General features: G+C 41.3%; 2 protein-coding genes across 2 annotated transcripts in view; one reads left to right on the top strand and one right to left on the bottom strand.

Moving 5' to 3' along the window:
- The window catches only part of Cep128 (centrosomal protein 128), a 376,076-nt gene extending 367,992 nt beyond the window's left edge, over positions 1-8,084 (bottom strand). The window contains exons 1-2 of the mRNA XM_052186712.1: positions 7,892-8,084; positions 5,311-5,451 (exon numbers count right to left, since the gene is read on the bottom strand). The gene's annotated coding sequence lies outside the window, so the exon portion shown is untranslated. The remainder of the gene's footprint in view (positions 1-5,310; positions 5,452-7,891) is intronic.
- Positions 8,085-22,815: 14,731 nt separating this feature from the next.
- Tshr (thyroid stimulating hormone receptor) lies at positions 22,816-137,044 on the top strand. The gene is made up of 10 exons (XM_052185303.1): positions 22,816-23,034; positions 93,458-93,529; positions 97,845-97,919; positions 101,016-101,090; positions 103,584-103,658; positions 106,006-106,083; positions 110,401-110,469; positions 118,284-118,361; positions 130,534-130,722; positions 133,883-137,044. Exons 1-10 carry the CDS (start codon positions 22,865-22,867, stop codon positions 135,294-135,296), a joined length of 2,295 nt encoding a protein of 764 aa, XP_052041263.1. The 5' UTR covers positions 22,816-22,864; the 3' UTR covers positions 135,297-137,044.
- Positions 137,045-144,179: the final 7,135 nt, after the last annotated feature.

The raw sequence follows: 144,179 nt of genomic DNA, 5'->3' as shown, positions 1-144,179 counted from the left end.
GGACAGAACACTAAGATTGATGCTCTGGCAAACGTCTAAATTACCCATGCCTGCACACTTTAAAACTGGGAGGAAATATTTGCTACTTGACTTTAAGCAAGCTACATAGAAAAGCTTTGCACCGATATGTAGAAACTAAATTGGGCTGTTAATACATTTAATTTCACCCAAATCTTCACCTCTATCTATCTCTTTTCCTCCTGTCCTAAGTAGTTAACCATTGTTAATTATGAGCTCAGCGACCTGCCTGGCCATCGGCAGGATTTTAACTTAGCAGACTAAAGAGATGGGATCGTGCGCTGCCTGGCTCTCTGACCTCTCCGGATTTTCCACCTTACTTTCCTGTCACAGGACACACAAGCCTAGCCTAAAACAGCAGATCAGCCAGCTGCCCTCAAGACAACACAACAAGGCTAGCCAGGCTAAGCAGACAGCTTGGCTAACCTACTGTGGAGGACTGAATGTTGTAGGTCTCCAAGGTTTTGTTTGTTATACAGATAAGGCTAACGGTCACAAAACAGTATTTTACTAACTTAACAACTGACTTGCTTTGGTTCTGAGCTTTCCTCTCAATCCAACTTCCCTTGAGAAAACAGGATGGATTTAGATTGTAGATATATGTGACATCCCTTCCAATGATGGAAGGAAAATGGATACATTGAAATCAGAATACAAGCATGCACAGACCACACACACACACACACGCACGCACACGCACTTAAGAGGGAAGTGTAGCACATGACAGCCTATCATATTTTGAGATGGAGGAAACAATCACAAAAGTATAATAATTTCAGGGTTTTGTAAAAAAAAAAAATAAGTATAAACACAGAAAGCGAGCTATTTTTCTGCATCAAAAAGCATATTTTTTCTCTTCCTAATTTCAAAAGGAAATTAACTACTTGATTCCCTAGTGAAGGAAACAACTGTAAGGAAGGAAACTACCTCCTAATGCCATTTACCTTTAATTTACACCCTGCTTTAGAACTTTGAGAGGATTTCCATTAGCATTTTCTCATGAATTCTATGGCAATCCTGTGAAGATGATATAATTACAACCTTTCTTATGCTGCAAAGAAAGATGGTGGTTTGACTAAAGTAATAACCACAATTACTTTGTTTTAAGGAAAAAAAATTTATTAGCAAAATTGGAGGCTAAATCTCATACTTCCCATTACTGGGTTGAGGTCTGTGAATCAGGAATTCAAGGCCCCAGCTAGCCACCCCTCTCTCAGCCCTAACACCATGAAGCCACCTCCTGCCCACTCCTTATTATTTCAATGTGCTTATCGCCTCAGGCAGAGCAAAATACGCCTCATGAAGTCTTCCATCTCCAGGCAAAGACACTCGTTCTTCTCACGGCTGACATCTCAGGGCTGCTTATCTCAAGTAAGACATGAATTTAACAGTCCCAAAAGGTCGTGACTGTTTGTACCACGGACTCTTCCAACCATGTCACACTCCACTCACCAATGGGCCTGGCATATAGGCCAGTCTTACTACGTCATAAAATTCTTCTCTCTGAACCTTTCTCAAGGGCCACATTCCTAACTATCCATCTCTGTCTTATACTTCCCAGTCAAGATTCAAATCAGAAGAAAACCTGTTAGAAAGCCTCCCTTCTCTGCCCAAGCCCAAGTCAGGGCCTAGTGCACTCTGCTGTACTCCCATGGTAGATACTGTGTCAACCCAGCCTATGCAGTTCGGGGTAGCCATTTCCTATCCATCTGTGAACCCTACAAAGACTGATTCCTGGTGTGCTATAGTTATACGTGCCTTATCCCACAAATGTTTACTTGCTGGGAGCTTGCTAAGATTGGTAATCTAGAGGCAGTGCAACCTCTATATGAGTAGTTCTCAACCTTCCTAGTGCTGTGACCCTTTAATACAGTTCCTCATGTTATGGTGACCCCAACCACAACATTATTTCATTGCTACTGCATAACTGCAATTTGACTACTGTTAGGAATCAGAGACATGACCACCACCACCCCAAGAGGGGTCATGGCCCAAAGGTCGAGAACCAATGCCGTGAATTAGGAGAAGGACACTAAGGGTACCCTCAGAGGGGCAAATCTCCAGCTCTCATGAATAGGTTAGGTCTTGGGCAACTGGACTACACATCTGAAAAGTAGATTCTTATAAAGCCAGCCTGGCTTCCTCACCGGCTCCCCAGATCTCTCTTTCATGACATGACCTTCCCGCACCCACTCATCCATTCTTCCCTACCATGATGTAACACATTAATGGTTCAGGGATGTGTAACAGACAGGACTATGCTGGTAGGACTCTGTGACAGCAAGGACTGTGAACCACACAAGCCTATTTCTTGTATAAATCACTCAGTTTCAAAAATGCCCTTAAAGAAACACAAAATGATCTGACACGGTTGAAGCCCAGCAGTCAGCACAGTGCCTGGCATGGTAGTGCCTGGCATGGTAGTGCCTAGCATGGTAGTACCTGGCATGGTAGTGCCTGGCATGGTAGTGCCTGGCATGGTAGTGCCTGGCATGGTAGTGCCTGGCATGGTAGTACCTGGCATGGTAGTGCCTGGCATGTGCAGGACCACTATCAAATTAGTTTGCAACTAGATTTTTTTTATTATCTTGTCTTAATCTAGAAACAAAGTTCAAATTATAGAGCCTTACAATAAGTAAATACTAGTTGAGCAATTATTAAATGGAGAAATTTCATTAACAAAGGGTCTAAATTAATTATTTGAAGTCTTAAATCAATATTGATTGAGTCATGTACTATTTATACAAATACTAATGATACAAATGTCTATTACACTGCAAACAAGACAGCATTTCAAATTTATGTAGCATATACTAAAACTGCCTAGTGACTGGACCAAACCTAAGTTGACTCAATTATTAGTGAAGTCATTTGAGCCTATAATGATCACTAGCTGCTACTTAGTTACATCTGGTAAATGCACGTAGTACAACTGCCTGTACTGTCAAGCTCTAAACTCCAAATTATATAATCTCTTCTTCACCTGAGCTCTTCCTCCAGGGAGCTTCAGCAAACCAATTATTGCTTACAAACGAATCCATTTTTGGAATTTGAAAGCCTTCACCTGCCAGCCATGAAGCTTTTCCTTTCGCCTCAATCTGTAAAACTATCCATCTTTTAAACTAACAATCGTAGCCCACTTCTTCCGCAACAACGTCGCTCTTCACTGGGATGAGTCTACCTCCAGCTCAGCTTTTAATTCACACCCCCATTCATGTGTGAACTTGCTCATTCACAAGCACTCACTCATTCACTCGGGAGCACCTGTTTCATGACAAACCCTGTGCACACCGAAGATTCTAAATGTCCATCACATAACCACAAATGCTGACTTCTTCAATCCTCCAGTCACTTAGCAGAGTACAGATTGATGTTAAGGGTTATTATATTAGTCGTAGGAAGATGAGCTAGCTAAGTCTCTTAAGGTCATTTCTAAATATCATAACAAGACACCAGCAGCAAGGGAAAAACTCAGAATATCTGCATTATAGAGGAGCCAGGGGGAATAATGAGCCCTTTAAAAAGCACACAAAAATAATAACACTCGAGTGGTAAAAGGCACAAAGGGCATATAAACAGGCAATTCACAGAATACAAATGTCCCTACCAAATGCATAAATATACTTCATCTCTCTGAAGAACTGTAAATTAAACAATAAAATGGTGTCCTTGTTTTTCTGTTTGGGACAGATGAGCAAAGCTCTCATGCCCAAGGCTAACAAGGGCATTCTGTGGTGTACAAGTATTAGTTACAAAGGCCAGCAGGGTGGCTCAGCAGATCAAAGCGCTTATCTTGAGTTCAGTCCTGGGAGCCCAAGATTGAAGGAGAGAAGCAACTGCCAAGAGTTGTCCTCTGCCTTTTACCCACATGTGCAGAACACACCCCTGCACCTGCACACAATAGTAAGTAAATAAAAAGTATACTATCTATAAAAATGAGGGCAACTTTTCTAGAGAATAATTTGGCAAAACAAATAAATACACACACTTTGACTCAGAAACTCTGCTTCTATGATCAATGTCTCAAGAAAACAAAAGTATGTGCACATGTGTGTGTGTGTGTGTGTGTGTACAACTTATGTATAAGATATATGTACAAGAATTTCATTTAAGAACTATAAGAAGCAAATCGCCTGGTTGAGTAATGACTCTAATGAGTAAGCCACAAAGGCAACAGTTCAAACAGGTAGGTGGAGCACACCTTAAATCCAAGCACCAGAGAGGCTGAATCAGCCTGGCCTGTATTCCTAACCTGGTCTCCGCTATTTGTATGATCATTTAACAATACAAAGTTACATAGGAAAACAGACTAGAAAGAGTATGACTGTATTCAAACCAGTCTAATGAGCCCCCTCACATTATTAAAGGTCTTAGAGTGAATCTATTCTACAGCATTTTTATATGAGTTCCAAATGTGTAGGTGAGAATTCCCAGAATGTGTTAACCAAGTGAACTTCCATCTTTCTAACTCTAAAATTCTTGAATTCTAAGAACTTTCCACATCAGAAGCCTTGGTAGAAATCCAGTGCAGGACCACAGAATGCCTCTGTGTGTCAGCATCTTTCACCATCAACATACAACAGAAGGCATTTTTTTTCAAAGTCCAGAATGTTGAATCTGTTACAAAAATTAAGCTTTAATACTAGATTTTTGATAACCAATGACAGTTTGTGTTGAACATGATCCATTTATGGAAATCACAAATTACAACCATTTACCTCAATAGACCATTTATTGTGTTTAAAAAAAGAAAAGAGTGGGATCCTTTAAACATTTAAAAAGATCAATCCAGAAAAGATAAGTGTAAGTCGAATCCACTAGAGAACAATTATAAATAGCCATGAGGACCTGTGCAGGGGGCAGGACTGGGAATCCAGAGTTGGAAAATCTGGAACTAAAAATGACTCTTTTGGCTCAGGAAATTCCAAGCAAGGAGCCTGTCTGCCCCTCGAACACATCTCTGACAAATGCTAATAAGTGGGGAAAGAGTTGACTGTATTGTCTGGGAGGGGGGGCCTCAAGGCCTCTCAGGGAGAGAGCAGGTTTCCAAACATTTGTTTAAAAAAAGCAGCTACACTGTTGGTTTTGGTAAAGGAGAAGGCGTATGTCCACTTATTTGTTCATCTGATTTCTCTTTACTGTGTCATGCATAGCTACCCTGTTTTAATTTTATACTAATATTCTTGCCCCCGCCCCAATTCCTACTGCTGGTATGGCCTTTTCCACTTTGAATATACAATAAATGTAAAAAACTTCCTCAGATGCTAAACTCGGAGAAGAAAGCATTCTTACAAAGTGCACTCCCAGAACTCTGCGTTGCCGTCCTTGGAGCTCAGGGTGCCCGCCTCCTTTCATTTCTTCATGAGGTTCAGGGCGAGAGGTCTAGTCGAGTAGATGATCTTTTTGGTTGCCTCGACACTTCCTCCAAAACACCTACAAACCAACGAGACAGGCAGCAGACAGAACTATAACTTGAATTTTTAATTAAAATGACTTTATCTTTCCTATGCACAGAGTAGAGAATATCAGGAGTGAAAATACACTCCTATGCCACTCATAAGCCCATGTGGTACCCAGATGCCCAACCTGCAAATCCCTAGTAACTGGTATCTTCTACCCATACTTCACCATCACTAGATTTGCTAGGTCATACTAGGGCATGAGTTGTACCCCAAGTCTAGGCAAAAGTACTGACTCTGAGTTTATCTATCAGGTGGGAGACTAACTTTAGTAGTAAGTTAACTCACCTTTCTGAATTTGCTGGCTCATTTGTAAGTCTAGGCCAGTCTCTTTAAAGACAATATTATATACGGTGGATCAGTTCTCACAGGGTCAAACAAACAAATAAACAAACAAATGTGTCGTGTATTTGGTTGTAGGAAAGTGCAAAGGGTAGAAATGTTCTCCACATTTTATGACTACTTCCAAAACTATAAGGATCTTTAGAAAAATCATCTAAGAAAACCGCTATCCATGTACTTCAATAAGCCATTCCAAGAAGGGAATTCTGGGAAAAGAAAAGTAATGAGAGACTGGGAGATGTTCAGAGAGGCCAGTGAAGAAAGGTTTACTGCACACTTTTCTAACAAAGCAGCTTCATTACATGACAAGTCCTAGGCACAATGAAATTTCTCTATGACAGTGGGTCTCAACCTTCCTAATGCCACACACGACCCTTCAATGCAGTTCCTCATGCCACGGCTTGGTCCTCCAAACATAAAATTATTTGTGTTACTACTTCATACATGTAATTTTGCTATAGTCATGAATTGTAATTTCAATATCTGTGTTTTCCAGTGATCTAAGATGACCCCTGCAAAAGGGGCACTTGATTCCCAATGCAGTCACGACTCACAGGTTAAGAACCACTGCTCTAAAAAATGTGGTATATATACACAATGGAGTACTAGTCAGCCATTAGAAACAATGAATTCATGAAATTCTTAGGCAAATGGATGGAGCTGGAGAACATCATACTAAGTGAGGTAACCCAGTCTCAAAAGATCAATCATGGTATGCACTCACTAATAAGTGGATATTAACCTAGAAAACTGGAATACTCAAAGCATAATCCACACATCAAATGAGGTACAAGAAGAACGGAGGAGTGGCCCCTGGTTCTGGAAAGACTCAGTGTAGCAGTAAAGGGCAAAACCAGAACAGGGAAGTGGGAAGAAGTGGGTGGGAGAACAGGGGGAGAGAAGGGTGCTTATGTGACTTTCGAGGAGTGGGGGGCCAGAAAAGGGGAAATCATTTGAAATGTAAATAAAAAAATATCGAAAAAAAAAAAAAGAACCACTGCTCTATACAAAGTTACAGCTGTCAAAGTTCATCTTCTCTCTTGCCTGTCCAATGCAGCAGTTATATGGCTATGACAACAGAAACCTGGCCAGCTCAAATTGATACACACCATGAATATAAAATATCAATACATGCCTGATTCTGAACATCCTGTACCATTATCAAAAAAACATAAAGTCCTGGTAGTGCCAGAAGCCTTTGATCTCTGCACTGTGGAAACAGAAGCAGGTGATCTCTGCAATGTCTAGACCTGTCTGGGCTACACTGTGAGTTCCAGGCCAACCAGTGGCACACAGTGGAACCCTGAATACATGTGTGTGTAGACACAAGTTTGATATTTATATGAAGTAAAATATACTACAGTATATCTTATGAACTGTGCCAAATAAATTTAGATCAATCTCAGAAGTTTCCTTTTACTTTTAATACAGGTACTATAAAACTAAAAACCACCTGTACAGTTCGTATGCTGTTTCTGTTAGAAGGAATTAGTTTTAGGAAGAAGTACTGAGAATTTGCTAGGTGTTGGCACTGCGCCAAATGCTTTGCATAATCCTGACAAGGGTGCTATAAATGCTACAACGTCTAGCTTTGCCTAACAGACCCGGTCCATTAAACCAATACAGAATGCAGCTGAGATTCAAAGCTTAGTATTTTTAGTAATTAATTCCAAAAGGGGGCAGCTAACCACTATGACCTGGGCATCTCCTAACTTAGCAGAGGAAAATCGAGTGACTGGAGAACAGAAATAAGCACCAATTATACCCCTGGGGCAACCAAACCAATGTTAGACAGCCTGAAACATCTGGGAGGGAGCCTCGGATAAGCTGCTCCAAAGCCAGGATAAGGCGCGTTAAGAGTGAGGCGGCCAGGACCTGACCGTGGACGACCTGCTGAAGGATGCAAACACGCCATGGTCCCCACGTCACCAGACTGCACCCACACTCCCTGGCCACCCCGCATACCCCCTGCAGCTCTTGCGTCTCCACCCTAGGACAAGGGGAAGTGGGACGCGAATGTCTCTGCAGGGGGAAAAGAGAGAAAGGGCAAGTGAACAGATAGGGGCAGGTACCTTAGACCAAAGGTGACTCCAAGTTCTTAACGCCGGATCATCGCCGAGGCCCCACCCGGCTCCCGCGGCTACCAGCGACCCCGAAGGTGCAACTGACCCAACGCTGCCTCGCAACCGACTCTGCTCACCCGGGACTCGCAGCTATGGCAACTTGAACTAGCCGCCCAGGCGCGGCTAGAGCAAAGGACGCGCCGCCACCGCTTGGCCCTCTGGGAGCTGTAGTCCATTCCACACTCCAAAGCAGGGAGATGTGACAAGAAATAACAGGAAATGACAGGAGATAAACTGCAAGTCCCAGCATGCTCTGAGCAGGGCCTCTACTTGCCTTTCCCGGAAGAAACTGAATAAGCGGTCTTTACAGACCTGGAGCCTGCCTTCTTGCCCCGCTCTAATTTTATTTTTTTAAAGGGCCAGTAGCCTGTGAAGCCACAAACTCCCGGTAGAAAGTGAATTCAAATGTCCGCAACACTGAGTGTAATTTTACTCATTAGGAAACATCAAAAGATAAATAATAGCCAACGGTGAGATTTGAAAATCACTTTAACGTCTTATTCTAATGGCTTAAGACTTGGAGGGAGTAAAGAAGTTTATCAAGTGAAACACTTTATGACTGGAGTGACTAGGATCTTACCTCTCCGCAGTGGCAAACTACAAATGCAATATGAGGTAGTATGTCCATTACCACCTTGTTATGTCCTCACTAAGCAAGTGAGAGAAGCGGTTTCTGTTAGAAGGAATTAGTTTTAGGAAGAAGTAGAAATATCATTTCATAGAAAATGAAGAAGTACTGAGAATTTGCTAGGTGCTGGCACTGCTGTGGAGTGGAAATATGTGCTTTCTGAAGGTCGCTACTCATAGGTTAAGAAGCACTGACAACTGTTTTTTAGGCTTCAGGAAAACTTTCATAGGTCAGATAAAATTTGATTCTAGCTTTAGGGTGGGTCAAGCCATGTCTCCCCCCCCCCCCTTTTTTTTTCTTTTCTTTTTTCTTTTTTCTTTTTCTTTTTTTTTTCTTTTTCTTTTTTTTTTTTTTTTGAGCTCTCCTTCCTTAAGGTTTTAATTCTCTCGTTATAGAAGAAACTGACTTTTCCCCCTGAGCAGAAACCACTTCACAGCAAAATTACAGTTATGAAGTACAAATGAAAATAAAATTGATGGTTGGGGATTCCTAACACCATTGGAAATATATGTTTTCCGATGGTTGGGGCTCACAGGTTGAGAACCGCTGATCATTGCATACTACAGGTTTTCTATTGTGGGCATTCTATGCTGGAATCATGAATCACCCACTTAATCTTCCCACTTAGGAATTAAAACAATTGGACCTGGCCTTTTAAAAAGTATTTCCCTCCCCTGAAGGTCCCCGCCCTGCTCTCTTAAAGGTTTTTTCTATTTAGTTTAAACATAAATTTTTCTAAAGACTTACCTAAATAATTGCATCGACAGTTGTGCCTCTTAAATACACTACAACTGACACAGAGAGAAACTTAATTCAGAGCAGCCATACCAGCAAAGCTGCAGGGCATGATGGCCCTGGTCCTTAAAAGCTAGGTTTCACAAAATGATTTTATTCGGTTTAACAAATATGAATATTGAATCATCTCCGGATCCTGACTTTACAGACAGAAGACACAGATAATGAAAAGACTTTAAAGAAGCATCGTTTTGCTTCAGCTGCTCAGAGGCAATGGAAGCAGATGAGTCATACGCAAGTCATTACCATGCTGAAGGGGAGACCACTACCTCAGGATCTGTGTAGAAACATAAGAGAAAACCTCCTCAGGAAATTATATCTGATCAACTACCAAAAGTGTACTACCAAAATGCTAGGATAGCTATTATACATTAGTGCATTACATTAGTAAAAATTAATTGTTAATAATATTATTGTCCAGCTGTATTTATAAGTGCGTATTCTATTGACTCTGTTTTAAAATGACATTGGACAAGCAAAGGAAAAAAACTCTGAAGACACAGCTAGGACCACAGAATAAGAAACAAGATTCGAGTTCATTGTGATTGGAAATTTGTATATGCACGATTAAATGAATACCTAACATCAACTGCCTTCGTCAACAGATATAACATGGTATGGAGAGAAAATGTAAAGTCAGAGTTGGTCCCCTTTACTTCTTAACAAGACATATTTTTAATCATAAAATTGTGTTGTGGCTCCCAAAGAATATGAATGTCATCCTCGCCACACACACACCCAGTCCATTCAAGCTGAGTCACTTGAATCTAGACTTGGGCAAATCTGTAAGAATTATTTGAAGTATTCCTCCTTTGTAAATCATTCGGCAGGAGCAGACATGATGAGTTAGTTTGCTAAGCCTGCCATAATAAAACACCAGAGAATAGGTGCCTTGAACAGTGAAAATTAATGTGTGTGTGTGTGTGAGAGAGAGAGAGAGAGAGAGAGAGAGAGAGAGAGAGAGAGAGAGAGATTTCATATACTTGAAGGCTGAAAGTCCCAGATGCAAGTGCCAGTCAACTGGAGCCCTCTCTTTATCTTCTGTGTGGCTTCAAATGCCATTGTGTTTTTGTGAGCACAGTGCTAGTATCTCTTTACCTGTTTTTTGGTTGGTTGGTTGGTTGGTTGGTTGGTTGGTTGGTTTTAAAAAACGGTTCTGTTAGATTAGGGACCAGAGTTGATGGACTTACTTAATTTTATATCTTTAATGAACCTGTCTCCAAATTCTAATTTTCTCTCTTTAACAAACCTGTCTCCAAATTCAATCACACAAGCAGTTTCAAAAAAAAAAGTGAGTTTTGTGAGAGCAAGAAATAGTTCAGAAGGTATCAGTTCGCTGGCCCACAAAGCCTTGGGTTCATTAGTGTTTCCCCACTGCACAATACCGCAGAGAAGTAGATGTGGAAGATATTGTCACATGCCTTGCCCACATCACATCGTAGGATATAGGCTAAATGTACAATGTACAATCACAACCACATCGTAAGTCCCCAGAAATCTTGTGTATGTTACAGAAATCCCCTTCCTCTGACATGCTGGCAAGGAGTAGACACTCCAAACAGTCCAAGGCCTATAGGGGTCTTTATGCACCGAAAATTTAAAATGAAGTCCAAATTCCTATTTTATTTTCTGATTTTTTTTTTTTTGATGTTCAGGTAAAACCTGGGGTAGTCACCAGGAAAGGGGCATCTGCAGGTACATTCAACAAGAAGCTGAAAACATCAGTCTGAGAATAGATGGGAATCGAAGCAAGTTAATAGGAAATATACCCAAGAGAATAGAATCCTACTTCCTGACAGCTTCCAGGTTCCTGGCCCCAACCCCTGGTCAGTTCCACCAGTGTGGTTTGCACAGACTAGTGTCCCACAAGGTGCTAGAGCAGGTGAACCAGCCTCTGGATTACAACCCTTATGAGGGTCACACATCGGATCTCTTGCCTATCAGATATTTACATTATGATTCATAGCAGTAGCAAAATTAAGTTATGAAGTAGCAATGAAATAGTGCTTCACAATACAAAGGGATTAAAAGGTTGCAGCATTAGGAAGGTTGAGAACCACCACACTAGAGGAAGCTGGAGGTTAAATGTGCAGATTCAAACCTTAGCTGTAATAACCAATGGCTCTATGACTTCAAATATGGTACTTCCGTTGAGCTTAATGATCATCTTAGCTCAGTCCATCCTGAATGTAGAAAAGAGGAAGGACAAACTTCATATAAACAGCTGTTAGGTAGCAGACAAATTGTGTCTTTGTTAAGGTTTCTATTGTTTTAAAGAAATCTATGATCACAGCAACTTTTATAAAGGAAAACAGTTCATTGGGGCTAGCTTATAGTCATTTACTGGCATGGTGGAAAACACAGTGGCAGGCAGGCAGACATGATACTGGAGAAGATCTGAGAATTCTACATCTGGATCCACAGGCAGCATGAAGAGAATACCACAATGGGCAGACCTTGAGCATCGAAGACCTCAAAGCCCACCCCCAGGGACACACTTCCTCCACAAGGCCATACCTACTACAACAAGGCCATAATTCTTAATAGTGCCACTCCCTAGGGGAATGTGGGGGCCGTTTTTTATTCAAACTACCACAGATTGGCAGAAAGAAACACGGAGTGCTGACCGCCTACAGCATTAGACTTTACTGGGTTACGTTTGGCCACTACAGATGGCCAAGTTCCTTTGCAACTTACCCACTATGGTAAGTTGGTATTCACATACCAACTACGTCATAAGAAATCAAAGTAAAATGTTTAACATTCTGATATGGATGGGACTGGATGAAAGAGGGATGAAACCACTTTCTACCCATCAAGAAACCATCTTAAGTATGGTTGACAATATCTCTTAAGTTTCCAAGCAGGCTACAAGTCTAAGAAGAATCAAAGTGAAAGACAGGACATTGTCATAGTCATTCGTAATGTAAAGCATAGCTCATCCCATAATATTCTTTTCTCTCATACACTTATAATTTTAGGTAGTTATCACATCATGACAATTTTATAATATTATAATACAAATGCACTTGGGTCAAAATGAGCAACTAATAATATGCTAAACCATTATAGAGGGTTATTATTGTAGTCAAGCAATACAGCCTCTGCTACAACTTTTGAAAAGGATGAAACACAAAAGAAATGCAAAATGCCATCTTCTGAATTGTGGGCAGTGTTAATGGTTCTACAGTAAAGAAAAACATGGTATCCTACAGATCTTCTCATCTATGTGCCACACTTATTTTCTTGGTGCACCTTTAATGGATGCACTTTTCTCTTAATGCATTTTTAAACTGATTCATTATCTCATGTGCTTCTTTTCCTGACTAAAAATGTATGTTAAGGAGAGAAAATTGCTTTAGTGATCATCAGAGTCACTTGCTGAACAGGCTATTAGGACATGTTATCCCGAAGGCTTGTTCCAATTTGCTGAGTTGAAACTGTTAGGCATGAAAGATTTTACTCGCATTATCATCTCTACTAAGCCTAAAGATCAATTCTATACTGTCTGAATCTTGGTTTAAAATATTTCAGCACACCACTCCTGTTCCCAGTAAACAGAGTCTCAGCAACCCAATACATCTCCTCAGAATTAGACAAAATAACAGACAGCGCACATGGATGATAGTGGACATTAGACAAAGAAAGGGATCTCTGAGATGCAGGCAAAGCAACAGGAAATTCCAACTCATTTTAGGAAGAAATATGAATCAGTTTAGATTGATCCAATATAGACTACAGGATACTACAGTTATTAAACAAAGATGTTGTTCAGGTTGAGTATCCTCAATTTCCAATTTGTAGGATCTGTTGATGAAGCCTTATTTGAGATGTGGCCTTTAACATATTTCTCAAGGCAAGTTTAAGTGATTCTAGATTGGACCCCAACCAAGGATTGATATACTTAAAAGAAGAGGAAAATGTGAACAGAGAGGCACATGGGTAGATAGCACAGGATGATGGAGGAGAAATTGCAAAGATTCAAGCCTAAGTACAACAACTCAGAACAGCTAGAAGAGTCAGCAAGAACCATCTCCTAGAACTCTAAGAGAAAGTATGACCTTGCCCACACTTTGACTGTAGACTTCCAGGCTTTCAAACTACAAAAAAAAAAAATTAATTCATCTAATCCTAAGACATCAAGTGTGCAGAACTAACTTTGTTATAGCAGGTCTTGGAAACTAGCATAGACATCAAAAGAGCCACTGTCTTATACCGATTTTTAAAAGTTACACGGAGAAAGAAAACTGTTGGAAATGAAAGCTACACTTTCTGATATGAAACATACACTTTAAGGACTACTGGCAGGTTGAGTAATCTGGAAGGATATTTACTATTTCTTTAAAATTAAATTTATCACACAAATGAAAAGCAGAGAGAGAGAATTTTAGTCTAACCCTCTCCCTGTTGAACTATTTTGACACTCAATGAGATGTTATATTCTTGTGTTAGGGTACATGAATCACCAAAGAATGACACCCCAGACATAAATAATATACAAAACAAAGAGCATTTATCCAGCAGAAATCCAGCATATGGGGTTACCATTCATTAAAATGGTGACCCTGGGGTGAGCTCACAGATCAGGGGAATTCTGGGGAGAGGTAGGTGACCTTTCTCCTGATTGGTTGGCTCTAGAGGAACAAGTGTCTCTGGAATTGGCTAGGGTGTTGAGCACTTTCCAGAATCCTTTCTGATTCACTATTCTTGCTTCAGGCCTGATGTTGGGATACCTCCTCACTACCTGAGGGCTGTTGGTTTTCAAGGAACCCGTCTGCTCAGTTCAGGGAAACAGAAATTTAGGCCTAGTCCCTTGAACTGGTGTTTTGCAGCCTGTCTTGGGGTCAGCCTGGCTTGGTCCTCTCATTCTTTCCTTTAGTAATAGGCCATCTCGAATCCTTGAGAAATCTCTATGGGCTGATATTGTTGTTTCAGGATTATCAGTTGGACCCTGGAAATCCATCTTTAACAAGCCTGACTAAAGCATTAATAATGCACAACCCGCAGGTCAAAGCCAAAAGGAGGAGAATCTTTAAGAGGTCCCTTCAAGGCTGATATGGAACCAAAGTGAAGAGGAACTCTGACACTGACACTGTTGTCTCTTTATCTTCCTGTCATGTAATCTCTTTCTAAGGCCATGGATTCTTGGACCACCCCAGATCAGTCAACATAGAAACAACATTCCTCACCCAAAGCAAGGCAGAGTCCTCCTTACTAGAGGAGCAGTAAGGCTAGGCCCCTCCTGTTTTGTAGGACTACCTCTGCCAGGGAGGAAAGGGAATCTTGCAGAGCCATTATAGATTTTTCCATTTGCTGTAAATCAGCATCTATAACCATTCATAGGGACTTGTAGTTGTTATCCTGAAATATTAGGGCTGAGGCTCTGACACTAGCAATTCCAACCAAACCTATGCCAAGAAGAGACCCCAATCACACAGCGAAAATGGCTATTCTCTTTATCTGATTGGATAGGGTTGCCAGTTAGTTGAAGACATCCTCCCCTGAATAAGTCTAGGGTTGTACCAGAACATAAAAATCCTCTTTCATATTTATAATCAGGCCATAAATGCATGGTGTAAAGCCCAAGCTGCAAGGCCCCCAAGCATCCTCTGAGTGCAGTATGTCTGCCACCATAATTGCAGAGGTGGGGATATTTTGAGGGTATCTGGTTTCCAACACAAAGTCCCTGTCCTATATTGATTGCAAGGTTAACTTTCCTCAGTCTGGCTATTGCCACCTGCATTGGGTACCATCAGTACGTTGAAAAAAAAATCCCCAGGGACTGCTATTCTTTCATGGTAAGGGGGCTGAACATTTAAGCATAACCAACAGCCCTATGTTAGATCTGGGCAAGATGAGTTAAGAACCTAGAACGTGGCTTCTAATAATTGTAGGGATTCTGACTTGGTGACAGAGTGGGATCTCACTGGGGGGAGAGGACGGTGGGTAGGTGGGGGTTAATGTAGGTGAGGAAACAGACTTAGGGGGAGCTTGATTTGGCTTGGCTAATACGTTGTTGGGACCCGGTAGAAAGCTAGGGCCAGGTTGACTGCATAGCTGGATAATAAACACAACTCCTGGGTCATAGGCCCCTTGCCTGTACCAATTTTAAATTCACAAACCCCGATCACTTTTCCATTTTCCAGTCCCATATCTTTTCCCCTTCATTAGTAAATGAGATTTAAAAAAAAAATGCATGCTACCTTTTTTTTTAGCCCCTCCCCCAGTTTTCCCATTTTACAGTAAATAAATCTTTGGTCACTGATGGTGTATGCCGTAAGTGTCCCCCAAGATGCACATAAGTAACCAGTGGAGGCTCCCCTACATTTGGTCCTCTGGGCCTTTATTTGGTTATGACCAGGGGAATAGAACCAGACCGCATCTGATCAGGCAGCAAAAGTTTTGGCCATTAATTCAGAGAAGTCATCTAATTGTATTTTCAGGTCAAGGACCCAAATTCCTTCTGGGGTGGAATTTCTGGTGGACCTCAGACTTGATGAAGGACTTTTCCCCTTGGACATCCATGATTGTCCAGGAGAGGATTCAGGGTTGGTGGGGAAGCAGACAATTAGGATCAGGAGCCTTGAAGTCACAACTTTAGCAGATTGATGGGATGTGTGGGTGCCTTCCATTGATTTTTTTGGTGGGTTGTCAGGAAGTCTCTCTCCTGGCAGGTTTAATATAGAAGTGGTGTATCCATGTCAGAATCCTGTTCACCTTTACAGCCACTAGTGTGGTCAGTATCACAGATTTCCAGAGGGGGTTCCAGGGTCTTGTGGTTATACCTCTTAATTCAAACCTTGTCACCTGATTCAAAGCAATGGGGTCTAGGGGGAAGAGCACACTCATAGACCTGGCAGATGGCTGGCCAGAGTTGCTTCTGAACTCTGTGGAAGACCTCCAAAGACTCCAAGAACTTGTGTTGGTCATATTCAGCAAGAATATCAGATTGGAGGTTAGGCAGCATGGGAGGGAGCCTCCCATATAGTAACTCAAAGGGGGTGAACCCTAGAGTATAAGGCATAAGGTAGAAGAAACACCCAGTTACCACCAGTTTCAAGGGTTACTTTGGTCAAGGCCTACTTCCAGGTCCGACTCATCCTCTCTGCCTGTCCTGAACTCTGTGGTCTGTATGTACAATGCAGTTTCCAATTGGTCCACAAGACCACCTGAGATTGAGTTACCTGGGAGATGAACACCAGCCCATTGTCAGTCTCAAGCAGGGTAAGTAGACCATACCTAGGTATGATGTCTTCTAGAATCTTCTTTGCCACTATGTTGGCAGTCTCCTTTGTAGGGTAAGCTTCTACCCATCCTGAAAGGTATAAAGACTAGCAGATATTTATATCCACATGTTCCTGGATTTATTTCTGAATAATCTATTGCTCAATTGACCGCTGGCTGTTGGTCCCTACTTCTGGTTCCTGGGGTTCCTTGATTGAGGCCTGAGGGGTTCAGGGCCTGACAGGTGGGACAATATGAGATTACCAAATTAATCAAGTGCCCCAAATCAAATATTTGTACTTTGATGCTTGAAGCAATTCCTTTAATTTTCAGTGAACCCAAGTGTGGTGACCTGATGGATTTGATGGATGAGTTGCTTAGTAAACTCCTCAGGTAGGATGGGGTGGCCTTCAGAAGTATGCAACCATCCATCATAGGTTCCCTTGCATTGGCCTGATTCTTTTTGTCCTCATCAGTATATTAAGGCATAGCTGGGAGCACAGGGTGTCAAGGCTACTAGAATGTGGGCAGTGGAAGCCTGGGAGGCCTCCCTTGCAGCTATATCAGCTAGCCTCTTTCCACAGGCTATTTCTGATGTCCCTTTTTGATGCCTGGGGCAATGAATTATGGGCACCTTGTAGGATATCCATAACACCTCCAGTAAAGCAAGTATTTCCTCCTTATTTTTGATCATCTTTTTTTCAGCAGTCCCTCTTTTGGTATATGGACCCATGCATATAACAAGTCATATCTGCTGTCAGTGTAAATGATGGCTATGGCCCCCTTCATCAGTTTTAAAGCTTGTTAGAGCTTCCAGCTCAGCTTTCTGTGCTGAAGTTCCTGGCACCAAAGCAGTATGCCACTACTGCCCCTGGTTCTGTCCTGGATGAAGCTGCTCCCATCTGCGAAGTAAATGCCAAGGTATGTCTGTCAGGTCTGACCTAATTTTTGTGAACATACCCCAGAACAATAGATCAAGCATGCTATATGTCTGAGGATGGGTTCAGCAGCAGAGTGGCAGGGTTTAGAGCAGATGATGGATTATATCTTATGGGGGGAGGGTCAAAATCAGTGCCTGGAAGTATACCAGCCTAGCACTGGACAGTCATTGGCTAGGTAGATTTTGAGGGTCCCCTTGATATCATGGGGGGGTTTTAACAAGTTCCTGTCCCACAGTTATCATGTCAGTGTCCTTGACCAGCAGAACAGTGATTCAGAGACAGGTTAATCATCTCTTGGCAACTGAGTATTGCCTGATTCAGGCTGGGGTAGCCCCAGCCTTTAATTGGACTAGAACTGGGGCCTAATGACAGGTGAGTCCTATTGGATTCTTTTCTGCACAGACCTTGGAAATTTCTGCCAGAAATTTCTGGAGCAATAGACTCAGAGATGGGAATTTGTATTCCTCTTCTAGTGCCAAGGTCAGAACATCCAGAGCTTTCATTCCCTCTGGGCCAACTTGGCTATGGGCTCCCATTTTGGTGAGGAGGTCTCTTCCTAGCAGTGAACTATGGACATCCAGGGATAACCATAAATGAATGGGTTACACCTCTCAATCCCAAGTCCATCTTTCCTTGGGTAGTCCATGGATAGGCCTTGGTGCCTGCTGCCCCTTGCACTTCTGTTTTCTGGTCTGACAGTAGTCCCAGTGGTTGTTTCAAAATAGTGTTGTACCCCGTGTCCATCAGAAAGCCTACGGGCTTCTCCTCCACCTTTGGGGTTACGCAGGACTCATGGAAGGGGTTTGAGCTCCAATGCCCTCAGTCATCTAGTTCTTCTAATTCCAGAAGACCCTTTCTTGGGTTTTGTTGTCCTGTGGAGCGGCCCGTGTACCTGTAGAGGAGGCATGGCTGGATGGGGGAGCCCTTGATCCAGTCCACCAGTTGGAAGCGCTGTGAGGCCTGTTCATTGCTCCAGCACTGGCGGGTTTTTATAAGAAGAGACAGCCCATGATTTTAAAGCTATATAGAAAAATGGGGGGGGGGAGAAAAAAGATAAAAAAGTAAAGAGAGAAAGAAGAGACAGAGGGGTGAGAGCTGGCCATGGCCACATGAAAAGGGAATGGGGAGAGAGGGGGAGCAGGGGGACAAGAAACAAGAAAAGAAGACAAGAGAGAAGGGCAAAAGAGAGGGGCAAGAGAGAGAGAAAGGAGGGGTCATGCAGCCCCTTTTAAAATGGACCAGGCTACCTGGCTATTGCTGGCAACTGTTGGGGTGGAGTCCTGCTAGAACACTAGAGGCCTGGGGCATGGTCCTTTGTGACTGATGGACACAGGGTTATGTCCAACAGGGTTTTTCTTAGGGTATTCATTTTTCCAATACCCTATCTCTTTGCAATAGCCATATTGGTCTCTCTGTAATGGAGGGTGGGTTTCTTCTTCAGTAGGGGCTAGCTTATCTCTGCCCCTTCCATGAGCTAGTTTTCAGCTCTCTTTCATCAGGCCCAATTTACAACCTATTTGCTATTTGCCAGTAATGACCTTTTGGAAATTGCAGAATCCCCCATTTTCATAGCTCTTTTAGATTCAATCATGCTGACTTACCAGCCCACCTGGGATGACAGCAACTGTTCTAGGTCATCTTCACAACAGAGGAAAGAGAGAGAATTGTGGGAACTGCCAGAAATTGTTTCTGGGGGCAAATGAACTGCCCACTCAGATACAGGCCAATCAATATTGATAAAGTTTTCCCTTTGGCTCACCCAACTAGGATTATAACTCTGCTGAAGGAAAAGAGAGGCCTCAGGTCTACTGCCAGATTCTGACAGGGACCTCCAAGAGGCTGTCGGGTGACCTATAAATTTATCCAAGGTAATCCAGGTGACACAGGGAAAGAACGAAAGCTCCAGAGAACATCTTTAGTCTTTTTGAAGACAATAGGACCTGTATCTCCTTTGACCCAGAAGCTGCCCCTGACATCCTTAGGAAACTTCAGAGTCTGGATGACTTTGTAGGTAATTAACTGAATGAACTAATTGTTATAGCTGACAAGGTTTTCAACAACTGAGAGTCCCCTGAATTTTTGCAGCTTGTCATGGAGACAGCCAGGCTGTCCTCTCACTTGAAAAGAAAGTTTCAATATTTTGTTTGCCAGACAACTTCAGCCAGCATCCTATAAGCACAACTATTAGAATCCTAAAAGAGAAGACGTGCAATAAAGGAACATAAAATACATTATGTTTGAAACTTTGCAATTTTGACAAAAATCATAAACACTCCTGTGATGGTTAGTGTTCGTGGCCAACAAAATCTATAATCATGTGGAGAAACTGCCTCTGACCATGCCTGGGTGGGATTATCCTGAAGAGCTTAACTGAGGTGGGAAAACCCACCTCCTGTGGTCATCACTGTTTCCTGGTTGAGATCCTTTACCGTAGAAATGAGAAACAGGCACTGAACACCAGTAACCAGTATGCATCCATTGTCCATTGCTCTATCCTTACTGATTGTGGGTGTGTGTGTGACCAGCTGCTTCAAGTTCCTGCTAGCGTCACCTCCCTATGGATTTACTCTCGGACTGTGAATGAGAATAAACCTTTTCTCTGTCAAGTTATTTTTTCCGAGATTATTTATGAACGGCAACAGGGAAATAAACTAAGACAGCACACTCCTCACCAAAGAAGTGTCTTTGTGTAACATGTGGACAACATTATGCAAAGTCACCGTTGGTCAAAATGCAGAGAGCTAAGGACCATTGGGTACCCAACCCCCAAATGATGCATCTACAATATAATTCCCACACCTAAAGCTTAGAGGATGCTGTGGGAGGGGGAGGTGGAAAGATTGCAAGCACCAGAGAACCAGGATGTCTGCCGAGACATACTGTCTTCTATATGAAGCTGCACTTGGAAAATCTCAGCAGTATGGTCATCTAAACAAGACCTGCACAAAGGTAATCCCAGTTGACAAGCCAGTGTACATGAACTAGAATATGGAAACTCAGATTCAATAGTGAATCAATGAGCCAAAATTACACTGCTTTGAGAATTATAGTGAAATTAACAAACATCTAGATATGCCAATGTGAAAAACAGAATGAAGACACAAAAATGGCTTCTTTCATATTAGGTATGAAAGAGTTGACATTGGAGCAGATTATGCATGTTTGCTTATAAGTAAGCAACTTTATGGCAGTGGATTCAGGAATAGATAACGAATCCTTTATAAAATAAAAACTACCCAAAGTGCCTCACAGAAAATGAAAGAACCTGAGGAGCATTACACTTATTTTTAGAGGTTCAATGTGCAGTGAAAAACTCAGTGTTCAAATGTTTTCACTGGTAAATTCCGCCAGATAAGAACAAGTCTACGCAAACCCTAATAGAAATGTAGGAAGGAGAAAATATGTCTCAAATCACTCTGTGATGAAAGAATCACTTACCGAGAATAAAATACACAAATGAGAAAGAGGAACAGGCCACTTTTCCTTAGGCACATCTATGCAAAACTCTCAAATAGAATTTCAGCAAAGTTACTCCAAGAATACATTCAGAAAAGTCAAAGGGTGTTTGTCCCTGGATTTAAGATGGGCTTAATGTTCAAAATGCAAGCACTACAATTTTCCACATTTACAAACTGCCACAGGTCCAGCACAGGGAAGACTGGGAACAATCTCATTTCCCAGAAAAATCTCTGGGTGTCTGTTCACAGTTATCTTCCTTCTCAAGATCTCAGTCCTTTGAAGCCTCACAGAGCCCATGTGGCCTGGAACTTGTTATCCTCCTGCCTCTGACTCCCCACAGCTGGGATTACAGAAGTATCCCACCACACCAAGTTTATACTCTGCCAGATTTGGAACCTTGAACACGTCAGGCAAGCAAGCACTCTACCAATGAGCTCTGTCCCCAGCCCTGGCTCACTTTCACTGAGAGTACCACATAATGCCACGAATTGGAATGATCGCATATACATACATAATGCTGTGAATTTAGTTTCTTGCGCTTGTCAGTCATGTTCTAGATTGGTGCACGTCAGGTAAACAAGAGCTTGATTCATTTTCTATGAAATGCTGTTTGTGCATTCATGGTTCTTGTGCATTCTTGAAGAACATGTGGGGTTGTTTACACGTTGGGGTGACTATTAATAAAGTTTCTATAAACATTGGGATGCATGTATCTTAAAAGAGCAGGTCAATAAATCTTAATATTTACCGGCCCTTAATCTCCATTATTTTTAGAGCCTTCTCTCTTCATGTTTCTTTTGATTCCCAACACCATGCCTTCCCCTCCTGCTCTAGAGTTACATGTAAAAGAAACCATGCAGCCTGTGAGGAGTTAATATTCCTTTTGCTCCTAGAGAAATTAACAAGCAGTTATACTTTCAAGAAGAAAATAGACACAGTCTAGTTTACAATTGTAACTAATATTCTTGGTGAGTGTGAGAAGAGCCAATGAGCCACTTAAGTGTTCTCTTCACTCTGGATTTCTGGAGAGGATGGACGAGAATGAAAACAGTGTCTAGACTTCTAAGCAGATTCTCTCCTCTGACAGTAAAACCAGACCGTTACCACGCAGGCAAGGGAACCTGTATGCGCAGTTCCCAGTTGTTCCCAGCAGATGGCCCCAGAGCCCAGCGCCTGACTTCGTGGAGCTGCTGGGTTTGATGAGACCAGCCTCTCCAGACCGCGGGTTTAGTGGAGCCTCCAAAAAGGCGCGCGCAGCTGACCCGGCTGCTCCAACTAGGCAGCATTGACGACCCGCCCGGGGTGTCACATCCCCTTCAGCTGCACTCTAAGCTGTTCCCGGTTGTGTTGACTACTCCGGCGACTTTTAACCTGGAGAAGCCCAAGTTCCACGGAACAGTGGAGTGTCCCACAACAGTCCCCTCCGTGGAGACATTAGAAGGAGCCTTGTTTGGGTGGGTTCCCGGTCGGCATCGCTCTTAAAGGCTGCTCAGTCGGGAAATGTGTCTTCAGGAGTTCAGAGACCAGGAGAGAGGAAGGCGTGTCTAGACTTTAGAAAGAACTAATGGGTGGCAGGGAGGGGACAACACGGGGACCAAGGTTGGGTGTTTCAGAACAGAAGGAGTTGCAAGGCTGAAGTGCAGCGAGCAGGCTTGTTTGGATGGAGAGTTGCCTAGGCAAGCGGAGCACTTGAGAGCCTCTCCTTCTCCCTCTCCAGCGTGCTCTCCAGAGATGAGGTCACAGCCCCCTCGGAGCCCTCCCCCTCCCTCCCTCCCTTTCCCTCCCGCACCCCGTCTCTTCTAGCGTCAGACGCAGGGCACTGAGAATGTGGCGACAGCGCGCAACGATGAAGTAGCACGGGAGGTCCCTTGGAAAATGAGGCCAGGGTCCCTGCTGCAGCTCGCTCTGCTGCTCGCTCTACCCAGGAGCCTGCAAGGCAGAGGGTGTGCGTCTCCACCCTGCGAGTGCCACCAGGAGGACGACTTCAGAGTCACCTGCAAGGAACTCCACCGAATCCCCAGCCTACCGCCCAGCACCCAGACTCTGTGAGTAGCCAAGCCCCCCACCCCTGAAATTCATGGTGTGTGATGGGGTGCGCGAGAATGTCTGGTCCGTCCCTGTACAAATTCAATCTCCTGTGCTTGGGAAGGTCGTCTGTGCTACTGACACAGGGGAACAGAATCCCTAACAAAACTTTGGTACAAGATACCAATGGGAGCTGTGCTTTCTAAAGAGTTAACTATTGTGTCTATGTTGGGCCAACTCCTGGTGCCCATCGGATTTTAGTTTCACTTCAGGTAATAGTAAGACATAAAAATAAATAAAAACCACCTTAAGAGTTAACTTTTAAAACTTATCTTAGAAAATACAATTGCTTTTCTCCCCCAGTTCCCCTGCAAGCATTCCTAGGTAAGAAATTATCTTGACCATTTGACTTATCAAATAATTGTTAAAAGCTTGATCAGAGATGGGCATAGTGACTCTCAACTTTAATCCCAGCAGTTGAGAAACAGAGGCAAGTGAATTTTTGTGAGTTCCAGGTCAGCTTGGTCAACATAGTGAGTTCCGAGGTATCCAGGGCTATGTAGACAAACTCTGTCTTTAAGAAAAGGGGGAGAAAAAAAACGTAATCAGGAGCCCATCAGAAATGTACCTTTGGACTTCTCAGAGCAATCCGATCTCCCCTTTCTTCTGAAGTAGTTTCCTACATGTGTGTGTCCCAACCGGGTTTAACTAGGTTGCTTACAGAGCGTAAATGACGATGTTATAGGAGAGCCTGAGCACCTTCCTGTGATGAAACCACAGAAAGAAAATGTCTCTCCTGCCCAAGGAGCCAAGGAACCATCAATCTCCTATGAGCCCCCAGGTAGGGGTGGAGGCCTTGTGAGTCCTTACCCACTCCATGACAAGATGCTGAAAGGTGCAATCGTATTCAGGTCATGTGCAGGCAATCACAGCTTCTCTCAGTTCACAGCCACGTCATGTCAAGACAGTGTTCTGCCATCCTCCAGTCTTCACTGGGAGTGTTTGAAGAACCCTCTGGTGTGTAACAAAAAACCCTCACTTAGCTGCATCCATTAGGACGCTAAACAAGCTTGGCTTGGCTGTTTTATATATTGCTAGCATGCTGAGGGTATTCTGCCTTAGCATGATCTACCCGTGTACTATGGTTGTGAGAGTGAAGCCCGTCTCCTCTTTCTGCACTGCCCATACGTGGTGTCTATGGTGGTGTCTATGGTCTTCTGAATGGGAAGGAGACAGTTACGATGTAGCTCTGCATCTTTTCCTTACTTGCCTCTCCAGAGAGGCACAGTGACCCTCATTATAGCAGAGGCTGTGATGGGGTTTGGGGGAAATGCTATCCCTACTGTCTATGGAACATTTAACCATCTTTGATATGCAGGAAGCTTGAGAATTCTTACTGGAGAATTACACTAGGAAACCTAGATAAAGCAAGAGAATGTAATTACAGATTCTGGCACATACAGCCAATGAGATAGATGGCTTAGTGGGTAAAAAGAGCTTGTCCCACAGCATAGCAACCCGAGTTTGATCCCTGGGATCTATATGGTGGAAAGAGAGAACTGGCTCTCACGAGTTGTCCTCTGACCTGCACATGAGCACCATAGCACACCTCCCAATAGGTAAATGAATAAAAAATGAATATCTCCGTAGGATTCTCTGAAAAGTAAAGAGCAAAACACCACCAACAACAACATTTGGGCACATGATTATAGATGATAGTGCCTCCGAACCAAGCATGCCAAGCTGGGCCTTCTCTCGTCTATTCAGAAGGCTGCCAGGTGTGGCTCAGAAGATCGCCATGTGTTGCCTCTGCGAAAGAGGACAGCAGTCTGTGTTTGTATGCTGACTCACTTTGCCTTGTCCTTTAGCCCAGAGCACGATAGAGCAGGATGCCTGGCACTGTCGCCCATCCGTTTCATGGTGGCAGCAACGACCACCTGTACTGACTGGCACATCGTACATTGTCTCGGGTCTTGAGCTTCAGGGCAATAAAGGGTTTGTCTACCATGCGGACGTGTGTTCTGAAATGCTGTTGCGATTGTTTTTTTCAGGTTCAGGTTTTAACTGTTTGCATGCTGCACCTAAGGGTTACATTGGTAACTATCTCAGTGTTTTCTCAGCCAAACAAGGGAGTTCCACCCTCAGGGTTTGGTGGCAGCTTTCCATCTGCGTTTTTTTGCCGCTCGGCATGCTGAAATGGGTGATGTCTTTAACTGAAATTAATTTATTTAGTAAATCTCATGCTTCTGTTAGAGATGGAAGGTTGGATATGCTATATAATAGGTGGTGACCAGGAAACAAGACAGAACAGGTTTAAAACTAACAAGATGGCGGGGTAGGCCATGGTCTACAATGCCTCTACCAAGGCTGCTTCTCCTACTGTTAAGGACTTTAGCTTTTTACTTGTAGATACTGAAGTGACAGCAAATGGGTTTCTGCCCCTTTACTGCCTGCCATTGTTTGACTTTTAGTAGAACCATGTTCAAAATACTTTGGATATCCATGTCCTGCAACTACTGACTTCATTAGTGCTTCCCAGAACTGGCTGTTCTTCCAAAGAGCCCAGGTTCAGTTCCTCATAGTGGCTCACAACTGTCTGATATAGTACTGTGGTGGTTTGAATAGATTTAAGGCCCTAGACTCATGTGCTTGAGTGCTTAGCTCATAGAGAGTGGCACTATTAGGAGGTGTGGCTTTGTTAGAGTGGGTGTGGCCTTGTTGGAAAGAAGTGTGTCACCCTGTAGGTGGGCTTTGAGGTCTCCTGTGCTCAGGCTCTACCCAGTGTGGAGTCTAATCTCCTCCTGGTTGGCTGAGGGACTTAGTCTCCTACTGTCTTTGGATCAAGATGTAGCTTCAGTACAGAGTCTGCCTATATGATGCCATGCTTCCCACCATGATGATAATGGACCGAACTTCTAAAACTGTAAGCAAGCTCCTTTATAAGAGTTGCCTTGGTCATGGTGTCTTCTCACAGCAATAAAATCCAATCTAAGACAGAATTCCTCTGACAATGGAGAAAAGCAGATACCCAAGATATGGAGACTCCTCCAAAGCAGCCAAAGCAAGTGGGACATTTCTTGGTCAACCCTGGCTTTTCTCTTTTTAATTTTTCCCACCACAGGAGCACACAAATGTTAGATGGTGTCATGTGGTTCCCAGGACTAATGTCCAAGAGCCTGTATGTTACTATGGCTCTACTAATTATCCCAGAACTTGACTCAAAGAGGTGACTTGAGTGTCTAGAATGCCAGGCACTGAGGGAGGACTATGGAGTAGTTAAGAAGGCAGCAATAGAGTCACTTAACAGCCCAGTAACATCATAGAGCAGGATCACTGGCATCCTCCTCTGTCTTCAACATGTATGTGGATACACACTGGTCCCTGTGCACACATGTACACATACTCCAGAAGCTGGATGTTGAGATGATGGGTGGCAGGCCTCACTGAAGCTGTCTGTTGTAGCTGGGGGTTCTTTTTTGTGTGCATGCAAGTGCATGTGTAAATTTGCATGTGTGTCTGTGAGCACATGTAGGTACATGGGTGTATGTGGCTTCATATGTGCATGAAAAGCCAGGGACTATGGCAAGTAGCATATTCAAACACCTGAATCTGCAGTTATTAGTTGTTTCCATTTCTGCAAACAAGCGCTGGCTAGACTGAAGAGTAATTCTATTTTCTGATATCATTTCTGACTAAACAGTAAGCATAAGCTAATTCACAGTGCTCAAAAAAACACCGTTAAATAAATTACTCGCGTGCAAATGTCATTGGACAATTTGTCATCAAGATACTTTGTTTCCCTGTCAAAGCTAAGAAAGTACATCTGTGAATCAATCTATTTGATTGTGTCATTGAAGAAATGTCAGACTCAACTGTGTGGATTCTGAAGAACTCCAGACATTTCAAAACAAAATTCTTGTTAAGCTGTAAAGCAGGTTCTTGTGATTTTTAGGCACCCTGTGAATATTATTCTGGATTTTTCTAATACAGTCTTAAAGAAAATACTTTTCCATCAGAATACATCAGAAATTCAAATATTTCATCATTGCCTTAAAACAAATATCCCACATTGCTTTTGCACCTGAAAAACTAAAGTAGATGTGATCTCTCCAGTGATATAGTACATTAATATTTGGGCTTATCTTTTTCAGGCATTAGGCTAATTTTGCCCATTTCGGATGTTAGAAATACTCAACTCCCCAGAGAAGATTAAAACAGCCTTTTCTACACAGAGGTGCTGTCAGTTTGTATCTTGTTACTTCAGTCATTTTATAAAGCGAGGAACCAGAAAGCCAGTTTTGGAAAAAGTCTTTGCAGATAGGATCTAAGCAACGGATAATGGGGACACTTCTAAAGGGGAAACTGTAACGGATAAAAGAGGCAGTCTTCTGAAAGGGAACTGTAATGGACTCTAGTTGGGTAGTTCTCCTCTCAACAGCCTCAAGTGCTTCTGGGTTTATGAACACAGTCTGTAGAGTTAAAAGAAAAAAACAGAAACAGAAATTCTACCTTTAAAATAAACAGGGGCTTTGTTGTTTTTGTTTGTTTGTTTGTTTGTTGTTTCTAGAAACAGGGTTTCCCTGTGTAGCCTTGACTGCCCTAAAACTCTCTCTTGTAGACCAGGCTGGCCTCAGACTCATAAAGATCCACCTGCCTTAAAGTTATGTGCCATCATGGCCTATAAATAAACAGTATTTTATTGTAGCTGATTCCTTCCCTTTCTTCCTCTCGTCCCCTCCCCTCCTCTTTCCCTCCCTCCCTCCTTCCTTTCCTCTTGTTTCTCCAGTAAATATTTATGTTAAGCCTAGTCTCACATCAGTGATACATACTAAATGACCTCCTTGACCTTCCATTAAAACAGGAAAACAGCTCAAATGGTCAGGGAAAGGCAGAGTAAAATACAAAGAATGGCAGGAAGAGGAGAAATATAAAGATGGGGGAGGCAATAGAAAGGCTGGAAGTTGCCTTCAAACTGTCAGAATCAGCATGTAATAAGGATACATGCTCCACTATGTTCATAGAAGCCCTATTTATAATTGCCAGATGCTGGAAAGAACCCAGGTATCCCTCATCAGAAGAATGGAAGCAAAAAATGTGGTATATCTACACAATGGAGTACTATTCAGCCATTAGAAACAATGAATTCATGAAATTCTTAGGCAAATGGATGGAGCTGGAGAACATCATACTAAGTGAGGTAACCCAGTCTCAAAAGATCAATCATGGTATGCCCTCACTAATAAGTGGATATTAGCCTGGAAAATTGGAATACCCAAAACATAATCCACACATCAAATGAGGTACAAGAAGAACGGAGGAGTGGCCCCTTGTTCTGGAAAGACTCAGTATAAGGCAAAACCAGAACAGGGAAGTGGGAAGGGGTGGGTGGGAGAACAGGGGGAGGGAAGGGGGCTTATGTGACTTTCGGGGAGTGGGGGGCCAGAAAAGGGGGAATCATTTGAAATGTAAATAAAAAAATATATCGAATAAAAAAAGAAAAAGAAAAAACTGTCAGAACCAATTTCTGCTACCCTCTCCTTGGTTTGTAAGTGGCCATTTTCTTTCTTGGAAGCCCAGGTGGTAGAAAGCTGAGCTCATTGGTCTTATTTCTTATTTTAAAGGAACTGAGTCAGTCACAAAAGCAAAAGCTTCATGACCCAATTATAACCCAAAGCCTTCACTTCCTCAAAATGTCACACTGGAGACTCCAGCTTCGACCTCGTGAATTTATTGAAGGGGCTCGGGTATTCAATCCAAATCAGAAGGACCTCATTGAAAAAGCGACAGTCAAATAAAGTCCTAAATGAAATAAATGGGGGAAAGAGTGAGCCAGGCTCATATCCAGGGGAATAAAGTCATGAAGAAATGCAAAGATTCCCCGAATGAGAGTTACAATGGACAAAAATGTACAGGTCACACTGAGAAACAGAAGAAGCATCCTGGCTGAAGCAGAAGGAATAAAAGGAAACAGAGTCCTGGAGAACACATCATGCTGAGCTCTGTAGGTTGCTATGCATAACCTAGAGAGTATTATAAGATGTATATCATGCTCACACACATACAAACACATCCATACTTTCCCAATGAGTTAAGATGCTTTTTTATTTTATACAACCTCCACCCCATCAAAAAAACTGCAAAAGCCGACCTACATTTCACTAGGATTTCCTTGACTGATGAGCTTGTCAGTCAAGTAGGAGCTAGTGACGGCTTGTACCAGACAAAAAGCAGGGAGGGTGAGAGAGAGAGAGAGAGAGAGAGAGAGAGAGAGAGAGAGAGAGAGAGAGATGGAATCTGAGGGTTTTTTTTTTTTTAAAGGTAAATCCAACAGGATTTCCTAAGACTAAGTGGTCTTAGCAAAAGACAGGACCTGGTAGTATCCTAGCCTGGGTTCTTATGAAAGCAAATTATGCATGCATAATCCGAGAATTCTTATGGAGACTGATTCCAGAGAATAGTGGAATGGGTGGGGAGTTAGCAACTAGTGTGACCCAGTGATTGTTCACAGATCCCAGGAGCTTACAGAGAACTCAGGATTCTAGCTGTAGAAAGGGGGATAAAGAAGAACGTAGCCTGGGGTTCTTGTCCCTGACAGATGGGGGTGCGGGACACTGACTCTGCCAGTCTTCTAGGTTTCTTGATCACAGAAAGTGAGCTATCTGCTGGGCTATCCAATTCCTCAGTGTTTGCTTTCTGAAAATTGTTATAACTTTATGAAAATTATTTCAGTTGACTCTCATTTTAACAGTTTTTGGGTTGGCTTGGCTTTTGTTTAATTATATATAGCGAACTCTTTCCACAATTTTTATTGGTTATTTTATTTATTTACATTTCAAATGTTATCCCCCTCCCCAGTGTCCTCTCCATAATACACCTATCCCCTCCCCCTTCCTCAGCATCTATGACAGTACTCATCCACTACCTACCCACTCTTGCCTCAGTGCCCTAGCATTCCCCTATACTGGTGCATCGAGCCTCTACATCTGATGCCCACCAGCAAAGCCATCCTCTGCTACAATTGCAGCTGGAGTCCTGGGTCCCTCCATGTGTACTCTTTGATTGGTGGTTTAGTCCCTGGGAGCTCTGGTTGATTAATATTGTTCTTCCTATGGGGTTGCAAACCCCTACAGCTTCTACAGTCCTTGCCTTAACTTCCCCATTGGGGTCCCCGCACTCAGTCTGATGGCTGGCTGTGTATATCCGCATCTGTATTGGTCAGGCTCTGGCAGAGCCTCTCAGGGGACAGCTATACCAGGCTCCTGTCAGTAAGCACTTCTTGGCATCAGCAATAATGTCTGGGTTTAGGGACTATATCCCCAGGTCAGGCAGTCTCTGGATGGCCTTTCCTTCAGTCTCAAATCCACTCTATGTCCCTGTATTTCCTTTTGACAGGAAAAATTCTGGATTAATACTTTTGAGGTGGGTAAGTGGCCCATCTGTCAACCAGGGGCAGTGCCTATCCAATGAATATGGTGTGTACAGGTTCTATTTCCCCTTTGTTGACTATTTTGGCTAATATGCTCCCTGTTGGGTCCTGGGAACCTCTTGGGTCCCTGGCATCTGGGACTTCCTAGTGGCTACCCCCAGTTACCCCCCCACACACTGCTACCCACCTACGTTCAAATTCCTGACCCTTTGTACTTCTCCCCCATCTCCTCCCATACGGAAACTGCCCCCCTTTTTCCCTCCTCCCCTCTCTCCCTCCCAGATCCTTCTCTCACTCTACTTCCCAGAGATTTATTTTCTTCCCCCTTCTGAGTAGGACTGTAGCATCCACACTTTGGTGTATTGTGGGTATTCTGAACTTCTTTTTTGGCTAATAGTCACGTATCAGTGAGTACATACCATACGTGTTCTTTTGTGATTGGATTACCTCACTCAGGATGATATTTTCCAGTTCCATCCATTTGCCTAAGAATTTCATGAAGCCATCATTTTTAATAGCTGGGTAGTACTCCATTGTGTAAATGTACTACATTTTCTGTATCCATTCATCTGTTGAGGGACATCTGAGTTGTTTTCAGCTTCTGGATATTATAAATAAGTCCGCTACGAACATAGTGGAGTGTGTGTCCTTGTGATATGCTGGAGAATCTTTTGGATCCTCCCAGGACTGATATAGCTGGGTCCTCAGGTATAACTATTTCCAATTTTCTGAGGAACTGCCAAACTGATTTCCAGAGTGGTTGTACCAGCTTGCAACCCCACCAATAATGGAGGAGAGTTCCTCTTTCTTCATATCCTCGCCAGCATCTGCTGTCATCTGAGTTTTTGATCTTAGGTTGTTTTGATTTGTGTTTCCCTGATGACTAAGGATGTTGAACATTTCTTTAAGTGCTTCTCAGCATTTGACATTCCTCAGTTGAAAATTCTCTGTTTAGCTCTGTACCCCCATTTTTAACAGGGTTATTTGGTTCTTTGGAGTCTAACTTTTTAAGTTCTTTGTATAGATTGGATATTAGCCTTCTATTGGATGTAGGGTTGGTAAAGATCTCTTTTCCCCAATCTGTGGATTGCCTTTTGTCCTATTGACAATGTCAGTCTTTCAGAAGCTTTTCAACATTTCTTTGGTTTGGTTTGGTTTGGTTTTTTGAGACAAAGTGTATATGTGTAGTCCTATCTATCCTGGAACTTGCTCTGTATACCAGACTGGCCTTGAACTCACAGCAATCCACCTGCCTCTGCTGGGATTAAAGATATGTACCACTGCTGCTCAGCCATACTATTTGTGTGTGTGTGTGTCTTTGTGTGTGTATAGGTGTGCATATGAGTGTGCACACATGGAGGAAGCAAAAGGTCAATATAGGTGTGTTCCTTAGTTGCCATTTATTTTTATTTTTTTGAAATAGAGATTTACTGAAGCTGTGGCTCACCAGTTCAATTCAGCTGGCCTGACTGGACCGCACGCTCCAGTAACAGCCTGCCCCCACCTCCCCACAAATTGGATCACAGCTGTATATTCCATGCTGAGATTTTTGTGTCTCTGCTGGGCACCTGTGTCATGTTTGTACCACAAACCTTACTAACTCTTGACTAACTAAACCATTGCCCCAGCCCCCATTTTAATAATTTTTAACTACAGCAAGAACTAAATGTCCTTTTCTTTACTCTCTTAAGACTCACCACCAGCCTGTTTCCTTTCTTCAATGGTGTGTCTTGCATCTGTGCCCTCCAGACCCACAGTGTGTTTTCATAAACCCATACACCTCACTTTTTACTCAGAGGTTATATAAGGCTGGTGTGTAACTCTAAGTTAGATTTTTACAATAAGACCTGGAAATACCATCTTTCTTCTCTTTTATATTATCACTACCAGTGAAGAAGTCAGAACTCAAGCACAAACCTCCTGACAGGAATCCAAGGTGTTCTTCATTCTAGATCTATCTTCCTAAATAGAGCTTGTTCTGTAACCATATGCTTGACCCAGGGAGTGGAACTATTAGGAGGTGTGGCCTTCTTGGAGGAAATGTATAACTGTGGTAATGGGTTTTGAGACCCTCCTCCTATCTATCTGGAAGCCAGTCTCTCCTAGCTGCCTTCAGAACAAGAGGTAGAACTCTCAGCTCCCCCAGCACCATGCCTGCCTGGACGCTGCCATGCTTCCTGCCATAATGATAATGGAAGAGTGGCTTCCGGTACGTAGGAGAAGGGTCTCAAAGTCCATTCACCACAGTCCTCCAACAAGGCCACACCTACTCCAACAAGGGCACACCTCCTAATAGCGTCACTCCCTGGGCCAAGCATATTCAAACCACTACACTACTTTTTTTGGTTTCTTTTCCTACCACCCTTCTCTATCTACCCCAACATTAAGTAGACAAGAAAGAAGGTTAGATGGGAAAGGGAGAGTATATCTCTTTAGACTACTTTGTGCTCATTAGAGTCAAGTTCCTTAGGCAAGCCCTATCCTCATCACCAGGACATCTCCAACCAGCAGCTATAAACTACAATCAGGAGCAGTGCTCTCTCTCTCTCTATCTATCTCTATCTCTATCTCTATCTCTATCTCTATCTCTATCTCTATCTCTATCTCTATCTCTATCTCCCTCCCTTCCCCAACCCCTACCCAGCTCTGGCATTTCATACCTTCTGAAGACTCCTCAGAATTCCAAACATAAACTATCTTAAGCTAGCAAAGCCACACCCCTACCAGAGCACAAGACAAATCACAGTCAGCTGCTATGGGCAGTCTGAAGCAGCCCCATAGCCCACTGGGATTAAAACACAAACATATTCACATAACATTACTGGGTTTTTAAAGAAACCCAAATTCTCACATTATTCTCTCCCTCTTCCTCCCCTCACTTCTCTCTCTTTCCCTCCTCTCTCCTCACCAGCTCTGTCTTCCTTCTGCTCTCAGCTGTAAAACTTGCTCTGCAGTCTCACTGAAATTTGCTAAGTAACAGCACTTGCTACATTCACAATATTGTCTGATTATCACTTCCATCTGGTTTCAAATATTTTGCTCTGCATCATAAAAGAAGAACCTACACTAATTAGTCAGGCCTTCAGCCTTCATTCCCTGCCCCTCTCAGCCCTTGGCAACCGCTAATCAGCTGCCTTCTCTGTGGTTTTACCTCTCTAAGACGTTTTATATAAATAGATGCTGAGGATGTGTCCTCTTGTGTCTTGCTTCTGTCGCTTAGAGTATCATCACATTATAGAGATGTGGGTGTGAGAGATTACACAAGTGACCCCAAGAAGAATTGAATGTAAACAGGCCAATCTGATCACATTACTTTCCAGATTTTTTTAACACATCAGCATAGAAAGTGACCCCCCTCAAAAATCTGTGTCTCAGTATCTTACCATAGACATAAAAATACAAACATTGATTTTCAGATTTCTATTTTCAGAACCTTAAGGACCAAACTCCTTTCCAATATTAAAAAAGTCTTGAGTGCCCATCTTGTGAAGTACAGTATTTTTAGCCACTTGGCAGAAGAATTGTGTAAATTTGCTGCTTCTGGGCTTCATGGCAATGTTAGGCAAGGAGATGGTGTAAGAGGAAGACAAATGCCATGGTCTATGACTCTTTAATGAGTCAATATTCATGCAAAAGGCCTTTTTCTGTTATAGAGAAACTGAAAAGCAAGCTGTATCCACTTCTGCTGGGGTTTTCTATAATAGTTTGGCTTCTACGCCTCATTTTATATCTGTATTAAATGTTTAGACATTATTCCAAGGAAAACATTTATTCTAAGAATGTTATTTGATTTATTACTTTTTATATTTATTTATTTTATGTGTCTTCACGTGTATGTATATGCACTATGCATCTGCTTGGTGTGCACAGAGGTCAGCAGAGGGCTCTGGGTCCCCTGGAACTGGAGCGATGGGTGATTGTGAAACACCTTGCACTTGCTGGGAATTGTACCTGAGACCTCTGGAAGAACATGTATACTGGCCCAACTCTCTGTCCCCCTTGAAAAGAAATTTTACAAATTTAAATGTGAGAAATATGTTGCTCTTCTTTTTGTCTTCTTTTGTTTGTGTGTTTGTTTTATTTTGATTTAGTGTTTGAGACAAAATCTTACTACATTACAGGCTCAAACTCATTTTGCAAATCAAGCTGGCCTTGAATCCAGACACCTGCCTGCTTTTGCTTCCTTAGTGCTTAGATCAAAGAGGTATGACAGCACTCCTGGTCTTTATCAGTGCTTCTGTCGCCAATGTCTTCCCCCACATTCCTTCCTTCTTAGAGGAAGAAGGTGTAAGATCAAATTCTCAACTCCTCTAGGTTTCTTGCTTACTTACTTCACAGGTTAAACTCAGTAGGGAAGACCTGTGAGACCTGCAGTACCCTCCCCCTCATGTGGTTATAAGGAACCCAACACTGGCAGCAGCCATCCCTCATAGCACTTCTTAAGTAGGAAATGTCCCACAGACTCATGTGTTGAACTTCTGGCCCCTGGATGGTGGTATGATTTTGGCAGTTTGGGAAACACTGGAAAGTAGCTCCTACTGAAGTGAGTAAATTATTGGAAGTATGTCCTTGGAGAACGTACCCTGTATTCTTTTATTTCTGCTTTCAGTTCGCTAGGAGCTAAAAATGTCTCCACCATGTTATATACACCGTCTGCCATGACGTTCTTTCTGTCTGAGTGGATGGGGCCAAGCGACCACGCACTGTACCCTCTGTAATCATAAGCCAAAATAAACCTTTCCTCTCAGACCTTCTCTCGGGCATTTTGTCTCAGCAATGACAAAAGCAACTCCATTCTCAGCTGGTAATGCAAGTTTGGAAAGTTCAGGAAACTTTAGGAAGCAGAGTCTACCTGTAGGCACTGGTTCTCAGCCTTTCTAAAGCTAAGACTTTTCATTGCAGTTCCTCATGTTGTGGCAATCCCCCAACCATTAGATTATTTTGCTGCTCCATAATAACTGTAATTGTGCTGCTGTTATGAATCATCATGTAAATATCTGCTATGCAAACTCAAAGGGGCCAAGACCCACAGGTTGAGAATCACCACACTGGCGGCATGTCTCTGAAGATTGTACTAGTTCTTGCCCTGTTCCTTTCTCTTCGCTTCCTTTCTGCCAGGAGAGCAGTCTCCTCTTCCACAGAATGTCTCTGCCATAATATTCTGCTTCACTGTGAACCCAGAATCAACAGAGTCAGTGACCATGGGGAAAATCTCTGAATCTGTGAACCAAAATATGGCCTTCCCCCATTAGACACTTTACCTTGGATATTTTGTTACATCCCTGAGATAAGAAACTAGATAGCCTAGAATGTGCCTTGACTACAGGTCAACCGTTATGGGAATAGTGGCTACAGGTTAATTGTTATCCCGAACAGCGTCAGATCTAAGAGATTGTGCCATCCAGCCTCATGTAACCTTCTTTTCTTTTTTCGAAAAGCATCTTCTTTTATAGAAAAGGGAAGTAAAAACATTATATGATAAAATTGAAGATTTACATGGAAAATATTTCTGATAAAATAGAAGAGATATATAGAAAAACATGTTAAAATTGACAATTTTCATGGAAAATTAAAGAGTAAATTTGTAGACAAAAAACATTTCTAAATTAATTGAAAAATGAAGTAGAAACATTTTATGATAGAATTGAAGATTTACATGAAAAATATTTCTGATAAAATTGTAGAAAGATGTAGAAAAACATGTTAAAATTGAAGATTATCATGGAAAATTTTATTTAGATATAATAATGGTAGGCATAAAAGTATTCCTAAGTTGATTGAAAGTGGAATAATAAACATTTTCTGATAAAGTTGAAGATTTACATGGAAAATATTTCTGATAAAATTGAAGAAATATATAGAAAAACATGTTAAAAGTAAAGATTGTCATGGAAAATTACACAGATAAAATAGTAGGCATAACAATAATTCTAAGTTGATTGAAAGTGGAATTATAAACATTTTCAGGTAAAATTGAGGATTTATATAGAAAATATTTCTGATAAAATTCAAAAAATATATAGAAAAACATTAAAATTGACTATTTCATGGAAACTTATACAGATAAAATGGTAGATATAAAAAACTTTCTAAATTAACTGAAGATGGAATTAAAAATATTTTGTGATAAAATCAGAGATTTACATGGAAAACACTTCTAATAAAATAGAAGAAATATATAGAAAAACATGTTAAAATTGAAGAATATCATGAAAAATAATGCAGATAAAATGGTAGACATAAAAAATCACTGAATTCCTTTCATTGAAAGAGGAATTACAAACATTTTCTGAAAAAATTGAAGATTTACATAAAAATATTTCTGTTAGACTATGTCTTTTTATTGGGAAATTGGGTCCATTGATGTTAAGAGATATTAATATATAGTGATTGTTGCTTCTTGTTATTTTTGATGTTATTCTTATGTTTTTGTGGATATCTTCCTTTGGGTTTGTAGGAAGAAGACTACTTTCTTGCTTTTTCTAGGGTGTAGTTTCCCTCCTTATGTTGGAGTTTTCCATTTATTATCCTTTGTAGGACTGGATTTGTGAGACAATATTGTATAAATTTGGTTTTACGATGGAATATCTTAGTTTCTCCATCTATGGTGATTGAGAATTTTACTGAGTATAGCAGTCTGGGCTGGCATTTATATTCTCTTAGGGTCTGTATGACATCTTCTCAGGATCTTCTAGCTTTCATCATCTCTGGTAAGAAGTCTGGTGTGATTCTGATAGGGCTTCCTTTATATGTTACTTGGCCTTTTTCTCTTACTGCCTTTAATATTCTTTCTTTGTTTAGTGCCTTTGGTGTTTCGATTATTATGTGCCGGGAGGACTTTCTGTTCTGGTCTAGTCTGTTTAGAGTTCTGTAGGCTTCTTGTATGTTCATGGGCCTCTCTTTCTTTAGGTTAGGAAAGTTTTCTTATATAATTTTGTTGAAAATATTTGCTGGCCCTTTATGTTGTAAATCTTCATTTTCTTCTATACCTATAATCCTTAGGTTTGGTTTTCTCATTGTGTCCTGTAGTTCCTGGATGTTTTGGGCTACAAGCTTTATACATTTTTCATTTTCTTTGACTGTTGAGCCAATGTTTTCCATGGTATCTTTAGCACCTTTCTTCTATCTCTTGTATTCTATGGTTGATTTATGACTCCTGAATTCTTACCAAGGTTTTCTATCTCCAGAGATGTCTCACTTTGTGATTTCTTTATTGTTTCTACTTCCACTTTTAGATCCTGAATGATTTTGTTCAGTTCCTTCACTTGATTGTTTGTGTTTTCCTATAATTCTTTAAGGGATTTTTGTGTTTCCTCTTTAAGGGCTTCTGCCTGTTGACCCATGTTCTCCTGTATTTCTTTAAGGGATTTTTGTGTTTCCTCTTTAAGGGCTTTTACCTATTCACCCATGTTCTCCTGTAGTTCTTTAAGGAAGTTACTTAAGTCTTTCTTGAAGCCCTCTATCAGCATCATGAGATACAATTTTAAATCCAACTCTTGCTTTTCCAGTGTGTTGGGGTATCTGGGACTTGCTGTGGTGGGAGAACTGGGTTCTGATGTTGCCATGTGGTCTTGGTTTCTGTTGGTAGGGTTCTTATGCTTGCCTTTCACCATCTGGTTATTTCTGGTGCTAGTTGGTCTTGCTGTATCTGGCTGGAAGAACTTGTCCCTCCTGTGGGCCTGTAAGCCTGTGTCTGTACTCTTGGGAGACAAACTCTCTTCTGGCAGGGTCTGTGCACAGAAGGCTGTGGAGCTGCTCAGCTCCCCAGTGCAAATGGCAGCAGGAAGACTTCCATCCCAGATGCGCCACTGATCATATGCCTTGTGCACTCCTAGCTGTTCCCCTCCAGAGTGCCTCATGTAACTTTCATTGTGAATATCACATCAATTTGTAGAGGTTAAGCTTCCATGCAGAGACCATTCAGTATCTGCCTGGCATCACAGCAATAGGAGCTGTGCCACTTTATTAAGAAAGCATTTGTCCGACTCACAAAAGAAGCTTTATAAAGATTTTACAAGAATGAGTTTCCCCTTTCAAAGATAATCATCCCTGAGAGTTGTCATCCACAGGGGGATAGTAATTGAAATTCTCATTTGCAGGTCTCAGTCCTAATAGAGCCCATAAATCCACAAGAATTTATCTGCTCAGTGTCAGCGTTTGGCTAACAAGCCTGATGGTGTTTCCAGATCCTCCAGATGCCTGCATTTAATGCTTGGCTTGGCTTCTTATGTAGCATAACCAAACAGGCATTTCACAACCACTCTCAGTCCCTGCAATCTGAAACAACACAGCCAGAAGCTCTGACATGTGTTCCACGAAGCATGAAAGAATTCATTAAGGCTCTGTCTGTTTCAGTTCTGTGCAACAACACAGGGTCTGATGTCCTTATGAGAATTTCTCTTGGCACCTCACAGAGAGTCTGGGTCTCAGGACCAAAGCAAACAGGGTAGCTTGGAGAAGCTATGGCAATACTGTCCTGTATATGTATCTGACACCTTCATATTAACAGCAGCAAAATGGAGAAGGAAAGATATTAGACATAAATCTACGTTGCCTAGATGTCACGGTGACAACCAGAAGTTTCCCACCTAATAGCGAAAGTTATTCTATGAATATTTAAAAGTATTACCAGTGAAGTGGTTAGGGCCAGTTTGCTCTTTCCAAATAGAAGTTAGGGGCACATGAGATGTTACTCCAAGGCTGGCAGTTATGAGCCCTTGAGTGCTCACGATCCAGTGGCTGGACTGGCAGACCTAAAGACATTATACTGAAACCTCCAAAGTGAGGCGCTGAAAGATGTAGGCTTTGAAGAGGAAAGGCACTCAAGTTGAAGGCTTATCACTCTGGACCTTAACTAGCAACATGTTTCTCACCCTACTCGCCACTACCATCACATACACGTTTAGCAGCTAGTCTGATCCTTGGTTTGACAGAGAGTTACAGTTATAAACAGCAGCTTGCAGAATCACGTAGGTACCACTCGCTTGCGTTACAGCCTTAAACAGGCTTCAGGCACCAGGACCTTCAGCTCTAGAGTGTTAGCCCTTGAGACTGGTTAGCGTTTCTGTTCTTGGGCCAAGGATGTCTGAGACCCTTGATTCTTCAGGGTTGTGGTTCACTTAATCTCTCTCAGTGACTAAAGGTCTTTCCCTGTAGCCTCAGCATTCTCTCTGCTTTCTTTCTGTGTCCAACTTTTTTGTAGCTGCTGATGTCTCTTCTGGCTGTTGTTGCTCTTCCAACTGCTCTTAGAACATCAGCTGTCCATCCTTACTATTGTTGCTACTGTCATCCTTAGGGACAGAGCCTGAGCCTTAGCAACTCTAACAAGCCAAGCTCACCTACCCACTCAGAACATGCCAATGGAACAGGCAACTAACAGTGAAGAGCAAAGAAAGGAGATTTATTCAGTGCAACCACAGAAGGAGGAGGAGGAGGAGGAAGAAGAGGAGGAGGAGGAAGGAGAAGGAGAAAGAAAGAAAGAAAGAAAGAAAGAAAGAAAGAAAGAAAGAAAGAAAGAAAGAAAGAAAGAAAGAAAGAAAGAAAGAAAGAAAGAAAGGAAGGAAGGAAGGAAGGAAGGAAGGAAGGAAGGAAGGAAGGAAGGAAGGAAGGAAGGAAGGAAGGAAGGAAGAAAGAAAGGAAGGAAGGAAGAAAGAAAGGAAGAAAGAAAGGAAGGAAGAAAGAAAGGAAGAAAGAAAGAAAGAAAAAGAAGTATGTCCAGTGACTTTCCAAGTCCATTTTTTATGTCCTAACATGAGGTTTAGGCTTAACTAGATAGCATGAGGTGGGCTGGAGAGATGGCTCTGTGGTTAAGTGCACTGGCTGTCTTCCAAGGATGAGGCTTCAATTCATCCCCATGGAGGATCATGAAAGTCTATGACTCCAGTTCCAGGGGATCTGATGTCTTCTTCCTTTGTAGGCACTACACACACATACAGGCAAAATACCCATATACATACAAATATTTAGGAAGGAAAGGAGGGAAAGAGGGAGGGAGGAAGGAAGAAGGGAAACATAGCTGGCAGAGAAGTACTGGCCACGATGTGGGCCTGTCCATCACTGACTCTGCATATCAGCTTCCCTGTTTCCTGCAAGGTCTTCTGACAAGGTGTTAGAGTTGCATTAAAATATTTCCTTGGTAGACTTTTATCCCCTCACTGGTACTGGGGTTTTAGTCTTTTCCTTCTCCCCGCATGAGATTCCTGGGAAAATTCCAATTCCCCGGGGACCATTGTTTCAAGGGTCTGATTGCCAAAAGGAGTGCACAAGTGTCTCTTAAATCTCCATTCCTGCCTACATGTTTACACTGCCTGTAGCCACTGCCACTAACCCACTGCAGTCCTCTTCTATAGTCCTCTGTGCTACCAGGTTGGTCCTCCTGCCTTACTTAATGCTAAGAAACAAAATCATTCGGGGACAGGCTTTATTGAGCCTAATGTTGCAATGCCAGGGGTCAATACAGAAGAGCATTTCTCAGCTGACCCATACTTTACACTCAGCAGCCTTCATCTGCAGCCAGAAGTGAGCATGACAACTACAGCAAATCTACATGCTCACAGAGAACTGTATATCAATTATAGCACATTCCCTGGTGCAAACGAAATAGTGTGTTTGTAGAAACTGAGGTCTTCTCTGGGCCACTGAGGGAAGCACCCTTCCTCCTTTGCTTGGGTGAAAATAATGACAGAGTTGTGTGTATTGACCCAAAAGACTGGCCCAAGATGCTTGAGACAGCCACCACTGCAATGTAGCTTTCTCAAGCTTTCATAGCAACGGGGCCAGTATGACAGAAGGCAGTCCTTCTGCCATAGTCCTTCAATTCAAGTCAGCAGCAACACTAGCGAGGGAATGTCCTAACAGCTCTCCATCATCCCAGCCTCCAACATCATAACTCATTTAAAGGAAAAGACACATTTAAGAGGGCCCTAGCAATAACGGCTTATTACAAATAGTGTCATATCTATATTTAACAGTTCTCTAACAATGTTTAATGTTTATGTTATCACCCCTGGAAGTAGTGGATGATGCCTGTAATCTATCTCAAAGAGTGATTGACATACAGTGTTAATAGCAAGGGAGATTATACATTCAGAGAGTTTTAATCAGTCACGAGCTTTTTACCAAAGCATTTAACCGTGCTATAGGTTGTCTTTGGTATCTGTTAAATGAAAATGATAAAGTGGTTCAGGCCTTCAAAGGTTAGGGAAGCCTCTTCAATATTCAGCATGCTTCTTACTCAGCAAAGATGGAAAGTCCTGATTTGATGAATATTTTGGTTGTCTCCTGGCTATCAAAAAAAAAAAGTAATCCAAACAGCTAACTTTGTTAAAGATGGACTTGGAGCGAAACATACAGTAAAAAATGGAAAACAAAAACAGAACCTGACTACTAAGCCCCCAAATTGATCGCTTCCTCCTCCACCCTCCTAAAGCTCGCCTGCCATTTCCACTCTTCCTTGCTCCTCCCCCTCTCATGGCTCCTAAGGAATGCTGTCTTCTTGATGATTTTCTTTCCCATTCACCCCTTACATAGTGCGACCCGGCTCTTACCCCGTTACTCAATTGAAGAACTTCTTGCTAAAGTTCCTGCAACATTTGTTGCAAAACCCAAAGGACATTTTTAGATTCTTTCCCAGTTTGAATATTTGCTGGCTTTGTCCTGCTTACAGCTTGCCCTGGCCTCATCCGCATCCTACCTCTTGTCCCCCCTCCCCACGTCCCCACCCCAGTACCTCAGTGGAGGCTGCTGAGGTTACTGATATACAATGAAGAGACATGTGGAGCTGCTTCAGTGTGCCAACTGCACAGTGCACAACAGTGTACAACAGGTAGCTGTACATTAAGTGGACTCCAGCAGGGTGCTCATCCTCATGACTGCCACAGTCCACCCCTTGCTATGGAGATCTAACTCTTCATATACATTTGAGAAAGATTGCCCAGGCTGCCAATGGGCTTTTCTTACCTAAAGGAATCTTAGAGTTGTTTGGAGGAAAACAGGTAGAGTTGTTGGGGGGGAAGGGGGGACACGTGTGCATGCACACAACTCTAACCTGCTGCTGCAGTTAGTTTGAAGCCCAAAATTAGTACTTTCACCTCTCTCCCAAAGCTCAATTCTAAATATTCCCCAGTTTCCACCTTTCCTAGTAATGAAACCAGCTAGTCATAAGATCAAGGCACTCATTGCCAAAGGTTCTGCAACTAAAAGTAACATATGCTAATTAATCCAGGACCACTGCATTGGTCTGTTGGTAGTGAGGTACAGCGGGTGTGCCAAGTGGATCTTCTGAGCTGCTATAATAGAGTAACAGCAGCCTGTTGCTTCTTCCTTAGAGTCTGTAATTCCTCATAAGAAGTTAACTACTGTAATCTTCTGGTCTCTGTTGATAAAATGTCTGGAGTGCTCAGATCATGGTATAATTTGTAATTCCATGTAGAGTATGGAATGATAGGAATAGAAAGATCAGAGTCCTCCACTACGTTGTTGGCTAGAACGGCGAGTGGGAGCACTCCTACTTCAGCCCTTTGATTCCTAGATTTGTATTCTTTCTAATGGGGAAAGAACATCTCCGGGAGAGTCTGAGAGTCAGTGGGTAGCCCACACAATGGCACCCCAACACAGAACACTATAACCTACAAATTGACACCTCCATTTTACCTTTGAACTTCTGCATTGTGTGATACTTGCTAGAAGCAGAAAAGAGAAATTCCTGGTGGCAAAACCACTCCTTTATCTTCTCTAAGTATATTTGACACTTGGCTGCTGTGCTTAGGATATCCTACAACTATAGATCAGACTCAGAAATCGCCCCAGACACCGATATTCTGTGAGGGTCTATGGGAAAGAGACACAGACAGCCAAAGTAAGAGTTTACAGCAAGGTGGCAAAACACTGTCTCTTCTAGAAAAAAGATTGTGATCTACTTAGGGGAAACGTGACAGCTATCTCTGTGGCTGACTTGACACTTTTAACTGGGAGAGCATGCTGTTGGCACCTTTGTTGCCACTGTGGCTGACATTCTGTCAATGAATTAGTTGGATTAACTCTGCGAGTGAGAAAGATTGGCAAATACTAGCCTGCTGAGTCACCCTTCATTGGCCGTTCAATGATTTTTCTATAGTGGCTGCTTTTGAGTGTCAGATAAAATATGATACAAAGTGAATGAAGAGCTGACCACTCTTCCAGAGGACCCGAGTCTAATCCCCATAGCTGATACAGCTCTCTCAGAACCTGCATAAAGATAGAAGAAAAGAACCAGTACCATAAAGTTGTGTTAGGAGTTTGTAGTGGCTATTCCTGGTTGTCAACTTGACTATATCTGGAATGAACTACAATCAAGGATTGGAAGGCTCACTTATGATCCTAATCTGGAGGCTCAGAGATATAAGTTTCTGACCTGGATCTTGGCATGGAGATCTTGAAGCATAGTGGCTCTGAATTCCAGATTAAGACAAGATCTCCAAGTTCAAGATCATCTGGATTTAAAGGAGTGGTGGCACACGCCTTTAATCTGGGCCACACCCTCTGCTGGAGACCCATATAAGGACATTAGAAGAAGGAAGACTCACTCACTCTTCCTTGCTTGCTTGCCTTGTGGGACTGAGCAACTGCCAGATCCTTAGACTTCCATCCACAGCTGCTGCTGACCATTGTTGGGGAGTTGGACTGCAGGCTGTAAGTCATCGATAAATTCCCTAACTATAGAGAGACTGCCCATACATTCTGTAACTCTAGATAGAGAACCCAGACTAATACAGAGTTCAACTCTTAACACAAGCTCCCTACCACCTGGAACTCTAGCTCCAGAGAATCTGACACCCTCTTCTGGTCTCTGGGGATGTCTACACACACAACATACACTTACTCAGACACACATACTGGAAAAAGGAAAAAAAACTTAAATCTAAAAGTACAATTTTTTCCTAAATGCTGTTGGTTTCATACTCTCCTAAAGTCAAAAACTAAGTCAAATCATAATGTTGCCGTCTATGATTTTTTAACACATCGCTTCAGAAGGTAAGCAATAACTTTGGCACCTTCATGAAAGTTCCCTTACCGGTCTACTGGGCCCCTTAGTACCAGCTTTTCCTTGTTATTGAGTGCTTTCCTCTCAGTGCATTTTCTCAAGCATCCTCTATCCTCCCAGCAATGGTAACCCCTGGTCCTTCTAATAAAGGCACTTGGTCTCTTCTTCAGTCAAGTAGTTTGCAGTTCACAATTTCTTCATCTGTTAAGTTTCCTTTGAATCAAGCAGAGCAATTCTAACCTTCCCAGGTGCCATTTCCAACATAATACTGGTTGCACAGAAAGCAATTTGCTGCAGCTCTTTGGCTCTTGCTTATTGTCTGTGTTTATGATTGTTGGTTGTCCTGGTTTTTTTCCTGGTGAGCCTCGAGTATTGCTTGTTCTTCTACACAGGCACTTGACAATTGGCTCTGTTTTCTTCTATTAGTTATGTTTTAACACTGCTTCAAGCCTTATGCGACATCCCACACCTTTTCAAAATACAAAAATAAAATATGATTGCAACCCACACTTTAATTTGACAGGACAGTTCACTTGTGATTCCTCGACCAGGTGTCTGAGCTCTGGGAGCTCTCTGTTGCCCCCTGCTGGCAAGTGGCAGACTGGCGAATGGATTATTCCTGGGGAAACGTTTTGTTTTGTTTTTTTAATATTTTTATTTTCTATATTCTTTGTTTACATTCCAAATGATTTCCCCTTTCCCAGATCCCCCCTCCCCATATGTCCCATAAACCTTCTTCTCTCCATCCATTCTCCAATCACCTCCCTCCTTTTTCTATGTCCTTATATTCCCTTCCCATGCTAGATCAATCCTTTCCAGGATCAGGACCCTCTCCATACTTCTTCATGAGAGTCATTTGTTATGCGATTTGAGCCTTGGGTATTCAGAGCTTCTGGGCTAATTAATATCCACTTATCAGAGATTGCATTCCACGTGTATTCTTTTGTGATTGGGTTACCTCACTTAGGAATGTATTTTCCAGATCAAACCATTTGCCTAAAAATTTTGTGAATTCATTGTTTCTAATTGCTGAGTAGTATTCCATTGTGTAAATATACCACATTTTCTGTATCCATTCCTCCTTTGAGGGGCATCTGGGTTCTTTCCAGCTTCTGGCTATTATAAATAAGGCTGCTATGAACATAATGGAACATGTGTCTTTATTGCATGCTGGGGAATCCTTTTGGTATATGCCCAGGAGAGGTATAGCAGGGTCCTCCGGAAGTGTCATGTTCAGTTTTCTGAGGAACCGCCAGACTGATTTCCAAAGTGGTTGTACCATCTTACAGCCCCACCAGCAGTGGAGGAGTGTTCCTCTTTCTCCACATCCTTGCCAACACCTGCTGTCTCCTGAGTTTTTGACCTTAGCCATTCTGACTGGTGTAAGGTGAAATCTCAGGATTGTTTTGATTTGCATTTCCCTAATGACTAATGATGTTGAGCACTTCTTAAGGTGCCTCTTGGCCATCCGAATTTCTTCATGTGAAAATTCTTTGTTTAGATCTGTACCCCATTTTTTAATAGGGTTATTTGGTTCCCTGGGGTCTAACTTCTTGAGTTCTTTGTATATATTGGATATTAGCCCTCTATCAGATGTAGGGTTGGTGAATTTCCTTTCCCACTTTGATGGTTGCTGTTTTGTCCTTTTAACAGTGTCCTTTGCCTTACAGAAACTTTGTAATTTTATGAGGTCCCATTTGTCAATTCTTGATCTTAGAGCATAAGCTATTGGTGATCTGTTCAGGAACTTTTCCTGGGGAAACATTGTTACTAGATGTAATTACCCTTCAGGTTCTCCCTTCCACCCTCACTCACCTCTCACTGATACTGTTTCTTCATTTTCTATTCATTTATCATCTGTGTTTAGAATGACTTCTGAAGATCCCATAACTCTACCAAATTTTGGGATTACATAGATACTTGGGATTTTTGGTGGTGATGGGTTATTTTGATTTGTTTGGGAGGTGTGTGTGTGTGTGTGTGTGTGTGTGTGTGTCTGTCTGTCTGTCCGTCCATCTGTCTCTGTGTGTCTGTCTTGTCTGTCTGTCTGTCTGTCTGCGTTCTGGGTTATTCCTGTTATTTGAAAATACTGCTCTTCTTATTCATTTTCCCATGGGACAATTATTATAAGGACTAGAAATTATTTCAAAAGTTATCTGTCCTAAAGCTTCTACAATTTTGTCTTTCTACTAAGATTTTTCTGGAGAATTTATTTCAAATGATGCCAGAACATTCTTATCTTGTATATCTGAGATATGTCATAAATCTGGGAGGGCTGGAGAATCAGCCAGAGTTATCTGTGTATACTGCTTTTACAGAGGACAAAAATTAAATTCCCCACCCTCATACTGGGCAGATAACAACTGCCCATTACTCCAGTTCCAAAGAATCCAACATCTCTTGACTCCTGCATGCATGTGAAATACCACACCCCCCAACACACATAATCAAAAATTAAACACTTTTAAATGAAGCTATGAATCTGTATTTTAACATATACAATCATGTAAGATGTGAACTTGGAAAATGTAAATAATACTAACGGGCAAACACTAAATGTTAGCTGTTGGGAGGCAGAGGTGACACTGACTACAAGGTCATCATTAGCACCTCATGTGTTCCCTTAATCCTTTACAGCATGACTGAGGAAAATCCCAACTTCCTTATTTTGAAAAAAATTCAGGTCTTGTCAATTTGAAAAAGAGTTGAAGATTTTTCTTAAAGATCATCTCAATAACAAGGGTTAAGAGAAAGAGAGATGTTCTGAAAGAAAGACATTCAAATATTGCTGTAAGAGTAAGTAGGGAAAGATACACTCAACTGTGGTCGTGGGCTCACTCAGTTTATCCACTTAACTGTGTCGTAGCATTAGTCACATCCGCCATTTGAATGGATCTCAAGTTTCATCTCAAAAAGTTGCTAAGGAACCTTTTTCTCTTTTCTTTCCATTTAGACAAGTAAGGTTATAACATGGTTCCAGAAACGCCATGGATGGAATAATCGTCTTACAGGGTGGACCCAGTAGCTCTTACGGTTGCATAAAGACTTAGTACATATCCTATCTTTATAAAGGGGTTTCCAGTGAGAGCCCCAGAAAATTGTGAGTTAACAACTGGGAAACAAGAAAAGGCATCAAGCAGTTGTGAATTGTGCTGAAATTATTACCTTACTGCTGGTGAGAGGCTTCGACAAGTCTCAGGGCGAGGTCCTTTCCTGTCTCTGTGCCCATAATTTTCCTTCTTTTTGTCCTGCCTTACTGAAGAGTAAGATATTCTTTCTCTTCCTCTTGGGTTCCCTAAACTGCCTCTCACAAAATGTCCTCTATTCGGATTCTTGAGGACACACACAGACATGATGTCAATGCCTTTTAAACCTTTCTGCTGATCTTACTATCTGGTCTATCGAGCATGGGGTACCTCTGATCTGATTTCATTTCTCTTAAGGGTCTTTCTTCTCTTGACATGGGTTATGTTCATTGCCTGGAATCCCTGATAGTCTTGGTGCTTTCTTAGTGGTTCCTGCCTCTACCATCATAGGCCTCAATCACCCAAGACATTCCTCTTGACTTTTCTGTCTATATTTTCTTCCTTGGAAATTTTCTGCGGACCAACAAGCTGCTCACATAATACTCTCAAGCCATATTTCAATCTAGCCACAGCATTTTTCTACGTTTTAGAAATTTTTGCCTGACTAGCTAGAAGTACCTTAATTCTCTATCCAAAAGAAAAAAATCACTTTTCTATCAACATAAACTATTTCTACTCACCTTTGTCTCCTTCACACCATTTCTAGGTCTCCCACCATCAATTAATTCTGCCTGCCCCCCCCAAAGGCTCCCACTATAACTTCTGTTTGGTCTTCTTCATCAGAGTTTCTCACATCTGTGTCAGTCAGGATTCTCACTCCCTGTTCACTTCTCACAAGTCCTTTGAGGGCCTCTTGAAGGCAGACCCTGTATCTCTGTGTTGTCTGTGTTCTCAGCAATTCACTCCCTCTCAGATACACAGTAAAAACTCTAAATGGTCTGAGCCAATAGGTACGGATCGAAGGTTAGACTTTTTCTTTTTAGCAAGGTGGGGTCCAGTGTCTTCTAGTTCAACTCTGCCAACCTCTTTCGTGTCTTCATCTACTTCTTGCTTGAGCCCAGCTGAAGCATTCACGGCTCCCTGGAGTGCCTCCTTCCCTTTGGACTGTTTTTCTTCCTGATTGAAATGCCCATTCGCCCTGTAGCTAATGCTCTCACAAGTCCCTCCAGGCTTGGGTCCAATGACCCATTCTTCACAGAGACCTCTTCCTAAATCCCCAAGGCTCTTCTGGGTTCCTATAGAATTTGAATAGCACCTCTCATACAGACCTGGTTACAATATTCTATTGGACTTAATTCAGTGAATAGTAGGGTTTGGGGGGGGGGGGAGGCTGGAGAGATGGCTCAGTGGTCCTGAGTTCAATTCCCAGAACCACATGGTGGCTCACAACCATCTGCAATGGGATCTGATGTCCTCTTCTGGTGTTCTGAAGACATGGACAGTATACACATATGCATAAAATAAATATTTTTTTAAAAAATAGTAGGATTTGGTTGTAGGATGAATTTAGAGTTTATCTAAGACAACTCTGTACCTGACAGCTAAAAACTAATTATCATTCAGGCTCAGAACCCAATTTTCACAAATCCCTTCCCAGGGCAATGTTATCTGTATAATTTTTTTATCTTTATTATGAAGTAAAATGACAGCTCTGCTTTCCTCACATTATCCAGTAAAATCCCTTTCATATAGTAGATCCAAGAAACTTGTGGTGGTTTAAATAAGAATAGACCCATAGGCTCACACATTAGGATAATTGGTCATTAGGCAGTGAGGATACTTGACAGGGATTATGAGGCATGGCCTTATTGAAGAAGGTGTGGCTTTGTTGGAGGATACCTGCCACTAGGGGTAGAGTTTGGGGTTTCTGCTCAAGCCAGTCTCTGAGTCTACCTCTGGCTGCCTTCAGATCTGGATGTAGAAGTCTCTGTTCCTTCTCCAGCGCCATGTCTGCCTGTGAGCTGCCATGCTTCCCACCACGACAAAAATGAACTAAACTTCTGAACTGTAAGCTAGCCACAATTAAATGTTTTCCTTTTTAAGAGTTGCTTTGGGCCGGGCAGTGGTGGTGCAAGTTCTTTAATCCCAGCACTTGGGAGCCAGAGGCAGGCAGATTTCTGAGTTTGAGGTCAGCCTCGTCTATAGAGTGAGTTCCCAGACAGTCAGGGCTACACAGAGAAACCCTGTTTCAAAACCAAACCAAACCAAACCAAACCAGAGAGAGAGAGAGAGAGAGAGAGAGAGAGAGAGAGAGAGAGAAAGAAAGAAAGAAAGAAAGAAAGAAAGAAAGAAAGAAAGAAAGAAAGAAAGAAAGAAAGAAAGAAAGAGAGAAAAAAAAGTTGCTTTGGATGTGGTGTCTATACTGGTTAGAAATGAATATTTAATGTGCTAGAAAACCGATACTTACAACCAGTGGTATCCTAAATTCCTTGAAAAGCAGCACGAAGCAGAGATTTCTTGATATTGAAAACCACCACAGCAGGGATCAGAAGCAGCATACCACTCCTGCTTCCTGGAGAACACTGGAGATTCCACAGGTAATATGGAGACGATCTATGAACAGACACACCAACTGTCTGTCTGTTTCTTACATTTATTACCCAAGATTGCTCCTTGTTGAGGTGTGGCAGAGTTGATTTGGGCAGCATAAACCGAGTAGCATCTGCTTTAAGGGACAGGTCTGAGGGGACTAGAGATGGTTCAGCAATTAAAGAGTGCTTGTGGCTCTTGCAGGAGACCCAGGTTCCTTTTCCAGTACCTACAACTGTCTGTAACTCTACTTTGGATCCCTGATCATTGGACAGAGGATCCAACGCCCTCTTCTCAACCCTATGTGCACCAAACACACATGGTTCACAGACATACATGCAGGCAGAATACCCATACACATAAAAATAAAGGCAAATAAATCTTTCTAAAACACAGCTCTAAATGGGGATATTGTTTAATGGTGCTATACAAGTAAGTAATAAAATTTATGAATGATATTAAAATGCAGACTACATAAGTTCTAGATTTTTCTCGCTTGAATAATTTGCAAGTCCTTATATGATTTTCAAAACTCAACAAGTTCTGGTGCTTTATACTCATATTACATGCTGATTCCAACCAATGATTCTCAACCTTCCTAATGCTTTAATACAGTTTCTCATGTTGTGGTGACCTCCAACCACAAAATTATTTTCATTGCTGCTTCATAACTATAACTTTGCTACTGTTACAGATCATAATGTGTTTTCTGATGGTCGTAGGTAACCCCTGTGAAAGGGTCATTTGAATCCCAAAAGGGTCACTACCCACAGGCTTGGAAACACTATTCTACAAGGAAAATAAATAAATAAATAAATAAATAAATAAACCCTTCTCATTTCTCAAATAAACCCTTCTCATTTCTCAACAAAATACAAGTAAGTACATCCTTTTCTCTCTCCAATTATTTAAAAATAGTTTTACTGAGCTTGGGTTTTGTTTTTGTTTTTGTTTTTTGACAATTCCATAATGCATATAGCACACCCGGATCACTATCATCCCTGCATCTCTCTGTCACCTCCTACTCCTAATCCATCCTTTTAGCCTGTAACTCTCTACCCTCTTATGTAACTTGCACTCTTAGTGAAAGTTACTCACCAGTGCACACTCGAGAGGGCAAGAACATTCCCTTCCCCCAAGCAAGTAGCTTTACCTACTAAGAAAGCAGATGTGAAAACTCTCATAAACTTCAAGACACAGTGAATATTTTTCTTCAGGAAAAAAAAATCACAGTTCGGATTTCAGATATTTAATAACCAGGTCTGGGTTCATTTAGAAAGAGGAAGGAAAAAAAAAAAAAAACAAATTCCGTCGGCGGAGAACAAAACTTGAAAATAATTAATAGTGACAGATGAAAAGATTCTGCTTCATTTTATTGCTAATGCTGCCACTCTTCCCAGATCTTACTGTCAGATCCTAGAGAGGAGAGGGGAAAAGAAAAGTCTAAGGATTAAGGATAAACTTTAGCGAGACAGAGGCATTAAAAAGCCAAGTTTAGAACAGGGCAAGAGCAATTAAAGGCTAATGTGGCTGCCAGAGGACCTGTTAGCCAGTGCTTACCAATGACCACATTCAAGGCTCACGGTGCTTCTTTCTGACAGTCTGCAAACCGACAGGATTACCATAGACTGGTAGCAGATGGTACAAAATATGGGATTTGCGCTAAATGAACTTACACCAATAAGACTACGTGGTTACAGCCCACAGCTCTAACGTGACCCAGTCGTAAGTCTGCAAGGACACAAATGGCAGCATGTAGAATTCTGGGATTAGGGGGAAAATAAATGTGGGGTCATAACAAAACAACATAATAGCCCAGCAGCACAGGTTGGCCAAAATTTCATGTTCTGGTGTAGAAGTGCTTTCATGAAGTGTTTTTATAATAATGGGGGGGGGGGGGTCATAAAACAAAGCACTTTTCAAATACATTTGTGGAAACCCGAAGTGAGTGGTTACAACAAAGTGGAGAAGTCCCAGCTATGGGCCTCATATGTTCGCTGATGGCTTTTAGTTTCTTGGCTAGCAGAAACTATGGTTTTGTTAATATATCCCAACAGGTTTGTATCTACTAGTCACAGGATGCTAGGCTCTGCCCAGTAGGCAAGGGACGGCTATTTAGTGGATGTGATACTTGGAATGAGACTGTCTCTCATGGGCTCAGATGGTTGAATCCTTGGCCCCTCGATGATGGGACAGTTTGAAGCTAGGTAGAAAGTGTGGCCTGGCTGGAGGAAGTCTACCAGTGAGGACATGGCGTGAGGCTTCCAAGCCCTGACCCATCCTCGGTTCTTTCCCTGCTTGTTCCTTATGGTGGGAGCTCTCATGGGGTTGCCGCAGCTGCCAGGCCTGCCTGCTACAGGCCCTCCCCCACGGTAACAGTGACAGTGCTTCTCTGGAACCATAATCCCAGATAAACCTTTCTTCTACAGGTTGCCTTGATTGTGCTCTCTTATCACAGTAACAGAAAAGTAACTGTTACAGGGACGAAGGCTATCCCTAGACACCGGAGTTAGAATCAGTTCATCCACCTCGCAAAGGTTTCCAACTTGAAGGTGCAGCCTCATTCATTCTGGGAGCTTCCGCTCTGCGTTCTTTTTCCTACTCACTACAAGATTTTATCGCATCTATATCACACAGCCAGATAATTTGGACCCTTCTTGGGCTAAACAGTCTATAAACCAGACATTACCTTTTTCCTTTTCCCTATATAGGATGTTCTGCAAAGAAAGTAACATGATTTCCTGGAATTTTGTGCTCTTTGCACATCTTAAAAGGAAACTATCCCAAAAGTCAGTTTCCTGTTAGTTCTCCTTGATTTGACCCAAATTCTCTATTAAAAAAATAGAGAATTCCATTCTATTATACTCTTCTTTAATAGTCTTCAATTAAAAAATACTTGATATGTCCTTATAAATAGCCTACACTCTATGCAAGCAGTTGTAGCGTTCTGTTAAAGGGATAACATTAAATAAAGACGTCAGCAGGAATTGAATCAACAATTCCTGCTCCTGTCTGGGCAATGTCAATTAAATCCCAAAGCCTCAACAACAAACCCAGAAGCCTCATTCGAGCATTCTGATGTTCTTTACCAATTAGCCACCTCTCTCCTCTGAGATTTGGATCACTTTTAAATGAATTATTGGACTACATGATGACCCAGACTCCCACGATCCGTCACGGTTAATTTTCTACCTCTCTCTGACCCATACAGCGGTCATGTCTTGATAATTTTCAAAACATTCTGCAGAGCTTTGCTCTACCAAAGGAAGCCTTCAACCAGCCAGCAGAGGGCGCTCCAGAAGATGCCTCAGCTTCCCAAATGTCTTTCTGGGTGCACCCGGAAGCCTCTGTGAATTCAGGTCTGCTCTCTGTAGGAAGAAATGCTGCTCAAGTTGGAGGTAGAAAAGAACGGTCAGTTAGATGCTGATTTATTGACTTATTTAGAGCTTTGCTTAAAGCGTTCTTTGTGCTGCCTATTCGCCAAGCGTGACTTCAGATAACTGGAGCTGAATGACCCGGAGAAAGGGCAGAAACAATGGGCGTTGCCTTTAACCGTCTGCTGACCTAATTCAGCTTGCTTGCCTGCCCCACCTTGTGGCTTTCTACACTGGGAATACAGAGTAGAAGCAGCCTCAAGGCCTTTCAGGAGCGTCGCTGGCTTCGGTCCACCAATGACGGCTCCTCTCCTCCACTCTCACTGCTGTCAGGGTGCTCATCCAGAAAGAGTCCCACAAGAAACTTACTGGGGAAAGGCCGGGTTCTGTCTGCGGCACTCATAGGAATCTATTCTCTAGCCTAAGATCTTTAGAGAAGGGGAAATCTCTTTCGCACAAGTTTCTTACAGCTCAGTGCCCCTTGTTTTTTGAAACCCTAAATAAATTGATTCTATGGATCCCTGAATGGTTAATGAGATGAGGACAAAAAGAAAATTAGCTCTCGCCAAAACTCTTTAAGACAGCACTGCTTTGTGGAGTGTCAAATTACCAAATTACCAAGTCTGTTTCTTCCACTGTAAAGATGTAGTAATGGTAGTAGTCCCGTCTTCTGCCCCCAGTGCCATATTGCCATGCACTCATTAATCTCCCTCTCTCTCTCCCTCTCTCTCTCTCTCTCTCTCTCTCTCTCTCTCTGTCTCTCTCTCGTTCACTGCTCTCTGTGCATGTGTGTATGTATGTGTGTGTGTATGTGTGTTTGCATGTGTGTATGTTTCTGAGTGGGTGTCTTGTGTGTATGTATATGTATGTGTGCACATTTGTGTGTGTGTATGTGTGTTTGTGTGTATGTGTGTGTAAGTGTGTGTTTATGTGTGGTGTAGTTAATCCTCACTTCAGCACTTATCAGTAGGTTTCATTGTTCCTGCCTACAGAAGAAGAGGTAGAGGGCTTGGTGAAGAATTCAGTCAAGGACACAAGCTAGAGAGAACTTTCTGACTCAAAAGCCCAATGTTCTCACCGGTTAAGAAAAATAACCCCATCTCATAGGTGTTTTGTACTGTACATGTCATTTAACCACTATTGTCCCCACTTCTACAAGTTCTGTGAGGTGAACACAAATAGTAACTTCCACTTCTCCCAGTGCCATTTTACCTCTTTAGCTCCTAATTTTAAAAGTTAGCTTGGGACTGAAAAGATTGCTCAGTGGTTAGGGGCATTCGCTGCTCTTGCTGAGTGCAACTTGGGTGCAGTTCCTGGAATCCACACGTGGTTTACAACCACCTGGAACTGATGATACCTTCTTCTCAGCTCTGCGGGCACCAGACATGCACACAGTACACAGACACACATGCAGGCAAACACTCATATACATAACATTTTTTAAATCCTTTTTTTTTAAAGATTAGAGAAACTAAAGCTCACAAAATCAAAAGAGGTTTTGTCTTTCTGTATAGAGTAGAGGTGAGACTGAATGGGCCTATGGGATTGGCAGAGTCTGCTTTGCCACCTACCTGATGGGACTCAACTTTCTCCCCAACACTTTAATCCCGACACAGCCATTTAAGCCCTGAGTTTTTGTAAAGAAATGAGAATAGCATTATATTATCTCCAAAGATCAAATGAAATAAGGTGCAAAGACGTTTATCAGATAGGTAAACATATCCAGAGCCATATGATACCATTATCAAGATGACCTTGGGTTGGAGTCAGGAACCAAGTTCTGTGTGACTTCTGGTCGAATGGTAAGAACAAGCTCATCCGCGTCTTTTATTTGCTTCTTCCGCTTAGTGGTCCATGTTACTCATCCTCTGCTCTCCAGATCCCCAGTTAACTGCCTTCCCTGCTCTCTTTGTCTTGCCACTCAGGGAGCGATGTTGCTTGGAAAAGCATTAGAAGGTATTTAGACGTCACATTCATCCTTCTTAAACGTTGATGCATCTGTTTGTCTGGACTGTCCTATGAGGTGCTATTCATCTACATGGGAAGCCATCCACCCCTCATTCTGCCCTCTCTGACACTTGGAATCCATCTTCTTGTACTTTGGAGTGAAATCAGTTGAGTTGTCATCACTGAGAGTCCTCAACGTTTATGGGGCTGCTCCAACTCATCCACTGCGAGTCGAAAACATCTCAGTGAAAAATCCCCTTTGTGACCCTCCGACTGACACTGACACTGTGCTGCTGGTTTCCAGGTCTTGCCCTCCCCACCCCCCCATTCCCCACCCCCCCGCCATGGCTGGCTGAGAGCTATTGTCTTGCTATTTGGAATCACAAAAAAAGAAGACTCAGAGTGTTCACTAGCCTGGAAACAGTTTAAAAGTACAGTTTCTACATTTTTCTATCACAAAAATCAGAAATTATAGGTCCAAACACCAATAAGTCAAAGCCAGCCTGGACATCATTGTTGTCCATGGAACCGCCCTGGTTCATTTGTTATGCTCAAAACTAAGGAATTGTGGGGGTGGAACCGGAAAGATGGCTTAGCAGTTAAGAGCACTGGATGCTCTTCCAGAGGTTCTAGATTCAATTCCCAGCAACAGCTTAAAATGGAGAGATGGGACCTGACCTTTGCCCTGACCTCTGCAGTTTATAGCAAATAGTAAGCTGCTTTTATTCTCCTGGGAGCCTGTCCCTCAAACGTGTGCGCATGTGCACTGTGATGTGGAGATGTGAAAAGCTCTGAGTGGAGAGCATTGTGGGAGCAGGTGCTATGGACTTGCTATGTCGACATGTTCAATTCAGCCTCGTTTGAGGGCTTCCGTTGCTGAGGGCATCGGCAGTAGATGCTGAACAAGACAAGTCATTCACCATGAGTTCCTTAAATATGCATTCTGGACAGCAGATACTGGTGAAATAATTGAAAGGTGGTGGGTGTTACAACAGTGAAAAAGAACATTCTAGATAGCCAACATTGATGCAATAATTACAGGTTTGCTGGATATTAGAAAGGTAAAAAAAAAAAGTGAACTTCCAGTGACTCAAAGTTAATGAGTTTAATTAAGTCTTTTTTAAAATAATAAAGCAAAAATTGCTTTTGGGAAAAAATGTAAATAATGAGAGACTTTTTTTTAAACTTCAGAAAACAAACAAATCAAAACAAAACCAAAAATGTTCATGCAATAGCATCAGAGAAGAACCAAAGGGTGTTTCCTACAAAGATAATACTGTTGACATTTCTTCTTGTCTATAAGAATCTTTACATGTTTTGCAATCATACCCTGTTGGAAAGCCTTGTGGCTTGGGCTGATTTCTACCTACTACATATATTGATTTCCATGAGTAAGTAAATAGGCAGTCTCAGCCTCACCATCTTCATCATAAACACTTATGCATTGGCTGCATAATTGTATAGTCAACTGGCATCATAGCATCAACAAGAATTTTCTTTTTGGCACCCACATGGAAGGAGATCAATAACTTGGGGAAAAACAAGTATAGAATAATTCTCATGAACTCTCAGAGTACTGGAAGAGGAGCTCATCAATTTTAAACTCCCCTTCTTTAATATAAGAATCTCTGGACCCTACTGAAAAGCATTCTTCCTTTGAATGCTTGTAGTGAAGAGAGTTTACTCCTTTTAAGAATTCTGTTGTTATGGTTTACAAGAAAGAAAGAAAGAAAGAAAGAAAGAAAGAAGGGAGGGAGGGAGGGAGGGAGGAGGGAGGGAGGGAGGGAGGGGGGGAGGGAGGGAGGGAGGGAGGGAGGAAGAAAAAGAAAGAGAATGAAAGAGACAGAATAAAAGGAAGAAAGAGAATGAAAGAGACAGAATGAAAAGAAGAAAGGAGAAAGAATGAACGAGTGAAAGAGAAAGAAAGGAAGAAAGAAAGAAAGAAAGAAAGAAAGAAAGAAAGAAAGAAAGAAAGAAAGAAAGAAAGAAAGAAAGAAAAAAGAGAGAGAAAGAAAGAAAGAGGTAGGGAAGGAAGGAGGGTGGGAGGGAGGGAGGAAGGAAGGAAGGACATCTTGTGAATCTTGTGAGGGTGGAGCCACACATGTGCAATTAGGCACTTATGTGAAGGTCGACAGGCATCCTCTGATGTCCTTGCCTTTGTCCTATACTAAGACAAGGTCTCTTTGTTCTTTACTGCTCTGAAAGGGAGAATGTCAGGCTTTTGAGCTTCTGAGTATTCTCCTGTCTCTGCCTCCCACCACCTGGTATAATTGCTGAGATTTCAGCCCCATGCTACTGTGCCCATCTTTATAAGAATTCTGGGGATCCAACCTCAAGTCCTCATGCTTACAAAGATAATCAGTTTACCCCTTGAGCCATCTTCCCAGCTCCTCCTAAGCTTCTTTACAGTAAAGAACATGTATAACTATTGGCGTTAGCTGGATCTATGAGAGCCCCATAGTCTAAACAGATGGAACCTCACTTCTTAATGATTTTGCTCCTCTCTGTCACTAACAAGAGCCACTTTTTAGGCTATTCATTGCATTTCCCCAACAGTTCTTTGTGACACGACTTTCTAGACTATAGCCACTGTGGGTGTAGGAGATAGAAGAAGTAGAAGATCATAATATTTGCTGTGACCTAATGTAACAGAAATGTTCTTTCTCTCAGTCTAGTGACATTGTTGCATTTGATCATGAAAGTTGTCTGGCCTCTTTATGAATGTTGCCACAGGAGATGGCTCAACAACTCTTTCTCATTGGGTCTAGGAAATTATAAAATTATGTAGTTCTTAAATTAAGCCTGGTTTTGAAGATGCTGCCAGGATGCTGAATATTTGAGATGAATTATTCTTTTCATTTTTCATTCAGCATCATTTTAGTAATGCTGGCAAAAGAAATATACAAACAATCCCCAACCTGCAGGGCCATGGTCTAGATGCCCGTTACTTAGAATACATTTTACAGATATTACATTTTCAGACCAGCTTACCAAAATTTGTTAACTCCTGGAATGCCTGGTTGTAGCAGAAATCAGCCACAAAGAAAAACATGACCTCAGGTTTCTGCTTTGTTTGTGCTTTGGTTAACCTTCACCCTGCACATAACTAGAAATATCGTAACATCTAGCACTCTAGCAATGTTTACCCCCTGCCCCTGGGATAGTATGGCAAAGCATGATTCTAGAGGACCCCAGCTGTTTTCCTTCCTCTATTCAGCCGGGTTAAGGATGCCCTGACTGTGTACTCTGGGTGATAATTCTAAACTCCTTACAACCTGAGCCCAGAGAGAGTGGGAAGATGAGCACTGCAGTAGATGGCATAGATTTTTTCTAAAACAGAGTACCGTGAGGTAGACAAGATGGCTCAGTGAGTCAAGATGCTTTTTCCCAAGCCTGACAAAGCTGTGTGATTAAACCTGGGCCCCACATGGTAGACAAAGAGAATTGATTCCATAAGTTTTCCTCTACACACACACACACACACCTAAAATTTGCACATGCATGCATATGCACATTCTCACACACACACATACACACACTAAATAAATATAAATGCTAGAAAAGCATATCTATAGCTGCTTGTCTAGGTATTCATTGGTTCCATTTAGAGTTATAATCTTGCCTTCATAATAGTACTGGGCTTTCTTTCTTTCCTTCTTTCTTTCTTTCTTGCTTTGCCTGTTTCTTTCTTTCTTTCTATGTTTTCTTAGATATGGTCTTATTAAATAGCCCTGGATGTCCTGGAACTAGACTGACCTCTAACCCACAGCGATCTACCTCTCTTTGCCTCCTGAGCCTTGAGATTAAAGGCTCAATGTGTGCCCTTTCCTTCCACACCAGCCCAAATCACAGCGCCTTACCCAAGCTCATTCACCTTTCACCCTGCTTCCTTAAAGTCACAATGACATCCTTCAATTTTACATCACTTGTCCTGGAAGCACTCTCCCAGGCTTTAACCAGCTTCTAAGATAATTCCCAAACAACCAAGCCACAATAGCAAACAACTCAAAAGAGACTGCTGCTAGATACAGGGAGCAAATGGAGCCCTAGCATCTATCCAGTAGGACTGCTATGTCTCCATCCTCTCGTCATTCTCAGTGCAACTTTAACCTGGCAGAAAGAAACCACTGGTGAGCCAAATAAAATGCATTGAGTGTTGGAAAGAAAAGCAAGAGCAGGCTGGTTCTAGATCTTAGGGGTAAACTGAGGCTGGTGTAAAACCTAACCTTTGATAAAGAAGAAGAACAGGGCTCCTTGTGGCATTGGGAGTCAGGAACTGATATCTGATAGGCTTGGTCTTGCTTTGACTTCTCTGTTCTGGAAGGAACAGTAATTTCACAGGTCAACACATCATCCAACCTCCTTCCTCCACATCTGAGAAAGGCTTGGTTATTGAAAGAACACAAGAACACAGATTTTTTTATTTTTATTAGGTATTTTATTTATTTACATTTCAAATGTTATCCCTTTCCTGGTTTCCCCTCCAAAACACCCTACCCTATTTTCCCCTCCCCTAACTCACCAACCCACCACTCCTTCTACCCTGCCCTGGCATTCCCCTATACTGGGGCATCCTGCCTTCTCAGGACCGAGGACCTCTCCTCCCTTTGATGACCAACAAGGCCATCTTTTGCTTGAGCTTCATTTAGTCTGTGAATTGTATCTTAGGTATTCCAAGTTAATATCCACTTATCAGTGAGTGTATATCATGTGTGTTCTTTTGTGATTGACTTTTGTGATATCATGTGTGTTATTTTGTGAGGAGACTCTGCTGTCTCCTTAGTTTTTTATCTCTGCCATTCTGACTAGTATGAGGTGGAATCTCAGGGTTGTTTTGATTTGCATTTCCCTGATGACTAAAGATGTTGACCATTTCTTTAGATCCTTCTTAGCCATTCATTATTCCTCAATTGAGAATTCTTTGTTTAGCTCTGTACCCCATTTTTAATAGGATTATTTGGTTCTCTGGAGTCTAACTTCTTGAGTTCTTTGTATATATTGGATATTAGCCCTCTGTCAGATGTAGGGCTGATAAAGATCTTTTCCCAATTTGTTGGTTGCCATTTTGTCCTATTGACAGTGTCCTTTGCCTTACAGAAACTTTGTAATTTTGTGAGGTCCCATTTGCCAATTCTTGATCTTAGAGCATTAGCTATTGGTAAGAACACAGATCCTTATCCATAGTTTAACAGTAGTATCAGCTCTGAACATAGACTTTTTTTTTGTCAAGTCACTTTGTAATAGAGTATGGCCCAGGCTGAGATTATCTACAATCTTTTTCATTCACATAATTATCTCCAAAAATGACAATTACCAATGTGATTGTTTTGAAGTGAAGCCCCAGATTCTGATTGACTGCAGTATTACTTACTTTCCTGATGCTGTGATAAAACAAGGATGTTTGGGCTTATGGTTCCAGATGGCTAGAGTTCACAAGGTTGAGTGTATACACAGGCTACAGGTGTTATGACTGAAGCAGAAACTAAGGTTTGAACCATAAGCAGGAAGCAGAGAAAACAAGTAGAGATGATATGGGTCTCTGAAACCTCATAGCTCACCCCAGTGACATACTTCCTCTCACAACACGACCTTCTAATCCTCCTCCAGGAGGGCCACCAACTGGGGAGCCAGGTATTCAGACATCTGAACATATGGGGGACACTTCCATTCAAACCACCACAGACACAATAAAAGATACTATATTAACTTTCTGAAATTTGAATGAGTATTTGTGTTTGCAAGATTATGGCCCTTTGTCTTCCATTTCTCTCTTTCAAGCACAGTGAGGTATAAGACTATGAACTCTGATGTTCTGAGCCAAATTCGGATCTTGTCTCTGAGCCAGCTGAGTGGCCTTGCTCAGTTGATTTACCCTCCCTGTTCCTCGCTTCCCTCACTTGTAACACAGGGATTAACACAGCACCTACCTCTGTGCTATTATGAAGATTAAAGTAGATGAAGCTTATTTACTAACTTAATTGGCATACAAAGTAAAAGATGTCATTTTCATTTTTGTACGTATCTACCATTATAGTTTGCTCTCAGTTTCCTTCGTCCCCCAGTCCTCACCCTTTCTAGGTTGGCTCCCTCCCTTTCCCCAAATAGTCACTCTTTCTTTTTTTTTCCCTTTTTTTTTTTATTGAAAAGGGAAGTAAAAACATTTTATGATAAAATTAAAGATTTGTATGGAAAATATTTCGGATAAAATAGAAGAGATACATAGAAAAACACATTAAAATTGACAATTTTCATGGAAAATTGAGTAAAGTGGCAGACATGTAAAACATTGCTAAATTAATTGAAATATGAAATAGAAACATTTTATGATAGAATTGAAGATTTATATGGGAAATATTTCTGATAAAATTGTAGAAAGATGTAGAAGACATGTTAGAATTGGAGATTATCATGGAAAATTTTATATAGATATAATAATGGTAGGCATAAAAGTATTCCTAAGTTAATTGAAAGTGGAATTATAAACATTTTCTGATAAACTTGAAGATTTATATGGACAATATTTCTGATAAAATTGTAGAAATATATAGAAAAACATGTTAAAATTAAAGATTATCATAGAAATTATACAAATAAAATGATAGGCATAAAGATAATTCTAAGTTGATTGAAGGTGGAATTATAAACATTTTCAGATAAAAATGAAGATTTACATGGAAAATATTTCTGGTAAAATTCAAGATATATATAGACAAACAGATTAAAATTGACTATTTCATGGAAAATTTTACATATAAAATGGTAGATATAAAAACTCTAAATTAATTGAAGGTGGAATTAGAAACATTTGTGATAAAATCAAAGATTTACATTGGAAACATTTCTGATAAAATAGAGGAAATATAAAGATATTAAAGTTGAAGATTATCATGAAAAATAATGCAGATAAAATGGTAGACATAAAAACATTACTAAATTAATTAAAAGGAGAATTACAAAGATTTTCTAATAAAATTGAAGAATTATATGAGAAATATTTCTGTTAGTCTATGTCTTTTTATTGGGGAGTTGAGTCCATTGCTGTTAAGAGATATTAAGGAATAGTGATTGTTATTTTTGATGTTATTTTTATGTTTGTGTGGGTATCTTCTTTTGGGTTTGTTGGAAAAAGATTACTTTCTTGCTTTTTCTAGGGTGTAGCTTCCCTCCTTGTGTTGGCATTTTCTGTTATTATTTTCCATCTATTATCCTTTATAGGGCTGGATTTGTGGACAGATATTGTGTAAATTTGGTTTTATCGCAGAATGTCTTGGTTTCTCTACTCCTTCTGCTATTGTGCCACAGGTATTTCCTTATCCTCTCTTGTTGCCTCTCCATCCCTTAGACATCCTCCTCCTCTCTCGTTTTCTGCACTTGTATGGCTTACATGTATATATTTATGTCTAGATCCCACTTAAGATAGAAAACGTGCATTTCTTATTTTTCTGTGTCTGGCTCATCTTGCTCTCCTAATTTACTCCTAATTTAACTCCTAATTTACTCCTAATCTCTCATAATTTACTCTCCTGCATCTGTTGCTGTTCCCCTCTTCTTCATAGGAGAATGAAGTCTGTTGTACATTCACACCACATTTTCTCTCTCCATTCATCTGTTAAGTGACATCTGGGTTGATTCCAAATCTTGGCTACTGTGACTAGAGCAGCAGTGAGCATGACCATTACCTAAGGTGCATAGCGTGCCTTCACACAGAGGAAGACAAAATAAATAAATAAAAAGAAATATTAACCTTAAAATAATAAGAGTTTTTACTTCCATGGTTATCAAGGAAATTGGTCTGTGTCAGGAGGTGAGCTATGCACAGACAGCCTGGTCCCCAGACCAGCACACCTACCTTGAACCCCAGCGACCCAGTAAATGGCTTCTGCCTTCGTGGGCCGGAAGAAGTTCAGTCATGACCCTGGGCCCCTGGCTCCTATCACAGCTATAGCCCCACAGCCCCCTCAGGAGCGGTGTGTGGTGTGTGGCTATCAGTCACATAGGAGCAGCACCAAGCCTTCCCACATGCAAATAAGGTTTCCCCAAGCTCTCAGTCCAACCCAATGAGAGTACCTGCTGTCAAACCCTGAATCACCCCCAAAACTGTATATACACCTATCCTGAATCCTATCGATTATTATTAAAGGTGTGAGAGAACTAGTCCGTCCGGCACTCCTCCCTGGCTAGTCGTTGGCCCATCCCAACCCTACTCCGTGCAGGGCAACGCAGGTAACCAAGACGCTGGTGACATGGCGAAGATGGATTCAGCTGCTGCAGCAGAAGCAATGTCGTCCTCTGCTCCACCCTCTTCCCTCTGCCAGAATTCTCATACCTGGCTGGGTCAAAGACCTCTGTGGAAAGCGTCTGTATGCAGGCCCACAAGTCTGCATTTTTCTTTTTTAACTTTTATCTGTCCTTGTCTGGTTTTAATATTTGGCTGTGCAGAAAGAGTTTGGGTATCCCTTTTCTTTGTATCTTGTGGAACAGCTTCAGGAGTAATGATGTTCGCTTTTCCTTGAAGGTTCAGTTTAGCAGTGAATTCTTTCAGTCCTAGGCTTGTACTTGTCAGGAGGCTTTTTATTCCTAGCCCAAGCTCCTGGCTAGTTATGGATTATTTAAGTGGTTTATATCTCCTTAATTTATTTTACAAAGGAATTTTTCAATCTCTTCTAGTTATTCTATTTGAGAAACAAGTGCAAAACTGCAATTTTTTAGCATCCTATCTTTCATCTCCAATTTTATTAATTTAAATTTTTTCTCTTTTTGGTTAGTTTGGCCCATAGCTTAGCAATGTTGTCTTTTTTTTCATTCTTTCGATGAACTAACTCTTGGATATATTATCTTTAACTCTCCATTTTATTGTTTTCTGCCCTGATGGTTTTATTTCTTGACATCTGCTGCTTTTAGATTTGACTTATTCTTGATTTTCTCAGACCTTGATATGTATCATTAGGTTATTTGAACTCTCTCTCTCTCTCTCTCTCTCTCTCTCTCTCTCTCTCTCTCTCTCTCTCTCTCTCTCTCCCCCCGTAAGTACTCATAGCTATAAACTTTCTTTAACCATAACTTTAGCTATAACTTTAACTTTAAGTCATAAACTTTAGACCTGCCTTAGCTGTCCCCAAGGGTTCTGAGACGTTCTGTTACTTTCATGTGAGTCTAAGAATTTATATAAATTCTTTCCTGATTTCTCTTAGTGATCCCATTGTCATTCAAGGGTATATTGCTCACAAAACACTTATTCTGATTCTTTTTCACCATACCAGGTGGAGGTAGGTTCTAGTCTGCCATCTCACCTAGAAGTCCAAAAATGAAGCAATTTTTGGTAAAGTACGTAGAATAAAACTGCAGCTTACTAGCATCACCCTTATGTCTTAGTGTCCCACAGTTTTTTCTGTCTGGAACCTCCTGGCCTGAAGAGGGTAGTGGCAGGGGCACAGAGTATGGTGTGGCTCTGGTGGCTTTAAAGTCTGAGGGCCTCCTGTACTGAAGTGCTGATGATAACCACTGAAAAAATCCTAAAATCTTTCTTACTATTTCTGGGGGTAAAAGGCTGCTGGTTAAGGGGATTAACACCCATAGCCTAACAGCAGAGGGTTAAGTAATCTGGCTTTTGTTCCATCTCAGCAGGAACTGCTGGGCTCTAACTTTCAGCATGCTGGGTGGAAGCAGGAAGAAAAAAAGAAACTTTGAAAAGTGATTACCCCTCCTCACCATAAAAGTCTTGAAAAGCACCTTAAGAAATGTTCAACATCACTAATCATTAGGGAAATGCAAATCAAAACAACCCTGAGATTTCACCTCATACCAGTCAGAATGGCTAAGGTCAAAAACTCAGGAGACAGCAGGTGTTGGCCAGGATGTGGAGAAAGAAGAACACTCCTCCACTGCTGGTGGGATTGCAAGATGGTGCAACCACTTTGGAAATCAGTCTGGCGGTTCCTCAGAAAACTGGGCATGACACTTCAGGAGGACCCTGCTATACTACTCCTGGGCATATATCCAGAGGATTACATACCCCAGCATGTAATAAGGACACATGCTCCACTATGTTCATAGCAGCCCTATTTGTAGTAGCCAGAAGCTGGAAAGAACCCAGGTGTCCTTCAACAGAGGAATGGATACAAAAAATGTGGTATATTTACACAAGGGAATACTATTCGGCCATTAGAAACAATGAATTCATGAAATTCTTAGACAAATGGATGGAGCTGGAGAACATCATACTAAGTGAGGTAACCCAGTCTCAAAAGATCCATCATGGTATGCACTCACTGATAAGTGGATATTAGCCTAGAAACTTTGAATACCCAAGACATAATCCACGTATTAAATGATGTCCAAGAAGAACAGAGGTGTGGCCCCTGGTTCTGGAAAGACTCAGTGCAGCAGTGTAGGGGAATACCAGAACAGGGAAGTGAGAAGGAGTAAATGGGGGAACAGGGAGAGGGAAGAGAGCTTATGGGACTTTCGGGGAGTGGGAACCCAGAAAAGGGGAAATCATTTGAAATGTAAATAAAGAATATACAGAATTTAAAAAAAAAAAAAAAGGCTTGAAAAGACCAGGAATTCAAGGCCCATACCTAAACATAGTAGTAAAAGCAATATACAACAAACCAGTAGCCAACATCAGACTAAATGGAGAGAAACGTGAAGCAATCTCACTAAAATCAATGACTAGAGAAGGCTGTCCTCTCTCTCCATAACTAAAATCGGGGACCAGACAAGGATGCCCACTCTCTCCCTGCCTATTCAATATAGTACTTGAAGTTCTAGTCAGAGCAAGTAGACAACAAAAGAAAGTCAAAGGGATACAAATTGGACAGGGAGAACTCAAAATATCACTATTTGCAGATGATAGTATACTTAAGATAGTATACTTAAGTGGCACCAAAAATTCCACCAGAGAACTTCTAAACCTGATTAACAACTTCAGCAAAGTGGCTGGATATAAAATTAATTCAAACAAATTAGTGGCCTTCCTCTACTCAAAGGATAAACAGGCTGAGAAAGAAATTAGGGAAAGGACACCCTTCAAAATAGTTAAAAATAATATAAAATACCTTGGTGTGACTCTAACCAAGCAAATGAAAGATCTGTATGACAAGAACTTCAAGTCTCTGAAGAAAGAAATCGAAGACCTCAGAAGATGGAAAGATCTCCCAAGCTCATGGAGTGGCAGGATTAACATAGTAAAAATACCCATCTTGCTGAAAGCAATCTACAGATTCAATGCAATCCCCATCAAAATCCAACTCAATTCTTCACAGAGTTAGAAAAAGCAATTTGCAAATTCATTTGGAATAACAAAAAACCCAGGATATGGAAAACTATTCTCAACAATAAAAGAATTTCTAGGGCAATCACCATTCCTGACCTCAAGCAGAGTAATCATGATAAAAACTGCATGGTTCTAGTACAGAGTCAGGCAGGTAGATCAATGGAACAGAATTAAAGACCCAGAAATGAACCCATACACCAATGGTCACTTGATCTTTGACAAAGGAGCTAAAATCATCCAGTGGAAAAAAGATAGCCTTTTCAACAAGTGGTACAGGTTCAACAGGAGGTCAGCATGCAGAAAAATGCGAATTGATCCATTCTTATCTTCTTGTACTAAGCTCAACTCCAAGTGGATCAAGGACCTCCACATAAAACCAGATACACTGAAACGAATAGAAAAGAAAGTGGGGAAGAGCCTTGAGCACATGGGCACAGGGGAAAATTTCCTCAACAGAATACCAATAGCTTATGTTCTAAGATCAAGAATTGACAAATGGGACCTCATAAAATTGCAAAACTTCAGTAAGTCAAAGGATACTATCAATAGGACAAAATGGTAACCACCAAATTGAGAAAAGATCTTTACCAACCCTACATCTGAAAGATGCCTAATATCAAATATATGCAAAGAACTCAAGACGTTAGACTCCAGAGAACCAAATAACACTGTTTAAAAATGGGGTACAGAGCTAAACAAAGAATTCTCAACTGAGGAATATTTAATGGCTGAGAAGCATCTAAAGAAATGTTCAACATCCTTAGTCATCAGGAAAATGCAAATCAAAACAACCCTGAGATTCCACCTCATACCAGTCAGAATGGCTAAGATCAAAAACTCAGTTGACAGCAGATGCTGATGAGGATATGGAGATAAAGGAACACTCCTCCATTGTTGGTGGGATTGCACGCTGGTACAACCACTCTGGAAATCAGTCTGGTGGTTCCTCAGAAAATTGGGCATAGTGCTTTCTGAGGACCAGGGCTATACCACTCCTGGGCATATATCCAGAAGATACTCCAACATGTAATAAAGACACATTCCCCACTATGTTCATAGCAGCCATGTCTATAATAGCCAGAAGCTGGAAAGAACCCAGATGTCCCTCAACAGAGAAATGGATACAGAAAATGTGGTACATTTACACAATAGAGTACTGCTCAGCTATTAAAAACAACGACTTCATGAAATTCTTAGGCAAATAGATGGGATTAGAAAATATCATCCTGCGTGAGGTAACCCAATCACAAAAGAACATATGCACTCACTGATAAGTGGTATTAGCCCAAAAGTTCAGAATACCCAAGATTCACAGACTACATGAAGCTCAAGAAGAAGGAATACCAAAATGTGGATATTCGGTCCACCCGCTGCTTCTTCCCCCCTTTCAGAGTTTTTCTGCACATGCCCTTTCCCCCCTTGTCTTTGAGATGGTGCCCCACCCCCAGGCATTTCCCTTTCCTGGAGCATCATGTCTCTACAGAATTCGGTGCATCTTCTTCCGCTGAGGTCAGACAAGGCAGTCCTTTGCCACATATGTGCCAGTCAAGTGACAGCACGTGCTGATGAGGATGTGGAGAAAGAGGAACTCCATTCCTGGTGAGGATGGATCCAGAAAATGTGGTTTGTTTACACGATGGAATACTATTCAGTCATTAAAAACAAAGACATCATGAATTTTGGAGGGAAATGGATGGAATTAGGAAATCATCACTCATCCTGAGTGAAATAAATCAGACACAAAAGGACATGCATGGTATATACTCACCGATAAGTGGATAATAGCCAAGAAGTACAGAATACCCATGATATACCCCACAGACTGTAAGAAGGAAGGCCCAAGTGAGGATGCTTCAATCCTACTTAGAAGGGGAACAAAATAATCATAGGAGGCAGAGGGAGGGAGGGACCTGGGTAGGACAGGGGAGGGGAAAGGGAAAAGGGGAGGGAAGAATCCAAAATGGCCAGGAGAATGAATAGAAATATGCAGCTGCCAGGGGTGGGGGTGGGGTGAAGGGAACCCCTAGAAAGACCTGGAATGTGAGAGGCTCCCAGGACTCAGTGTTGGTGTCCTTAGCCAAAATGCCCAACAATGGGGAGATGGAACCTGAAAAGGCCACCTCCAGTCATGTGCTATTTCTAAATTATGCGTGTGTGAACATTTTTAGGGGATCATACAAAGAAACAAATTTCATCTTGAAATAGTCATACATATTAGTTATTTGTTTTTTATTCTATTCTCATTCTTCCCCTCCCTCTCCCTCCCACATATCTTTTATCTTCCTACAGCTAGTTCCTTTCTTCCCCCAGCTAGTCTTCCCTTCTGGTTTCTTATTACATATATTCCATGCCCTCTCTATTTTCCATTTCCGTTAGTATCTCTTCCTCCCCTCTCACATCCCTTTGTGATGACCCCTCCCACTTGTGTGTGTGTGTGTGTGTGTGTGTGTGTGTGTGTGTGTATCTGTGTGTCTGTGCGTATGTATATATGTGTGTATTTTTGGCTAAGGTATACACACACATATCTAATTTTAAATCTAGGTTCCACATATAAGACAAATGTAGTGAAGAAAATTCTCATGTTTTACTACACATCAATGTAATTCTTGATATATACCATTTTAGGTATATACCCAAGAGCTGGTATCATATTCTATTTTCTGTTTGTTTTTGTTTTTTGTTTTGTTTTGTTTTGTTTTTTGAGGCACTTCCATACTGATTTTATAGCAGTTACACAAATACATTACTAAAATAGTGAATAAAGTCTCCTCTTTCCCTAAATCCTGGCCAGTATTTGTCTCTTGATAGTGGCCATTGTGATGGGCTAAGAAGCATTCTCAGAGCAGTTCGAATGTATATTTCCCTGATGCCTAAAGATTTTAAATACCACTTTGAGTATTTACTGACCATTTATATTTTGTCATTTGAAAACTAACTCAATTCATTAACACATTTGTTGATTGGATGATTTATTTTTGGTGCTTGTTTTGTGTCTACTTGTGTTATTAATCTCCTATCTAATGTGTACTTGGCAAAAGAAAAAGGTTATTTTTTTTTATCTCTTCTCTCTGGTTATTGTTTCCTTTGCTGTGTTTCCAAACCTTTTAATGCTTGTTATCCCTTTAAGATACATTTGAATTTTAAACTGTACATCTCTATATAAATATCTTATTGGCACACATCATTACGAATGATACTATATGTAGTTTGTAAATTATGAACACATAAAACATAAATTCAAAGAGTTTAAGTTTTCAAAATTATCAGTATAGCCTAATATTTTCTATACCTCAGGATTATTGCTTCAGACACTGTATTCTGGAGACTAGCTGGGAAGTGTTTAACAGGAAAAAAAATTGTTTTTTTCTTACACTGACGTACCACTGATAGTCCACCAGTACTGTGTTGCTTGCATAGTGCATCCCACAGGACGCCACTGAACATAAACTCTTGTGGTTTCAAATGGTTCAGTCTGGTTAGGAGAAGCAGGCTGCCACCACAAATAGAATGTGGCTCTTGTGGCCTTGAAACCACTGGGTTCAAGAAGTCTTCAGTTATGTGGCCTATAGTGAGCACTGGGATGGAATTAATTGATGGCAAGGGTTTCCTTTAAAACCTTTGCTCTTCTACCGTTTCACACATGTACGTTAGCGAATGTGATTGTATATAACCTCCATTGTCCTCTCCCATCCGCCTCCCTCTCCTCCCAACAAGTCTCCTTTCACTTTCATGTCTTCTTTGTGTGTGACTCATTGAGTTTGGGGTTGAGTTTGGGGGTGGAAAATTATTGGCTGAATTGCGGATACATTATTAAAATGGCTACACCACTGAAGAAAGTGATACCTGTTGACTGTTGAGAGTTCACCATTGATGGAGGTGTCACAGCCTTAGTGAAGTCATGAGTTCAAAGGCCATGTCATCTCTAGAAGATGTCTTTTTTTGCAGCATGCCTCCTCATTCACTGGCTCTTACTTTCTTTCTCTTATTCTGTAATGTTTTCTGAGCCTTGGGGTGGGTGATGCAGGGCGGGGCACACCCCTGAGAAGGCATTAGTTCTAAATAATCTGACCTCTCTCTGAAAAAAGCTATGCACCTAGCTCAAGATTTTAATGATAACAGATACTTTGATTAAATTGCTTTTGCCTGTATTAGTGTCATTGATACCATACTAACCCTGTGAAGTGAGTGGGGCATGTTCATTTTACAAATGAGCAAACGTTTATAGAAGACCAGTGCTCACAGATAATCAGAGGCCTAGGCCTTTCCAGGACACTTTTGACCCATGTGTTTAACCTCATTAGATTTCACTTCTTTAAGATGGGTGCTTTCTTTTTAGGGTAAATTTGATTTAACAGAAAAATTGGGAAGTCAGCAAAGACAGTCCTCGAACTGCCCACACTCTATTTTGTGATAACAAAGTGCCATAGATTGGGAACCTTAAGTAACTGATGCTATTTTCTCAGTGTGCTGGAAGCCAAAATTCCATGATCAAGGTATAGGGATGATTTCTTCTAACACTTCCCTTTTTCTTTTTGACTTGTACTGTATGTTGTTGGCATTGCATATTTGTTATAATCATCAATCCAAGTTGATTCAATATTATTGTTAATAATCTGTACTTAGATTCCTAAACTTTTCACCTAGTGACCATTGTCTGTTACAAAATGCCATCTAAAATACAATATTATGCTTTTGTCATTGCTATGGACTGAATTCATCCTTGCCAAATTGACATGTTAAAAGCCCCAACACAGTATAGTGGTGTGGAGCTGGAGAGGGTTGACTATGTACTACTCAAATCTGAGTTCAAGTCCTAGTATCTGGGTTTGATTACTAGCACCCATGTTGCACCCAACAATTCCTTGTAACTTCAGCTTCGGGGGAATCCAATGTCTCTGGCTTCCAAGGGCATCTGCACTCACATTCACATACCCACACACATAATAATTTTTTTAACATGATGGTATTTGGAAATGGGGCCTTTGGTTGGTAATTGGTATAACATGAGGCCATCAGGGTAAGGCCTCCATAATGAAATTTATGCTCATACAAGCAGGGGAAAACCAAACAGAACTGAACTTTCTCCAGTATGTGAGGATAGAGTACAGAGGTTGCAAGCAAAGACACGAACTACCTATAGGAAGCAAACATTCTTGTGTCTTGATGTTGACTCTCTACCCTCTCAACCTATGAGAAATAACTATTGGTTGGCTAATTCATCCATGGGTTTGTTGTTTGGTTTTGGCAGCTTGACAAGGATAGATAATCTAAGTTCTTCTTGTTTGACAACCTCAGACTTTTCCAGGTTTAATGGCTTCCATAATTTTAAGAACTATTCCAACTAGGATAAAAACATTTGTAAAAATGTTCCCTGACTAAGATATGTCTACTATCTTCTCATGATTAGACTGGGAGGTTAGCAGTTGTCAGGGGAAGGGCACACATAAAAGACCATTCTTATTACATCTTCCCAATATGACCTACTGTCAGCCCACCTTTTCCCTATTGAGGTTGACCTGTGCTGCCTGGTTGCAGTGGGAGTTGTCAAATTTCTCCAGTCTCTTCTAGAACGTCATTCTCTCTCCTCACTTTGTATACTTTCTGACAGGAAGTTATTATATTTAGTTCTCAGGAAGAGAGGGTTTTGAGGTTTCACATTTATTATCTATAGAGCAGAGTCAGTTTTCTAAATTGCCTCTGATTTTTTCCATGTCAATAGTGAGAAGTACCTTCTCTGTTAAAAATGAAGGCTGAGTTCGCAGAGCAGAGAGAACAGCATTAGAGAGGTTTGAGACTATAGTTAGTTTTAAGCATCTTAGCAGCTGCCCTGGGAGACCTAGAAAACTAAGTGAGGACAGAAATATAATGGGAAAACTCCTCAAAATTGGTGCTGACAAAATGAGTCAGCTTTGGGCAAAGCACTAATAACCTGTGTTCAGACTCAACCCTGAAACTGTGTGAAGAAAAAGTGTGTTTATCTGTCCATCACATCGGTGAAATTGTTGGCCATAAATTGGTCCCCAATAACTATGTGGATTGCTGCTGAGTTCCACCTGACAAATACAAAACCTCATATTATGTTCTAAAATAGAAATATGAACTTTACTAGAAATTTTACCTTATATATGGACTCTACATAGGTCACATTGCTTCTCCAGCATATGACATGAGCATTGAAATTCTACCAACACATAGTTATAAAAGCAAAATAATGACTGTTAAATAGAACTCAAGGTTGTTAATCTTGAATGATTCATGAGATGTAAAAAGTTGTCATGTTTCGTTCCTAACTTCATTGTAATGACAGTGAAAACATAAAAAACTTCCTAGAAGTTAATATATATGATCAAAATTATAATTTCTATTCATTTTATATAATTTAATAATAATAAAACTTGACAAAGTGATATAAAAGTAATACCTTGAAACAACTAGTAAAATAAATATCCAGTAAAAATTGATGAGAAAAAGCACAATTAATAACATAGACCTATGTCTGGTAAGATTGATTGGTAAAAAGAGAAAAAGCACAATATATATTTATGTTAATAATGAAAAGCTATGAGTAAAAATAGTAACAGTTTAAAATACAATGGAAGTTAAAACTGGTGCAGCTACAGATAAGTTTAGTCCTCACTGTTCATCAAGGAAACGTCTCTGTGCAATAGATGGAGACCATTACAGAAAAGCATGTCCAATCAAAATGTGGGCATGTGAACCCTAGTCACAGTGGATATATCTACAACTCAGCTCCTGTAGCTTTACACATAAAAGTGTGTAAAGGAAAGAAAAAATTATGTACAATATTATAATTTCAAAAAAGAAATAATTTACAAAATTGGTATATCTTGAAATAGCTATAGAAAAAACTTGCCGGGCAGTGGTGGCACACGCCTTTAATCCCAGCACTGGGGAGGCAGAGGCAGGTGGATTTCTGAGTTCGAGGCCAGCCTGGTCTACAGAGTGAGTTCCAGGACAGCCAGAGCTATACAGAGAAACCCTATCTTGAAAAACAGAAAGAAAGGAAGAAAAAAAGGAAGAAAGAAAGAAAGAAAGAAAGAAAGAAAGAAAGAAAGAAAGAAAGAAAGGAAGGAAGGAAGGAAGGAAGGAAGGAAGGAAGGAAGGAAGGAAGGAAGGAAGGAAGGAAGGAAGGAAGGAAGGAAGGAAGGAAGGGAGAGAGAGAGAGAGAGAGAGAGAGAGAGAGAGAAAGAGAAAGAAAAAAAAGAAAGAAAAAACTTAATGAAAATAATAATTCCTATTTTACTTTTACTCTTCCCTCCACTCATCTTTAAAAGAGAATTTGCCACACTGGAAAACATGAATTAATGTAATTTTCCTGTGACTTTCTTAGTAAAAAAAAAAACAAAAATTGAAAAGATATACGTGATTATAAACAGATATAGGTATGTTCCCCTGGACAAACTAATGTAAATGTGAAACTTATTAAATAGGTACCCTGTGACAAGCAGTGCTACTATAAAGAAAAACATACTTGCTTTTTCTCTAGGAGGAATCAAGCTGATAGAAATGTTGAACCTCTGCTGTGAGTTATGGCTTTGCAAAGGAGGTTCTTACGGCACTGAGCAGAGTAAGTAACTCACTCAGACCCTCAGCTAGTGAGCACAGGGGCTTGTATTCTAAACCCAAAATTCCTCTTCATTCCATACCATACACATGTCCAGGGGAGGGGCATACTCTGCTTCTGTAGAGTCCAGGAAAACATTGTCTGGTGGTCTGGTACTGTTTCTATTTGCCTGGCCTGATTTAACAGTATACAACGTAGTCCTTGATGAAAAGATTTACATGAATTAATCTTATGGAAGTATTTCTACCCTTGAGATTTCTGTGGGGGAAAAATGCATTCTATTCCTTAACTTAGTATTAGATACAAATCTAAAAAATTAACCTCAATTTGAGAAAGGAAATGAATACTTTTATGATACCTTGATTACTCAATTACTTTATTCCCAAAGCCAAATTGAGATTTTTTTTTTTTTGGTCAAATGTCCTGGGACCTCCTGTGACAGGAATTGTTTTTTTACTTGCTTATAATCTAGAAGAGCTGTGAAAACACTGTCAGGGATGGTCATTGTGGGACCTCAGAGGGTCTACCTGTAAGGCGATGATATCATCCTAGCGGCTATCAAATGAGATGAGCGTAGGGTTGAACTCAGTAGCTACGGCTAGAAATCAGCACCTAGAGTATCCTACAAGGGGTCCTCACTGGATGGTGTGATGTCAAACAACAAGATTTCTGTAAATGATTTAAAGATTTAGATTTAATTTAGATTCTGTAAATCTAAAATGGTGGAAGGTTGTGTCCAGCAGATATAAAGGAGACTAAATGGTGTGATTTCTATGAAAAGCCAGACAGAATACCTGAAGACACAGCCTTCAGTAGATTCCTTCTCTGTTTTCTCCCTTTCGTCTCAACTTTGGCATCCTCCTGGTCCTGTCTGTGAAAGCTCTGGATTTGAGTCGACAATCACAGTTTACCAAGGCTGTAAGATCTTTCAATATGCCCCAGTTTCATAGCGTGGGAACAAGATGGCCACAAAGCAGAAGTGACTTTGTCTTGGGGTTCCCACACCACATAGGAGGCAGAGTAACTTGGAGACTGAGTCACATTTCCTGCCATTATTAGTCATGGTGCTTTAGTAGAACATGGTTGCAGAAGACTGTTGCCTAAAAGCTTTCCAAATACTTGGCTCTTCACACAGAGAGCTTTAGCCAACTGTAATGACAGTAAAGAACCAAAGAGAATCCAAAGGAACAGAACTTACCCATGAGTTTAATTTTGTTTTGAATTGACCTTTCCTGCAAAATAAACCTTCAATCTGACACTTGCCTTTACTTCAATCCTGTCTTACGGGGTGATATGAGTGTTGGGGATAGACTCTTCAGAGTCTGTTTGGAATATAGAAATGGTCTGGTTTTGAATATTTGGGTCATGTTCACTTTTGATATAAACTTTAAGACTTCTTTGCGTCATGTCTAAGTTTTTGAAGCATAAAAGTTGAACCTTTCAAGCAACCTAAATCCCTTTGTCTCAGAAACTATAAACAATTGAATTTAGTAGCCATGAAGTTCTGGACTGTGTAAAAAAAAAAAAAAGTATCTTGGAAAACTAGTTCTGAAAACCTAAAGCTGGCAAAGAAGTTGGCTAGTTGAAGGGGGAAAATGATAGAGAGTTTTGTTTTGTGGAGCGGAAGAGGAGGAGAAATGAGAAATTGCTGTCAATTTAAACTTTTGTATTAAACTTCTAGTACATACTTGCTGAGACCAGCAAGACTTTTCATTCATGTGAATACAGCTACAGTAATCTTAAATGTGTGTTCAAAACGTAACGTGAATTTTTAATTATTTTAACTGACAAGTAAGATCATTTGTATTCATAGTTTACAGCATGATGCTTTAAAATACATATACATTTTGGAATGGCCAAACTAAATAAACATTTGCCTCATCTCATCATGTTTATTACCTTTCTGGATAAGTACACTTAAAAATCTCCTCTCTGTAACTTCTACATCCATAATGTACCATTAGTGGTAGTCACCATGTTCTATACCAGATCTCCAGAACTCTTATTTAACTGAAATTCTGTGTCCTTTGTATATCTCCTTCACATCCTCCGTGACCCCATTCCTTACCCCAACTGCTGGTAAACACCACTCCATTTCCTGTTTCTACCAGTTCATTTTTCATTTTAGGACTGCCTTTACCTAGGTTACTTCACTTGACACAATGTTACTTAGGTTCATCTGTGTTGTCACAACTGGCAGAGTTTTATATTGTTTTTTAAAAGCTGGGTACTGTTCCCTTGTATAGTTAGAGCACATCTGCTTTATCAGTTCGGCTTCTGATAGCTATTAAGTTACTACCATGTCTTGCCCATTACAAATTTCACTGCATTGAAAATGGGAGTAGAGCCATCTCTACAAAGTGCTAACTTCATTCATTTAGTTCAATTCCAGAGGTGGGAATGAGAGGCCATATGGTAGCTCTAGTTCTACTTTTCTTTCTTTTAGGAACTTCTGTACTTCGGTACTGAACTCAGTTCCACTTCATATTTACATCTACAATGTAGAAGGATTCTTTCTCCCCCTTCCTTTCTCCACACTCATCAGCTCTGCCTTTTTTCTAAAAGCCATCCTGACAAGTGTGGCTTTGCTTCGTATTTACTTAACTAGTGATATTGAGCATTTCATCACATACCTCTTGGCCTTTTTGTATGTCTCATCTTTAAAAATGTTTGGTTTTATTTTCGGCCCAGTCTTAGCAAGGATTACTTGCTGTTGAGTTCTCGAGTTCCTTATGTACTTTGAATACTAATTTATTAGATATATGCTTAGCAAACACTGTCTTCAGATTTGTAGGCTGACTTGCCACTTTGTTATTTCTTTTCTTATGCAAAAGCTTTTCAAATTGATCTAGTTCCATTTCCTTTCCACTTTGTTTTCTTTCCTGGTCTGTTCGTCTGCGGTTATATACAAAACCTCATTGCTAAGCCCAGTATCAGGAAACTTTCCATGATGTTTGCTTCTGGGGGTTGAGTTGAAAGTCTAAGCCATGGATTTTTATCCATTTTGAGTTGGATTTTGCATTTGATAAAGAGAAAGGCATTTTATTCTTTTTGAATATGGAGATTTCAGATTTCAGTAATTTGAAATTACTGAGTACTAAAGATAAGTTTGTGTATATCTTATATTACCATGAAGATATGATAACAACACTAAATGTATGTCAGAAATCTGTATGGATCTCCTCAAATTTAAATAACTGAGAGGAAGGGAATAACAAAGAGTTAAGAAGATAAACAGAAGATAGGCATTAACAGTTGATACATCATGGAGCACTAGATACATAAGGTAGGAAAAGAACTGGATTTGGGCTATCTCCCCTTTATCTGTCTGTCGCTCCCTAGTTAACACAGACCTTAGTTTATAATATCCGTTAAACATTCTTTAATAAATATCTTTTGTCTTTCTTCTTGTCCAAAATATATTTCTTTTTAAAAACCATTTTCCTTATTTTTATTTCATGTGTATGTGTGCCTGTTGCCATGTATGTATGTGCACCACAAGCATCCTTGGTACATTCAGAGGCCAGAAGAAGGTGTTGGATCCCCTGTAACTGAGTTAAAGGGGTTTGTGAAGTATGATGTGGCTGCAGAGAACTGAGCCTGCAGGTTCTCTTTTTTTCTTTCCTTCCTTCCTTCTTCCCTTCCTTCCTTCCTTCCTTCCTTCCTTTCTTTTTTGTTTTTATTTTTGTTGTTGTTTTTGTTTTTTGTTTTTTTAGAGACAGGGTTTCTCTGTGCAGCCCTGGCTGTCCTAGAAGTCACTCTGTAGACCAGGCTGGCCTCGAACTCAGAAATCCGCATGCCTCTGCCTCCTAAGTGTTGGGATTAAAGGCATGCGCTACCACTGCCTGGCACCTTCAGGTTCTCTTAACTACCGAATCACCTCTCCAGGCCGCCAAATATATCTCTTTAACTAAATACTCTATCTTCACATTGATTAAGATTTACTTGGAATAATTAAAACTTTTAGTTAAAATATTAAGTCAGGCTGGAGAGATAGCTCAGAAAGTAAAAGTGCTTGCTATACAAACATGAAGGCCTGAGTATGAATCCCCAGAAAGGCAAACACTTAGAGCAACTGTCTGCAGTTTTAGGATTCCTATGGGGAAATAGAAGGAATCCCCAGAAGCTCAGAGGCCAGATAAATGGTATATACAGTGGAAAAATAACAGAGATCCTGTCTCAGACAAGGTGAAAGACATAGAGCAACGTCTGAGGTCCTCCTCTGACTTACATGCATGTGCTCTGGCATTCTCTCATTCGAGGAATTCTTCTCTGTTGCCCTGACACCCACTGGAAGATGGCTGCCTCATGCCCTTTCTCTTTGCTGTATCAAAGCTGATCCTTGTAAACCGTTACTAAGGATTTAATAAGAAGTCTTGGATTGGAGGATAGAAACGAATTTGCAACACTTCTTGACTGAAATTTAGGCTTCTTTTGATTACAAATGTGGAAAGCAAATCAGTTATGCAAGGAACATTTAGCAATGTTATCAGTAGGAACTGCAGACATTTCTCTATTTGTTATTGTGGATATTTTGAAATAAAGATTACTACATTATTTCTTAGATACTGTGTTTTGTTGGGAGTTTTTCATTTTGTTTTGTTTTTTTATGTATATGTGTATGTTGTGTGCAGATTTGTACCCATGTAGGTACGTATGTTGGGGGACAGTAGGGCAGTGTGGAGGTAGGGGTGAGGGATGGGAGATCTCCCTATGCCCATGGCACCACAACAACAGCAGGGGGCGGGCCACTTCTCCTGAGCCTATGCCACCAGGGCCAGTTTGTCTTTGCAACCGAGGAGAGATGCAGGCCCCCCTGTCCTGAGTGCAGCAGGCACCAAGGGGAGGGGGCTATCTACCCATTCTTACCCATTCTTACCCATTCTTACCCATTCTTACCCATTCTTACCCATTCTTACCCATTCTTACACCTTAGGGCCCAGCTCTCCCATACTGTCCAGGCTAGGGACAACTTCTTAACTTCTTTAGTTTTCAGTTTCTTAGTCTAAAAGACATAGATTGTCATGGTTCTTACTTCATATTATCACGGGAACACTTAAGCAAGAAAATGCATATAGCATTATTATCTCAGGATCTAGGTCATTAAAGCTTCTGATGAATATTAACTATTATTATTATTACAATGGAGAGAAAAATAAAATATATATAAATTGGTTTTGGTTTTCAAAATATGTTGAGGAGGAAAAACTTTACAATTCTAAGTTCCTTTATGTATATTTTATGGAAATAAACTATTTCTAGGGGGTGGGTATATATATCTTGGTGGTAAAACACTTGTCTAGTATGTGCAAAGCCTTGCATTTGGTTTTCAATATTGGTAGAAATGAATATGAGCCATTTTTAAATTGGGAAGCTGTTCTTAAATTGGGATACCTTGTCACTTGTGAGTTGATCAAGATATTTGACATTTTTCTAAAGAAAAGAAGATGAAATAATAACTTGGCCATTCTTACAAAAATATACTCGGTGACTCTATATCCTTGATAGTTGTCGGTTCTGTAGTTTTTTGAGACTCCCCAGCACTGTCTAGAATTCCCAAGATGTATAAAAATAATTCACTAGAACTGCCTCCAAATACATTTCAATTTTGGCCTGAAGTAGAAGATGTGCTAAGAATTAAGTGGGATCAGCAGAAGTCAGGCAGAAAGCAGATGTTATCATCAGTAGCAGCCCTGGCTAACAGAACCTTAGTACCTACCACGAGGCAGGCAAGTTTACTGCAACTTAGAGGGCAGAGAAGAGGGGTGGATACACACTCCAGATTTAAAACAACAATGCAAAACAAAACAAACAAACAAAAAACCCCAAAGTTCTGACTTTCCAATGTGATCCTCTTCCAGAGGACCCAGGTTCAATTCCTAACACTCACATGACAGCTCAAACTGTCTACAGCTCCAATTCCAGGGCATCTGGTACCTTCACAAACATACATGCAGGCAAAACACTAGCACACATCAAGGACCCTTGAGAAGAAAGAGGGGAAGGGAATCTCTTTCAAAGGGTCTGTTCCTCTGCCTGCTGTCTGATACCCATGCGGACTAGAGCACGCTCAGTGTTCCCCTAGTTTCTTGACCAAGAAATCACAGCACAATGATCCTCTGCTTAACTTTGTAAAAAAGGCATTCCATTACTTTTAACGATAGGTTCAATATTTTACTTCAAGGATTGAGCTCAAGATAATCACATTAAAATAAATTGTTTTAAAAGTCTGAAGTTTTTACTTTAGATCCTGACACAGAAAGTGAATTCTACTTGAATGATGATACCCTAGGAAGTGTGTTCTTATTCTACTTTTCTGTCTTTCCCGGTGAATCATGGAAAAATGAAAGCTCGGTCGAAAATCCGAGCAGAGATGAATGTGAATTAAATTCATTTAATCAATGATTTTCCCACTATGTGAAACTAGATTTTCTATGCTTAATGTTATCTGTCAGAAAAGGCCTTTACGGGATATAAAAGTGCTTCTGAATGAAACCACAACTACAGTTGTGCCTCGGAAGGAACTATACATCTCCATTTGCTTGTTTGTTCGGATGTTTTTCAGAGAAACTTTGATGATAAAACGCCATTTCACTTAGTGGGCGTGCCACCATTTATTCACATTCCTTCCCTCCCCATGCCCTCCTCCTTTGTTTTGCTTAGCTATCAGGAATGGGCAATGCTTGTTTTGCTCCTGTTTGCAGTGGCAGGAGGAGAATTTAAGAGATGTTACAAAGAATAGGGGGGCAGCAAATTGTAGCCAACTAAACAATATTCAGTTGACTAATTTGGGGGGATATTTTCAAGGGTTAGATTAAACATACAGAAAAGATCTACAAGAAAAATCAGGAAAACTATACCCATTATATCTGGAGACTGAATATATTCTAAATAATTTTTAATGTAATGAAAGAAAACTAATATTTAGCCTCTTCCTTTCTTCCAAATAGACATTCTAAAAGCAAGCTTATAAACAATCTCTACTCTGCTGTCCACAGAACTACAATGAGAACACAAATTCAATGAATTCCACATTTTCTGAATGGCTCAGAAAGCTCAAAGTCCAATCAGTAATCTCAGGAACGCAAATTGTCTATGTAAACAATGTTGGATAAGGACATTTTTGTTACCTATCATCACTTAAGAATTTGTCCCAAATGAAGAGATTTTAAAATAAGAACTACTTCATTGCATTTACATATGTACTATGAAAGAGATCTGCCTTGTTTCACAGTATAAACAGAAATCTCTTGGAGGCATTAACGTGATAAGCAGCCTTAGCTGGAGACCCCCTCCCCAAGATGGCTTCATTTACACATCTGCCACCTTGGTGACACTCATCTGAATGCTAGTCTCTGGTGGCACTTGGCAGCTCCTCTGTGGTTTCTCTGCATGGCAATCTCTAGGTAGTTACACTAACAGAGCAGAACCAAACTCCCTGAAGAAATCCCCCAAGGACTCTCAGAGAAGCAGCAAGGCTTCTTAGTTCTGGGAGAAAACTTCATTGCTACAACATTCTGTGGCCAACCAGAAGTAAGACCGATCCTAATTCACAGGGAGATGAATAAGTGTCCAGCTAACACAGAGAGCCCCTCCCAAGGGCATGTGCCACACTCTTACTTCTCTACAGAAGAGGAGTGAAGGACAGCAAAAGGGAGAGAAGTCTGACCCATAAAGAAGAGAAAATGCCACTAGATCTCAACAGGCCTCGATGGTGGCAATGACTTCATAAGCCACGGCTTCGAATCATCTGTGTTAAATCTTGTAAACTGTGATAAAATAAAGAATGACTGAGGTGTGGAGGGGAACTCAAGTGAAGTAGTTGAAGGTAGTAATATATAAAATAAAACATGGATAGGATTAAGAGAATTAAATATGACAGAAAAAAATGAACCAAAAGATAGAAAGTTAGGAACTGATGGCCATCTAAAATAAATCATAAAAAGGAAAAGTTTGAAAAAATATGTAACAGGGGCCAACCCAGCAGCAGCTAAAAGCACTTGCTGCATGCCTCACTAGGTGAGTTCGTCCCTGGCTTTCACATGAGGAAAGAGAGAAGCAACTGCAACAGGTTGTCTCTGTAACTCCCATAGGCATGTTGTGATATGTACATGTATGTATATAACTAAAAGATTTTTAATGAGTCAGTATACATTCTAGCACAAAGGGAGAGAGACTCCTGAGTTCCCTGCTTCGACTAAGGAACTATGGACCATTGATACTATCTGTGGAGGAAGAGTCTGAGTTTGTCTGCGATTTGACTACTGGTTGGTGAACCTGGCTCCAGTGGAAGGCCCTGCATTCATGAGTATGTAGGTGGCACAAGTTGGACTCTCTGGGTTTTTTAAAGCACATGAAGTTGGGGGTTTATGTGGGATGCTAGAGAGATGAGGATGGATCTAGGAGGAACTAGAGAAGTGGAAGGTGGAGATGATCAAAACACATTGAAACTTTCAAAGATCTACTTACTTAACTTACACATAACCAGATCTCTTTGTTTGGTAAGTTGATTGGTTTTGTTTTGTTTTGTTTCAAGATGGAGTTTCTCTGGGTAACTTCCCTGGTTGTTCTGGAACTCACTCTGTAGAGCAGGCTGACCTTGAACTCGGAGATTTGCCTGCTTCTTCCTCCCTAGTGCTAGGATTAAATGCTGTGCTGACTCCATATAACTAAAGCTTAAGAAAATTAGAACGAAACAGAATTTTAAGAAAAGAAAAGTAGTCACAATTCAAATTTTTCAAAATCTGGAAATTCTAAATTCACAAACTTAACATTTTTATAAAATATGAAAAGAATAAATATGAAGAAAACTATAATAGAGTATATTTAACCAATTTGCTGTAAATCAGTATAATGTCAATAGTAGCCAGGAAGCACTATATATTCCCATTGTCTACAAAAAGTAAGAACATATACATTGTCAAACCCACATAAACTAAAATGTAGGAGTTTAAAGCATGAAAAGAAATTAAGCCTGCCTTTCTAGACTGTTGTGTGCACAAGAAAGATATCACTCCATACTGAAGCTGAAAAGAGATTCTTTCAAATGAGCAAACTCTTAGCAAAGTCATTGCCAGCAGGTTTGTGTTTAAAATGAAAAAGAGAAACAGAAGAAGCAAGGGAGTGGAGAGAGAATCAAACCACATTAAAGGAAGTTCTCCTGCCAGAAAGAAAACAGAAACTTGAATTTACATGCATGATGGAAGAGTAATAGGAAATGTGGGTAAGATGAACGTGCGGTTTGAGATCAGTGCTAAACACCTGAGCTGCAAGCACAGAAATGAGATTAATTTATGCAGACCTGTTAACCCTTGAAATGCAAATCAAGAATGAGAACACTCTTCTTTGCCATTAAAATCTTTTGATAACCCCTCGAAATTTTTTTTAAGTTTATTTTTTATCTAATGTATGAGCGCTCTGCTGCATGTACACCTAACGGCCAGCAGAGGGCATCACATCCCATTACAGATGGTTGTGAGCCACCGAGTGGGTGATGGGAATTGAAGTCAGAACCTCTGGAAGAGCAGCCAGTGCTCTTAACCACTGAGCCATCTCTCCAGTCCCCTTATTTACCATTTTTAAATAAAATTATTTTTCCCAAATAACAATAGTGGCAACAACAACAACAACAACAACAACAACACACACACACCTGCCCACTTCCTCAATTGCTTGGGTTTGAGTAACACATACAAATGATAAATACATCCATGTTTTCTCCTGAGTATCTAGCTCACTGTGCTGATGGCTTGAAAGGTCCTTAAGCCAAGTCCTTTCCTCCCTGGGTATAATTAGCATACAATGCCTTTAAATTTTGACAAGAGGTGATAAACTTTCAAACTGTCATAGGAAACATGAAAACTAGGATTGGGGGAGGGGCAGGCTGAGCCTGTGCTAAAGCCAACACTGCCATTTGTCTAAGAGAGAGCAGAACATCAGCTGTATTTATAAACATCGTTGTTGTCATGAAGACTGAATCCAGGATATTGGGAGGGCTAGACAAATGCTCTACATTTTCAGCCAATGACTTCATTTTGAGATAGGAAGCTGTAATTTAGTTCAGGCTAGTCCATGTGCACGAGACTGACCTTGAACTTCCAATCCTCTTGCCTCTGCTGTCTGAGTCTGAGATGACAGGCATGCCCAGATGGCTATTGTTTTAGATAATCACATTTTGTACAGTTTAACTCATTTTCATGCCTGCTTGGCCATCTCAGAATATCTAACTGAGTAGGGGAAAGACTGTTACAATTCCTCAATTGATTTCAACTTAGAACGATTTGACCTATAACTCATGACCCTGCTCCCTTCACCATTTCTGGATCCTTCAGACTCTTTCAATAAACTGAAGCCTTCAGCTCTTACCACAAATTAATTCCTTGGAAAAGATTTATTCTTTTATTTAATTTTTTATGCAATATATTTTGATCATGTTTTCCTTTCCCCCAATTCCTCCAAGATCCTACCCTCCCAATCTTAATGCTCTTTTTCTCTTTCTCTTCAAAACACACACACAACACAACACACACACACACACAGCAAAAACAAAGCAAAATGAAACAAAAAGTCCACAGAAATACCATTATGTTTGTTTTGTATTGGCCAAATACTTCTAAGTGTAGGGAATGCCCTGAAGTGTGGTTGATACACTCAGAGACATGCCATTAAGAAAGTTGATTTTCCTTTTGTCAGTGGGCATCAGGTACAAACAGCTTCTTGACTAGTGCTGGGAGCCCCTGTCCACTTCCCCTCTTAGTGCTGGGACCTATTCAGCTTGTACCTATGCAGTTTTGTGCATGCTGCCACAATCTCTGTAAGTTAATAAGTGGATCAGTCCTGTTGTCTGGAAGATACTATTTCCTTGGAGTCATCTGTCACCTCTATCCTTTACAACCTTTCTGCCTCCTCTTTCACAGAGATCCCTGAGATTTGAGGGGAGAGTTTGATGAAGGCATACCATTTAGGACTGAGTGCTCCAAAGTCTCTCACTCTCTGCACATAGTTCAGCTGTAGGTTTCTGTTAATTCCCCACTAGCACTAGGAGAAGATTTTCTGATGTGTGTTGAGCAAGGCACAGGTCAGTGAGTATTGACAGTATGTTGTTATGAGTCATTTTATTGCTATGATCCTAGCAGAATTATATGAAGTTTTCCCTTAGGCCCATGACCTATCTAGTCTCAGGTTCTTAGCCACTTTAACGGTCTCAGGTATGGATTCTACCTCAGGTATGGAGTAGACCTTAAATCCATTTTTAAGGCAGTTGGTTACTCCAGTAACATTGTGCCTTGGTTGCATCAGAATATCTTGCAGGCAAGTCACTGTTGTGGGTTGCAGAATTTGTAGCTGAGTGGTATTGATGACTAGCTTTTTCTTATAGTAGTATACAGAATGATATCTGGTATCATGAATTGGGATCAGTAGGAGAAGAGCTTTGAGTTAGGTGCCAGTGTGACTTCTTCCTTGGAGAAGGTTTATACCGCATAGTTCTGTACTCTTGTTCACAGGAGTGGCACAATGGCAACTCCATAGTAGCAAATATGTCTTACTAATTATAAAATACATTTTCTTCTTAAATTTTTATAATTCTTAAAAATATTTAGTTCTCTGTCCCTCTCCCTCTCCTTCTCTTTCTCTTTCTCTTTCTCTTTCCTTCTCCCCTCCCTCTTCCCCTCACCCTTTCTCCACCTCCCCACCTCCCCCTCCCCTTCCCCCTCCTCCCTGCCCCTTTTTGTGGATCAGATGTAAGCCCTCAGCTACTGTTCCAGCACCATGCCTGCCTGCCTGCTTGCCATGCTTCCCATCAGGATGAATTCACTCTTGGAAAGTATAAACAAGCCCCAAATTAAATGCTTTCTCTTGTAAATTAACCTTGGCTGTGGTGCCTCTTCACAACAATAGGAAAGTAACTGAGACAGAGACTAGTTGTAAATCTCCATAAAGCACCCTAATGGATTCTGTCTGTGTCTACTGAGAAGCCATGCAGAAGAACCTAGCTTATGTAACCGAAGGTCAGCTGTGCTGGTTATGAGTCAAGGTACTGGCAGTTGCTTGAGGCTGAATCCATAAATCCTAAAGCACATCATTCAAAAATTCACACCTTAATGTAAATAACTAAGAAAAACCATTTTATTCAAAAAAAAGTTACACTCAATAAAAAAAAAAAAATGAAATGTGATATTTCCAGAGACCTGAAAACCTAGACCACAAGTTGTGAAAGAACAGCTTGTTCCCTGATGGCTCCAAACTGGAAACTTTCCATAAGTCAAACCTATTGATCTATTGCTTCTAGGGGTTAAATCATAAAAGTAATTAAGTCTCACATGGAAACTCTGTCTCAAAATCATGACTCACAGACCTGCTTGAATTCTAAGAGGTCAAAAGCTCCATTTAAGTTGCAGTGTTATGTTTTACAATGTAGCTATCATCTGCAGTTTTTATATTATTGGTAAACAATTCAACCATTGCAAAAAAAAAAAAAAAGGAAAGTACAGATTTGAGATTTGTTCTTATTTACAAGTAGTCTATATGCAAATCATGCCAGGTGTTTGCACGCATGATCTATCTTGGTCTGCAGTCTTGATCTGAAATCCCATAACTGGCGCACAGCTTGCCACATCATACTGAAATTGCACAATAAAACATCTACACCATTAAGAATGTCAGACACCAGACAAATAATAAATATCACACTGAGATTACCCTACCATTGTCCAATCCACAACTTCATAATATCTGTATGAGTTATGTGTACCAACTCCTTCTCTCTTGGTTGCCAATACGTTCTATGTTCATAGAGACTAATTTAATACTGGTTGGTTGATTGGCACAGCCCTGAATGCACAGAAAGGCCTTTGGGATGCAGATCTTAAAACAAATAAATCTGATATAGAATCATGGAATATTATCAGCTTCTTTGCCAAGAGATAATGATATGCCAAGTGAGTGAGAAATTTGTTGTGCCTGGACTAAATGGGCTTATCTATGCCAAAGAACGTCCTTAGACTAAGTCATGTGCATTCACTTGCACTTCACATTCTTTGTCATTGCAGTGGGTGGCATGGAACACTGGTCAACTTAAATCCCCTACAGGTGCACACACATTGAGAGTGCGCACATGAGAGCACACACACACACAAAATGTACTTGAAATGGTAAAAATTGTTGTATGATCCAAAAATGATGCCTCAATATATATATTTATTTGACTTAGTTTGAGATCGATATTCTGAGAACCTGCATAATGTTACTTTTGAAAAGCTATCTTTAGACTAGGAAGACAGCTCAGTTGGCAATTTGCTATGGGAACATGAGCACCTGAGTTCAATTCCCAGAATCCACATTAAAAAAAAAAAAAAGTAGTAGTTGTTAGTCAGCTCTGGGGAGGTAGAGAAAAGTGGGTCCCTAAGACTGATTGGCCATCAGCCTAGCCTACTGGCCAATTCCAGACGGGTGAAAGGCCCTGTGGTTATCTACACACACACACACACACACACACACACACACACAAACAGAGAGAGAGAGAGAGAGAGAGAGAGAGACAGAGAGAGAGAGAGAGAGAGAGAGAGAGAGAGAGAACTGTCCATTTGTAAAAGAAATTTGCCTCTACTTACATTAGTAGAGCAACAGTAGATTTAAGTAGATTTAAGCACAGCCTTACTCTTGAGAGTCCCCTTAACTGCCTAGCATCTCACAAGAAGATTATCAGAGATCACATCTGGTCCAAATACAGATCATTACCAACTACCAGGTACGTTGTGAGCTGCTACTTGAGCCTTCATCTATGTTAGGAGACACCTTTCCTCACCCTCCCATAACATCTGACCTTATCTCTCTAGCCCTTCATCTATGGCTTCCTAATTTTTGCAAGTTAGTGGATTTGTATGCTGTCCCCCTGTTAAACTTCCTCCTGCCAATGTATTTTATAGATGATGACTTCTGTACCTTCAGAAAGAACACAAGCTTCGGCTTCTCTATGTAGGAAACATTAAAAGGGAGTTCTTTTCTATCAAATACTACAAAACTTGTGTTTAAAACACAAGACACAAGTGTCTTCATTAGAAATCCACTGCTGTGATAAGGTACCACGCCCAAGGCAATCTACAAAAGAAAACTTTATTTAGGGCTTAAAGTTTCAGAGGGTAAGTATCGGAGCATGGCAGCGTGGAGGCATGGAGGTGAACCAGTAGCTGAGAACTTACAACCACCAGGCAGAGAGAGAGAGACAGAGAGAGCTAACTGGGAATGGCCCAAATCTTTTGAAACCTCAAAGCCTGCCCCCTGTGACACACCTCCTCCAATGTGGCCACACTTCCTGATCCATCAGAAACGATGACCACACCAACCTGGGAGCAAATCATGCAAACACGTGGTATATGCGGCCTTTATCATTCAAACCATCACAACAAGGAATTCAAATCTTTTTGTTTTTCTCTCCCCCAATTTATAAGACTTTTATGCAGATGTTTCATGCTCCCCCACCACCTCCCCACCCCTCCAAAAACCTTTTATTACACAGGCTCCGCTCTGTTCTAGGATTAAAGTGATAGTGATTAGCCCCTTTCCCCTTCATTTTCTTTGCACTAATTCTTTTTAAAACTGACCAATCTCAAAAGAATGTGAAGTCAGATTCCAGCCAAATGGGGAAAAGACACAGTCACCACCCACCTTCATGAGAAATAAAATCCAAAGCAACCCTGTGTGCTTTTCTCTTTTGTAAGCAGCGATCAACCCTCTTGATCAAAAGTAGTTTTGCCTCCTGGAGACACTTCAATTGGGGAAGTAATCTCGTGTGTGTGTGTGTGTGTGTGTGTGTGTCCCCAAACTTACTTCTAAGCACTTATCTTCTGGAAGAAACAAGATATTAAAATACTGATTTTACTATATGCTAAGGACATTTCAGTGAAACAAGCCAAAGTGCGAGATTACTGTGAACAATCTAACTGCACAGACCTTTCTTATTTGGAACATAGAGACAAGTCAACTAGAAAAGCCAGATTTCCTTCCCCTAAATCTGGTGCAGAAACAAAAGGACCACTTTAAACTGTAGCCTATTCTGCAAAATCTACAGATCAATCTATGCCATTTTTGCATTGATTTCTGTTTCTGCCTTTATCTACAAGATGCAGATGCTTGAGAAATATAAACCTTGTCCCACCACCACCTACCAGTTTAAACTCAGAAACAGAAAGGTAAAGAGGCTTTTGTGGCCATCAGGGATCTTTGACTCAGGACACACAGGTTCAGATGGCCCAGAATTAGTATTCCCAAGAAGGCAGGGAAGATAAACTGAATATAAGACAAGAGATTTAAAAGCTCTTGACATACATTTTTGAGCCTCTAGGTACAACATATTTGCAGTTCTGGTGACTTCAAATATTTGGGACCAGAGGGCTGTGAGCAAAGATCAAACTCCAAATGTCCCTGGATCAGTGCATCGAATGCCTTGCCACTGGGAGTTCCAATAAGCTAGTCTTGGCCAGCTGTCCCCAGCACAGCAAGTAGTCCAGAATTTGTAATGGAGAAAAAAGATTTAGTCAATGTGGCTACATTGAAAAAGGGAATCTGTAAAGGGGTTCAGCAAACTCCAAACCCATCTTTAAGACACTAACATGAGCCTCATGAAGAGATTGGTTCTGTAGGATGGGATGAAGAACTCCTTATCCTTAAAGGGGCTCAGTCGGATTCCCAGAAGGTGGTTAGTCCTGCTCAGGAGGGAGCCTCACTGTGGTAGATAACTACCCTACTTTATGAGGGTAATTTGTTTTGTGAAGGCAGCAATGACTCTGGTTATTTTCAACACTTGTCTTGGAATGAGACATTATGTGAGGGCAGAACAAACTGCCCTCAAGCTGGAGCCAGGAAATGGAGGCAGCAATCCATTACTGTGGCCACTGTCCTGGATAAGGCTCACAAGGAACTAGATGACGAGTCAGTGTCCCCTGTGACTCAGTCTTAGGGCACTCCTTTATAGTCATATGTGAAAGATTATATCTGGGGTATTCAGTAAGTTCACGGACCTGGCTTTTCTGATGTGTGTTGCCAACGTAAAAGGGGGTGATTCTTTTTTTCTTTTTTGTTTGCTTGTGTGAATAAGTTAGCTGCCTATGCCTCGTGATTCACTCTGGAGCTGGCTGTTTATTTGCACAGTCAGGATACACAGTCACTTTACCTCTGCATTTGCAAAGTGGAGCCAGAACAAGGCCCAGCTCAAAGCAACTGTCCCTCAGTAGGGAACAACCTAGGATGGGGCAGTAACTTAGAACAGCACAGCGTTGACTCTGGGCTTGTCTCATTAAGAGAAAAACCGTAATATGAGATCTGTATGTATGAGATGAGACACTGAATCTTCATTTCAAGAGATACTAATGCCTGCCTATGCATTGGGAAGCACTCCTCTCAAAGTGTTTTTTGGAGTTCATCAGACAAAGCACATTTTTCAAAGTAGGCAAGAGAGCAGAGGGGATGCAAACATGGAGTGAATTTTAGAGTAACTGAGACCATTTACACTAAGAGTAAAAAGTAAATGAATCCAGACCTGAGCTGCCAAAGTACTTTTGTATTTCATCCACATAGTACTCTGAATGTACACAGCAAAAAAAAAAAAAAAAAAAACAAACAAACAAACAAACAAACAAACAAACAAAAAACCTGTAAGTTAGATTGGGACTGAATTCCAACGTCTGTGATCATTTCTCATTCTGATGCTTCACTTGTTACCGAAATCAGTCTGTGTTATGATTATCACTCTATTAAAGTCACCCAACAAGCAAGCTATTTATTTTCATCTTATGCAAAGATGGCTGGCACCCCTTCATTTTCCTAGAAGATTTATTGCACATATTTTATGATTACTAAGACAGCTGCTCTTAAGTCAATAATTTGTATTGGTCTGTGTATACATGATAGGTGTGAGTAAGAGAGACAGGCAGACAGAAACAGATTAGAGGCATACAGGCAGACACACAAAGAAAGAATAACTTGTTCATATTCAAGATGCATATAAGCTTTTGTGTTTGAGAAAAGAAAGGCTTTAAGAAACAGGAATTATGGGTCTGGAGAGATAGATCAGCAGTTAAGAGCACTGACTGCTCTTGCAAAGGACCCAGGTGGCAACACCCACAGGGCAGCTCAAAACCATCTGTAACTCTAGTTCCAGGGGATCTAATACACAGGCTCTGCATACACATGGTGTAGCTAAACTCACAGTCAAGTACATATAATATTCTCTCTCCCTCTCTTCCTCCCTTCTTCCCACCCTCCTCCCCTCTTTTCCTACAGGAAAATGTATAAACACTATTTGAGTTTTAATTGAAAAATACATTAAATTTTATGTATATACTATTTCTGCTCCTCATCTGCTAGAAATCACTTCAATTTTATTCTAACTTCCTATTTAATTTGACACATATTATTTACTTTTAAAAAAATCTTATGTTGTAATATTATTATTATTTTGAGATGGATCTCAATATGTACCCCAGGTTGGGCTGAAACTCACAATTGTCCTGCCCCTAACTTCCTGAGTACCAGAATCCTAAGTGTACACCACCAAACCTAACCTGTTTTTCTCCTTTGAATAAGGTCAAGTGCCATAATTTATACTCAGTGAAAGATGCAGTTTAGGTCCCTATAACCTGCAAGCAATATGCAATCTTATAAAAAAAAAAAAAGTATGCCCTCAAAATGTTTGCCCCAGGACAGCTCTACAAGACCACCTTTGGATTCACGAAACTCAATCTCTTTTCATAATACCCAACAGGTGCACATGTTATCCCTTGTTTTCTTTCTGCATGGCCTCATTTTTACACGGAGATTTTAATAGAACAAGTTGTTTTCCTATCGTTTTAACTCCAGAATCCTGGATCTGCATCAATAAGCTTTTAATCAGCCCAGTTAAGGGGATGTAACTTCAAGTGAAGACAATTTATGGGATCTGAATTTCTTCTCTTTTTTTTTCCTTAATAATAAAGACCACATTGTTGTAAGGAACATGCAAATAAAAATACCACACAGCTAAATTAAGATAGCCACTCAAACAATGCATCTCCTAATGTTAAGACAACATTGGACTTCACAGTCAAATACTCAGAGGTTGAGAAAGGGTTAAAAATCTGCCTCTTTCATTTACCTACCCTCAATTTAACAAGAGTTTTGAGTCCTTTTACAAACTTGGCCTGCTAGTGTTTTGATTAAGCATGTTACTAATATTTTTCAAGTCCTGCCAAAAGAAACAGTCTAATGAAAGCCTGGATGGAAAAGAGAAGGAGGAGGAGGAGTAAAGAGAGAAGAGATAAAGGTTGTAGAGAACTAACCTAGCAATCTATGCTAATCTGTTATTTGTAGGTAAGGTAGTAGGCAACTGATGTGTGGTTTCCAATATTCAAGGGGCAAAACCAGACACAGAGGAAAACAATTAACGGGACACATTGTTGTCCTTTTGCAAAGTGGGTTGCGACACTGGGCATAGCTTTCTATGCAGGATTCAGTTCAACTTGTCACTGTACAAAGAGAGGAAGTCAAAAGATGGAAGGCCTAGATGAAGAATCATACTGGAATATTTGAAGATGATTTCTTTTTATTTATGAGGAGTCCCAGACAGGAAAGTTGGGGGATGCCATACCTTCAATTTTCATGTCCAACAAAGATGGCTTATGGTTCTGAGAAAGCCATCAGTTACTACCATACTGCCGTAGAATTCTCATGGACATACTCTAGGGACACACTATGTGCCTTTTCAGTGAGCAAATGAAGTGTGATATTGGGCAAAGGATGTCATTCTACTGCCAATCCAGGGATGAGGTATGAGGGTTTGTTTTCTACATCTGAGCCACATTCCCAGCTCCTATGTCACAGGAAGAAGAATCATGAGAGTGTCATTGATTGTTCATGTTGTGAAAGGTCACTATGCTTCTGATAAGGTGTTCTTTGACATTAAGGTGAGTAATTTAAAAAGACTAATTAACGGTGGGGACTGGAGAGACGGCTCAGCAGTTAAGAGCATTGACTGCTCTTCTGAAGGTCCTGAGTTCAAATCTCAGCAACCACATGGTGGCTCACAACCATCCAAAACGAGATCTGACTCCACTCTTCTGGTGTGTCTGAACACAGCTACAGTGTACTTACATATAATAAATAAATAAATCTTAAAAAAAAAAAAAGACTAATGGTGTGAACTCTAACTGTGGGACTGTCACTTCCTTAGGAAGCTCATCGAGACTCACCTGAAGACCATTCCCAGTCTTGCCTTTTCAAGTCTGCCCAATATTTCCAGGATGTAAGTAATTATTTTAACATACAGAGAACTTTGCAGTTGTAACGCACTTCTATCTCAGTGTATTCTGCCAAGAAAAGCAAACGATACTGACCTTGTCTAAGTCAATGATATATGCATGTTTAAGTATCTGAAATTTTTATTTATATAGTACTTACCTGCTTAGTTACATCCTGACTTTCGGATCCTTACAGGACCCTTTAAATCTAATGCAGATTTAAATTTGCTTGCCAAGCTCATTGCTTTGTGTATTTTAGCATATCATTGGGTGTGCTAAGAATCCCCATTCTCGTACCCAGCCAGCCTAGATTTTTATGGATTCACTTTCACCAGTAATACAGTGCAAACACTGACATTTCATCACAAATGAAGCCAAATTGTTTCAGATTCCCCTCACTTAAAAATGAACTAAAAACAATTCTAAGCCTTAAAAATAAAAATGCAGTATGAAGACAGATGAAAAGAGGCACTTGCCCATTGGGCTAGCGGCTGTTGCCTGTGTGTGGATTTGTACGCATTAGTGATTGACTCTGAGTCACCGATGATGTGTTGGTGCCCCATTAAGGAAAGAAATGAAAACACGTCCTCCTTAGAATCATTTCACCAAGAGCAAGTCCAGATATCAATTCTCTAGCTCATGCTCCCTGTGTCTTCTGGCCTCTCGGTGTGGTGTCTGTAAGTCTGCATCTGTGACTGCTTGGAGGCTATCTTGTGAGTCTGTCTGTCTGCCTGCCTGCCTACCTGTCTCTGTCTCTGCCTCTCTCTCTCTCTCTCTCTCTCTCTCTCTCTCTCTCTCTCTCTCTCTCTCTCTTTCCTCCCACAAAGAGCTTTGCTCAACATTTATTGAACAGCATAGAAACCATCACACAGGAAGACATGGAACACTTTACAGAGATCTTTGCAAGGATCGAATCCCCAACCAGCTCCAGCTAATCCCAGCTGACCCAGGCAACAAACAGTTCTATGAAAATCATTGTGTATCAACCAATATGCATAAATGGATGCTTTTAACTTGTACAAGAGGTTTTAGGAAGTTGCTTTCAACTTCTGTATTTGATACTTTCAGCAAGTGGCACACATATGCTATCCTGGGCTGAGGCATGGATGGTTACGTAATTTAAGTTATAACAGTCCCTGAGGCTAGTGAAAGCACAACTTCAGTTCAGTGAGGTGGGCAAAATGAACATCATCTCTGAGATTCAGTAGGGAATGTGGGACAAAGGGCGTGAGATCAACATAGGGAAGTAAGTTGTTGGTCTTTGGCATGACTCTTGCTCCATTTTCTCCATGACAAACTCTGTAAAGTCCCCAAACAGTAAATTGATCCTATGAAATGTGTTCTGAGATGGTCTTTGGATCAAAGCAATTTACATATCATTGCTTAGCCACAATGGATATTTGTTTATAGAATAAATTCTTCCAAACAAACATCACAGAGGGACCAGAATAGTAACAAACAACCCTGACAAAAAGGACACCCAGAGCCTAACAATTGTGGCTCCGCTTATGACGAATATCATTCAGCTACAATCACCAAGGAAGCTTTTGAAAAATATAAGTACTTGGCCCTCATAACCGTTAATCAATGATCCTAGGATGGGTCTTGAACATGTATGTGTCCACATTGCTAATTCAGGACTGGGAATCTCTGTTAGGGCTTTATAAATCATTTGTTTTCCCAGATGGCATAGACCTGCCTCTCGGTAGATGAGGGTCATCTAATCTGTGTGTATTGTTCTCATTACAAGAAAGACTCTGATAAAAACCATCTGAAACAATATCTTTAGATACAGTTTCACAACTGTTCCTGTAAAAGGGCATCTCTCTTCTTCCCTCTTTTAGTATCTAAAACTTTTATTTGCATATTTTGCTTAATAATTTCAAGATAAATCCTGACTTTTCTGTTTCATTCAAAATCAAGAAGACAGGTCTTAAGAGAGAATGGGCGGGTCTACATGGTTTAAATGTACTAGTGATTAACTCTGGATTACCAATAATGCATTGTGTCGCATTAAAGAGAGAAACAAAAGCAGGTCCCCTTGAAGCCATGCAACTAAGAGTCCAAATTTGAAGCATCTACTTTGCTCTCCTGTGCTTTCTGTCCTCTGTCTGTTGTCTGAGTCTTAATCTGTGTCTCCCTAAGCACTGTCTGCATTATTTGGTGAATCTGTCTCTGTCCTTGTCCCTGCCCCTGTCCCCCATACCTCCTGCCTCCGTCCCTAACCCAGTTCTCCCTGTGCGTCTCTCTGTCTCTCTCTGTCTCTCTGTCTCTGTCTCTGTCTCTCTCTCTCTCCACCCTCTCCTCTTTCCCTCTGTATGTGTGTATATGTGTATGTTGATTGCATGTCTGTTTCTCACAAAAGGCTTCACCCTGTCTTTATTGAAAACACAGAAAGCATCACATGAGAAAGGAATGAGAGACTTTACAAAAATCTTTAACAGAGTTTTACAAGGTATTATGTCCCTGGCACTAACAGATCCCAACTGACCCAGATTACGAGCATTGTTTACCAACCAATACTCATAAATAGATGCTTTCGATCTTTATGGTAGACTTTAGAAAGTTGCTTTTAACATCTGTATTTGCTGCTCTCAAGAAATGACACACAAGCATTGTTAAGGTACGGGGTGGGTGGGGGCAGGGAAGAGTACATAATTTAAGGTTAAGGCTAAACATTAGCTTAGGCTGTAAAAGCTGATTACACGGGGATTCCAAGGCAAGTGAGGTTAACTGCTACATTGTCCTCTTAAAAGCGGGCTAAACAAACAGGCTGAGTACCCAGAAGGCTAGCAGTCTTAAACCTTAAGTGACTTTGAGATGTATTGCTAACTTTGACTGCAAAGTCCCATAAAAAGTCCAGTGTCTCGAAATCCCTTAAAAAGTGCAGTGTCTTACAATGAATTATTTACAAAATATGTCATCATCCTGACAGTCAACACCCTCTGGAATGCTCCACTAGGGAAATGTGAATTTTCTCTTCAACTTTTTGGAAATTCCATCTGATTCCCATGCTTTTGGCCCCCTAGTAAAAATGCTTCTTATTTACCCTAACGTTCTTTTCCGACACATTCTGGTTTTGCTGTTTTGAGTAATGCATCTACTCATCTATGCATTGATGTATTCACTGAGCAAGGACTTACTGAGTTGGCTTAATGCAAAAAACTATACAAGGCAACTATACAAGGCATGCATAATTCAATGGTCCAAAGCAGACACAGCACTGCACAGTAGACAACTGACGGTCTAATGACATGGTGTAAATCAAATGCAAACCAAATAGTTAGAAAGGTGCACTGTGATTATCCATAAAAGAAACATTCATGGTGCTTTGAAGTTGTACCACAGAAATTTGAACCTTTTCAGAAAGCTGGTAGAAAGTTTCTGAAGAAAGTGACATATGAGACCTGTAGAAGAATAGAACAAAGTATTGGGGAATTTTAGGCATACTGGGGTTTGCGTATAGTCTATTATTTGAAAAGGCCCCAATAAAGAAGCTAAACAAAAAGCCCCAGTATGTTTTAAAGCCATGGATGGTGATATACATATAAATCCCAGATCTCTGAAAATGGAAATAGATGGATATTTGGAGATAGCTGGCCAGCCAGCCTAATCTACTTAGGTGTCCCAGGCCAATGATAGGCCTTGTCTGTAAAATCAATGTGAATGGCATCTGAGGTATGACAGTCAAAGTTTCCTCTAGCCTACATACATACATACACACACACACACACACACACACACACACACATGCACACACATGTTCACCTGCATACTCATGAACACATACATACATGTACATAAAAAGTAGTATGCTTTTGTCACAGATACTTACACAGCAATGCTAAATGTAGCACTTTGCACATGACTGAAATTATGAAGCCAATCCAGGTGTCCATCAACAGGAATGGATAAGAAAACATGGTTTAGAGACACAATGGATTTTTTTTTTTAGCCATAAAGAAAAATGTAATGTTAAGGCAACTGGACAGCATCCTGTTAACTGGTTTAAGGCAGTCTCAGAGAGACACATACTGCAAGTATTCTTTCATATGTGAGCTCTAGACTTTATAGATCCATAAAGTCACATGAACACAGATTGTCTGAGAATAGAAGTAATGTTATTAAGGTGACCAGAGAAGAATGGTTGGAAATGGGTGGAGCAGGAGAAGAGGGAGCAAGGGAATGGGGGGGGGATGCTTAAAGCACATTACATGATGGTGTTATCATGGCCTTGTATGAACCACGTGGTGAGATAAAAGAGAGTATTTGGAGTTCATCACTAACTTTCTACTTTGTCTTATCGTTTGCCATGTTCAGCTATTTATCTATAGATGCAACTCTGCAGCGGCTGGAACCACATTCTTTCTACAATTTGAGTAAAATGACTCACATGTAAGTACAAGAAAATGTACAAAATAGACACACATGACAGCCACCATTTAAAATATTTTTTACATTTTGGGGGAAGGGTGTTGTATAAATTACAGGAAAGCATCTTTCCAATGTCTTGGCAAATCCTATGTCTGGATGCTGGTCTCAACCCTCTGGTTCCTGGTACTCAACCCTCAGTATTTTGATGCAATAAACAATCTGTGAGAATAGAATTTCTTTTGTTTTTGAGGCGATTGGGACAGGTTAGGAGATTTTTGATGATTGGTTTGGTTTGGTTTGGTTTGGGATTCTGAGACCAAGTCTCATCCTGTAGCTCAAGCTAGCTCACAGCAATCTTCCTGCCTCGTTCCCTTTAGTGTTGAGATTACAGGCATAAGACACCATGCCTTGTTTTGAGGTAGAATGAAGGATTGAAATAGGGTCTCCCTATGTAATCCAAGCTGGTCAAGAATTCATCTATACTACAGGATGGTCTTGAACATGAGCCTCCTGTGCTGGAATTACAGCTACACACAACCGTTACAACTAGGCCCTGAGCCTTCATCTTTGTCCATCAATTCACTGTTCGGTTAACTCATGTCATACCAATCTGTTCCTTAGAAGCTCATAAGCAACATCGTATTCTTTATTGCTTGTGAGTAAACAATTGTGACAATTACCAGTCACTGAAAGAGTGATGTGATTGATCACCTACTATAAGATTCCCATCTGTTTTCTATCCAGTGTTATGTATGGAAAATACCTAGCAGTAAAGCTTATACTTTATTCTGTTATTCAGCTAACATTCTATGATAACTGCATTTGAAACTGTTAATAAAGCTAGTTATTTAACTAGGTCAAAATAACTGATCTTCATCCATATAAGCACAAGGCAAAACAAGGAATGCCTCCATACATAGAATTAAAATACATGATATCAAAAAAAGAATGGAGGAGTTATGAATAATATAATATTAAAATGTTCTAGAGTCTTCAGATGATCTAAGTGATTGTCTTAGTTGCTTCTCTGTTACTGTAATAATCATAACTAACCAAAAACAGCTCTGGGGAGAATAGCATTTATTCCACTTATGGATTAGAGTCCATCCCTGAGGGAGGCCCAGGCAGGAACCTAGAGGCAGGAACAGAAACCACAGGGGAACACTACTTGTTAGCTCACTCACAATGGCCTTCTTACACAGCCCAGGCCCACCTGCCTAGGGAAGGCACTCTTCACAGGGCCTGAGACCTCCAGTTAAGAAAATGCCCCAACAATGTCCACAGGCAAACCTGATAGAGGCCAATTCCCCGAGTGAGATTCCTTCTTCCCAAATACGGCTAGATTTGTGTCAAGTTAACAAAAACTAGCCAGCACAATGCTAAAACTTTATATCAGACTTTTATAAATCATGAATCGAGTTATAAAAACCATGGAAAAGTAACTCAAATTGTTGTAGAAGAATGTATAACTAACAAGCTAATAGTTGAGAGGGATGAAAGAATTGACTAACGAAGGTTTAATAAGGCAAGAAAGGAAAAGAAATACTTGCCTGACCAAATAGTAAATTCAGTCCCAAATAATCATTGTGTTACATATAAAATAATAATAACAGTACCGGCTCAATTCTAATCAAAATACAAAGATTTCCATACTGAACAATCTTTAAAAATCTACTTGTATATTGCTTGCAAGAGGCCTATTTAAATGCAGTCTGGAAGGGTTGGGAGTTGCTCTAAAGGACTGAATGACTCAGGTGAGAACAAAGGAGAACAAGGAAGGAAATGGAAGGCTAGGGGGCTGTTGAGTAGGTAACACAGGCTCTGAGCCTTCAACGCCATTCCTCTGTGGCCACCTCAGGGCTTCTCTCCACTGTTGCTCTCCCATACTGAAGTACTTGGGGATGCACATCTGACAAAGGGCGATGAGCAAGCACTTTCTCTCTTCCTTGAGTTGAGGGGAAGGAAAGGGAGGGGAGGGGGAGGGGGAGGGGAAGAGAAGAGAGGGGAGGAGAGGGAAGAGGAGGAGGAGGAGAGGAGGAGGAGGGGAGGTCAGGTCTGGCTGAAAGGAGGAAGTTGAGATAAAGTCCAAATGCTACTGTTGTCAAAGACAGTAATTTTGGTACTAAAACTGGGTTGTAATGATGGCCAGTTCCGTAACTTTACTAAAAAGTAATGAACCATGTGCCTACGTATGACTCGTGAATTTTGTGGAATGCAAATTATCCTTGAACAAAGACTCTTTAAAATTACAAAGATCAGATTTTAAGCTTTCCAGTTAATAGCATGGATGACTAAACACAATGCCCTTAGTGGCCAGAGGCCTCAGAAGCCATCTACAGAAAGAGAGATTACAGGCCTATGTGGGTTCTTACTGATTCTCCACATAAGTTTAGGAAGTGTTGTGAACGTCTTCTAGCCAATCTATGCATGCTAAATATTTTTAACATAACCAGTGCCATCCCATGTCTAACAATTGTCACTAGTAAACTGCATGTGACTAATGTTATCTGCATATTTTGACCCATGAATGTCTGAACCTAATGTAAGTTATAAACTCATGTGATATCACAACCCATTCACTGAAGCCTTCAGTTATTGGCCTCACGACATAGACCCAAGTGAGCCATTTCGGCTTGCTTTGTCCCTTGTCCCTGCAATTGTAATTAACGGGCTCTTGGCCCTTTTTGCAAAGCTGTCATCTGCCAGGATTCACTCTCACTCCAGTGTTCCTCTGTCATAGCAACATTGCTGGCTCCGGGTAATATACACATGTCTGTCCTCTGGCCCCAAGTGCTCGCCAGACCACTGGAGGACTTTCCTTTCCACCAAAATCTAAAAAGAAAGAGGGGAAGAGAAGGCAGAAACAAAAGGAGCAAGCAAAGCTTTGAGTCTTCAGTTCAGAGAGAGGGAGTCCCTAAATTCAAATGGACGGGGAGCAAGCCCATGTTTGCAAGAGGGGCAGTGGTGTCTGGGAAGAAATAGGGATCTGTAGTTAATGACATGAGGTCCCACCATATAAACACATCATAGCCTTTTTGTGAACTCCTGTTAATCGTGATTTCTCTTTAGTGAGAACAGGAAGGGATGTGTTTTGCTGAGCTCTTGTAACTCTTACAGAGAAATCCGGAACACCAGAAGCTTAACTTACATAGACCCTGATGCCTTAACAGAGCTCCCTCTGCTCAAGTTTCTGTAAGTGCTGACTCCTTCGTTATTATGGCGCGCGCGCGTGTGTGTGTGTGTGTGTGTGTGTGTGTGTGTGTGTGTGTGTATGTGTTTGTGTATTGGGTGGGAGTGGGTGGGGGTGGGTGTTTGTGTGTGGGTGTCTGTGTTTTAGACCTGTGATGCTGTTGTCTACCAAGAATCTCCCTAAGATGATATTGTCTTTTGTCATCATTTGAATCATGTATGGCACAATCAGGTCACTTCTTGTGACTTCTCATCCATCCCCATTAGGCAAAGTATCATATGAAATGGCGCATATGCTTAACGCCTATCCCAAAACATCAGCACATAGTTCTGGAACCAGAGGCCTTCTCCAAGAGACACGAGGAAGAAAACAGTAAAATATGTTTGTAGTCTTTAAGTGTGGACAAAACAAAATCCTGAGAACCAATTGGTCAGTTTTGTTTGGAAACAATACATATATTTACATTATATTTATACTGTCTGTATTATATTTATTTGTATATGTATTATTTATGTTTGTTTATATTTATTTATGTTTGTGTTTATATTTTTATTATTTATTTTTGGTTTTATTTTTTGACAAAAGAGTATTAAAAATTTCAAAAAGCAAAGCCTCGAAGCAGAAGGGGCACACTTGCAGGTGACTTTGGTAATGACTTATGAATTGGCCATCAACTCCATTAGAGCAAAGGACATTTTGGTTCTGTTCCATCCTAACAAACAACAGGTACTACAAAAAATACCTCAGATGGCTGTACATATCTGACCCAAGGTCCTCTGGACACCAGCTGCAAGAACTTTCTCTCCTGTGCAAATGCAATTTTAAAACTAAAACACACAAAAAAGCAGTGTAATGAAGATAAAAACCAACCTTAATCCCTGTGCCTAGAAACAGTCAGGATTACCATTTAGTGTGCTTCTATTCCGGCCTTTAAAATAAAAGTATATCCCACACATGTCTGTGAGGCAAAACTTTAAGGATGGATACACGTTATTCAGGAAGTGCAGGGCCAGTGGTAGAAGGGGCAGGCAGAGAGACAGAGTACCATGATAAAGACAGGAGGGTGGACTCATTAGGGAAAACTCTAACAGCCCAGTGTTGAAAGGGTGGGGGTGGGAGGTGCCAAGAGTAATGGCATGCCTGATTGACAAGTACCTTTGGGACAAGGCAGTCAACCCTTTTATAGACTTTCTTTCAACTTAAGCAGATGGTCAATCAGGTAATTAGAGGGGACATCAAAGAAGAAAGGGACTTATTTAGTGGTTTGGGGAGCAAAGCAGGTCAAGTGAGTCAAGTCTCACTAACTACATTTCCAGCCTCCACTCAGCCCTGTGGCCTTTTTGCCCCTACTCTTTTTCATGAACCTGGAGCCACAACGGAGCTAATGCCGTGCCTCATATACACGCACAGGGAGTCACTTATGGACTATCCTGTGTACTCATTCTGACTTCTCTGTCTCCTGCTGCCTCTTCAATTCAATGGCTTCCTCTTTAGGAATCCAGGACTGAATTTGTTTTTGAACATGTATTAATGAAACATGGGGGAGGGGGTTGTGCCAGAAGAGCTGGGTAGGATCTAAGTCTGTCCCCGTCCAAGACAAGCCTGTCAAACTTGCTCTATTCCCATTAGCTATGTTCTTGTAGCTGAGAAATGTATTACAGGATTAAAACCTGGAGGCATTTGGAGCACTGAAACTTTTCTGTTCATGTTATATTTTGAACATCTGCGAGTTTTGACTTATTTTTCCATTGATGGTATGAATTTTGAAAGGAGAAGCTATTGTCTTTCAAATTTTCCTTCCTTTCTGGATATGTTCTTTAAATGCCACTGCTGTATACTCACAGGTCACTACTGTAAACAAGACATTCTTAGCAAAATAATAATGCAATATGAAGCAGATTTTGGGGGGATGTGGGGGGACTGGGTCTCTCTACATAGCCCTAGCTGATATCCCTAGCTTTCCTAGAACTCACCATGTAGAACAGATTAACGTCAAATTCATTGAGCTTCTCCTGCCTCTGCCTCCAGAGTACTGTATTGATGGCATGGGCCACCATGCCACAATGTAGAATTTAAAGCAGGAAAGTTGACGTAGAGTTGGGTAGTCATATGTTCTTCCTCTACTGGCCGTTTACAGCTCATCCCCAACATGCACATACAATGTCTTCCAATTAAAACAGGAAAATCTTTCTCTTTTGCTTCCTCCTGCTGCCTCCTCCTCCTTCTCTTGTCACTTCCTCTCCTGTTTCTAGGACTCTCGCTGAGTTCATATGCTTGAGAGAGAATTCTAAGCAGCACATAGGCACCACTAGTATTGACTGGATTAAGCCATTATGCTTTGATGAAATATTCCATTCCAATATGTCCATGACTTGCCAAAGTCATGACATAGTGGGTGGTGGCCTTGGAACTCATACCTCCAGCCATTCCAGTATATTCCCTAGGTGTTGATTTCCTTACCTAAAACTTTCATTTCTTCTTCTTTTTCAATGTAGTGGCATTTTCAATACTGGACTTAGAATATTCCCTGACCTGACCAAAATTTACTCCACGGATGTATTCTTTATACTGTAAGTATGCTCAACATGCAGTATTTGGTATATTTTGTTTATCCCTGACAAGAATTGTGGTACAGTCATTGGAACTAGCAGAAGCCAGGAAAAGAAAATGATTCCAAGTGAGAGCAGGGGCCAGGGTAATTGTGCTGAAGGATGGAGTGAGGGATGCGTGATGGGTGGGCACAATTTACTAACTGTGAGTCACTGGTTATTCTGACAGAAACAGTTCTTGTAGGACAATGGGTATAGGAAGCTAGGTTGAAATGGGTTTGTGCTGGCTAGTTTTACATCAACTTGACAAAAGCTAAAGTCATCTGAGAGAAGGGAACCTCAGTTTTAAAAAAAAAATCCCTCCATAAAATCAGGTTTTAGACAGATCTACAAGGCATTTTCTTAATTAGTAATTGATAGTGAGGGCCCAGTCCCTGGGCAGGTGGTCCTGGTTTCTATAAGAAGGCAGGCTGAGCAAGCCCTGAGGAGCAAGCTAGTAAGCAACACCCCTCCATGGCCTCAGCTCTGCTCCTGCCTCCAGGTCCTTGCTCTGACTGATTTTCTGTCTTGATTTCTTTTGATGATGAAGTATAAGCTGAATAAACCCTTTCCTCCCCAAGTTTCTTTGGTCATGGAGTTTCATGACAATATTAACCCTAACTAAGACAGGGTTCAATAATTGGGGGTAAGAGAATCAGAGAGTGTGAAGAAAGCTAATTCTGTTGAGTTTTTCTAACTTCATTTCTGTTGTCAACCATGGGGAGAGGGCTGGTGAGATGGCTCAGATGTTAAGAGCACTTGCTATTCTTAAAAAGGACCCAAGTTCAATTCTCAGCACCTACATGGGAGCTCACAGTGGCCTTTAACTCCAGTTCCAGGGGATCCTATTCCTTTTTCTGGCTTCCATGGGCACAAGGCACTGGGAAGGAAGAGATGGCTTATTTGGCTACAGTTCCGAGTTACAGGCCATCATTCCAGGGTAGTCAAAGCAGCTGGTCACATCACACTCACAGCCAAGAGCCAATACACACATCATTGCCTGCTTACAACTCAGTAAGCGTCTTCTACTTCTTAAGTAAGCCACTCTTAGGCGGCTCAGAATTCAGCCCCTGAAATGGTACCTTCCATAGCCAGGGAGAGTGTTCCCACCTCAATGAATCAGGACAATTTCGAGCCTGTTTTTATTTCATGTCTTACATGAAGTGTTTTATTTAATGTATATGTGGTTTTTTTATGTGGCGATCAGAAGACAACACTCAGGGGCAGATTCTCAGAGTCGAACTTGGGTCATCAGACCTGGCAGCAAACACCTTTACCCACAGAACTGACTCAAGGCTCTGCCACCTGCATTCACTTTTTAAATGGGAAAAATAATCAAATGATTTCTGAGGGGAATGACTGAATGGGGGGGGGGGGGCGGGGACTGCTGATAACAAGGATAGCTTATTTTTTATATTTTCTGATAGCTTTTAACTCTTCCTTCTCCACTCAACCACCTTGTAAAGCATGAAGGGAAGTTATTGGTTTCCTTTTCAACGAGAGAAGCAAGGGACCAGAAAATTCAAATGAGTGTGTGCTCTGAGCTCCACAGAGCAGTCAAGGGCAATGCTTTGGATGGACTCTGATGTTTTATTCCAAAAGCACCAGTCAGACCAGTTGTCTCACCTCATCACACAAATGAAAAAGTATGGAAGCAGAAGAATTGCAAAGGTTGAGTTTACACTGCAGAATCAGCAAAGCGTAGAACGATCAGCTCCAAGCTCTCTTTATCCCTAGCTGTCCTGGAGTTTGCTGTATAGACCAGACTGGTCTCAGACTCAGAGATACACCCGCCTCTGCCTCAAAGGCACCACCACTACCTGGCATGCTGCAAACTCTTAATATTTTTTTCCTGGAGTGGGAGAAACATGACCATGTCTCTTTGCTACAGATAAACTCAGGTTAAACATAAGTAGTCCTGGAAGCACCTGGCTGGCAGTGTTTTGCAAATAGAAAACATTCTAATGATACTCATGAAATGAAATCCATTGATCCCTTTCCCCTGATCCTTCTAATGACATAGAAAAGTCTAGTGGCTATGAGCAGAGTGTTACAGATTCAGAAGTCTCTCAGCTCCATCTGCTTCAAGATAAGGAGTAAGGCAGAGACCTCAGCTCAAAAAACTTGTTTGCTTAATTAGATGCTCCACTCTGAATGTGTATCCATCTAGAACCGCTCTAACCACCTCGTGTGATTAGAATCACAAGTAATCAGAACTGAGTCAAAGAAACAGCTTGTGCTGTGGCTGGTTCCTTGAAGCATATATGCAACAAGAAGCTGTTTCCAAAGTGCTTCTTTTCTCATCACTTTTCATCGCGTTCTCTTGCAGGGAAATCACAGACAACCCCTACATGACTTCCGTCCCTGAAAATGCATTCCAGGGACTGTGCAATGAAACCTTGACCCTGTGAGTATCCAGTTTCACTCTTGTGTGTCCTGAATTTTATCTGAGGCTATGGCTTTCTCCCCCACCACCACTCCCAACCCCTGCTAAAAATGTGTCTGAGTTTGGAAGGATGCTTCCTTCTAATGTATGCTCTGAATCTGGAAGGGTTTCATAGAATCAAGTATTGCCTTGTGCTGTGATATTCTATTGATCAAACAGGATGAGGTAATAAGAACTGCATGTCCTATTATGATAGGGGTTGTTGGATTTGTTCCAAAGGTCAAATTGATTGTCCAAGTTGTACTGCCTCATAGCAACCACCACTGCAAAGCACAAACGCATACATAAGTCACTGGGCAAGTCTGCACCATCATTGAGTCCCCTTATGGAAACAGAGTGTGGATCAGATGTAGGCTTTGTGGCACAGCATCCTATATCCAAATATCCCCAATCTACAGAGCAGTTGTTCTCAAGCTGTGAGCTGCAACCCCTTTGGGAGTCAAGTCACCCTGTCACAAGGGTTGCATATCAGATATCCTGCATATCAGATATTTACATTATAGTTCATAACAGTAGCAAAATTATATTATGAAGTAGCAACAACAACAAAAAAAAGTGCTGTAGAGGAAGAAGCTCCACAGAGTAAATGTGACTGTCACAAAGTCGCTGAATATAGAGTGGTATCACTAAGAGCTTTTCACAATTTTCATAGTCCGCATGCACAATTTCACTCAGAGATCACAAACTACGACAGGGTCCCTATAACTGCTTGTTAAATAGAAAGTAGTGGTTCAGAATTCATGACCTGCTCTTTGGATGTTCCAAAGTATATACCAAGGGATGGGCATGTAGCTCTGTAAGTAGCTCTGTTTGTCTTGGCATGCACGAAGCCTTGGGCTCCATGGTAGCACATGCCTATAATCCCAGCACTTGGGAAGTAGAGGCAGGAGATTCTGAGGTTTAAGATCATCCTTGGCTTTATAGCAAGTTCCGGGCCCAGTTTCAAAAAACAGAAAACAATCAAAGTGGGATACTAAATAAGGGAGAGTCATAAAATATATTCTAATGGGGAAGATCTAATGGGAATATAAAAGATAAGCTAACTCTTCAAGATGGCAGAAATCTCCCCTCTCACTGTGAGAGCCACAAAGTGGAATTAGGTCCACCTCTGCAGACCCCTTCTCTCTAGTTTCCATAGCACTACCCCCACTCAAGGCTCCTGGGGTTTCGTTTTTTGTTTACCTTTGTGGTTACCCTAGTTCTCTGCCTCTGGCCACACTACATACAGCCTAGAGTTCTTTGCTGGATACAAATCCAATTGACTTACTTCCTGGCCATATTGATCCAAGCCTCCGCTCAGCTTTTCCCAGGGACCTCCTTTCCAAGCCAGCACTTGGGTCATGCAAACTACCTCAGCTGTTCTCCCTGAGTGGAGCAGGTCAAGTATGTTTTCCTGACATAGGTGGGAGCGTGGGAAAGGGCAAGTGGTTGCAACTCAACCACCTTTCCTTTCAGCAAAGGTGGGCTCTCAGCCTGCTCAGTCCCTGACTTCAAGGCCATGCATGTCCCCTGTAAAGGTGCCCATCACACTGAATAGCATTCCTCCATCCTCAGCTTCTTTGCAGAATGCTAGTGTTCCCTTTTCATGCATTTGCCCAGGATCTCCTACCCCTTTCGAAAGAAAATTGCCCTGCACCTCCTTTGGAGAACAGTGGTAGGATCCTCCCTGTTCAGGAGAGAATGGCATGAGTTTGTTAGCTATCTTTCCAGGTGATTTTTTTTAATTAAACTCTTATAAAAAAAAAAAAACCCTTTCTTTCTTGAAGATTAATGAGGTTCAAAATGCTAAATATTCAAAGAAAATGCCTAATGGCAGAGTTCACGCCTGTGTTCTCACTTCTTTAATTTCGCTGCCGTCTACACCTTTCAAGACCTACTTGTCCATGAAGTTTTTAGTGTCTAAAATATAAAGCAAACCAAGAACGTGTGTGTGTGTGTGTGTGTGTGTGTGTGTGTGTGTGTGTGTGTGTGTGTATTTGTACCCGTCAGTGTAGGTGTGTGCACTTGGGCATGCAGGTTTGTATATGTCCGTGTGGAGGCTTACAGGTAGCCATTTTTTTTTCCTCAATTACTCTCCGCTTGTATTTTTGGGGACAGGGTCTTTGGCTGACCCTGAAGCAGATCGATTTGGTTAGGCTGGGTGCTCAAAAGCTTCAAGTATCCACCCCATGGATGGACATCCACCCGTGTCTACCCCATGCCCAGACAAGGGTTCGAGGCATGTGCTACTCTGCTTGGCTTTTTGGTTTTTGTTTGTTTGTTTTTGGTTTTTCGAGACAGGGTTTCTCTGTGTAGCCCTGGCTAACCTGGAACTCACTCTGTAGACCAGGCTGGCCTTGAACTCACAAATCCACTTGCCTCTGCCTCCCAAGTGCTGGGATTAAAGACGTGTGCCACCACTGTCCGGCTCTGCTTGACTTTTTAAGTGGCTTTAAGAGATCCAAATTCAGGTCTTCATGCTTGCATGGCCGGAATTTACTACCTGACCCTTCTCTCCAGCCCATCAAGGACAAAGTGAGAGAAAATTAAAATGTGTATAATTTTTTCTGCATATTTGTAAAAGAGTTGCAGTTTGGGAAAAGTGAATTTATCCATTGGCATGTTTCCCTGCCTGTATCTGAGTCCCTGGAAAACAGATTGCAATCCATACTCACGGTTCTTTAGAAACTAGAACTAAATTCAGGCATTTTAAAGGCAAAACAAAATGTTCACAAACAACAACAAAACCAACAGATTATTTCTCAGTCTCTTACAATTACTTGGAATAAACTCAAATTTTAGAATTTTCCTTCAACATTGTCTTCTTTTAAGCATTCATCATTATCAGCTATAGTGCCTCGGTCTCCCTAGCAATATGTAATGAAGTCATACATCATTATTTCTAGAGATTAAATAAACAGGATGAAAGAGGATGTGAGAGTCCCAGGATCACCCAGCTATTAGTGGCAGAACCAGGCCTGGTCTCAAACTTGGAGACTCCTCAGCAGTTATGGGCTTATTGAGTGCACATGTCATAGGTTACATTATTATTGAAATTCTCCCACACCTGTCCCAAGGAGTTCCTAGGAGGCAGGTCCTCTTGCTCGCGTCATGGCTGTTGCCTCTTTATGCCAATGACCACCAATAACCACCTATCTTAGAGTTCTAAAAACTGGGGTCCCTTCTCCTGCAGAGGTGCGTGTTTTTGTTTAGGTGAGAAAAATTGTATTTGAGGTCAAGGTATTCTGATTCCTAACAAATTTAGACTAACAAGTTCTTGGCAAGTCACTCCCATGTCTCAGTAACTCCACTAGGAATCATGGGTAGTAGCATCTCAGGCTGACCCCTGGGAATCTAGGTAGAAAAATTAATTAACTACAAAAGCAAAAGCCTGTTAAAATGTTCAAAAAATTATCACAAAAGGGCATGCATGATCTATCTGACTTCTTAGATTCTTCTATGAGGCTCGATTCCACTTAAAACCATTAAGCATTTGGCTTATGACAAACTCTGAGGATAAGTAGAATTTTTTGAAAAAAGATAAAATAACATTTTAAATTTAAAAAAATCTATACATTCAGATGAATTTCTTCTCAAGTGGTCATCTTTAAAAACTGCTGTCATGCCTCCAGTGTTGACATGAGTTTATCTGTCACCTGAAGCACTCTTCCCATTAATATGCCCTCACTGAAAAAAAAAATCCTAGGGGCTGGAGATATGGATCAGCAGGTAACAGTGCTTACTGATCTTGCAGAAGACCTGAGTTTGGTTCCCAGTACCCACAGCGGACAGCTCAAAACTGCCTGTAACTCAGCTCCAGGAAATCTGTACCTTCTTCTAACCTCTATGAATACGCGCGCGCACGCGCACACACACACACACCAATAATAATAATAATAATAATAACTTTATAAATATCCTTTGCAAACCTTTCTTCTTTTAAGTCTGCTCTTGAGGAAAAGCTGACTTATTGGCACCCAGAACTGGAGAATGGAGCGTCAAGATATTTATTCTGGGAAATATCTTATGTTCCAAACAAAACATACTCTACAGTTTTCTTAAGGGATGCAAATGAATGACATGAGAAATTTCATGCATATTTTTGATACTAAAGAGATGAAACCCAACTATTAAAATAGGGGAAAATGAGCAACACCTATCCCACAGGCGATCTGCTTTATTTACTTATTTATTCAGTTCTGGGAATTCGGTGGCCCAGGACCTTACATATGCTAGAGAAGTACTTCACCACTGAACTACATGGTCATTGCTGCTTTCTCTTTCTCCTCTTGATTTTAGGAAACTATACAACAATGGATTTACTTCAATCCGAGGACATGCTTTCAATGGAACAAAGCTGGATGCTGTGTAAGTTCAGGGTAACCATGGTAACTGCCGCCATTCCCCACATCTCACTCCCAGCACTATCCAGAGGCTCTGAATTCTGTTGAGGTCTCTCTTAAGTATATCAAGCCTTGCAAGTAATGCTAAAGGAACTTGATGAGAGCAGTCTGAAGTGGTTACTTAATGTTGGCCCCAGTTCTGTACCTCAAAGCTCTCATTCTCAATAAAATAGAGATGTATGCTGTCACCACCAGTAATTTTATAGGTGTGTTTGTGTGTGTGTGTGTGTGTGTAAATGTTCATTTGCTAGTACATGAAATGAAAGAGTATCTTTGCACCCAAATGTGTTTTCAAAAAAAGTGATGTAATCTGTTTTGACATTTTTTTTCTTTTCTAAAGATAAATGATACCCAAATGACCAAACCAACAGACCAACCAACCAGACTTACATTTTATTTGTCTTACCATACATTTTTTAAGTAGTGTCTTGCTATGTAACCCTACCCATCATGGAACTAGCTATACAGACAAGGCTGGACTTGAACTTACAAAGATCTGCTTGCCTCTGCATCCTGAATGATGCAATTAAAGCTATGCATCACTTGCATTGCATCCCTTATTTCTTTAGCAGCTATATATTCCAAGTTGTCTAGTATTGCCTCCCAAATTTAACTGCTCATTTCTTACAGTGGTGTGTTAATTACTGCCTCTTATGCTTCAATACTCTTCCTTCCTTAAAACATTCCTTACATGGCTGCTGACTGTAAAACCTGGAAAGCCTTATGAGTCTAAGTGTGTTGTGTATTATTTTGCTTCTCAAATACTATTAGCCATGCAAACCATCAAGGGATCCTGGGTAATACAGATGCTGATCTGTCCCCTTGAGCTGGGCTGTGGGAGCCTGTATTTCTAACACACCCTTTCTTGATGCTGATACTGTAGCCCATGGACGGACTTTTGAAATAGCTATGCAACTAAACACAGAGAACTTAAGTAGGAAAGAACACATGGGGAGAGTAAGTGCTTTGGGTTGATATTCTGGTTAAGTACTGACTTCTGGAATGGTTCCATTTTAAAATGAGTACTAGATTCCTTCTAGTTGGGCAGGGCTCTCTACACCCTGTTGAAGTCGAGTCTAGCTCTTGTCCAGGCTTTTAGGATTCCTTCTAGTCTCTATGAGAGAAGGGTTAGAATATTATTCACTTGGGCATTTGATAAAACAGGAGTTGTTATGGTTTGATTTTATTCATTTCTTTAAATATATAATTACAGGAGAAGCTCTGGAAGATGCCACAGGATACACAAATTCTTGCACTTAAAATTTACAGAACTGGACAGCCCAGTGCACTAATATTACACAGCCCTTCATTTACTTCTCTGGTAACGAGTGATGGCCTCCAGCGCACAAAACACTGTGCTAGCCACTACCAAAGCAAAGAGAAACAAAAGCAACGTGCTTCCTGCTCACAACAAAAATCACATTCTGTGGAGTCAACACAAACCCAGCTACACCAAAGATCAAAGGGCATTAGAAAGAAATTTACCCAATTCAAAATGTGCATCAGCTAGAAAATCTACAAGTGCAGAATATGCAAAGATGTTGGTCTCCTTCCTTGGAGAAATCAGCATGATTTTTCTCTAAAGTTATCCCATGGTTTTTAAAGATTAGCATTTAAGATTATGAAAACGCCATCAAATATTTTCTCCTTTGATTTGAAAGCAATCAGTCCACGCTAGCTAGCCCACAAGCTTAGTGTCTTCAACTTAATATCTCTACCTCTGAACCCAGTATAGGAATGCTGGGATTACATATGTGCCAGCACTCCATTTACCTGGGTTCCAGAAATCAAACTCCAGTAATCCACCTTGCATTCAATGTGCTCTTAGCCCTGGTCATCTCTGTAGACCCTCACATTATATTTTTGTAATATAGCTCAGTATTTACTGGGTTTTCAAACTAAGAAAAAACATATTAATCATCTATAATAATTTTCCTAACATGGTTCAAAGACTGCAAATAGCATAACCTCTCTAGAACCTTGTTTAGATATCTCTAGGTTCTGTCTGAAATAATTTGTTCTCCAAAACAGCAATCATCTACCTCATACCAATGCACTGCAACGATCAGGTCTGACCTCAATTACACTCATTGTTTTAGTGTGACTGAGTAATGTTATGTCAGCCAAGTTGGACGAGTCCCACACTGAGGATAGGCACTGAAACCACAGAAGCCGTTCCCTCCTTGGTTAGGAATTGGGCAAGAGGGGGATAGCTCCTCACCCTGTGGTTTCACAGAGAGTCAAGTGCATTGCCATTATTCAGATGACAGATCGCCTAATATGAGTGTCCTTGCCCAAAGGGAAGTTGAACTGCTCTCAGTCATAAGCAGGGGCACCTGTTCCTTCTCTGGACCTCTCTCCATTCTCCTTATTCAGTCTTCTAAGCTGAGTTGCTTCTCCCACAGTGCCTGAGTCTCTGAGATGAATTTTTCTCTTGGTGAATTCTAGTGGTTTAGCTTCTATCCAGAAGTAAACATTTGGAGCAAAAATAAATTAATACAACTTGGCTGTGTTAAAGACTTACCCAGACAGTAATCGTTATGAGCAGAGAAGTCAACACAAATAATGTGCTAATTAGCATCACACATTAGCTGATTAGAAGCAATTCACCACAGCCCGGAGCCACTGGGAAAAAATGACTGGGAGAGAAGATTATAGGATTAAGTAGACTGCTATTTCTCACGGGATAAGTATTTGAACAGCTTGTAGGATATGCTCCAAGGTTGGCTGTCCCCCTCTGCCTCCTGCAGTCTTGAATGCTTTCTCACCTGTCACTGTTGATAAACAAGTGCCCCTGTCTCTGAAACCAACAAGATTTCCACAGAGCAATCCAGCTTCTCTTTAGACGACTGTAAAGGCTACGTGCTGAACCCCTATCATTTTCTGAATAGCAAGAGTCGTGTAGAAAACAAAAACAAACAAACAAAAGCATGATTCTCCAAAGACACACTCCCCTGTGAGTGTCAAACCATAACCAGGTGCCAACCCTAGTTTCCCCTAAAGGAATTACAAAGGAATGAGCTGAAATTCTAAATTGGAACTGAAACAAGATCCTTAAACTCCCCAGAGAACACAGTCCAGGAGAAACAGCAAATGTCCTTACCACAGTACACCTTACTCCTTTCTTTGATACTGAACTCTCTGGCTGCTTAATAAAACCTGTCCCTAGCTGTGAATTATCCAGAAATAAGACTCTCATTTCTCATCAAACAAGTCTTTACTGAATGGCTGCTATGCGTTGAGAATAAATCCAAGGGTGGAGAGATGGCTCAGTGGTTAAGTGCACCAACTGCTCTTGCAGAGGACCTGGGTTCCATATCCCAGCCTCTACACAGCAGCTCACAGCTGCCTGTAAGTCAATTTCCAGGGATCTGAACCCTTCTTCTGACCTCCATAGGCACTGGATGCACATGATACAAAGATACACGTGCAGGAAAAACATTCAGATGCATAAAATAAATAAGTCTCAAAAAAGAAATGTTTAAAAAGTGTGTTCAAGAGAACTTGTACACACATGCACACACAGACACAATTGGACACTTTACCCCAGCTCATTGCTGTCTTTATTGGCCCAACCCCATTCTTCTCCCCTAACTGTGAGATACAGCATTTTCAGTCAGAGTAAACAGTCTCAAGTATTGAAATGTGGAAAAATTGACAACTGTTTTGTAGGAAAGGCTTAATTTCTTCACCAGGTTCTCAAAGAGGCAGAATCTATCCAAATAATGAAGAGTCATTAGGCAGATAGGGTTAGCAGCATCTGTTCTACTTTGGAAGTAACTATTAAGATTTTCCAAGGAGCCCCTCCTATCACATTATCAATCCTGACCTTTAGGAAATCTCTCCTCTCGTCACTTCTGACAAGTCCTCCTAACCTTTTGAACCTTCTTTGTGTTCATCTTCTATTATCAGCCTCACGTAAAATAGTCATTGTCTAGAATAGGCTCCTATCTGGTTTACCAAGCTTTGTGGCTGATTTGCCTAAGCCAATATATACAGCCCAGTATGGGGATACATTATGATCGAGAAACCAATTTAAAAAGACTGGCATTCCCAGGAAATAGCATGTGTTTAATGTGATTAATGAAAGCACTTCCTTCCTACATGTTAAAGTGTCTGTGTCTATAATTCTGTACCCTTCGCTTCTGGTAGAAGTTTCAAGAAGTCAGAACCCAAGATCCAAAGAGGTATCCCTGAAAACTACCAGATTCTTAGAATGTGGGAGAGCATGGTGGGTCCAAGGTCATCTAGGGCTTCATAGTAAGACCCTGTTTCAAAAAAACCCCACAGACTGAACAGGGAAGTGTGGCAGGTTCATTTTTAAGCACCTTATCATCTGCAGAGGTTAAGTATCCAAATGAGCATACTGTCTTTTGAGAACAGGCCCTTCATCAGGCTGGTTCGTCTCCATTCACATTGGCTGTGCCTCTTGCTACATTCTTTCCTGAATTCTGGACTCTGGCTGCCTTTTTCAGTTTGAAGTCTTCTGCAACATTTCTGGTAAACTGCTGTGCTTATCAAGAAGTCTCCTTGTCCTCGGGGGTATATTAAGTATCAGATGATAACACTAAAAAATTGGACAAGTGATAATTTAGTTTTCCAATAATTTCTGGTGATTAGAGCAAGCTGATATTTCCCCTCAGTCATTGGAGATGAAGACCAGCAGAGCTTACTTGATTTTGAACAGCCTGGGAACAAAATGTGATTGGCAGCTACACTAGCCCAAAGGTCCAGAAAGACTTCCAAGCTGGTGTGGTCACTATGCCCAACATGGTTGTCACATTACAAAACTGTGTTCATAAGAGTCTCTCTACAGTTGGGCTTTTTTCCCCATGGTGGGTCTAACCCACTCAAACTACAACCAAATGAAAGATCATCATAGATATAATGGGTTGACTGAATGAATCTGTGAACACAAGAGTACTGTGACTCAAGCTTTATATGACATTAACCCACTGGGACACAGGCATAGGCTGCTTTGGCATCTCACTCAGGTGACTGAACATATGGAAGACTGGTCTCCACATGAAATGTAGTAGCCTGCTGGGTTACAGACAGTATCTGGAATGCCACCCAAAAAGGGTCCCAGCCACAGTTAAAGAAAGAAAAAAGTCAAAAGCAGCCTCCTCTGCCTCATGCTTCTACCACTGTGAGCCAAGGTATCATAGGCACAATGGAATCGACTCATCTCCGTGATTCTGAACAGAACCAATCCATTTCTCTTTGACACTGATTGTATCCGCCATTTTGTTATAACAGAGAGCTACCTAATACACTCTGGAAGTGTGTGCTCAGCCACTCCTTAAAGAGGCCATGTGTGAACTTCTCTTTGTAAATGAGCTGTCTCAACATTTACAGCCATCAGGAAAGTCCATTTCCCCAAACCCACCGCATCATACGCTAAGTCTTCTTTCAATTATCATTATTTTTTTCTTTAAACAGTCATATGTGTCCCCATCAAACCCCAAATGTATCAATGTCACTATCTTGAGAGAAAGTTATATTTGTTTGTTTGTTTGTTTGCTCACTCTTAATCTCCACTCAGTAAGCATGTCTAGAACACCAAACTTAGCAGTGGGGATTCAGCAATGGATTGGGCATAGAGCTTTCCATTCTGATTGCAAAGATATAGCATTCAAGTAAGAAAGTAAATTAGGTAATTACAGGTTCTGATAAGGTCAGGAGGAAATAGAGAGTATTGGACCAACCAGTGCTACTTTAAATGAATAGTCTTAGTTAGCATTTCTATTCCTGCACAAACATCATGACCAAGAAGCAAGTTGGGGAGGAAAGGGTTTATTCTGTTTACACTTCCACACAGCTGTTCATGACCAAAGGAAGTCAGGACTGGAACTCAAGCAGGTCAGGAAGCAGGAGCTGATGCAGAAGCCATGGGGAGATGTTTCTTACTGGCTTGCTTCCCCTGGCTTGCTCAGCCTGCTCTCTTATAGAACCCAAGACTACCAGCCCAGGGGTGGCACCACCCACAAGGGGCCCTCCCTTGTTGATCACTAATTGAGAAAATGCCCCACAGCTGGATCTCATGGAGGCACTTCTCCAACTGAAGCTCCTTTCTCGGAATAACTCCAGCCTGTGTCAAGTTGACACACAAAACCAGCCAGTACAGCCTCTATTTAAAAAAATCATTGGAAGAATCTAAACTGTATTCAAAATTGTAAAACCTCATTGTTTGCCATCCTGATTCTTACTCTGTTTAATGCCTGTTTAGCGTGTCCAAAGAGGCAAAGCAATAAAACTCTTCAGCACTGGCGGTTGACCGTTCTATTCTTACACTGCTCCACTACAGACACACCCGGATCCAAATAAGTAGAGGGAACTTTCTCTATAAAGGCTCTGGAGAAAGAGTTCTAAGCAAAAGTCTTTAATTACTCTACTATTATTAGTCATCTTCCTTAAGAACTTGCATTCTGCAGTGCAAAGCTTGCTGCTACAGCAACAGAATCATAATTAAGCAGACTTCCCAAGGGTCTTTACTGTCTTTGTTTTGTATCAAGCCTGAGTCATTCACTACTGCTTAAATTACCTACACTGTGCTTCGAGTTAATCTAAGTGTGTACATTGGGGTCATTTACAATAAAGAAGCAGGTACTTTATTTCATTTTAGATAATTTTACTCTCTAAAAAAGCTATGGGGGAAGGGAAGGGCCAAATTTAAAATTCTTAGGTGCTTTTGTTCATTGGGAGGAAATTTTATTTCAAACACACTTTGCATGCCGGGTGGTGGTGGCGCATGCCTGTAATCCCAGCACTCTGGGAGGCAGAGGCAGGTGGATTTCTGAGTTTGAGGCCAGCCTGGTCTACAGAGTGAGTTCCAGGACAGCCAGGGCTACACAGAGAAACCCTATCTCGACAAAACCAAATCCAAAAAGCCAAAAAAAAAAAAAAAAAAAAAAAATCATTCTTTCAAATGGCTGTAAGAGAGAAAGGGTCAGCATACCCATGGCTTTTCAGGAGAGGTATGAGCTATAATTTTATTTACATAAGTATCCCCATGCTAGAACTGGTATTGTTGGCTAAAATGCATGCCTTTTAATTAAATTTGAATTTCAGATAAGCAACAGATAACTTTGGTAGGAAACTTTATGCTTGAAAATTATTCACTATCTATAAATTGAATTAAAGTGGCATCATGTATTTTAATTTGCTACATCTGGCAACTCTACTTGAAGAACCATCCTTATCACCCACCACCACCTTATGGCCTCCATCCCAGCTCTTAGTTATAGTCTAGCTTCAGTGATATATGGGGAGAATAGTCTATTTTAAGAAGCAAAATTTGCCAGACAGTGATGGCGCACACCTTTGATCCCAGCACTTAGGAGGCAGAGGCAGGCAGATCTCTGAGTTCAAGGCCAGCCTGGTCTACAGAGTGAGTTCCAGGACAGCTAGGACTACAGAGAAACCCTGTCTTGAAAAACTGGAAAAAAAAAAAAAGCAAAATATGAGTCAAGAGAGGAAAAACAATTACCAGGAAATAGGAAATTTAGACAACTCTGATAAAATGTTATGATATGCATATGATAATGATATGCAAACAAGACCATAAACATAGTTCATTTTCAAAGATTCCTGCCACAATGCAACTCTGCCTTCTGGACACATTAAATGGTGCTTCAGCCAGAAGAATGCAAGGTGTCTTCAAAATTAATGTGACCTTGCTTACATTGTATTTTGATATATATTCTAATATTATATGACAGCTTAAGTTTGTCTAACTCATTCTCCCTCTCTCTCCCCCCCCCCTCATATTCTGTCTAGTTACCTAAACAAGAATAAATATCTGACAGCTATAGACAAAGATGCCTTTGGAGGAGTATACAGTGGACCAACTTTGCTGTGAGTAAGACAAATGAATGGCTAGTAGGTCTTTATTATTTTTCTCTTTTATTTTTCTGGAATGAAAGAGGTGTGAAAAGAGGAGATGTCATTGCCTCTCAGCATTTCTGCACCATGACTAAGGCAAATCTATAAAAGGAAACACATGCATGAAGGGGGTTAAGAGGAGAGGAAAGGAGAGGGGAGGGGAGAGGAGGGCTGGGGAGAGGAGGGTTGAGGAAGGTTGGGAAGGGGAGGGTTGGGGAGGGGAAGGTTCAGGAGGGGAGGGGATGGGAGGAGAGCTCGAGTTGCTAGGTAACTGTTGGGCAGAGCCTAGAGGAAATACTAACAAGGAGTGCTGGGAGGAGCTACAGGTACTGAATGAGTCTTGTCCTGGGATCAAAAGCTAACAAGTACCAATCATTATATTAACAAAAATTTTAATTAAATCAAATAAAATATAGGAGGACAGTTAAAGAAATCGCCAGTGTTTGGAAGTTCAGGAAGACCAAAACTATTGAACAGTGTTATCTCTCAAATGAGAAGCATAGACGTTCATAAATTGTGTATGCATAACCTGTAATGTCTCTGTCATTTTTCTCTTGAACCTGTTGTATAAAAATCTTCATTTTCTTTCCTACCGTCTTCCCTAGTTAGATTCGAAGATCCCTCAAGAAAGGGACTACGCCCTATAGTTTCACAATGCCCTCACCACAACAGAAATTAGCAAATATCCAGTGAATGACTGATGCACTGCAATTGAGTGTCGAATACCATGGCTTGGCTGTCATTTGGTCTATAAACTAAAACTGGAAAAATCCAAAGTGCCATCTAAAGAAAAGGGAGTTTTATATTATGTGTGTTTCTGCCTCATGGGGTATCTTGGTAAGGGAATAGTTTTCCCCCAACAGTCGACAAAAATCACTAAACTTGCCTATGCCCCATCTTTTCTCAAGGTCATGGTTCAAAGAAGAATTTGATTTCCATCAGGCACGAGTCTAAGATACCATCTATTCTGCCATTCTTATGGTTTTTGGTTTTTGTTTTTTCTGCCCTAAGATGGCCATTTAATTTAGTTTGGAAATTTGATAATATTTTTATTGATTAATTTTGTCATGGAGATACTCAATCTCCCTTTCCATTTTTATCTTTCTATTCTTTGACTGCCTTCTTTCCTTCCCTCTTTATTTTGAAAGAGGAGCTCTTTGTGTTTATAATAGCAAAGGAAAGAACACATGTGATCCTAATGCTTTCAGTAACAATCAGGGCTCTCCAGAGTCTAAATTATGTAACTCACCTTAACAGCACTCAGCGGACTGATGATAATTACCGTAATAGTCCCAACTTCTATTATAAGTATCTCTTAAGAAGAAACAATCCTTGTGACTATATCCTTGAGTTTGTATTACATTAATCAACAAAAATAAGCATTCGTTGCTGTCAACTGCTTTCAAGTTCAGCATTTGAGAAACCCCAGGCATGGTACTGCCAACTTTTTTGGTTTAAATAAAGTAAGTCTTTGTTTTTGTGATCACCACAAGGTTATGGTTATAGTCTTAGCAGACATTTCATGGTAAAATTCTTTCTAGCATCCTGATACATCTTTGATCTTTAAAAAATTTACTTTTTATGTACATTGGTGTTTTGCCTGTATGTATGTCTCTGCGTGAGGGTGCCAGATTCCTGGAACTAGAGTTACAGACAGTTGTGAGCTGCCATGTGAGTGCTGGGTATTGAACCTGTGTCCTCTGAAGAAGTAGCCAATGCTCTTAACCACTGAGCCATCTCCCCACTCCTGGCTGGTTGTCTCATTTTTCTATTCCCATCAATAATATATGGGAGCTTTATGCCGGCCAACATTGATTTTCTTTCTTATCAATATGCATATGTGTGGGAATGTGTGTACTGCTGAACCCAGTGCGTGCATACACTGGGCAAACATTATAAGCACTGAGCTACATCCCAATCCCTTAGTTTTTAGAGACGTGGTTTTGAAATGGCTCCTGTTGCCAGCTCCCAATTTCCAGCATTCACTACCACCACACCTATCTTTGCTATTCATCTGTTTGAATCAGTTTTAGCTCTCAAGCACCACCCTCTGCCAAAGGACTTTATGCTCTCTTGTTCTCTTCGATTCCTGAAGTGAGCTGGCATTGGTTTACTTCTATCTTGGGCATTTTCGTCAAATGCCCGCTGAACTCCATAAAAGCTATAATGAAGAAATGACAATTCTCCTCTTAGACAGGCTAAAACAAAACATAAGTAAGATGAGACTATAAGATAAATTTAATGTAATAAGAGCCATGATGTGTGTGTGTGTGTGTGTGTGTGTGTCCATCCAAACATGAGCTCTGCTTACTATGATTTAACAGAGACCTTCTTAAAGGACCGGGGCGAGGATAGGTGAGAAAGACTACAAGAAAATATAAGCCAAATTCAACCCACAGACTTTAAAAGGCTCGTTTTGTGGAGAAACTGATCAGATAAGGAAGAAGGCCCACTGCAGGGCGACTGTGGAGATATTAGTAGTAGGCCAAAGAACTCTTTACAGGGTGTGGCCCTCTTCAACTCCCCACATGCCTTCTTTACCTTTAACCCTGGCTTTCCCACATCCTGGGTTCTTGGTTACAGCTCTTCTGTATCTCCTAACTGCTTATAAGGAATCTCCCTCAAAGGAAAATAGAATCTAGCTCAGAAACCCATGTCATCTTAGACTCTGTCTTTCTTGCTGGGTTGCTCAGAGGAACTCCTGTAGCAGTTGTCCTGGAGGAGGGAACCTCCTGGGGATTCGAACTGAAGACTGATCTGATAGGCTATTCTACTTACTGACTGAAATCATTGCAAACCAAAGACAACCAGATGTGTCCCAGTGCCTGACTCAGGAGCCCCGATGCCAAGGAGCCAGCCAAGTACCTCATGCTTAAGACACAGCGCCACCCACCCACCCCTTCAAGGTCACAGCAAAGGCGCTAAAATGTGATGATTTAAATGCTGTGATTTAAAATATTATTTTTTCCTATGCCAGTGGCTATAGTAGTACGAGATCTGATTAATAAATGAGGCTTTGGGGTGAGAAGAACCCAAGTATTTGTAGTTGGCATCTATAATGGCAGCATGACTTTAATTAGATATATTCTTTACTTACATTTCAAATGATTTCCCCTTTCCTGGTCCCCCCCCCCAAAGTCCCATAAGCCATCTCCCCTCCCCCTGTTCCCCAATCAACCCCCTCCTGCTTCCCTGTCCTGGTATTCCCCTACACTGCTGCATAGAGCCTTTCCAGGACCCTGGGCCTCTCCTCCCTTTGCTGTCCAACAAGGCCATCCTCTACTGCCTATGCATCTGGAGCCATGGGTAACACCATGTGTACTCTCTGGTTGATGTTTTTGTCCCTGGGAGCTCTGGGAGTACTGGGTGGCTCATATCATTGTTCCTCCTATGGCTATGGTGCTGCAAACCCCTTCAGCTCCTTGGGTCCTTTATCGAGTCCTTTATCCCATTGGGGACCCTGTGCTCAGTTCAATGGCTGACTGAGAGTGTCCCCCTCTGTCAGCAGCCTGACTTTTTAACAACTATTGAGGCATCACTTGCAAAGCATACTCTAAGTGATAGGCTTCCTTTTGGAGGGAGAGAGGTGACAGATTAATAGAGAGATCCTCAGTCAAATACTCTTTTTTCTTTAACCAAACAAAAATACAGCCATTATCATCCTTCAAATGGTTTGTTTGTTTTTATTTTAAATAAAGAAAAAATTACTAAAATCCTGGGAACCACTGCCCTGTGTTGAGAGATTCATTCAGAATAGATGATTTTATATCCATGCTAAGTGTTCTAGAATAATGTTCCACCTCTAAGAAAATAATTCAAAAATCCATAAGCTCCTCTTGTAGAAGAATTTTACCACAGTTAATTATTCAAAGGGTAGCTTTGAGTTTGTCTTTACCATGATACAAACAATGGAATATAGGAATTTTTGCTGAGCGAACCCCAAGAAAACAACGATGACAAAATGTCCTCAACGTGAAAATGTCACATAAATTCATAGTTTATTAACTAGTCCATATGTGTTAACCAATATCCCTCTACGGTGATGAACCTAAGAGCAAACAGTACAGTTGTCTTTCTTTTTTCTCTATTTCATGTCTTTACATACAAATAAATCTACTTTTAACAAATAAATCTACTTTTAATAAATCCCTATGAGACTCTGATAAACATGCCTACACAAATTTCATCTTGTACTGTCGACTTCAAAAAAATTATGGCCTCTCCATGCTGTTCCTCTCTTAAGTTTTGATGGTTTTATTCACATTGATGCAATTACTCATGATTAAAGGAATTGATAATGCATGGGACTAGGTTGTGAAGGTTAGAAAAACTAGAGTGTGTTATGTTCTGCAGCAACTTTTACTCATGATACTATAACTAACTAGACAATCCTGGCACTGAGCTAACTGATGGGAGAGTTGGTCGGTCTGGGATCATTTTGTTTTTCGACAAGCATAAGCACAATGTGGTATGCAGAATTATGCCCACAGTTTCCCGTTTGTCTCGTGCAAACATGAGTGAATACAGCCTTCTCTCTCTCTCTCTCTCTCTCTCTCTCTCTCTGTCTCTCTCTCTCTCAAAGTTCTTTTCCTACAAGAAGGAAATGGAACTATGTGTATTCACAAGGGCAACTGTCTCTGGCAGGACGTAGAAGTTCATTATGTTAATTAAATTCTGACCGGGTGTCTCTTTGTTCTCATCTGCTTGTGCACATTCCCGTTCCAGAGCATTTTTCAGTGTAGGATCCATAAAGCAACAGGATACTCCATGAGATCTCATGACATGGAACAATGAACCTGTAGACATTAATTGTCTACTGAATTTCTGATTGTAGCTAATAAATTATACTAGGAAAATCCTGGATGCAAAGCAGTAAAAAAAAATTGGAGGAAACACAAAAAAAGAAATGAAGGAAAGAAGAAAGAGAGAGAGAGAAAGAGAGAGAGAGAAAGAGAAATTAAGAAAGAAAGAAAGAAAGAAAGAAAGAAAGAAAGAAAGAAAGAAAGAAAGAAAGAAAGAAAGAAAGAAAAGATACAGCTCCAAGAACCTTAAAATGGTCCTAAGTTGTTCAGTTTGGAAATTTTCTTCAGACCTATATTCATTCTCCATCAGCGGCAGTTGATGAGTCTCCATCAGTTGGGAGACTCTCTGGTCTCGCTCAGCGTTTGTCAGCGCTTGTCTAAGCTATTACCCAGTGCAGTTCAGTATGCTCGGTAACTGGTGGCTAAAATTAAAAGATGAGAAGTTGAGCCTCTGTTCTTTCCTCTTCCTTCTCAGATGAAAGATGAGAAAAGAGAATTTCAGGTAGATAAATCTACAAGGGCGAAGAAGACAGGTAAGGAGGGTATATAGCCACCATCTGGCGAATCATAAATAAGAAAAGCAGAGGAGAAGGAAAGTATGACAGACAACTCACAGGGGCAGACAGTCAGAGGTGTCGTGCTCAGCACAGAACCTTTATGACACAGGATTTAGAGGTGATGTGTGTGGCCTGTGTCAAGAGAGAGACATGGAACTAAAGAGAAAGGACTGACTGAATGTGTCTCTCCGGAGACATGGGCCCTCTGTATTAGTTATTTTCCCTGTTGCTAAAATATATATTAAAAAAAAAAAAAAAAAAAAACCCTGGCAACCATCTTAAAGGAGAAAGGGTTTGTTTGTTACTTTGGCTCATGGTCCAAGGTTATACAGTCTATCGTGTCAGGGAAGGCGTGGTAGCAGGCTGGTCACACTGCATCTTTAGTCAGGAAGCAGGCAGAGATGAATGTATATGCTAAGCTAACTATATCCTTTTTATTTTGTCCAGGATCCCATACCATAGAATGTTAGATTTTTCTCACTTTTGTTTTAAGGGAGTATCTTACTTCATTTAACCCAATCTCAATAATTCTTCACAGACATGCCAAGAGGTTCATCTCTTCGGCCATTTTAGATTCTGTCATGTTGACAAACCATATTGAGCATGATATGCTCTGACCCATTCATGCAAAATGCTAGCCTCGAAATACCTCCCTACTAAGGGCTCAGGCCTTGGGATTTCAAGTCTTCTTTGTGAAGAAGTTTTAAAAAGACACCATAAGCTGAAATTTTATAAACACAATACTTTTATTAATTCTTTGAGAATTCCCCACATATGTAAATATATTTTGATCATATTCATTCCCCGTGTCTCCCTCTCAGTCTTCCCAGAAACACTCCCCTCTCCCTCCCTCCCCCTTTCCTTCCCTCCCTCCCATTCCTTTGTTTTTTAAAATAACCCAGTGAGTCCAAGTTGTACTGCCAAAATACACTCAAGTGTGGGCCATTTGCTGGAGCGTGGAGATCTACCAGAGGCCACACCCTTAAAGAGACTGACTTTTCCTCTCCAAAAATCAGCCAGTGTCAGTAGGTCATCAGCTGGGGTAGGGGCTCTTGGGGCCCTCTCCCCTCCATGATGGAATGTAACCTGACATTTTGGAGTCCATTTGTCACCCTTCTTCACGATTGGCCTGAAAGAAAATCATCCGGTGGCAAGGCTCACTCTTAAGTGTTACTGAGTAACTAGGGGTTACCAGGCAAAGAATACTTCTTAGCATGAGAGATCAAACCACCCAGGTAAACAAATGGGAAAGTGTGCCTGAAGCATCAGACATTGCAGAGACCGGCAAGGAACTTTCACAAAGCAATAATCAGTGACCTGATAAATCTAAGACATTTCATCCCCACAACTATATCAGTAATGACAGCTAGTATTTATTGAGGCCACACGGGCAGCTGCTGCTAAGTGACTACTGGTAAACAGAGAAGGCAGGATTCAGACCTGAATTTCAATCTCATCCACTATATTTTTTCTTTGCGCTAAAATATGATGTGGTTCTATCCAGACTTGTGAACATTGCACTGGGCTTCCCTGTATATCCTATTACCAGAAGAACAAAAGAGCAAAAAAGGTTCAAAAATGTTCTCTTGCACTTGGCAAGCCGTATTCAGAGCCTTCAGTCTAAGCATCAAAAAATACTATTCTAAACAGGACAGAGTACCAGATCTCATGAGGCAAAGGTTAAAAATCTAGTACAAGAAATGCACCACACAGTGAAGGAATTCTACCAGAAGACTAAAGAGCAATAGGAGAAAATTATAACAAAAGATCAAGATGTGTCTGAGGAACGCAGAGTGTTCTTTTCCACTTCCTGGGATTCCAGAAAGGAAAAAGAGGAAGAATGAAGAATAAGTCACCCCAAAAATGACACAAGAAAACTTCCCAGAGATGAGAAAGATCCTTAAGACCCAGACTGAGCAGGCACCAAACCCCTGTGCAAAAACTGTTAAAGGTCCACAGTGTGGCACCACTTCATGAAATTGCACACTGTGGATAAAGAGAGGGTTCTAAAGAGTTCCAGTGGGTTTAGGAGGCCAGCTGTAGAGTATGTGAGCATGAGTTTAATCACCAGCAAGGACACACAGTCAAGTACACACATTTGTGCATGTGCTGTAATCCTAGCACTTAGGAGATAGAAGCAGAAGGATCAGAAGTTCAGGGTTATCCTTGGCTACATAGCTAGTTTGAGGCCAGTCCAAACTTCTTGGAACCTGGACCCATATGTGTGCATGCGCAGGAGAGACAGAGAGACACACAGAGTTAAAGCAACTCCAAATGACAGGAACTTAAGTGACATCCTATTTATGAAAAGCAACAGGCAGATAGTAGAATATAAATGAACAAATAATTTAAATTTTGAAAGATGCACACATAGCCATTGTTGATATCTGAGGGGAATTGAGTCTATGACCCAATAAGAACATCACAATTCAGACTGAGAAGTCCCTTATATAAAATTGCATTTGTTTGCACATAGCCCAGCTATATCCTCCTGTGAACCTTAAATCATCTCTAAATTGCTTACTGTAAAGTAAATGCTATGCTAGTATTACATTATTTTATTAGGGGAGTAATGACAAGAAAAACTATATATATCCAGTGCAGATGAAACTTATCTTCTTAAATTTCTCCAACATGCCATTGGCTTAATCCATGGATTTAGAATTGACAGGTACCAATTGCAGAATGTGCAGGGACTTGAGATCTTCTGAAGTTTAATCTACAGCGCTTTGATATCCTAAATGTTGAAATTCAACATGCTGAAGTTACTCCAAGTTTGAGCAACTGAGCTCTAGGGGTACTAATTACTATGACAGGAAAAAGTGGAGGAGGGGGAGGGAAAGTGGGAGGAGATAGAGGTTGGCAGCGGGTGGCCACAAACTACTGCCACCCCCTCAGTCTGGGCTCTGTTAAACTAGAAATGTCTGTGAGGTGTGCAGGTAGGGATGTCAAATGAGCAGTTACACAGACAAGTTAAGTTCCAGGCTGGAGTTGTATTGACTGGACCTTTGGCTTTGAGCTTGGGTTCAGATAAACTCAAAGTTGAAGAAGGAAGGAAATGATGATTTCCTGAGTTCTACTAAATCTCTACCGCCCGTGTCCTAGATGTTTCTAAGGTGCAGACTCATGCTCCAACACTGACTTTGACCATGCCTGCTGTCTTAGAGTTGCTATGATATGCTATGATGAAAACACCATAAGCAAAAACAAGTTTGAGAGGAAAGGATGTATTTGGCTTTGCTTCCACATCACTGTTCATCCCGGAAGGAAGTCAGGACAGGAGCATAAGCAGGGCAGGAACCTGGAGGCAGGAGCTGAGGCAGAGGCCATGGAGGGGTGCTGCTCACTGGCTTGTCCTCATAGCTTTCTCAGCCTGCTTTCTCATAGAACCCAGGACACTAGCCCAGGGATGACACCCCCCACAGTGCAAAATGAAGTTATAGAAACAACAAAACAAAATCACACATGTCTCAATGGTTTAAGCAAGTACACAGTTTTTGTGTTGATCCAGGGCCACATTCATATACTGCGCTGGTCTCTCTTCTCTGGATGAGAGCACAGCAGAGATAACTAAAAGACCCCATCCTCCCTCGGTATCCCAGACAGATGCACCATGGGGTAGAAATGCCTAAGATGCTTCAAGAGAAACTGGAGTTGAAAGATGGCCTGAACTTGATGCCTGGATGTTCAGGATTTAAGGGGGGGAAGTGAGGGGCATCCAAAGGACAGGAGAGGCCGCATTTCACAGCTGTGCTAAAGACTCCCTCCCCTCCCTCTGTTCTTTCCCCAGCTGCAAAGCTATTTATGCCAATTTCACAAACATCTCTCTCTAGTGTTAACCACCTGGAGAGCGTTTCAGTGGCAAGAGCCAAAGTTCACTCTTGTTAAAAGGCGAGATTGGAAAATACACAACTGTAGATTTTTTAAAAAATATAAAACAAACCAAAATAACCAATACGACACCTTCTCTCACAAGAAACAAGAATAATATAATATCTGTGGTGAAAGCAAGAATAACAGATGAGCTTTACATATAATTTTTTCTTTAAAAAAAAAAAAGAATTATCAAATCCCGGCAACCTTGAACCTTGACAATATAATCCCAAATTAAATCCAATTGTAATGGGACAAGTTGCCAGCATTAGATTTCACTTGCTAAGCAGACCTGCTAATTAGGTTTTTCTTTTTTCTTTTTGGTTCTTAAATAGCTTTTATTTGTTGGGATTATAATATAGTTATATCGTTCCCCATCCCTCTTCTCCCTGCAAACCCTCCATACACTTTTCCTTGCTCTCAGATCCATGGCCTCTGTTTTGCATTAAGTATTGTTACATGCATATATGCGCAAGAATATACACATATTTCTAAATGCATACGCTTAACCTGCTCAGTCTGTATAATGTTGGTCATATACATTTTTATGCCTAACCATTTGACATTAGATGACTGGCTGATGTGCTCTTTCCTGGAGAAGACTATTTCTTCCACTCTCCTCATTTCTGAGTTGCCTGGAGTTCAGTGTGTAGGGTTGAGGTCTTGTGGTACCTTTCCCCATAAAATCCACTTAAGCTTGTCTGTTGATGCTGTCCTCGATCGATCGATCGGCTCATGTTTAGGCAGTCTTGTTGGTGAGACTTATGGGTGTGGCTTCTGACGGTCCTAGAAGCAACAAACTTACTGTTCCTCTGGTTTACAATAGTTCTGGCCCCTCTTCTGCAGTGAGCCTTGGGGCTTAGGAATTGTTTTGTAGATGTAGTCATTGAGACTGGGCTCCACAACTCTGTATCTTGTCTGGTTGTGGTTTTATGTACAGGTTGCCTTCTGTTGCAAAGAGAGGTTCCTTTAATAAGGGGTGGAAACTACACTTCTCTGTGGGTATAAAACAACTATTTAAATTTAGTTAGGAATATGCTAGTTTAGTAAAGTGAAATTGTTAGTTCTACTCCAAGGTCCATTAGATCACTAGCCTGCTAGTTGGCTAGGTTTCCAGTAGCAAGCATGGATTCCCTCTAGTTGAGATGGTCATAAGTTCAATTAGAGATCTACTGGTTATCATCTAGGTGTGGGGAAATGCTTCATGTAGCCCAGGCTAGTTTAAACTCAGTTAGCCAAGGATGATGGTCTTGTATTCCTGATACTCCTGCCTCTACCTTCTGAGTGCTAAGATTATGGACATATGTCACCATGCCAGGCTTACTTTTTCCTTTCCTTTCCTTTCCTTTCCTTTCCTTTCCTTTCCTTTCCTTTTCTTTTCTTTTTTTTTTTTAAGACAAACTCTCATTGTGTTGGCTTGGCTGTCCTGAAACTTATGTTCTGAAACATAGCCTGGTTATGTAGCCCAGGTTGACCTAGAACTCTTAGGAGATCTGCCTGTTTCTGCCTTCCATGTGCTAGGACTGAAGACATGTACTGCCACTCCCATCTTCTAGTAAATATTTTAAATATAAATATAAAAGCCTTCAAGAGGGAAAACATAGTGACTATTTTCATTGATGAAATAAAAAGGAGAGAGATGATGGGTTAAATATTCATGTCCTTAAATGATTCAAGTTATTTTTCAGTGCAAGAAAAATTATCAACAAGACATATAATCTCTCAGAGAAGCAAGGAAGGGGTGGGAGGGACTGGCAGGATGGGGGCTGAGATTGAAATGTAAAGTGAATGGATAAATAAATTAATAGAAAAAAAGACATACAACCTACACTCTTTGGGACTAGAGAAGAGAGAATTGCTACATAAAACAAAAAAATAAATCATCCTACTTTAATAATTAACATTAATATACAACTCATAGCCCCACCACATTTCCCTCCCGTGGTTTGCAGAAGTAATTTTCAGATTGTATTTTCACATTAATAATTATCTTTTTCATAGGAATATACTTAACAGTCTTCTAAAAAGAAACTGTGTCTGGGGATTCTCTTAGCCGTGACTTACTATACTAATAAATTTTTTTAAGTTTTGCACTTACTGGGGAGTATTTTCATAATATTGAGTCTGATCCCTTTCAAAGGAGTTTAATGTTTCTCCATACCTCTCTCTCTCTCTCTCTCTCTCTCTCTCTCTCTCTCTCTCTCTCTCTCACACACACACACACACACACACACACACACACATACAAAGCAGAAAGTGATAATAGTTTAGGTGCCATTGACTGTCAGATTCATATTTTGTTTCTGGAGATCTTTTAATAGTTGTATTATGTCATTTTACAAAGTAAAGTTCATATCCCTCCCTGATTCCAAAAGTTTACAGAGAGAATAAAATTTTGTGGATTTGGGTGACTCAATGAAAGCCAGGCAGTGGTGGTGCATGCCTTTCAGTCTAGACTGGTAAGATGGCAGATAAAAAGCACTTACCACATAAGCCTGAAGACCTGAGTTCAATCCCCAGAACCCATAGAAAGACAAAAGAAGAGAGCCAACTCCATCAGACTATCCTCTGACTTCCATATGCATACCATGTTGTGTGTATACTGGAACACACACACACACACACTCACACAGAAAATACATATATACAATAATGACTTAATTTTTTTTTTAAAAAAAAAAGGCAGTTCCTTGTAACCTTGACTTAGAAACTCATATTCATTGTAGACCACTGCCTTTAGGTAGTGAACTCAGATTACATCTGAGCAGCAAAAGATCAGCTCAAAACATAGCAAAAAGGAACTTGTCACCTCCCATTAATCTCAGAACTGTTTGATTGGGGGAGGGAGGACAAGGACAAGAAGGGCCTGGCTGCTCACTGCCTGTCTGTGTTGCTCTCTTCTCCACACCCCAGAGATGTGTCTTCCACCAGCGTCACTGCCCTTCCTTCCAAAGGCCTGGAGCACCTCAAGGAACTGATCGCGAAAAACACCTGGACTCTCAAAAAACTCCCTCTGTCCTTGAGTTTCGTCCACCTCACTCGGGCGGATCTCTCTTACCCAAGCCACTGCTGTGCTTTTAAAAACCAGAAGAAAATAAGGGGGTAAGTAGCAGGTGCCTGGGATAAGCAAGAAGAAGCCATGGTGGGAGATAGATTCATTTGTAGATTTGAGAAAGAATGTGATTTCAAACCCAGGAGGGGAAGAGCTGGAAGCAGCCACATGAGCAGGGAACCCATGGGCCTAATGGCTGTGGGAGCAGATGAGAAACAAGGTGACCATTGTTGGATTGCTGTGGGGGAGGAGGGACAATGGCATCATGGAGACAGGGCTCACTTGTCCAGGATGTACAGACTTTGAGGCGGGTTTAGCTTGAATCCCAACTCCATCTGCTTCTAGCTGGGTTATCTCAGCCTACTTACCCAACTACTCTGAGCTTCTAAGGATCAAGATCATCACATTGTCATCCATAGGGGGGTTGAGAAGGTGAAGAGGTTAAATAGAAAACACTTGGAACTGATTGGCTGCAATGTAACAAGTAAAACATATTAACTATGACTTATATTATCTCACTATCTGGCTGCCTACAGGATGCTGAGGAGAGACCCAGTCCTTCACACTTTACATTCCCAGCTGTTACTGATTCTTGCTCTGACCTAGTTCCCCTTTTATGTCTTGTGTCACCTCCAGTTTTAACCCCACCTTCATTTTCTATTTCTGTCTCCTTTCGTTTCTACACAAGTATCCACTAGATGACTCTCTACACTCATAATTTTAACCAGCTAATAAAAAAATCAGGACCTAGTCATAGAGACAGATGCAAATCAAAAGGCTGCAGAGCTGAGCAAAGGGAGCATCGTGGCCATGTTCAGACATGCACGGTGTTGCTATCAGGTGCTACACGACACTGAGTGGGAAGGATCAGGGATGAATGCACAGGCTTGACCTCACTGATGGGTGTGACTCTGGTAAGATAGAAAAAGACTTACACCTTCCCAGTCCCACCTGATGGATCTACGACATAAACCCTGCACCTAAGGTTCCGGGATCTCTGAAGATAAAGGGATGGAAAGAGTATAAGAGCCAGAGGAACAGAGTCTCCTGAGAGATTGTCTCTCCTAGGAATGTCAAAAGCTACATCCAGGGAGTCTCACCAACATGGCTACCTAAATGTGAAATGAATAAGGACAATGACATAAAACTGCTAATGTTTGTGTGGGGAAAGCCCATAGGTCTCAACCCTACACAGGGAAAACCAGGCAACAAAGCAACACTGAGAGTTGGAGCAATGGCCTTCCCAGGGAAGAACACAGCAATTTGTTGTCCCTTTCCAAATGGTCAGCCCTAAAATACATACAAATAACACCATATAGGCTGAGCAAGTTGTATATATGTATGTATTTAGGAATACACACACACACACACACACACACATACACACACACTGCTACCAACACCATCAATAATTATTGAAAATAGAGTCATGAATTTAAAAGTGAGAAAGGAGGATATATGGGAATTTGGAGGGAGAAAAGGAAAGGGGGAAATGACATAATTATAATCTCAAAAGTAAATTGAAAAGATAAAATCCTATTTCTATAAGTGTGCCTGTGTGCTGTGGCCATTTTTGCATTTGTTAGCAAATATTTGATAAACATCTCTTATGTGCCTGGCACTATTCCAGCTCCAGCTGGCATTAAGAGGTGGTTTCTTGCAGGTAGCTTATATTCTACTGGAGGAAGTCAACAAAGAAAGAAATGGCAATCAGGGCTGTGAAGGAATAAAACCACAGGGGCGGGGCGAGAGGGGAGGAGAAGGGAGTAACGGAGGGGAGGGTAACAGAGGGGAGGTGTTGGGGGGGGGCGGTAATTCAAGGAAGCCAGGAAAAGACTCCTATAAAAAACAGCAGCATGTTTAAAATTGAATCATGTCTAGAGGTGGCCACGAGTTTCTAGGCAAAGGAAGTGTGGAGTTCTGGAACTCAGAACAGGAACAGTGTCAAGCACAACTTAACAGTAAGCACAAACACACAGAGGGCACAGCCTTTGCTCCCAGTACTGTTGTAACATAGGTATGTATGTAACTTTCTTGGGAAAGGTACTTACCTATTCAAGCAACACTCTTGTCCCACTCCCAAATAAACATGTTTCATAGGATCTGTCCAGCATGGCCCAGTTTAGTAACTACAAGATCCATGTTCTAAGTTGGTACTACTGTCCATGCCCCTTGGTCATGTCTCTTCTTGAGGTGGCTCAAGATGAGGAGAAATAAGATCAATATTGCTGAGCACAGTAAGAGAGGTGAGGTCATACAAACAGATAGATGTAGCAAACAAAGATAGGGCTCAAAGGGAGGCTGATGGTCTGAGTCCCACCCTCAGCACCCACATGGTGGAAGAAGAGAGCACAAGTTGTCTTTTTGAAATTAAAAATTATATACAAGTGTCGTGGAAGATTTACCAGTGTGTGCTTAGAAAATACTGTTACCCAGAAGTAGAATTTATCTGAAAAAGCATTGCGTCAGACCCAACTCTAAGATAAGTTGCCTACCATCCAGACTTAGAACATGAAAGATAAGGAAGTGTGGAGCTGTGCTTACAAGATGAATTAGGATTCAGATCCACCGAGGACACGTTTCTTTAGAACACGTTTCTTTAGAACTCTCTCAGAAACAGCCCCTCTGCTCATCAGAAAAAGCAAAGAGAAAAAGGCCTTGGCTACCACCCTGTAAGACAGCACAGCTGGTTTGTATAGCGGAGAGCCTATCTGTGACGCTCAGTGTAATCTAAAAGATAACCAAAAACCTTCAGCTTTGTTTGGTTGCTGTAAAACCCACCTAAGTTGCTCAAAAAAATGTAGCTTGGCATGGAAGCCAAAAAAAAAAAAGCCACCAGCAGATCTAAACACGTGTAAGATTACCCTGCTACAGGTCAAGCTTGCAGGCTGTAGAGGATTCTGTTTGTGGCTGCAATCCAATGGCTTAGCTGGAATCTGGATGTATGCTTTTCCGAAGGGGTTCTCATTAATTTTTGAAGTGCCTGGGGTGACTTCTGATTAGGAAAGTTTAATTTTGCCGCACCGGTACATGCACACATCATAAATTAAGTAAATGTTTTTTTTTAATGTTGCAGCCCAGCCTGAACAGACCCTGAAGAATCCATAGCACTATAAAGGTCAAAATAAGCAACTTGCATGTCTTCCCAGGGGCCAAGGGGATCAAGGGTGAACTTTAAGTAAGCGGTGACTCATGTCTGTTGCCTTGCAGAATCCTAGAGTCTCTGATGTGTAATGAGAGCAGTATCCAGAACCTCCGGCAAAGGAAATCAGTGAATGTCCTGAGGGGTCCCATCTACCAGGAATATGAAGAAGATCTGGGTGACAACAGTGTTGGGTACAAACAAAACTCCAAGTTCCAGGAGAGCTCGAGCAACTCGCATTATTACGTCTTCTTTGAAGACCAAGAGGATGAGGTCGTCGGCTTTGGCCAAGAGCTCAAAAATCCTCAGGAGGAGACTCTCCAAGCCTTCGACAGCCACTATGACTATACTGTGTGTGGGGACAACGAGGACATGGTGTGTACCCCCAAGTCAGATGAGTTCAACCCCTGTGAAGATATCATGGGCTACAAGTTCCTGAGAATCGTGGTGTGGTTTGTCAGCCTCCTGGCTCTCCTGGGCAATATCTTTGTCCTGGTCATTCTGCTTACTAGCCACTACAAATTGACTGTACCACGCTTTCTTATGTGCAATTTGGCCTTTGCAGATTTCTGCATGGGGGTATACCTGCTTCTCATTGCCTCTGTAGACCTCTACACACACTCTGAGTACTACAATCACGCCATCGACTGGCAGACAGGCCCTGGGTGCAACACGGCTGGTTTCTTCACTGTTTTTGCTAGTGAGTTATCAGTGTACACACTGACCGTCATCACCCTGGAGCGATGGTACGCCATCACCTTCGCCATGCGCCTGGATAGGAAGATCCGCCTCAGGCACGCATACACCATCATGGCCGGGGGCTGGGTCACCTGCTTCCTTCTCGCCCTGCTCCCGATGGTGGGAATAAGCAGCTATGCCAAGGTCAGCATCTGCCTGCCGATGGACACCGACACCCCTCTTGCTCTGGCGTACATTGTCCTTGTTCTGCTACTCAATGTTGTTGCCTTTGTTATTGTCTGTTGCTGCTATGTGAAGATCTACATCACGGTCCGAAACCCCCAGTACAACCCGAGAGATAAAGACACCAAGATTGCCAAGAGGATGGCCGTGCTGATCTTCACCGACTTCATGTGCATGGCGCCCATCTCCTTCTATGCGCTGTCGGCACTTCTAAACAAGCCTCTCATCACCGTTACTAACTCCAAAATCTTGCTGGTTCTCTTCTACCCCCTCAACTCCTGTGCCAATCCATTTCTCTATGCCATTTTCACCAAGGCCTTCCAGAGGGATGTGTTCATTCTGCTCAGCAAGTTTGGCATCTGCAAACGCCAGGCCCAGGCCTATCAGGGTCAGAGAGTCTGTCCCAACAATAGCACTGGTATTCAGATCCAAAAGATTCCCCAGGACACGAGGCAGAGTCTCCCCAACATGCAAGATACCTACGAACTGCTTGGAAACTCCCACCTAACTCCAAAACTGCAGGGGCAAATCTCAGAAGAGTATAAGCAAACGGCCTTGTAAAGGAAGGCTGCACTGTTCACAGTGGGACTTACAGAAGGCTGGTTTCTTGAACATGCATTCCAGTCCTGTGATGCATGAACACATAGGTCCGTGAGGGTCATGACTCATCGGGTCAGAGTTCATCTCTAGAATGTTTTGCCTAAGAAGGGAGACAAGCTATCAGCATGTCTGAGTCCTAGGTGATAGGACAATCATCTGTGCTCTCCGGGAGGTTTGTTGGTTGCTTGTCTATGATGCTGTGAGGCACGTTCCTGAACCAGTCCCACATTTTGCTTCTCCATTTTATGCAGTGTTTTATACTAAAGACTCAACAACTGGCTAGTGTTCATTTACTTAAGCAACTCCAAATTAGCTCCCCTTGAAATAACCAAAGAAAGTTTTTGTTCCTTAAAAAAATAAAATGCCAGGATAAAATCTGGTCTGTTAAAAAAAAAAAGATTAAAATAAAATTAAATAAATAAATAAATAAAATGCCACACTTGGGAGGTGTAGGCAGGGGGATCCAGTTCATACTTTATGCAGAGAATTCTAAGCCAACCTGTGCTACAAGAAACTCCACCTGGAGATACCCAAAGAACCCTGGAGAGGCAAACATAACTAGATGTCATCACATAATTGCTTTTATTAAACTGAAAGAAAAGAAAGTCTGGTTTTGAGAGTTTTTTCTCCTTCATCCCCAGACTCTGAAACAATTAACTCTTCCCTGGGCTCTGCCAGCCCTGACCCAGCTGATACATGCTGGCTGGAGAAACTGCTAAGATTTCAGCTTTTATGACTGAGCAAACTAAGAATTATCTTCTCATACAAGACATGAGCTCTGGGAGAGAGTTCTAAGGGCCACATGGGGATGGGGACAGGGCATACTTGGTCACCTGTTGAATAAGACAACTATATACTGGTTAACTGTCGGGCTTTGAGCAAGTCCCTGGACCTCTAAATTCTGTAGAAATGGAGGGATTTGATGCCCTGTCTCTCCCTCAAAAGATATGTGCTCATGTCAAAGAGAAAAAAAACACTACTTAAGTAACCTTTTTTCCTACCTTGTGAAGTTGCTGTCTGCTTCCTTTTGGAGTGGCCTAAGACGCTTTTACTTTATTTCATTCTTTGATCATCATGTTTGAACCAAAAGTTCTATTGAGTGACACTGCTGTCAAGTCCAAAACATACCGGAATTTATATAATCTGTTAATCATACAGCCAGGCTTGGTGGTGTACGCCTTTAAATCCCACTACTGGGGACACAGAGGCAGGTAGATTTCTGAATTTGAGGCTGGCCAGGTCCAAGACAGCCTGGTCTACACAGAGAAACCCTGTTTCAAAGGAAACAACACAAATTAGACTAATAATAGAGTCAATACTCTATTATTGTGACTATGTAGGCCCACTTCAAAACATTTAACTCATCCTCACAGATCCATTTTTTTTAAGCTCTCTGGGGTTCACCCACACTAACACTGTCAAGAGATAAGCCTTTTCACCAGACACTACCAGTCCCTTCTGACCCTGCTAGTCACTGACATAAAACATGTGTGTCCCCAGAGTAGCCTTGCTTCAAACGGGAACTGCATCCTCAGGTGCACCTCTAGTGTCTGGTCCACTCCTATTTATTTCTAGGTGTCCCCACAAGCAGACTTGGCATTTGCTTCTCAGTGCTCATGAACCAAAGCAGGAACTCTAAGGGTTGTGCCACTTTAAGTCTATGAAGTAGGATTTATGGGTCACCTGACATGGTCCCTTTTTTACTGGTCTGGTACTTTGTCATAAAGCACAGGCTTTCTCAGCAGTTCACGTGTAACTCCTGAAATTAAATACATGTGCTACCCTGTGACATGTTTCCTCTCTTGTGGCATTTTGAAATGTCACACCCGGACAGATAAAGAGTTTCATCTTGAGTAGCTGATCTAGTGCTCTGAAGACGAAGTCCTAGCAGAGTGACTTCAACACAATTGCTATTAAAATTCAAACTGACAGGATGAAATAAAGTTTCTTCCTCTAGAACAGTAATTTCTTTTGAGGTTAACATTGTGTGTGCATATGTTAAAAGGGAATGCCTGCTGTAGCACTCAGGACAGTGGGCCCTGCCCCTCACCTGAGCAATACAACAGAGTTAACCCTGGATGTGGGGGTTGCAGTGAGCTGGCCCAGAGGACAAGAGTGTAGAAGAGTTGGCCCTACCTCATCTTCTGTGCATGAGGTGGCACAGACTAGGAAGAGATGTCCTTTTCCCCTCCCTTATCACTTGTCACCTATGGTAGGCAGGAGAGCTGTCCACAAAGACATGAAGGTAGGGGTATTGCCCTGTAGCTCACTATCTTCAACACTCTGGAGAGCAGGCCCTACACCTTACCTGGGCAGCAGGGTAGAGCTGACCCTGGTTATGGGGGTCATTGTCAAACCAGCTCTGAGGGCATGATAGCAGGAGAGCCAGTGGACTGACCAGCTCAGATACCACTCATCCCCAGACCCAAGGCTTTAAACTGACTCATCCCAACATCTACCCCATCAGTGAACTGCTGGAGTGCATGAAGGGGCCAGGCTACAGATCCAAAACTACAGGGTCTCCATGGCACAGGAAAACAACAGAATAGCCGAAAGGTCCTGAGTCTGAGCTCCCGTGAGACAGGATTAGTGTACACATGTAATCCCAGCACTGAGGAACACAGTATGGTCCTGGTCCTGGTCCTGGTCCTGGTCCTGGGACTTACTGGCCAGCCAGTTAGCCAAATAGATAGGTTCAATTCAGTGAGAAACTCTCTCACACTATATATATATGTATATACTATATGATATACATATATGATAGAAAACAACTGAAAAGGACACCAACATCTACCTCTAGCCTACACACACACACACAAACACAAACATGCATACGCACAGACACACACACATAGACACACACACATGCACAACAAACACATACATAGACACACAGACACACACATGCACATACCAAAATTAAATAAACAAAGCCACCCATAGGCTAGATTTTACAAAATTCATGTCTTAAAAGTTTATTTATATTGTTCAAAGCAGTACCTATCAAAACACCCTCACATCCATTGACTCTTGCTTGCTGGATTAGTCTACTATGCAATATACATAAAAAATATCTAAAGAAATAAGAACGGAATGATGCTATCTGGCCTAGTGTGTGTGTGTGTGTGTGTGTGTGTGTGTGTGTGTGTGTGCCTGGAGCTAGGCCTGTGTCCAGTAGTGCTAATGCTCTTCCTGTCTCCTTTGACCCACAGCTCCAGGGTAATAGGCTGTACTAGTCACGTCTCTATTGCTAGGATAAGACACCATGACTAAGGCAATTTATAGAAGAAAGAGTTTATTTGGGACTTAACAGTTTCAAAGGGTCAGAGTCCATGACCACCATAATGGAGAGTATGGATGCAGGAGGCAGGATGGTGCTGGAGTAATAGCTAAGAGTTTACTTCTTGATCCAGAGTGAGTGAGGGACTCAGAATGTTCTAAGTCTTTTGAAACCCCAGAGCTTGCTCTTAGTGATACATCTCCAATAAGGCCGCATCGCCTAAGCCTTTCGAAACAGTTCCACCAACTGAGGATCAAGTATTCAAACATACGAGCCTGTGAAGGCTCTTCTTATTCAAACCACCACAGAGGTCCATGTGTGCTCAAGCCGAGCTTTTGATTTGGTGCTGGGGATTTGAATTCAGATCCTCTTGTTTGTGTGCAGGCAATCTGACCCACTGGCCCATTTTCTTAGCCCTGCATTCTGTTTTAAAAGTTACACAAATTCCAGCTCAAAGTGATAGACTAAGTCTCCGCATCTAGCAGCCTCCCTCTTTCAGTTTTGACTCAAATGAAATAAGGAAGTATGAAGTAAGAGCAGTGAAACTGCAGAAACAAAGTAATTGGCAATCCAAAGACTTTGGTGGCCCTGTAGAAGGCAGAAAGCCTGAGAGGTGTTGGTTGACTCAGTCGAGAGGCTGCTATCTCAGATGCACTCCTGGGAGAAGATATGGAAGGCCACAGGCTTTCCTTCAGAGTCCCAGACATAGCTCAGAGCCTGGAGGACACAGAGCTGAGGGGATAGTGCTGGTAATCAGTTGAAAGTCTCTGTCATTTGGTCCGTTCTGCCCATCCCCTTTATTGTCAGCCAGAAGAACAATATAGTCAGTGTTTGCCCCCAAATGCAATCAAGATCTTAAAGAAGATGCGAGCATGGTGGCTCACATCTATAACCCTGGAACAGAGGAGCCTAAGGTATAGATTTCTTACTGTGAGTTCAAGGCTAGCCTGGGCTACAGAGAAGGATCTTATCTCAAAACACTACATAACAAAACCAAGCTCACAAAAAACAGAACAACCAGGGCAGGCAGAAAAACCTGTTTTATTATCTACCTCCTGCTTTAGCAACACAAAGTGAAGTCTGATTTAAACACCATAATTAGAGTTTCTCCAGCTCCAAGTCTGAGACAGGCTTCTGGAAAGAAATAGTTTCACAGTGTTCCAAGGTATTAACCCATCCTCACATTTTTTTTCAAATACATAAATGGGCCAAAAAGATTGTCACGCACTTGAAATATACTGACTTCACATTAATAAATGGGCAAAACAGAACATTTTCTCAGGGAAAAAAAAACAGATCATTTAAAACCAGAATATTAGCATTAAAATTTCAATTAATAACAACACAGTAATCTGATAAACTACTGAATCTCATCACAACAGCTTTTTCTTTCAAAAAGAAAAAAGTATCCAAAAACTAGATGTCTGGAAAATTTAAAATTAGATTGTCAAATCAAGACTTTTCACAGAGGGAGAAGTTAAATTGAGGAACTCTTCTAGAATGCTGAATAAAGATGTAAGCTATGAGGCAAGAACTGAATGATCCAGGGGTTGACCAGATGGCTAAATGGGTAAGATGTTTGCGTACAAGCATGAGGGCCTGGATTTGGACCCCACAGGGCTCCAGGGAGAAAAGCAAATATTGGAAGATCCCTGGAGTTCCCTGATCAAGCAGTCTAACAGAGGTGATAAGCTCCCGGTTCCACAAGAGGTCTGTCTCAAAATAATAAGGTAGAAAGTAATAGATAAGACACCTGACAGTGGTTGGCTTCTACACAAGTTTATTCACATAAGACTTAAAAGGCATAAGTCAGTTTCCAAACCCAACATCCTTCTGCACTCTTATCTCAGATCCCCTGACAGCAGCTAGAAAGGGCTGTGGAATGAGAGGTTATCATCAGAAACTCAAAGTACACATTCAAAACTAGTCCAGAGGTCTGTGGAAAGGTGGAACTTATATGCTTACCTTCTGTTTACTCTTAGATTCCTTTGTGCTTTCTCAAAGAGTTCCTTAAGCACTCTTGCAGAAGAGGAACCAGGGGAAGTATTAATAGTTTCAACAAATGTCAGAGAAAAGGGATACCCTGCCAATCAACGCCATGGTCCAGAAGAAAGAGGAGATAGCTGACATCATACCTGTTTTCACCGTCTGGAGGCCCACTGTAGTGAGCTGGAAAAAGTGAGCATCTCTATCTGTGACACTCGTAAGTCTTCCCAGACATCCACACTGACACTTGGCTTCATTTTAATTGCTACAGTGGAGCCACTAGTGGAAGCAATACTTGAAATCCAAGAGTTTCCTTCCCTCTGTTTCTTTAACTCTTTGTGCATCCAATTTAGGGAGCAATCATTCTCTTCCAGCCTACTCACCCTAAGCCGTATCATGTTACTCATGGAAAACGAGCATATTATACTAATCCTCCCAAATTACCCAAGTCTGAATAATCCTCTCCAACCTATTCCATTATGCCTCTATCTGTGTCTTTCTAGAGGGAGTACTGGGACTTCTTGCCCCCAGTACCATCATCAAAACTGGAAAAGGGACCCACAGTGGTTGATGTTGTATCTAGGATACATTGGGAAACTTTCTAAGAATCATTCTAGATGGCAATCGGAGCAGGTAGAAGGTGTGTGTATGTTGCTTTTTGCAGGAGTCAAGGTATCTGAACTCAGGTTCTCCTGCCTGCACAGAAGCTTCTTCATCAACGGATTCATCTTCCCTGCTCCAACTTAGTGTTTTGCGAAACTGTAGGAGAAACACCTACCCAAGGATACTTAGCCCTTGACCTGCGTTACAGATCATTCCAGACTCACATAGGCCTGGCTGTGATTTCTACTCTCCAGTCTTTAAACCAACAGCAGAAAAATTAGGCATATCACAATGGGCTGGCTGAGAGTGTGACATCCAAAGGCGAGGGGTCCAGGAGACAAGTGTGTTGCACACAGATCACAGGAAGAGCTTCCGCACATGTCTCCTGTGCTGCTGTAGCAGGAAGTGGGTATTCTAGCCAAGCAAGGGCTTGGCGTGAAACATCAGTCAACTGTGAAACCAAGGAACACTTCATTCCTTGGCAAGAGAAATTGGAGAAAGATGTATTTTTCAGGGAGCTCTAAGAAGGCTGTGTCTCACCTCTCAGACCAGAACTACTTAACTTTCTACTCTACTCCCTTCTTTCTGTTCCATTGGTTGACAAGGATCCTTCAGGGTGGCTTAGTTCTTGACCTCATTCAGTGACCTGACAAGCTGTTGAGTAAGTGTCTTTAATAAGCACCTAGTGACGTAACTGTATTTCAATAAAGTTCTCTTTTTGAGTTCTCTGCCAAGGTCCTTTGCAGAATAGCCATCTGTATTCATCAAAGAACAAAGGAGTTATCAGTTATGGCCATGTTAACCTTGTCCAAACACGGAGTAAAGTTCACCACGGCCACAGTTTGACTTTGGATCCTTTTTTGGGATACCATGGCTGAGCTCAGTTTTCCTACAAGAGATCTGTCTGGGACAAAAGTGAGAACTTAGAAGTTGTCACACATAACCTGTGACAAATTGAGAGGCTCACCAAGCCCAGAATGAAAGCAAATGTGTAGTTGATGGAACTCCTCTCGTGCTTGCCTTACACACAGGATAAAGCAGAATCTTCTGTTGCTCGCCAGGAAAAGTTATTTCAAATTGAACTTGGCCAAGGAGCATGGCAAGGCAGAGATTCTCAACTTCAAAGTTATTGCTTCTAGGGGGGAACAAGCTGTAGTTATTTATCTCTGAATTAAATACCGTGGCTATTATATTTGTGCAAGGCATGTATATATACTATTCCTCAGGTTTCAGCCACTTTTTTTCTTCTTTTTTTGAGACCAGGACTCTCACTGCCCTGGAACCTGCCTAGTAGACTAGACTAGCTGGCCAGGGGGCCCCAGTGACTCCTCATCTGCCTCTCCCTCCCCAGTACCGCGATCCCAAGTACACATTACCATGCCTATCTTAAGGTTTGTTCTGAGGATTGAACTCAGAACTTCGTGCTTATAAGTCAACCACTTTACCAACTGACGTAGTTCCCTAATCCCTAATATATTTTTCTACCATCAATTTTTGAAGGCAAGGGGTTGGTTCAGAGAAGAGTAAATACTGTGTACTGTGTGTTATGATAAGTAGATTAATAGGCTGAGTCTAGCTATTCATAGCTAAGTTACAGAAGTTTAACTTAGAGTCTTGAGATGACTCAAGAAGACAGGTCATCAAGAGAAGTCAAATGTCCCTGAGATCTTTGGTATCGCTGAGGTAGATCCTAAGGCTCCATTACATTAGACACCAGAAATGAATCAAGACTCTATAGTTTTCACAGTGGGATAAACTACAGAGCAATAGCCATCCAATAGGACTAGACAGTGACCACCCCAACAGAGTGTCTACAGGAAAGCTATCTAGGAGCCCATCTTAAGGAGGAGGCAGACTTTTTGTGGGCTGAAGAAAGAGCTGAAGAGAACAAAAATATCTCATCAATTATTTCTTAGATGTGGATGAGACAATCTTTGTGCTTTTAAGGGGAAAGTTGTGAACTAGAAAAATATCTTTCTAAGTGAGATCACCCAAACCCAAAAGGACATGCATGGTATGGACTCACTTTAAGTGGAGGGTAGCCAAAAAAGTACAGGCTATTCACACTCCACTCCACAGACCCAAATGAGCTAAACAAGAAGGAAGGCCCAAGCAAGGATGCTTGAATCCCACTTAGAAGGGGAAATAAAATAGTCATAGGAGGCAGAAGAAGGGAGGGAACTGGGGAGAGGAATGGGACTGTCAGTATCAAGTGTGAGGAGAGACGGGAGAGAGAGCCAGAGGGGTCAGAAGAATGAATCAAAATCAGCAGCTGTTGGGAGTAGGGGTATGGGGAATCTCTAGGAAGTCCTAGAGACCTGGTTCCCAGGAGTCTATGGGGGAGGGGGTGACTTAGCTGAGACTCCTAGCGGTGGAGCCTAAAGTGGCCACTTCCTATAACCAGGCAGGACTGCCAGTGGAGAGATAAGGACACCAACTCACCCACAAAACTTTCAACCCAAAATGTGTCCTGTCTATAAGAAATTTAAAGACAGAGATGGAGCAGAGACTAAGGGGATGGCCAACCAATTACTGGCCCAACTTGAGACCCATCCCAAGGGCAAGCACTGATACTATCAATGATAGTTTTGCTCGCAGCCTAGCATAACTGTTCTTTGAAAGACTCCACTCAAGAGCTGACTGAAAGAGATGCAAGACCCACTGACAAACACTGGACAGAGCTAGGGAGTCTTATGGAAGAGTTGGGGGAAGGATTGAGGGCCCTGGAAGGGATAGGAACGCCACAGGAAGAACAACAGAGTCTATTCTGGACTCTTGGCTCTAAGGGACTGAACTAACAACCAAAGAGCACACATGGGTTGGGCTTAGGCTTCCTGCACATATGTAGTGGATATGCAGTTCAGTCTGCTACATGTAGATACCCCCAACAATTACAGTGGGAGCTGTCCCTAAAGCTGTTGCCTGCCTGCGAATCCCATTCCCCTAACTGGTCTGCCTTATCTGGCCTTGGTGTT

The sequence above is a fragment of the Apodemus sylvaticus genome, chromosome 6, assembly GCF_947179515.1.
Source record: "Apodemus sylvaticus chromosome 6, mApoSyl1.1, whole genome shotgun sequence".
Taxonomy (NCBI): Eukaryota; Metazoa; Chordata; class Mammalia; order Rodentia; family Muridae; genus Apodemus; species Apodemus sylvaticus.
The sequence above is the reverse complement of the archived record's forward strand: the minus strand, read 5'-3'. Positions and strand labels throughout refer to the sequence as shown.

Coding starts and splice junctions, on each gene's coding strand:
- Tshr (XM_052185303.1), top strand. CDS start 22,865: ATGAGGCCAGGGTCCCTGCTGCAGCTCGCTCTGCTGCTCGCTCTACCC. Junction 23,035..93,457: donor CCGCCCAGCACCCAGACTCT/GTGAGTAGCCAA, acceptor TCACTTCCTTAG/GAAGCTCATCGAGACTCACC. Junction 118,362..130,533: donor TACAGTGGACCAACTTTGCT/GTGAGTAAGACA, acceptor TCCACACCCCAG/AGATGTGTCTTCCACCAGCG.